At 32.6% G+C, this 118869-nt stretch overlaps 14 protein-coding genes, 1 long non-coding RNA gene, 1 other non-coding gene and 2 pseudogenes across 20 annotated transcripts; 14 read left to right on the top strand and 4 right to left on the bottom strand.

The window, feature by feature from the left end:
• The first annotated feature begins 1082 nt into the window (after positions 1 to 1082).
• On the top strand, positions 1083 to 3618 carry LOC106409558 (annotated as a pseudogene).
• A 538-nt stretch (positions 3619 to 4156) lies between these two features.
• Positions 4157 to 6076, top strand: LOC125582966 (F-box protein SKIP19-like). Its single transcript, XM_048749454.1, has 2 exons — positions 4157 to 4888; positions 5145 to 6076. Exons 1-2 carry the CDS (start codon positions 4460 to 4462, stop codon positions 5742 to 5744), a joined length of 1029 nt encoding a protein of 342 aa, XP_048605411.1. The 5' UTR covers positions 4157 to 4459; the 3' UTR covers positions 5745 to 6076.
• A 465-nt stretch (positions 6077 to 6541) lies between these two features.
• Positions 6542 to 10777, top strand: LOC125583671 (annotated as a pseudogene).
• A 4476-nt stretch (positions 10778 to 15253) lies between these two features.
• LOC106409919 (U3 snoRNP-associated protein-like YAO) lies at positions 15254 to 17869 on the top strand. The gene is made up of 7 exons (XM_013850456.3): positions 15254 to 15814; positions 16095 to 16437; positions 16518 to 16742; positions 16824 to 17016; positions 17116 to 17282; positions 17401 to 17466; positions 17567 to 17869. The coding sequence occupies exons 1-7, from the start codon at positions 15399 to 15401 to the stop codon at positions 17642 to 17644; spliced, it is 1488 nt and encodes a 495-aa protein (XP_013705910.2). The 5' UTR covers positions 15254 to 15398; the 3' UTR covers positions 17645 to 17869.
• A 519-nt stretch (positions 17870 to 18388) lies between these two features.
• Positions 18389 to 20823, top strand: LOC106409921 (probable ADP-ribosylation factor GTPase-activating protein AGD13). The gene is made up of 9 exons (XM_013850460.3): positions 18389 to 18592; positions 18971 to 19049; positions 19214 to 19295; positions 19407 to 19482; positions 19565 to 19728; positions 19803 to 19953; positions 20036 to 20158; positions 20238 to 20333; positions 20406 to 20823. Exons 2-9 carry the CDS (start codon positions 19010 to 19012, stop codon positions 20685 to 20687), a joined length of 1014 nt encoding a protein of 337 aa, XP_013705914.2. The 5' UTR covers positions 18389 to 18592; positions 18971 to 19009; the 3' UTR covers positions 20688 to 20823.
• Positions 20824 to 21813: 990 nt separating this feature from the next.
• LOC106409922 (polyubiquitin) lies at positions 21814 to 23564 on the bottom strand. Its single transcript, XM_013850463.3, has 2 exons — positions 23329 to 23564; positions 21814 to 22921 (listed from the first exon to the last, which is right to left on the bottom strand). The coding sequence occupies exon 2, from the start codon at positions 22919 to 22921 to the stop codon at positions 22004 to 22006; it is 918 nt and encodes a 305-aa protein (XP_013705917.1). The 5' UTR covers positions 23329 to 23564; the 3' UTR covers positions 21814 to 22003.
• A 5238-nt stretch (positions 23565 to 28802) lies between these two features.
• LOC106409273 lies at positions 28803 to 30722 on the top strand. Of its 2 annotated transcripts, XR_001282012.3 has the most exons (5): positions 28803 to 28947; positions 29019 to 29373; positions 29440 to 29516; positions 29811 to 29965; positions 30167 to 30722. It is a non-coding gene; the product is annotated as an uncharacterized LOC106409273 (long non-coding RNA). The 2 variants fall into 2 exon arrangements; XR_001282011.3 differs by having other exon boundaries at positions 28864 to 29373.
• A 13991-nt stretch (positions 30723 to 44713) lies between these two features.
• Positions 44714 to 46236, top strand: LOC106432434. The gene is made up of 3 exons (XM_048749453.1): positions 44714 to 44987; positions 45072 to 45350; positions 45908 to 46236. Exons 1-3 carry the CDS (start codon positions 44714 to 44716, stop codon positions 46234 to 46236), a joined length of 882 nt encoding a protein of 293 aa, XP_048605410.1.
• Positions 46237 to 51045: 4809 nt separating this feature from the next.
• LOC106408989 lies at positions 51046 to 51531 on the top strand. The gene has a single exon (XM_013849680.3). It carries the CDS (start codon positions 51122 to 51124, stop codon positions 51398 to 51400), a length of 279 nt encoding a protein of 92 aa, XP_013705134.1. The 5' UTR covers positions 51046 to 51121; the 3' UTR covers positions 51401 to 51531.
• A 3229-nt stretch (positions 51532 to 54760) lies between these two features.
• On the top strand, positions 54761 to 54925 carry LOC125584639. The gene has a single exon (XR_007321550.1). It is a non-coding gene; the product is annotated as a U1 spliceosomal RNA (small nuclear RNA).
• A 2655-nt stretch (positions 54926 to 57580) lies between these two features.
• LOC111203969 (heavy metal-associated isoprenylated plant protein 47) lies at positions 57581 to 58997 on the top strand. Its single transcript, XM_022698141.2, has 3 exons — positions 57581 to 57969; positions 58048 to 58123; positions 58636 to 58997. Exons 1-3 carry the CDS (start codon positions 57961 to 57963, stop codon positions 58782 to 58784), a joined length of 234 nt encoding a protein of 77 aa, XP_022553862.1. The 5' UTR covers positions 57581 to 57960; the 3' UTR covers positions 58785 to 58997.
• Positions 58998 to 59467: 470 nt separating this feature from the next.
• On the bottom strand, positions 59468 to 61568 carry LOC111203970 (external alternative NAD(P)H-ubiquinone oxidoreductase B2, mitochondrial-like). 3 transcript variants are annotated; one of them, XM_022698142.2, is made up of 3 exons: positions 60377 to 61568; positions 60256 to 60294; positions 59550 to 60099 (listed from the first exon to the last, which is right to left on the bottom strand). In XM_022698142.2, exons 1-3 carry the CDS (start codon positions 60518 to 60520, stop codon positions 60004 to 60006), a joined length of 279 nt encoding a protein of 92 aa, XP_022553863.1. In that variant the 5' UTR covers positions 60521 to 61568; the 3' UTR covers positions 59550 to 60003. The 3 variants fall into 3 exon arrangements, 1 of the variants encoding a protein (XP_022553863.1); XR_002656382.2 differs by having other exon boundaries at positions 59552 to 60099; positions 60223 to 60294; XR_002656381.2 differs by having other exon boundaries at positions 59468 to 60099; positions 60223 to 61568.
• A 2689-nt stretch (positions 61569 to 64257) lies between these two features.
• On the bottom strand, positions 64258 to 65387 carry LOC106407548 (F-box protein At4g05010-like). The gene is made up of 3 exons (XM_013848424.3): positions 65000 to 65387; positions 64851 to 64925; positions 64258 to 64749 (listed from the first exon to the last, which is right to left on the bottom strand). The coding sequence occupies exons 1-3, from the start codon at positions 65255 to 65257 to the stop codon at positions 64546 to 64548; spliced, it is 537 nt and encodes a 178-aa protein (XP_013703878.1). The 5' UTR covers positions 65258 to 65387; the 3' UTR covers positions 64258 to 64545.
• An 8661-nt stretch (positions 65388 to 74048) lies between these two features.
• On the top strand, positions 74049 to 76465 carry LOC106410442 (monothiol glutaredoxin-S17). The gene is made up of 3 exons (XM_048751029.1): positions 74049 to 74315; positions 74388 to 74462; positions 75104 to 76465. The coding sequence occupies exons 1-3, from the start codon at positions 74145 to 74147 to the stop codon at positions 76298 to 76300; spliced, it is 1443 nt and encodes a 480-aa protein (XP_048606986.1). The 5' UTR covers positions 74049 to 74144; the 3' UTR covers positions 76301 to 76465.
• Positions 76466 to 78010: 1545 nt separating this feature from the next.
• Positions 78011 to 83477, top strand: LOC106410441 (U3 small nucleolar RNA-associated protein 21 homolog). The gene is made up of 18 exons (XM_013850934.3): positions 78011 to 78276; positions 78350 to 78377; positions 78493 to 78593; positions 78792 to 78995; positions 79064 to 79307; positions 79414 to 79589; positions 79672 to 79754; positions 80012 to 80084; positions 80549 to 80614; positions 80754 to 80796; positions 81135 to 81274; positions 81363 to 81575; positions 81714 to 81798; positions 81878 to 82172; positions 82254 to 82521; positions 82627 to 82852; positions 82944 to 83158; positions 83232 to 83477. The coding sequence occupies exons 1-18, from the start codon at positions 78151 to 78153 to the stop codon at positions 83379 to 83381; spliced, it is 2736 nt and encodes a 911-aa protein (XP_013706388.1). The 5' UTR covers positions 78011 to 78150; the 3' UTR covers positions 83382 to 83477.
• Positions 83478 to 86286: 2809 nt separating this feature from the next.
• On the top strand, positions 86287 to 91888 carry LOC106407019 (vesicle-fusing ATPase-like). The gene is made up of 21 exons (XM_013847794.3): positions 86287 to 86572; positions 86877 to 86972; positions 87060 to 87141; positions 87240 to 87290; positions 87669 to 87839; positions 88028 to 88182; positions 88266 to 88374; positions 88615 to 88714; positions 88829 to 88884; positions 89083 to 89148; positions 89221 to 89303; positions 89503 to 89636; positions 89798 to 90008; positions 90371 to 90502; positions 90596 to 90656; positions 90741 to 90800; positions 90887 to 90945; positions 91020 to 91107; positions 91205 to 91327; positions 91424 to 91489; positions 91567 to 91888. Exons 1-21 carry the CDS (start codon positions 86397 to 86399, stop codon positions 91708 to 91710), a joined length of 2223 nt encoding a protein of 740 aa, XP_013703248.2. The 5' UTR covers positions 86287 to 86396; the 3' UTR covers positions 91711 to 91888.
• An 8412-nt stretch (positions 91889 to 100300) lies between these two features.
• On the top strand, positions 100301 to 107844 carry LOC106411016 (homeobox-leucine zipper protein PROTODERMAL FACTOR 2). Of its 2 annotated transcripts, none has more exons than XM_048751028.1 (12): positions 100301 to 101349; positions 102241 to 102616; positions 102712 to 102829; positions 102975 to 103163; positions 103261 to 103698; positions 103809 to 103910; positions 104019 to 104219; positions 104325 to 104499; positions 105029 to 105300; positions 106649 to 106744; positions 106817 to 107227; positions 107474 to 107844. In XM_048751028.1, exons 2-11 carry the CDS (start codon positions 102381 to 102383, stop codon positions 107216 to 107218), a joined length of 2229 nt encoding a protein of 742 aa, XP_048606985.1. In that variant the 5' UTR covers positions 100301 to 101349; positions 102241 to 102380; the 3' UTR covers positions 107219 to 107227; positions 107474 to 107844. The 2 variants fall into 2 exon arrangements, with proteins under 2 accessions (XP_048606985.1, XP_022555047.2); XM_022699326.2 differs by having other exon boundaries at positions 100313 to 100587.
• A 5137-nt stretch (positions 107845 to 112981) lies between these two features.
• LOC106407136 (peptide methionine sulfoxide reductase B5) lies at positions 112982 to 113940 on the bottom strand. The gene is made up of 3 exons (XM_013847936.3): positions 113708 to 113940; positions 113392 to 113548; positions 112982 to 113287 (listed from the first exon to the last, which is right to left on the bottom strand). The coding sequence occupies exons 1-3, from the start codon at positions 113806 to 113808 to the stop codon at positions 113117 to 113119; spliced, it is 429 nt and encodes a 142-aa protein (XP_013703390.1). The 5' UTR covers positions 113809 to 113940; the 3' UTR covers positions 112982 to 113116.
• Positions 113941 to 118869: the final 4929 nt, after the last annotated feature.

Raw genomic sequence — 118869 nt, 5'->3', positions numbered from 1 at the left:
AGCATTTGATGCTTGTTTAATCGTACCTTGATTTTGGGTTTTCCTCTTCCACGATCTCTTGATGAATTCTCCTCCTCTTGTTTGAAGTTGTCTTCATATGGTCTCCAACCTCGTCCATTTACACCACAACCTCATCCTCGGAATGACCGCCACCACGTCTTAGATTGCTTCGGCCACTTTCTTCCTTGTGATCAATTCTCATCTTGAGAACTTGCTCCACAATATCTTCTTTCTTCTTCTTCTTTTCTTCATAAGCTTGTAGGGATCCAAGAAGTGCTCCAATCGTCATAGTCTCCAAGTCTTTTTGTCTCTTCAATAATGGTGACGATATGCTCGAATTTTGAATCCAATGATCTAAGAAACTTTCTCCATGATTCTCACCTCATCTAACTTCTCACCATTTTTTTTGGTTATTAGTAACCGTCAATACTCTTGAGAGTAATCTGAGATGATTTCTCCTTCCTTCATTTGTAATGCTTCAAATTCTCCTCTTAGAGTTTGAAGACGTACCTTCTTAACTTGTTCCGCTCCCTTGTAAGATGTCCGAAGCTTCTCCCATGTTTCTTTGGATGTCTTTGCTCCAGCAACCTTCTCAAATGTATCTTCATCTAATCCTTGATGGATTAGACAGAGAGCCTTCTTGTCTCTCTTCCTTGAATCTCTCAAACCATCCTTTTGTGTTTGAGATAAACCACCATCATTCTCCGGTTCAACGAAGCCTTTCTCGACTATCTCCCACACATCATGTGCTCCTAAGATAGCCATCATCCTAAGACTCCAATTGTCATAGTTGCTCTTAGTGAGCAATGGAACTTGGAAGGGAACACCATTATTTGCCATCTTCAAAAGGAACTTGTGGCTCTGATACCACTTTGTTGGAATGAAAGTTTTATAAAGATGGAGAAGTGTTTAAAGTGTTTGAAGAGAAAGAAATTTGTGAAGAAGAAAGATTTTTATAACTTAGAAGAAGATTTTTTATTACTTGTTACAAGCTTTTTTTTCTTGGTGATGCAAAATGAAAGGGGAGTGGAGGTATTTATAGCCTCCAAAATACAAAATATCTTACATATTAATCATAAATCTAGAGAATTCTACCGTAATATCTAAGATTTTTTATTATAATTATCTAGATAATTCTATGAGAATATCTAGATTTTTATTCTAAGGAGGTGGAGGATGATTCTAGATATTGGACTAAGTTTGGACTAAAATGATTAGTAAATTATTAGCCCAAAATGTGATCCAAATCAAGTTTAACTTTCAACACAACCCTTTTGTTTCTTTGATCCATTGTTCCACTGTCTCACAATAAACAAAAATGACCGATCACAAATTCTCAACTAATATAATAAACAAACATGAGCGATCACAAATTCTCAACTAATACAATAAACAAACATGCATCTGTTGGCTTTTAAAATCATCTTTTTGCTAGACTGAACTATTAGGAAGATCAAAGTCTCGAGCATGGAGAAGAATGAACCTGAAGATGATCGAACGGCCCTTATCTTTCTCGGAACAGGCTGCTCCGCCGCAGTTCCCCATTTCAGATGCTTACTCCAGCCCTCAGATCCTCCTTGCCATGTCTGTTCTCAGTCCCTCACTACTACTGCCTCACCCTCAACCCTAATTACAGGTATATTTTGTCTCATTCCAACATCAATTTATCTATGGGTTATTTGGTCTTTAATCTGTCAAGATTGAAAAACATTGAATCTTAATTTTTATTTATACTAAAATATTAAATCTTGTCCCTTTTGATCTTCTTTGGTCCATTCTTGAATCTTGATACTCTTACTTTGGCAGATGCAATACATCTCTCTTGATCGATTATTGCTGCGGGGAGGAAGATGGTAGACATTATTACATGATTATTGATGTTGGGAAGAGTTTTCGAGAGCAAGTCCTTCGTTGGTTTACCTTCTATAAGATTCCTCGAATTGATTCCGTTAAGCTCTTTTTATATACTAATTTTCTTGAGTTCTTACATCTTTTTGTCTGATATGGAATCTAACTTTTACTACTAATCATGTTATGTAGATCATTCTAACTCATGACCACGCAGACGCAATTCATGGCCTAGATGATATTCGATCTCTTCAACCTCGTGGTTCAGCCATTGACACCAATCCACTTCCCGTCTTTCTATCTCAATTTACAATGGAAAGGTAAAAATTTAATTTGACCTTTTTCCTGTTATTAGTAAGTGTTCTCTAATGAGACTTTAAAAGGCATTTTTGTACAGCATTTCTACGAGGTTTCCTTATTTGGTTGAAAAGAAGGTTAAAGAGGTACCTAGACGGGTTTCACAGCTTGACTGGAGAATCATCGAAGAGAATTGTGACAAACCATTCACTGCCTCGGGCTTATCTTTCACGCCTCTTCCGGTTAAACTTCCTTCCATCTTTTGAGTAAATAAAAACAGTGATTCTTCCAGGAGAACCTGATCCCTTGGACTCCACGTTTTGCTTTAGGTGATGCATGGAGAAGATTACGTTGCTTTAGGTTTCCTCTTCGGCAATAAAAGTAAAGTGGCTTATATATCAGATATATCACGCATCCCACCTAGTACTGAATATGGTAAGAACTATTAATATTTTTGCTAAATCATTTGAAATCACAAGCTAATTAACATTGTCTATGATCAGTGGCGGAGGTAGCACTTAGGGAGGGGGTCAGTTGACCCCTACAAAATTTATATTACATATAAATTTACTTGTACTTCTGGTTTAAAAACCTGGTGAAATGCTGTAAAATTAGTACAATGACCCCGGTAACATTTGTTCAAAATTAACTTAAACCCATGATTCAGTTTTGTTGACCCCAATAAGCTTTGTGGCTGGCTCTGCCACTGTCTATGATTGATCTTCTTACGAATCTTGACTAAGCAGCTATTTCTAAAGCCGGAGCTGGACAGCTAGATCTTCTTATCCTGGATACAAATGTACCATCTATGGTTATGGTATAATTAATAACTTTTATTTCCACTTTTTGTTCATGAAAACTTATTGTTGCTGACTAGCTCTTTGATAATAGAGAGGACGACAACCTACACATCTATGTTTGCCTGAGGTTTGTTTCAGTATCTATCTACATTGATAGAATAATGTTTTCAATTTTCTGAGCCTCATCTTCTTTAGACTCTTGAGATCATAAAGAGGCTCTGTCCAAAGAGAGCGCTTTTAACGGGTATGACACACTATTTTGATCACCATGAATACAATGAGATACTTGCGGAATGGTCTCTAAGGTAAGCAATGAAAGCAGTGTTGTATCATTTTGGTAAATCCACATTGCTGAAAACTAATGGACTACGTTCAATATTTTAGGGAAGGAATTCAAGTTCAGCTTGCCCACGACGGTCAAAGGCTACCGATAAACCTATGAGCAAATTGCTAAATCCGAAGAGACTAGTTCAGGATTCTTGTTATAAATTCTAGTGACAAATCGTTGTATGATTATATATCTGAAGTGTGATACAGAAACAAATCTCTGTTTTTTTTTTTTTTTTTCCTTTTTCTTGGAACAACTTGTCTAAATCTGAAATCTCATTCTTAAGATCTTCTCATGAAATTCAGTTAGTCTCTGCGTCCCAACATTCACTTCTTCTGCAAAATCTCTAAGCACTTGTCTCATCGATCCATTTCCTTCTTGAACATCTTTGTATCTCCTCTTCAGAGATCGGTATCCATCAATAATCTTCTAAGATCCTCACTTCGGTTCATATCTTTCTCCTTACCTAAACTTGAACACATCATTTGAAGACTCTTTCTTGCAGCCATGCTAGCGCTTAGCTCTTTTCTCAGCTTCTGAACATCACCCGGATCGTTCTTGTTGGGATTATGACGAGGTTTCAACTCTGTGTTACATATTTTAAGCTCCTTCTTACCTGACGATGATGATTGTTGTTGAGCTTTCTGGATTCGAGTCTTTAAATCGTCGAGAATTGTCATCATCGTGATAACTTTTTGTGTCTTACATTCATCTAGGGGCTTTGAGGTTGCTTCATTGTGATCTTGAACGAGCTTTAAGGGGGCTTTGAGCTTTAAGACACATCGTGATAACTCTTTGTGTCTTACATTGATCTCGGGGATTTGAGGTCAAACCCTAATCTTAGTAAGTTAAAGTTGTAGATATGTAATACTATCATGAAGGACCAAATGGTCAACGAGTGATGGATACGAACAAGAGTCTTAAAAGTTGAAAACTACTACTTCATTACCTTATTTAATGGACTCAAGACAAGTTGACCATCAGAGAATATGGCCGTTTGTTAGTAAAGGATATTGGAGTCTTGAAAGTTGAACAACTTCACTCCCTTATTTAATGGACTTGATAGAGTTTGACTATCAGAGAAAATGGCCGTTGGTCACTGCGTCATGATGCTAGTCTTGAAAGTTGAAGCTACTTCACTTCCTTATATAATCTTGGACTTGAGAGACAACGTGACCATCACAGAATGGCCTCTTCCTCTTCCTTGGTTCCGTCATCTTCGGATTTGACTCATGTGATGAAAAGGGGAAGAAGATGTATAAACTGGTCGGAGTTTCCGTCGGAATTGACGTCATCAATCCTGCAGAGGCTAGGCGCGATTGAGATATTGGGAAACGCTCAGAAAGTGTGTACTTCATGGCGTCGCGTCTGTAAAGACCCTTCTATGTGGCGGAAGATTGTCATGCATGACCTCGGAGAAAGCATGGAGTTCGACCTCGAGATCATGTGCCGTCATGCAGTCGATCTTAGCCAGGGAGGCTTAATTCAGATCGATATTAGGCACTTTGGTACTGATTATCTCCTCAAGTACATATCCGATAGGTTCTCTCTCTCTATATATATCTCTCTCCAAATAAAATTATTGAGAAGTTATTGTTACCTTACGATTGTCTTTTTCTTTTTTTGATAGATCGATCTGATGAATATATGTAGGAATGTTAACGGTCCATTTGCTGAATCACTAGTACTGGTTATGAAGTGTTTAATAATGTTGTCTGTTTTGTCTACATTGTACCAATTTAAGCAAATCAAAGTGTGTTTGTGTGTGACTGTTATTCTCTTACTCTCCATTTCAGAGTAGGAATCATAAATATGTTTCTAAGATTGTTATGCTTTTGTCATGACGTTGCTACTGATATCTTTGGTGAATATATTTCGCATGTTATGGTTCTTACTCTCTTACGTGGCTTCAGTTTTTAACTTTTACCGCAATTATTTGCAGGTCGGGTAATCTCCGAAGCCTTAAACTTGCAAAGTGCTACTCAGTCACAGATCATGGATTTGAAAGAGCAGTTGTGAAGCTTCCGTTACTTGAGGACCTCGAGGTCTCATACTGCTTATTGTCAGAAGAGTCTCTTAAAGTCGTAGGCCAGTCTTGTCATAATCTTAAGACACTGAAGCTGAACCGCAGGGGACTCAGACGTCCAAGATTTGAAAATGACGATGAGGCTCTAGCTATCGCTGAAACGTTGCATGGCCTTCGTCACCTCCAGCTTTTCGGGAACAGTCTATCAAACACCAGTTTAAGCTCCATTCTGGACAATTGTCCTTATCTGGAACACCTTGATTTACGTCAGTGTTTTAACGTCAGCATTGTTGGGGATTTGGAAAAGAGGTGTTCCGAGAGGATCAAATTTGTGAGATACCCTAGTGACTCGACTCATGATTATCCGTTTGATGCAACGGTTTTTCATATGGATTCAGATGAAGAGGACTACGTTGATTGTTATGACTTTGACAATTATGACTGACTTTTATTGATATGATATTTATGATCCTCTGAGAATTTCAATAACCTCTTTCTAATTGTTTCAGTGTCCTTGGTCTTATGTGGCTTTGTTAAGAATGTCTTTTGCTTTTGCATATCTTTTTTTTTGTCTTTCTACAGTTCTAACTCTAGAAACGTTTGAAGGCTATGTGATCGTTTGACTTTTGAGTTAAAGTTTGTGATTATTCTTGAACATTATAGATATCAGGCCTTGTACTGATTATTCGGCTGGGAGAATTGTCATAAAACTACCTTGTTCTGCTTAAAACAAACACAGCAAGAAATCTGTTGATCAAAACGAAGGTAATTAGGAAGCTTTTTTCTAACAGTAAGCAATTCATCAATATTTTCTAATAGGAACATGAATAATCTATTTTGTAGTGCGTTCCTTTATATGGTTGCGAAAATATCAGAATTGCAAAACTAATGAGGTTTTAGAGCTAATTCATCAACCTGCAAAATTCCTTGTCGTTTAAGTAAAGGTCAAACGAACAGCATCTTGCTTTAGTCTTGCAATGACTTGATCTCCGAGTCGTGACCTGAAACATTGAACAAAAGTAAACGGAAGAAGGTTTTCTACGTTTTCAAGTAGAAAAAAAAAACATTTTCAAGTTTATTCTGCCACATTATGGAAAACATGTAGACGTTGTGTTTATCACTTTTATTGTGAATCTACCCATTTCTTTTAAAGCTTGTTATCTTCTAAACTCATGACCAAAAAAAATTGTCAAGGTCAACACTACTATCATGTAATAAAGAAAACTGTTTTCTCGGATATCAACAAAATTCTAGTGAAAAAAATAAAACTTGTGGCTGAATAGTGCCAAACTAACATCATCTAGTTCTGGTCTTGCGATGACTTGCCATCCGATTAATGACCAGAAACATTTTTTCCAGGAACATATAGCTACTTTCTCATAAATATTATAAGCAAAGGTCAAAGGAAGCTTTTTTTTAGGGTTAAGAGTAAAAAGATCAAGTTTATTACAATATATTCAAGTATTATCCACATACAAATCTATCATATATGATATCTTGGTTAGTATTCACGGCCGTGTGTAATAAAATAATGATATCTTGGTTTAAACGTTAACAGACCGCCAAAAACCCTAATGTTACGTTGCCCTAAACGATGTTGTAGTCCATATGTAATACTAGGATGAAGATATGGTCACTGAGTGATACTCCATATACGAAAATCGAAAAGTTTTGAAAGTTGAAATTATCTCATTCATTTATTGAATGTACTTCACTCTCTTAGGATATGAATGGTGACCAAGAAACGACGAGGAACAAATGCATTCCCTAACATTCCTTAAAAAATCACAATTCATAAGATATTATTTTTCATTTTTATTCTCTATCATTCCTTTTTTTGTAGAGAAATAAAGAACAAATTAATTCCTTGTTAAATATGGGATGGAACAACCATTCATTTTCATTCCTGTAATTTTGTTCCTCTTCATTTTTTATTCGTTCCTCTTGTTTCCAGAATGCTCACCAGTCGGACCCTAGTTAATGTACTTGAGACAATTTGACCATGCAGAGAAAATGGTATTTTCCTATTCGTCGTTGCCCTCTTCCTTGGGACCATATGGTCATTGTGTAATAGTTACGAGAATTCTTGAAACTTGAACCTACTTCACTCCCTATTATTTATTGGACTTTTGAGACTAATTTTATCTTCAGAGAAAAATGGCGTCTTCCTCTTTGCCTCCTTCCTTGGAACGGTTATCACTGAGTTTTCCTTCTCCGCAGTTTCCGTCTTTGACTCCAGAGATGGAAGACGGAGAATATAGTAGCTGGGCAGAGCTTCCGACTGAACTAACGTCATCCATCTTGCAAAGGCTCGGCGCGATTGAAGTATTGGAAAACGCTCAGAAAGTGTGTACGTCATGGCGTCGCGTCTCTAAAGACCCCTGCTATGTGGCGGAAGATTGTCATGCATAACGTAGAAGACTTGGGGTACAACCTCGACATCATGTACCGTCACGCAGTTGATCGTAGCCAGGGAGGCTTGGTTGAGATTGAAATTTGGGATTTCGGCACTGACTCTCTAGTCAACTACATCGCTGATAGGTTCTCTCTCTCTCTCTCTCTGCTTATGAAGTCTCGTTTTGCTAGGGAAATTTCATTTGTAAATGTGCTTTGCTTCTTAATAAGAAGTTCTTATCGTTCTTAGTCCTTAACGTGGCTTCATGTTTTTAATTATAACACGCAATTGTTTACAGTTCAGGAAATCTGAGAAGCCTTAAACTTGTAAAATGCTCTCTAGTAACGGACGAGGGACTTACCGAAGCACTTGTGAAGCTTCCATTGCTTGAAGAACTCGAGGTTTCATACGGCTCATTGTCAGGAGAATCTCTGAAATCTGTAGGCCAGTCTTGTCCTAATCTGAAGACATTGAAGCTAAACCACAAGGGAATTAAGTATCCTAGACTCTTTAGTGACGATGATGCTCTAGCTAGCGCTGCAACAATGAATGGACTTCGTCACCTCCAGCTTTTTGGAAACAATTTAACAGACGACGGTTTAAACGCCATTCTTGATAATTGTCCTAACCTGGAACATCTTGATTTACGTCAGTGTTTTAACGTTAACACTGTGGGCGATCTGGAGAACAGGTGTTCCGAGAGTATCAAAGTTTTGAGACGACCTAATGACTCTACTCATGATTACCCATATGATGCATCGGTTATCGAAATGTATTCGTTTGAGTATGAATTTCCTGATGATGTCGACCAGCCAGATGTTAATTTCCTTGACTTTCCAAAATTTGACCTTCCTGACGATTTACAGTCCTTTCTTTGGCCTGTATGATGAACGATAATCCGAATATTATAGCCGGCAACTTCTAGGTGCATCGGGTTAGCTGAAGAAATATTATATGTATCTCTTTTAAGTAGTTTTGGAGGTCTTTCGTGTCATTGCCACGAGTCTTTTGCTTTTCTAAAACTCCTTTACTTATTTTATCTAATAACACAAGCATATGTGACTGTTTTATCTTTCTTTGAGTTAAAATTTGTGAGTTTTTTTTCTGTAACATTTAAAGGAATCAAGCCTTTTACCAGTGACAATCGTCTAGAACAAATTGTTTAAAGGTTTGTGTTAGAAATCAGACAGAAAAGGAAACGCAAAGACAAGACCAAAGTCCAAAGATATGTAATAACACTGTTTTCTCTCAGTAAACATCCATCAAAATTATCAAAGGAACAGTAATCATCTCTATGGGGTTGTGCTGCTTCAGGTTCCAATGTTCCACTATAATACTATATGGAACAAACCTATCAACCGCAAAGTTTCTTGTGGCTGAAGGAATGGCCAAACGCAAACCATCAAGCTCTGGTCTTGCAATGACTTGCATCCGAGTCGTGACCTGAAACATTTATTCCGAAGAACATGAGATACTTTGTCATCAAGTAAAAACATATGAATCTTTTTCTTTTCTTCGTGGTTTAAGAGATAAGAGAGACAGTTTACGTTTCTGTGAGGCCGAAAGAAAGACAAGAATATCATTCTCCAGGACTTGTACATATGTGCCTTTTGCATCACGATGTAGATGTAGCTTTACCAGCTGCAATTGGAAAATCAAAACACTGAAACACGCCAATGGTTTAATTAAAACATTGTACAACTAACACATGGACTATATAGATTTACATTCTACGGGGAACAAACTTATAAGAAGAGTTGAGACCATAATTATTCTCAACACACCTGTGAATCGCCAAAGCTTGAGCCGACAAAGACAACAGCATAGTCAAGGTCGTATGATATAGAGGACGCAATAGAATTTTCACACAAAAGCTCACACTTTAAGGCCAGTGACCCTTTATATAAAAAGAGTAAATAAGTTCAATAGAGCTTTCAGTTGTTTAGAATATGGAAGGGTGTAAGAGGTAGTATACTTACTTTTCTTTCTCGTGCGTGGTTATAGCAAGCAGATGAATCAGTCCAGCATGGTCACCAAGAAGATGCCTAGAGCCATCCACATCAACTCTTCCGCACGCTTTAGTATAGGCTGCAATGTAAGAACATCCAGCTGAGAGTTATATTACTAACAAAACAAAGTACTAAAATTTCTACTCTAAAAATCCAAGAAACATAAAATTTGTAAACTAGAATGAAAAAACAAGATATCAGCTTTTCCTTGTTGATGAAACAAAAGCCTGAGAGAGAAGAGATGTATGTAGTACCTGGAGCCCACACCATGTGGGGTAAAGCAAATGGATCTCAATTCTAGTACATTTCCCTGCAAACAGATCAACACCTCTCTGTCACTCTAACACTAGAGTGTATCTGTCCAATAGACTAAACACCTTTACGGAAACTGCTACATCAAGAAAAAAGCACGATCTTTGTGTTTATTAGTGAACCCTCTTCAACAACATGTAATAAAAGTTCAGACTTGAGAACATGTCTTAGTATCTGAATCTAGCTTGCTTTAAAACCATCTAAAAACCTCAAAATAATATAAAAAGTGATAAGGAAGAGAGGAAGCAGGAGAGTTCGTATGCAACCGGATGATTAGTTATGCCATATAGGATGATTAGTCTCCAGCTATAAAAAAAAACCAGACTATTATATAAAAATTATAATAAAATGGGGACAAAAATACATCACATAATACACATATTGCTGTTACATAATTCCACTAATAGTAAAAGTAAAATGATTTATATAACTGTAAATGTAAATATCACTCGAATATTTGTTCTTATTTAACCGATATCATTTTTATTTACCCATATCGAGTTGGCTAATGGTAAAGGAAATGCTAGTAGCCTTTCATTGGTCGGATTTGATACGCGTTGGAAAGAATTATTTACAACATTTGGGTTCCCAGTAAAAATGAGAAACCACTTTTTATCTTTTAAGAATATACTTTTGTTTTCTAAAAATAATATAATATTTATATATTTTTTCACGTATTATGTATTTTTTATTATGACATTACGCATAATAATTAAAATATATATTTTTAGTTTATGCGTGTGTTTTCCATAAACTAACATATATATGCAAAAACAATATTTGAGATGTTTTAATTAGGCCTGGAACTTTTATCCGAGATCCGGATCCGATCCAAAAATCCGGATATCCGGAGAGGCCGAATCCGGATCCGGATAGTAAAATGTTGGATCCGTCAAAGCCGAATTCGGATCCGGATATCTTGATTTTTTAGTCCGGATATCCGGATCCGTAAATTTTATTAATAACTATTTCAAAAATAGTAATATCTATATATAAAAACTAATTTTATTTAATATATTTTCATTTTTATAATAGTATATATAAATTTTATGTAAATTTTGTAATATTATACATAGAAATAATTAAAAACATTATATATATTTTTATTTTAAAATTATTGTTAATATTTTATATATATTAATATTATTTTTTATTTATTTTAAGGATCCAAATCCGGATCCGGATATCCGCCAAATATTATAATTTTTAGAAGGATATCCGATACCCGGATATCCGCGAACCCCGGATCCGGATAAGGATAGTAAAATTATGGATCCGCCGGATAAGGATCCGGATCCGAATATCTTAAAATTGTCCGGATACCCGATCCGTCCCAGACCTAGTTTTAATAGGTTTTTGGTCATAAATGACAACTATATTTAAATTTACAACCCGTTATATAAGTAGTCTTAATTTTTAATTTCTCAACCCGATACATAAATATTCGTCATGCATTTTTAGTAAAATATTTATATTATACTTATTAAAATGAGTAATTTGTTGGAATGAGTAATTTCATTTCTTGTATTTATATTATTATCAAATTAGTTTTATTTTAACTTATTGACTTTAACATTTTATTATATGTAGGATTTTTATTTTATATGAAAGTTTTTTTCTTTTTTTAGAACATTGTTATCTTGTCTAAATGTTTTTCTTTACATACAAAACTTGAAGAATATTCTTTTGAAATTTTCTCTATTACAATTTTCTCATAAGAAAAATCTTAGGTGTTTTTAATTTTTTAATACAAATGCTTAAATGTACACGTTATTACCAAATCTAATATTTCAAATCCTTACTAAAGAAAAATAATTTAAGGTAAAATTCAATTGAACAAATGTAATATCATACATAATTTAAAAATAATTTTCTAATAGCATTTTAGTTATATATATCTAAAACAATATCATCAATTAAATAGATTAGTCAAATTGGTTATTTAAAAATTTAATTAGGTACAAATTTAGAATTATCAAGTAAAATAGATATTTTTAAATATCTTATCATTATTAAGTTTTTATTCCCAAATACGGCATATCCTTTAAATTTTTTAAATATTGTTAATTCATTTCATTAACAATAAAATTTTGAAAAAATGTAATAAACATTATTTAATAGATGATAATACCCACAAATTTATGGAAAGAGGTTTTCTACTTTACATATTAAGGTTTATAGTATTAATGTGAATTAAGTGTAATATTTATCATGAATTTGTAGTGGAATAGATTTAGGAAAAAAATTAATTTAGATTAACTTTTATTAATTATTTCAATGGCATTGTATTGTAATTAAGTTGTAAGTCTTAGGGTTATTTCTTATTAGGACGTAAGGCTGATGTATAACATGTGGTCAGGCGGATGCGCGGGTATTTATTTTTACTTTTATATACATAAATATTATTTAAATATTTATTGCTTAATATTTTAAATATTTACCATATTTCAAAATATTTATAAACACAATAATTAAATAGTTATAAGAAAATATTGACCTGTGTATTCATATTAAACCTTCGATAAATATTGACCCATTGATACGTTTAAGTAATATTTCTTTTAACATGAATCGTTTTCCAAGTACAGTAATATTTCAAATATTTTTATTATATATGGTGAGATTTAGATACATCAAAAAGGAATACTGAGTTATAAATATTAAATATTGTTCTACAAGTAATTTAAAGATATTTAAATATTAGCGTAGATAGTTTTATTGTTGAAAATAATTAATAGTAACTGAGATTGTTAAAATGTATTTTAGGAATTTTTGATATATATATATATATATATTATGCGAGATTTATATATATTAAAAGGGAATATTCGATTATAAACATTTCATATTGTTCTATAAGTAATTCAAAGATATTTAAATCTTAACCTTGAAAGATTTTATTGTTGAAAGTAATTAATAGTAACTGAAATGCTTAAACATATACTTTAAGAATATTCGAAATACACATATTTTATGCTTTGCAAGCTAAATTTGTGGGATTATACAATATTTGCAGAATATTACATATTATTGTTAAAAATTGTTTTAAACTTGAATATTCCTAAAAATTTGGCTAAAAAATTATTTGTTGAACGTATGGAGGATATTTGCATATGTTTTTCTTAGGGTTGACTGCCTAAAACTCCCTGTAAATACAACAATCCTATCTATTCCCACCCGTACTATTTACCTCTTGAGAAAACCACCCTAATATTTAATTCTCTTCAAATATCCCCCATTCTTTTTAACTCTGTCGAGATCCCCATCTCTAATCAGATCCGAAAACACAATTGCAAAATTAATAAATCGCGTTTTGTAAACAGATTATCCATTATCATGATCCGACCCGACCCTACAAAACAGACCCTACGAAATCGATTCGAGGAAAACTGAAAATTAGGTTCGTGTGTTTTCAGGTCTCGACACAGAGACGACGAAGAGAACAAAGGGACAGAGAGAGAGAGAAACGAGGGCGAAGAGTGAGAGGGATGACCGAGCAAGCAAGCGTGAGAGAGAGTTCAGTTCGGGTTCGTCTTCAACGCGAAGAGGACAGAGAGAGAAGAAGGAGAAGAAGAATAACAATGGAAGAGAGCATAGAGTACGTACATGTTGCAGAGAAACGTAACAAAGAAGACATGAACAGTAAACTATGTAACGATCTTTTCAACAGCTCTTCGCTATATTTTCCTGTAACAGTACAGAGGATAGAGAGACAGCGACGAAAGGTGCCATGGACGAAATAGAGGCACAAAGAGACGAGTTTTGAGTCTAAGCTCTCTTTATTTTGTATTATTGGGTTTGAAATTCTCTTAGACTTGGTGTTGTTTTGTGTTAAAGTCTTTGAAACCAGGAAACCTGATTTTTAAAGTTTACGTTCTTTATCTTGAAATGCATTAACCATAACTCATGTTTTAAACATAACTACACTATACGTATATACAAATCGGAAAAAGTCATACTCATGTTAAACATAAACACAACAAACATAACAATCAGACAATGTAGAACTCTTGTTTTAAACATAAACACAAACATAACAATCAAACAAAGCCAAACTCATGTCTTAAGTATTCCCTAGCAGAAGAAAGATTTAGAAAAATAGTGGTGTAACTTCTTCTTCATCTTAGGGTTCTTCTTAAGATCCTCTATGTAATTGGGATTTGTTCCATTGATGAAACAAATTAAACGATTATCTTTATTGTTTCACCTGATTCCATAGTTTTACTGTTTATCGTCTTTTTCTTTACGTCTCTCTGTAACACGTAACATGTACTCTCTGCTCTCTTCCATTTTTCTCTGTAACATGAAAACACACGAACCCTAATTTTGAGTTTCCCCCAAATCGATTTCGTTTTTTAAAGTTAAGTCGGGTCTATATTGCAGGGTCGGATCGGATCATGATTAATGGATAATCTATTTACAAAACGCGATTTATTAATTTTTAATTGCATTTTCGGATCTGATTAGATATGGGGACCTAGGCAGAGTTAAAAAGAATGGGGAGATATATAAAGAGAATTAAATTTCTGGGTGGTTTTCTCATGAGGCAAATAGTATGGGTGGGAATAAATAGGGTTGTTGTCTTTACAGGGGGTTTTAGGCAGTTAACCCTTTTTCTTACGGTGCATATGTTGATGTTGTGTGTTTAGAAATGATTTGTTTTCACTTATTCCATGATGTAATTTTTTACACCTTAGTATAATATATATTTTAAAATAGAATTGTAAGTTGCAACTGATTCATGATATAATATTTTATTAAAGTACAAAATAATCATATTTCGTGAAAAGATTTGACTGTAAATTACAACCAAATCATGTTTTGATATTTTTATTTTTCTTATTGTTGCCCTACTCCTCAATGACAATTAGATTTCCTTAAAGTGTTGCCGTGATTTTAGTTAAAAATAGATTTAGGAAAGTGCATTAATAAGCAAGAAAAGACAGAATATTTATTGTTTGATTTATTAAATACTTTAGTGGCATTCCATCGTAAATATGTGGTAAGTTTTAGGGCTATTTGTTATTAGTACTTTTTTTTTTTTTTTTTTGGTCAAACCTATTTGTTATTAGTACTTATGTTTTGATAATATAGATGTAACTAATGGGCCCCAATATTGTGCTACACAAGAACGAAATGGTTAATGGGCTCACTGTGGACTAGACAATAATGGGTCGGGTCAACCCGACTTGGGAAGAAAACCTAGGTTCCCTTTGTAAAAGCCGTAAGTGTAAGATTTTAAAGTTGTGGACTTTCCGACAAAACAAACAAAATCGTTTTTTTTTGCTTCGCCATCGCCGCTAAACCCTTAAGCTAAAACCTTAAACCCTAATCGAGCTCTCCTGCTTTCGCTGAGCTACAGAGATACAGATAAGAGAGAAGGATGAAGCACCCGAAAGGTGGAGGCTTTAAGAGAGGCGGCAAGAAGGGCTCGACCGATTCGGATCCCTTCTTCGAGCAAGAGACGAAGAAACGGAGGAAAGTCAGTACTTACGACGACGAAGACATCGAGTCTATTGACTCCGACGCCGAAGAGAACGGCTTTAACGGCGAAGATAGGAAAGGAGTTGATGAAGCCGCGGAGGAGGAAGAGGATGAGTTTGCCGACGAGACGGCTGGAGAGAAGCGGAAGAGGTTAGCTGAGGCGTTGCTGTTGCGAACGAGGGAAGCTCAGAGGAGGCAGCGTGAAGAACGTGATGATGATGATGATGAAGACGATGAGGATGATGATATTGTCAAGACTTTGATGAAGAAGCAGCAGGAGGATAGTGGTCGGGTTCGAAGAGCTATTGCATCCAGGTAAATGAAGAAACTTTGGTTAATTAGGGTTTAGGGGTAGCTTGTGGTGGTTTAGAGAATCGATTGAATTGTGAAGCAAGTTAGTGACTTTTTAATTATTTGTTAGGTTTGAAGATTGGTTATACTGAAGATAAGATAAACTTTGTCAATTAGGCTTTAGGGGTAGCTAGTGTTTTAAAAAAACTGGCTGAAAATTGTGAAGCAAGTTAGTGATTTTTGATCATTTGTTTGGTTATTATACTGATTAAAGGTTAAACCTTTTTTTTTTTGCATGAATCAGTGTTCAGGAGCCACTGAGTAGTGATGAGTTTAGCATCATTGTCAAGCACCGAAAATCTGTTGTCTCCGTTGCTCTCTCTGATGACGACATTAGAGGATTCTCAGCTTCCAAAGACGGCACTATTGTCCATTGGGATGTATCTTCTGGCAAGAGTGACAAATACAAATGGCCAAGCGATGACGTTCTCAAGTCTCATGGGATGAAAGTGAGGGAGCCTCGGAGTAAAAAACACAGCAGAGAGTCTCTTGCTTTAGCCGTTAGCTCTGACGGTCGTTACTTGGCGACTGGTGGAGTTGATCGGCATGTTCATATATGGGACGTTCGTACCAGAGAACATGTCCAGGTAACAATGAATATAATCCCGTTTTGGTTTTGTTTCTTCCGTCTGGTCTCAGCTTTTTGTATAATTATGTGTGTTTGCAGGCCTTTCCAGGTCACAGGAACACTGTTTCTTGCCTATGTTTCAGACATGGAACAGCGGAGCTCTACTCTGGTTCTTTTGATCGGAGTGTCAAGGCGTGGAATGTAGAAGATAAAGCTTTTGTGCAAGACAGTTTTGGACACCAGGATGAGATTCTAGCCATTGATGCGCTTAGGAAGGAGCGTGCACTTACTGTTGGAAGAGATAGGACCATGCTACTACACAAGGTAATAGACTATTGGGTTGAGACATCATCATATGGTTTCTGTTATTCTGTATTTAGTAAGTCTTGTTTTATATGATGTTAGATGCCTGAGACGAGCCGTACGATTTACCGCGCACCTGCATCTTCTCTTGAGAGCTGCTGTTTCATCAGTGACACTGAGTACCTGTCTGGTTCAGACAACGGAACTGTTGCGCTTTGGGGCATGTTGAAAAAGAAGCCGGTGTTTCTCCTCAAGAATGCACATTCCGTTGTAGCTGATGGAACCACCACTAATGGTAAAATCTTAACATCTCAACAGCATATATATATATATAGTTAGAGAGATCCTTATGCTCTGAAAAGTCTTTAACTGCTTTGTTCTTTTGCTAAACAAGAAAATGGTGATCATGATTATGTGAACTCTTCCACAACGAATTCTTGGGTCAGTTCAGTTGCTGTGTGTAGAGGTAGTGACCTTGCTGCATCTGGAGCTGGTAATGGTTTTGTGCATTTGATGGCTGTTGAGGCAGGTGCCATTCGACCTTTATTCAAGCTTCCACTGGTAATATTTTCTTTCTCTAGTGTTGTGTTGATCCATCGGTTGTTTCTAATACAAGGAGAAAAGCCCCTTTCACATCATAAAGTAGTAATCTCACAATGTTTCTTTTATTATGTTACAGACTGGATTTGTGAACTCTATGGCTTTTGCAAAATCCGGTAAATTTCTGATTGCTGGTGTTGGACAGGTATGTGATCATCCTCCCTCATCTTCTCTCTTTGTTCTATGTGTTGTTTAAGTGAATGCTAATACCAAACTGTTGTGTGTTTGCGATATGGATATGGCAGGAGACGAGATTTGGAAGGTGGGGATGCATAAAGTCTGCGCAAAATGGTGTGGCAATACATCCCTTAAGGCTGTCATAAGTATTCTGTTGGGGGTGAAAGAAGAGTTGGTACTTATTTTTGAGTCTCTTAAGTTTATGTAATGACAAGTCTTTTCAGCTCCTAAAGTTTTTGCTCCCTTTTTGTTTGTTTTATTTATTGTACCCAATTTTTCTATTACAAGAGAGACGAGAACTTTAACGTTTTTGAGGTTCGGATGAATCAAAGAGATGAAGAATTACATTATTTATACCAAGTTGATTATTATTACTAATAGCAAAGATCACAAGTTGCAGTCACAACTACATGTAAACCAACATCTCCATTATGTTTGTAAAAGAAATAAAAAAAATTCTCGAGTAGGTGAGAAAGGAAAACTTTTATACAGTAGTCATATTCACATTGTGAACAGTAACTATTATCATTTGCTTAATATTATCGTATGAACATGAAGCACTCTGGTGTAAGAAGATGATCAAGATTCTTGATTTAAAGGACAACAAACGCAGAAGAATTGTACTCGTCTACAAAAAGAAGCCATGAACACACCAATTTTTCAACATAATCCGTGTAGTCTCAGTTCCCTAAAGCATCTCTTTTGTTTGCCTTCTATTCTAACTATAGAAAGGCACAATAGTATGCAAATGTGTCAACCCAACAAATAAACACATATATCTATAATGTGCATTTCAAAAGAATAGATTCCATCAGTGGTTGAACTTAAGGTTACAGTGCATAAGTTTGGGTATAATGAACACAAAAAAAAAAAAAAAAAATATGATTTCACAAAGCAGTTGTCATCACACTTAAAATAAATGGAGACCATAAAGTCGCCGACTTTGGTGGGAATGATCTCATTATCCTTAAATTGACAATTTGCACTAATTTCTTCATTTCAGAAAAAGGGAGAATATTTTTGAAAATATTAAAATAAAAGTCAGAGCACGTATTCTTCGTCATTCCCCTATCTATCCTCCCTTTCCCAAGATTGTAAGAATACCAAACTCTCTCTTATCTCTCAATTTTGATTCTGTATGTGTGTTCCTTGTTACATTGTTAGATCATTCAACCCCTAGCTAGATTCCTTCTCTGTATGTTTAGATTTTTTTTTTAATGGAACTTTAGTCTTGTTCCTGGTTCTTCCTCCATTGAAATGTTATTATTCATCAATGTTTTTTTTTTTGAAACTTTTGTCCTTCATCTTTTTTTTTTTTTGGAACACCTTTTGTCCTTCATCAATGTTGAAAAGATCAATTTAAAAAAAAAAATACAGCAATGTTCAAGTTTAACCGTTAATCAGTTTGATTACCTTAAGAAATGGTCTTCAACAAATGTTCACATTTATTTTGTTTATTTGTTCAAATGCAGGGATCATTGTGTTGATGATTGTTGTTTCTTAGAAGAGAAATGAGCAATTATGCAGCCAGACTCGGCCAGCCTGCCTCAGGTATATCAAAAGTTTAATTTTTGGGTTTTCACTAATGTGATGAAATTCTATAGATTTAGAGAAAATTCCTGGATTTTTTGTGTTCTGTAGTTACAATAATGGGTGAAGAATTCATAAAATGATCTTTAGGGTTTCTGATGATTATTAGGTTGCGTGTTTAACAGGTAAAAGGAGAATAAAAGATCTTTTGAAACAACCTGATAACCGAGTCTGCGCTGATTGTTCCGCTCCTGATCCCAAATGGGCGTAAGTTTGATCATATTCTAACCAATTTACTATATTGTTTTGTGTCTTTGTATCTCCACATATACTTGTGTCTTTAGTTATGCGGCATCTTTGTGTCTTCTTTTTTCTCAGATCAGCAAATATTGGAGTCTTCATTTGCTTAAAATGTTGCGGTGTGCACAGAAGCCTCGGCACTCATATCTCAAAGGTGATATAGGTTTTATTACTCAGACAGTATGATCTTTTTTTTTTGTTGTCTACTCATATATAGCTTGGTTTGGTTGATCCAGGTCTTGTCTGTGACACTTGATGAATGGTCTGATGAGGAAGTCGACTCCATGATTGAAATTGGAGGAAATGCTTCTGCCAATTCTATTTACGAAGCTTTTGTACCTGAAGGAAGCTCTAAGCCTGGTCCTGATGTTAGTCATGACCAGCGTATGAGATTCATTAGGTACTCATTCAAAAAGAACTTGTGACAGGACAAATCTATCATTCTTTCTAATGAGTTACTCAATCTTTGGTTAGGTCCAAATATGAACTCCAAGAGTTTCTGAAACCAAGCTTGCGGATTACATCAGGGAAGTGCTCCTCGACAAAGAAACCATCATTTCTTAAATCAACTCTTTCTACAAAATTCATGGATAGTTTTCGCGCAAATTCGTCATCAAAGAAGATAGTAAACCTTCTAACTTGCAACCTTTTCTAAACAGTTTCTTCTTTGATAAAATCTTCTTAATGAGATTTATAAGTTTTGACAGTTTGAGGAAGGAATGGTAGAGTTTATTGGATTGTTGAAGGTGACTGTTAAGAAAGGTACTAACTTAGCAATCAGAGACATGATGTCAAGTGATCCTTATGTTGTCTTGAATCTTGGGAAGCAAGTAAGTGCATCTCTTTGTTTACTGTTTATACAATGGACTCTTTTGGATCTTAAAACTATTGTTCATGTTGATTGTTCAGAAACTTCAAACAACAGTTGTGAATAGTAACTTGAACCCAATATGGAACCAAGAGCTCATGCTATCTGTTCCTGAGAGCTATGGTCCAGTGAAACTGGTAAACCCATCCTAAAGCATTTGGAGGTTTTTTATTCTGAATGCATCTTATGTGGTTTCTCTGTGATTGCAGCAAGTGTATGATTATGACACATTCTCTGCTGATGACATAATGGGAGAAGCTGAACTTGATATCCAACCTCTTATCACATCTGCAATGGCTTTTGGGGATCCTGAGATGTTTGGGGATATGCAGATTGGAAAATGGCTGAAATCGCATGATAATCCGCTTATAGATGACAGCATCATTAACATTGTTGATGGGAAAGTGAAGCAAGAGGTTCAGATCAAGCTTCAGAATGTAGAGTGTGGAGAATTAGAGCTGGAAATGGAATGGTTGCCACTTGAACAATAATATGCAATAGGTCCCATTGTGTATTAAATTATAATTTGCACACTCTTTTGTTGGAACACTTTTAGATCTTCCCACAGGAGACTCTTGTTTGTAATATTTTTTTTTCCGATGGTTATATTTTACAGAGTACAGTACACATTGTGTTATATTGTTTTTGATGGATGAAAATTAAAGAAAGCCTTCACCCTTTTGGCCTAGTTTCGTACTTTTATGTTTGGTTACCAAATGGACACAGGAGAACATCTGGTATTAAGTCTCAAATTTTCCATTACAACAATCTTTTCATTACCAGAGAGCTTAATCTACAAGAATCATCTTCCTCTTAAGCAACTCAAGCATTATAGAGATCTAGGTCTCTCTAAGAACCACTTTAGCTAAATTTGAGAAACTACACTATCAAACCATCTGTTGCTAACAAAGGCACAATGAGTTCAAGTCTAATTTCAAAAGCACATGAATGTAAGCAAAAGACTATAACAAAGAGAATGAATTTCCAAATGTAAGAACCACTATTAACCATCTGTTGCTAACAAAGGCATAATGAGACTTGAGCTAGTTCCGAAGAAAAGACATGACCAAAGAGGATGAAGCTTTTTAATGGCCAGTGGAACAGATTTAGATTTTGCTATAAACCTTCTTTTCACCTCCAAACCGTGGGCACAGATGAACAATAAGAACCAATTGAGACGAGTTATGCAAACTACACTGTCAACCACCTGTTTTAGAAACCTACACTATCAACCACCTCGTTGAGAAACAACATTATCAACCACCTGTTTTAGAAACCACGCTATTAACCATCTGTTTGAGAAACTAACACTATAAGACCACCTGTTGTGATAAAGGCATTGGACTTTAAGCTAAAAGACAGCAACAAAGAGTTGAGATTGTAGTTCCTCGAGCATATTCAAGCAGAGCGAGAAAGTCATAATAAACCACTTTCATTCGTCAGCCTCTTTCAGGCTTAAGATTTCAGAAGTATAAGCCAAGCAAACAGGAGATAAGCAAAGGGCACAACATTAAACAGCAACGACTCTTGTCACCTGATAATTCTCAATCGAACCATACTGGACTAGCTAGCAAACGGCACAACTTTTATACACGTAGAAAGCACAATAGGGAAACATAAAGAGCAACGACTATATTATAATATATTTCACCTCCGATTTGGTTCATAACGGAAGAGAAAAACAAGGACGCAAAGCGAGTTCATCAGTTATTCATAAGGGGCTTTATAAGACCCCAAAACATAAACCATAAGAAGTATTTAAAAGAAACGCAGATACTGACTTTTGAACCAACAAAGGACAAGAGTTTTAGAAACCTCCACGGAGACGGAGGACTAAGTGAAGGGTGGACTCCTTCTGGATGTTGTAGTCTGCCAAGGTGCGACCATCCTCGAGCTGCTTTCCAGCGAAGATGAGACGCTGCTGGTCTGGAGGAATACCTTCCTTGTCTTGGATCTTGGCCTTCACGTTGTCAATGGTGTCGGAGCTCTCCACCTCAAGTGTGATGGTCTTGCCGGTCAAGGTCTTAACGAAAATCTGCATACCACCACGGAGCCTGAGCACCAAGTGAAGAGTTGATTCTTTCTGGATGTTATAGTCAGCCAAAGTACGACCATCCTCAAGCTGTTTGCCAGCGAAGATGAGACGCTGCTGGTCCGGAGGAATACCCTCTTTGTCCTGGATTTTGGCTTTCACGTTGTCAATGGTGTCGGAACTCTCCACCTCTAGAGTGATCGTCTTTCCTGTTAAAGTCTTCACGAAGATTTGCATGCCTCCACGTAGACGCAAGACCAAGTGAAGAGTTGACTCCTTCTGAATATTGTAGTCAGCAAGGGTGCGACCATCCTCCAACTGCTTGCCGGCAAAGATCAACCTCTGCTGGTCCGGTGGGATTCCCTCCTTATCCTGGATCTTGGCCTTAACGTTATCGATGGTGTCAGAGCTCTCCACCTCCAAAGTGATCGTCTTTCCGGTAAGGGTCTTGACGAAGATCTGCATACCACCACGAAGCCTGAGGACCAAGTGAAGCGTAGACTCCTTCTGGATGTTGTAGTCAGCCAAGGTTCTCCCGTCTTCCAACTGCTTTCCAGCAAAGATAAGCCTCTGCTGATCCGGAGGAATGCCTTCCTTGTCCTGGATCTTTGCTTTAACGTTGTCGATGGTGTCAGAGCTTTCCACCTCGAGGGTGATGGTCTTCCCGGTGAGAGTTTTCACGAAGATCTGCATCTGAAATTCACAAACAACAGCGATCAATTCCGAAAACAATCACTAATCACAGTATAAACATTAACCAAGGATAATAAGTCAACTAATTAAATCGAATCAAATCATCAACGAACCATTCAGAATCAAATTGCGAACAGCAATCACAGATCCACGAATTGATACAAAATCAATTAGATGAAAATCACAGATCGACGCTTATCAACATAGATCCACGACTACTAACAAATCACTAATCAGATCCTAACAAGAAACTGACCGTAGATCAACAAAGGAAACAACAGATCGACGCGTAACAACGAAGATGAACACACAAGACGATTTTTAACGACGAATCAACATTCAAAGAGTAGAGGATAGCTCGCGATTCGAACTAAACAACTAATGGAAGAAGAGATCAAGAAGCTCACCTTGATCGAAGCTTGAGATTGAGATAGAATTGATTATGATTATCGAATTTCGAAACTTTTAATTTGTGAAGGAGTTGAGGTCTCAAAGGTTTGATTTATACAGGATGAAGCCGACCAAGTCATGAGAGAGGTAAAGGCGGTCAAGCAATAACCAATACAATGTGGACACGTTTTTTTTTGTTGCCTTAGTTTTAGGTAAAGGAAAAAGTATTTGTCCTTTGAGTTGATAACTACGAGCCGTGTACCGGCCACCAACCTGTATTTTAACGTCGTTTCTCTCTCACTTGTCGACAACCACGCTTTCTAACGGCCGTAACAGAAGCCGGACGTTGTGAGTTAACGATCGTTACGGAAGATGCTATTATTCCTTTACTTTCAACGGTGGAGCTGAAAATGTCAATAATTGAAACCTTGGGCCCCTCCCTGTCGAAGCCTATCTCGTCTTTCCTAGAAATTCGACTTTATTTTTCGGTCCTTTCCTTTTATTTCTTTTTATGCAAGTTGGCTTTTAATTATGAATTTACATTTTTCGGAAAATAAAGTAATGTTTTTGTTTTTGTTTTTTTTAGTAGAATTGGATATTTGCATCGGATAATGTTTTCTGTACCAAGTTGGTAAGCGGGTCTAAAGGCGATGGATCGGTAAATTGGTTCAATATTATTATTACTAGGGGTATTGCCTCCGCGCTGTAAACATATTTCTTGTTTCATTTCAATATTTGTTATGGTTATTGTAGCTGTGAATTTTGCGTTTTGGGTTGATCATTGTTTTTTAAGTTTTTTATTGTTATACAGTTAGAGTTGTGATGATGTACTGTGTATGCACTGTTCTCCACTCATGAATGACTAAACTGTGTTAGTAATGTGATTGATATAGTTCGTGTTGTTGCTTACTGTGTCACAGAGACTTATTGTTTGTTTGTCTTTTTAATTTGTTACTTATACTGTTGAGATTACATAAATTATATTAAGTTTGTTGAGAGTATCTTTTGTTTCTGGATATTTTTTCTCCAGTTTAGTTGTGTGTTTAAGTAATAATTTTTTTTATTTTTATTATGTTGGTTATATGTTTTTTTACTTTTAAACTTGTTGTTTTTACCGGACCTTTAAAACAAATATATGAAGACTTGTAGAAATAACTATAAATGAGTGACAATTAATATTGAGGTCTTAACGGGTTTTAAACGAATATATGTATTTCTCATAAGAAGACAATAGCGTTGGCATGTTGACATTGAGCATGTAAGCTATTTTTATAAGACAAGGGGAGTGAGCAGGTGGAGATGTTGTTGCCGCCTTTGTGTCTTTTGGGATTGTCTCTTGTATCTCCTGGTGTGGCTGTGTTTGTTTCTCTTTTATTTGATGGGTAATATGTAAACAAAAATCATTGTTAGTTGTATTTATCAGAGTTTGTAACTTACTCTGTTTTTTTTGTTTAGGTAATTTCACTGATCTTGCTTGTCGTCTTCGTCTTTTTCGTAAGCATCTGTGAAAGTAAGTTTGTAAATTGTTAAATATTTGGCCGTGTAGTTTATATTTGTTTAGCTGGCTCAATGTATGTGTCGTTGAGTTTTAGTTGAGTTGATTAGTTTGGTATATTTGTTTTGAAGTTTATTTGTAAGATTAGACAAAAAGAGAGGTGATCATTAATGATTCGTCTTTTTTAGGATTCTAGTTTTTGGTGTTTTGATTGTTTGGGTTATTGTGGTTTCTTTTAAACAGTAAAATAAATATTTGTGTAAAATTAGATTGATAAGTAAGAGAGATAAATAGACGACCACAAATCTTGGGTATGAAATAGAGAGATAAATAGACGACCACAAATCTTGGGTATGAAATATTTTTGATTATTGATGTTAACACAATATAGACAGTAATATAAAAGGAATTATGTGTTGATTGTTTCTTACGGATCAATGAGGAGACGGATAACGACTCGAGTTGTTTCTTTGTTGAGGCCAGAGCCCTGGACAGAACGGATTTTCTCAACCACATCTATGAGTTTAAATATCAGTTATGATATCAAAACATAATATAAACTCAGATGCAATATAATAATATATCTGGGAGTTCTAGGTTTGTGTTCGCAATCACTTGGAAATTGTCGAACAGTCTAATCTTCACTGAAGATTGATCTCAGGAGCACCCGTGATGACTTCATCAATAATGGATAGTGAGATGAAACGAATGAGGAATGGATGATCAGTTATCTTGTACATGCTTGAGCACCTAGAAACCTCAAAACGATCGACTTTCACAATGGAACCAGCTTTCAAAGATGGCATGTAATGATTAGCACGTCCGACGGGAGTAAACCCATGAATCACGGAATTTGCAAATAATATTATTCAACAAAGAATCAGGAAATAAATTAAAACAATTATGTTAAATAAGTGTTATAGATCGAAGATTGACTTACCTTTTCATCAAAGAAAAGAACCGTGATTCCCACAAACTCTCTGTCTTTCTTGAAGTTCAGGGAATCCCAGAAGCGAGGAAGCCAGAGGCTATGCTCTGACTACTACGACCAAGGCGGAGAGATTCGAAGGTTGAGTGATGGACGCCGGGACGCCGGTTTGACGAATTGGAGAGGCAGAGATAAACATTTTCTAGAAGTTGGTTAAATCTAAGAGGAATCAATGAGTTTTATGGAGATGCAGATTGGGTTCATCAAAGATGAGAATCATATATATAGGGTTTATATAGGGGCTACAAATCAGGAACATTTATGATCAAGCAATTTAAGATGTGGACATGAAGAGTTCACCGGTGAAAAAATAGATTACGAACAGACACATAGCGCAACTCTGTAACTCAGACTTGTTTGAGACAGTGATGAAAAGAACTCAAACTCATGTTAAACGACAACAATTTACAATATGAGAAAACTATAATTGTTGTAAACTTGAGCTTTTTTCATATAACGTGATGAATCTCATTTAAAAATGAAACCCATAACGCACTTATAGGCCCGACCCTCAGAGGAAGCCGAAGAGGCAATAGCTTCTGACCTTCATAAATATATATTAGGTTCGACCATCAATGTACAAAGTATCATTTAGCTTAGTGGTATAAATGTTGGTGTTTATATCTCAATAACTCTGGTTCGAGCCATGGACTTGACATTTTTCACACTTTTTAAAAGTCACACTTTTTAAAAGTGGAGCCCACAAAACGCTGATGTGGCGTTGAGGAGTGAGCAAAAACTTATCTATTATAATATAGATTTAATTATTAAATGAAACTGTTTGGATCTGGCTCATACTCAACCTTTTTAGTTCTGCGGCCCATTTGTTAATCTAGTTTAAAATTTGTAAAACACGGCCCATTTACCAGCAAAATTTGATCTGTATTTGAACTAGCACTGACAACAAAGTTTAAACTAGTAGAAACTACTCCCGATGTAAGAATAAATGTTGTTATTCAACTCTTTTTTTTGTCTGCTGTTGTTATTCAACTCTGCAAGGCAGATCTAGATTGATGAAAATAGATATAAAACTGAAAGCAAGACACTTTAAGAAAGACTGAAAGCAAGACACTTTAAGAAAGACCGAAAGCTGTAAGGAAAGAAGAGGTTAGAGAGTGTTGAGCTGAGATTGAAAAATCAGTTAAAATACATTACAACGCATCTTCGTTCCCCCTGAACAATCTATAGGATAATATTCACATTAATTATATGTGCACAATGTACCATAAGGTATGTTCTATTCTATGTATGGAAATACAATATTGCTACAAAGCTCTTTGAATCCAAAGATTATATTTTTTTTTTGTCACAATGGAATGAAATTCATTCAAAGGGTTGGAATACAAAGACTAATAGTCTAATACATAAGCTGAATGAACAAGAAAATATCATCAGCAGCTAAATCCCAAAGAAAGGAAGCTAGAACCCACACCCGGACAACTAAAAAACCATTGAAATACTAAACTTGATGACCTAAGAAACTGAATGTTCTAAGACAAAGAAGAAGATGAAAAATACCAAGGACTTTAGACTACCAGAGATTTCAAAGGGACAGCCAAACGAAACGAGGACATGCCTCCAATCAGGATAGATCAACAACATAAGGACTGCAAGACAACCAACCCGAGAGACAAAAAAGGTCCATCCGCTAAAATTCACAGCAGAGCGAGGAAACACGCCTCATAACCAAACCTTTATACCGAGGAGAAGTCGAAAACATTACAAGGGACCTCGGGACGCTTCACCGTTGAAGAAAAAAGCCAGAGCCACAAACATCTCCAAGCAAACCCAGAACCACGTAGAGAAAGCCATAACCTTGAAAGCACTACCTGAGAATTCAACAATGGAGGAGAGAATCCAAACTCGGAATAGAAGCACTTGAACATGCCCATGCATATACCCAGTCGAAACAACGACCCAACCGAGAATTGAAATCTCTGAAGCAACGGTGAGCGACAAAGGAGCTAGAGTTGAAGAAAGCCCATAAAAGACGTCAGCAAAAGCACCTGCAATGCCCCAGCAGCTATGCCACACCGTCAACAGGTCCTCGACCTGACATATGGCGCCAGATAACCCAACTCTTCAAACCAAAACCTCACCTGAAACTAAGCAAAGAGCTGGAGACACCCCTCAACAAAGAGATCCAGACTAGCAAAAGACACAAAAGGGAGCACATAAAATCAAATCGACTAAGCTCCAGCTACCACCACAATTGTCTTCTCTACAAAGACTCTTTCAACGGACAAAGACTTAAGAGACACAAGCTACAAGCCATCCTCGGAATGGTCACAAACGGGGATGACATAGGCTCGAGCTTGACCACTAACCTTCAATGGCTCTGGAACCGGCTTGACCATCTCACCACTACCGCAGAGAAGCCGACGAGCCCACCACCTAGCGAATCTCCCACCGAGCCAAAGCACACCAGAACCGAAACCAGACCATCGATTCCCCTCTTAAGCCCAGATCTGAAACCACTAACAAAAAGGATGACCTTTTCCAAAATTAAAACCGTAGAGTTAAAGCCTATGATGATACGGGACCGCTCCCAGCGGCGGTGAGAAGCACCGACCGCCGGAGCATCAGCTGAGCAAAAGGAAAAGTTTTTCTCTTTAGGATTTGACGGCGAGCTAATGTGCGTAATAAGTCTGGATCCCATATAATAAGTCTCATGCCTAGTTGGTTGTAGAAATTTTGGCCGTTAGAAATGTTTGTATTAAAAAAGTAAAATTAATAATCAAAATCATAAAAACAGTAAATAATATTTTAAGTTTTTCATTATAAATATAAACTTATGCAAATACTAAAACATATATGGATTTCAAAATAACAAGAAAAATAACAATGATTAATTTATCAAATAAAGTTTATAATACAATTAATATGAAGTAGAATAAGTTTTTAAGTTATTGTGGGGGAGGAGGAAAAAGTATTTTTACAATAAAAATAAAAGAAAATTAAAAAAAAAACATTTGATAACTTCTAATCTATTAAAAGGGAAGTATAAAATTAAATTACACCTTTACATTTGCTGGGCTTTTACGTAGATATGCTTGGCTTTCAATTTCATATGAGCTTTTTGCAAAATTTCGAGCCCAGCCAAATATTACATTACTTCCTCTTCTCGCCTTCGATTTGCTTGGAGTTGCAGCCGTAAGTTATCTAGAACTTAAACACACCGTCTAGCTCACCATAACGTTTTCAGCTTGCATTAATATGTGCAGCTTTTATGTGGCTAACTTAATCCTCCACCCCCAAGCGTTCAATCAACCTAATCGCAATCTAGGCGTAGTCTGCTTACCGATTACGACAACGGTGAATTTCGTCATTATGAATCGACAATCTATATATAAATTTGTCAGATTCTTGACGTGAAATTCATCAGTTCCTCTCCCTCAATCATTATAATCAATTTCTCTCTCGATGGTTTAGTTTCCCTTCTTCTCATCGCTGCTATATTGCATGGATCAATTTTGTTTGTAATGCATCTCTAATCTTTTTTTGATGTATTTTTCCCTGCCTTGACTAAGATCGTCGGGACTCTCGATCCTAAATCCCGATCCGTCGAAACTCTCTCTGGTTAGTGACTTACTTTTCTAACATGATTCGTATTTTCCTCACTGATATTTATATTACTCTAAACAGTGGCCCGATTCGATTCTCCATGGGTGACTCTGATGATCTGAAATTTTTTTGTGAAGAGCACTAAGAAGCTTGGTACTGTATGTTCTCTTCTTAAATTTGGATCATTTGATTTATGTTTTTGCATATGCGTGTTGAGTCGTTTTTGGGTCCTTTAGGTTATGCTTGATAACGTGTATCTGAGTTGCAATTTGTCAACAATTCTGAGATAGCTATTACTCTTACAGTTGATGGACTTAAGACTTTGACACTGAATCAATATTAAAAAAAAAAGCCGATAGAATTTTTGTGAAGAGTCGATAGAATTTTTCAAATACTCTCTTCTTCCTCTGTTCTTCTCATTCTTGGTTTGTTTTCTTGATTGTAAATCACAGAAAGTATACGTAAATTATTGGGTCCTCTTTTTTAATGGTGGAAGCAAATCCATGATCGCATCGAACACTGTCATGACCACTCTGTCATGGAGATTGACGATGAAGAAATCTCTTGGATCACCAATCGTCCTGCTGTTCATCTGGAGACGGGGAAGGTATAGTCTTAATGAATTAATAGAAACCTTATATCAATTGTGTTTTATAAGGCAGAGATTTGAATCACTTACATTAGTTTAACAAAATCACAATAATTATTTCTGAACAACAAAAGAAAATCTATCTTAAGCAGCAACGTCTTGATCGTTTGAAAAAAGACCATAGGCTGATGTGATCTTCATATTTTGTTCAATGTTCAGATAAAGCTGAGGCTCAGGAGGGTGAGATGGTTGGGAAGGAGCCTGAGGTAGAGAAGAAAAGAGAACCAGAGCCGGAGTTTGAAAAACAGAAGGAGAAGAAGCATACAACTTTGAAGGAGAAAGAGATGGAGAATACTGCGTACAAGGACTTAGAAACTGCTATCAATAAGAGAGAGATACAGAAACAGGAAGAGGTGAAGCGTTTAAAGAGGGAGGCTGCTAAGGTAGAGAGGAAGCACATAGAAAAAATAAGAAGAGGAGGCCCGGGAGTGCGCAAAGCGTCAAGCTGCAAGGAGAGAAGCTACTAGACTGAGAATGAGCCAAGAGAAGGTACTTCCTCTTGACAGATCTGAGAAAGGACCTGATGCTACACATGCTACAAGAGTCAGCAGAAGTTATTTGATTCTTTGTCGATGCTAGATAAATTCTCTGGATAAGTTCTTTGAAACAGCATAAACATATACACATTACATTTATACATGGATGAATTAGAAAACCTGTTTTATGTAATGTGTCTCAGAACATTTGTGAAAATATAATGATCAGGTTTGAAACAGTTAAATACGTACCAAATGCTTTCATTACAAGCAGATCGAGAAATTCAGCCGTTTCGTTTGCTCATCCGCCATGTTCGTGTTGCATGCTTCTTCATGACTCTTGATTAACCAAGCTCGCATTCAAGTTTTTACGTTACTATAATACCTTGTTCTACCACACATGGCATGCTTAGCTTTTAAAAGTTTAACTTACGAGTTTCTTGACATCTACCTTATTAAACATGATACCTATTAAAATTAGGGGTGTTTAATTTGGTATAACAGAACCAATTAAAACCAAACTGAAAAGAAAAAGTAGTTTAGATATGGTATAGTGAATAATATAAGAACCCCTATAGTTTAGTATATAAACCGATCAAGTCGAATAATCTAAATAAACATATTAATTAAAATATAGTAGTATAACTACATTACTAAATTATATAATTTAATTAATTATATATACATAATTTATTTTATTGCTATGATCTTCCTTTTTAAAATGTTGATTTTAGTAATTTTATATTTTATTTTATGTAAAAATTATTTTTTTCATTTTTATCAAATTAAATAAAACGTAGCTTTTACTTTTTTTGTTGACATATATTATGGTATTATCAATATTTTTTTTAATTTATGAAAGTTATTATTAATATGTTAAATTATGGCTTTATCAAATATTTTAAAATTATGGTATAATCAATTTAATATGTTTATTAATGATTTTTATAGTAACATAAAACATAAAATATCATACTTAAAAGGTTTAAAAATGTCTTCATGTTTTAGTAAAACTAATATCTAATTCACAAAAAAAATATAAAAAATATATTTATGGTTTTTGGTATATACTGAATAAACTAAAAATCGACAGCATATAAACCAAACCAAAGTAAATATAATTTTAATAGGATAACTATTTTTTATAAACCAAGATACCAAAATAGAACCAAATCCGGATTAAACATCTCTTATTAAAATGGAATACAACTAAGCTGCTTAAAAAATCTCACAAATATGGTATTAGAAGTTAAAGATTTGGAGATCTTGACTAACAAGCAAATACTCACACCATACTGACAAGAAAAATGTACAAATATATACAACCTTATTTTCCAGTACAAGAACCCTCGAACACAATTCACCAACCCAATCAATAACACCTCTTAAGTCTTAACACACGTTGAACCCAACGCTTCTTACGGGTCGAGGGTAATACATCCACTCAAAATAAGAACTTTACACTAATCTTTGCAGGGTAATTAATCTTCGTAAGAGCTTAAACCACCCATTTTTAAAACATATATTAGCAAGTGTTCAAACTTCAAGTTTGTGACTTCGGTAATAAACATTACCAAATGTCTCTTCTTAGTACGCATAGACTCATACTATGTGCGAAATGTATTTAAGGTCCTCACACTCTTTGTTAACTATACGAAAAACATCATATTGCTAACAGTGTATTCAATACACTATTTTCACTGTGATTGGCAACTGTTCTTTAAGAATCAATACTTTCAAACTCTAACCCACGCCGCAAACAACATTTGTTACCAAATACAGAAAAATAAATAAATAATAAATAGTCTATATTCCGCGCTACCAAATACAGAAAAATAAATAAATAATAAATAGTCTATATTCCGCGCGTAGCGCGGACCAACCACTAGTATATATATATACTTAAGCAAAACGTGGTGAGATCAAACATATCATTTATGAGTTGTGGTCAGTTAATTCATCATTTATCAAAACAATGAGTTTTTAAATTACACCCATACTCTTAACTCTGAATACATCGGTATATGCTTCTGCTCATAGTATATATCGAACTTGCAAGTTTTGTATATGATTTCCAGATTGCAACAAAAATATTCCCAGACTGTATTATTGCTTCATCCAAAAACATAGTTGATGCTGCCTATAATTTTACATTTGTTTTCTATAGCTGCTTTTCTTTTCTGAGCATGAGCACCATTGTATAGTTTGTTAGCATTTTATGTAGATTATATGGCAAAAAGAGTAATTAGTTTTATCAATTCTATGCTTATAGATTTCTTAATGATAACAATTTTATAAACCAGTTTATTAATCTTAAGAGTTAGATTTTGTAATTGCAACAATTTTATAAACTGGTTCAATTATTTTGGAATTGTACAGTAATTAAATTAATAATAAGTTGTGTATCGTCTATCCTAATCAGATATCCATCTAAATTAGTTCTGCAAATCTAAACTTTAAAAATCAGATAAGCGAATAAAAACAAATATCATATTTTAACAAACTGCTATAAGAACGAAAATATAGAAACCCAATACCTAAACCCTTCACCAACAAAATTCTGTAAATAATAAGATTAAGTTATTCACTCCTAAGTCCTAACTACCTTAATTCTTTCTATATTCTCTTAAATATATCAAAATATTTAGGAGCAAATAAAAAGGTATATTCTCAACCATAGCAACTAATTTACTATCGATACTAAATATTGCGTATATCTTGTGTGATTCCCTCTATTTTAACATTCTTTCTTTATATTTTTTTATTAAATTTCTTTCCCAGTTTAAGTTTTATAGATTAGATATTCCAAGATATAGAATCCCTACAAACAATAAAAAATCTAACGGTTAAAAACAAAATTATTTTGCTCAATAATTATAAATCGTCATGTCCTTATACTGTATATATATATATATATCTATTCCCTTTACTTTCTGCACATCCAGAACACGCAAAGAAAAAACCATGACCATCAACATAAATTTTATTCTTCTCAAGGACGTGAAACCCCTTCAAGATAGGTTGGTGAGTACATGTGATTTGTGAAGTTGCTTCACACGTGGAAACAAAAATACAACTTATGGCGGAGAATGTCTTGAATGTGTTCTTGCTAATGAAACTGTAAGTAAATTAGCTATATATAATTCGATTATGGTCATATTTTATAACAATATAAGTATACATTGTAATTGTGAATACGAAAAAAATATTAATTTGAGATATTTGATTTATGTTTAGGTATGAAAATTCATGATCTTGCAGAAGAAATCAGATGTTTAGTTGCGAGCTGCAAATAAACGAGTTGGTATATAAATCTAATCTTATGAAAAATCTAAGATTTCAGAGATATGCATAACATAATAGCTTTATCTAAAAAATAACTATAAGAATTTAACCTTTATGAATACGAAGTGTTGACTTAACACATTCGGATCATCAGCTCATAGACCCGAAACAACTTTTTGGTTTTTTTCTTCTGTCTATGGATTTTTTTGTATGCACAGAAATATCCCAAAACTTTTGAGAGAAGCTGAAACACATACTGATTTTGTCTATCATTTTTTAGAATAAGGCAAATATTTAGTTAGGTTTTATATAACTTCTTTAGTTTCCCTGACTAATCTGTTTACTATTTTGTGAGCTTAGCCCATAAAAACATAGAAAATGTAATATGATTTGACCCATTTTAGTTAGAAACTAACGTTTGAAAAAAAAAATCACATTTCTTATTAAATTGTTGATAGTTTTTTTTTTGTTAACATTTATGTATTAGACATTTGCAAGCTGATCTTTGGATTTAACTGATTTTAAACTGAACCTAACACGACATATTATTTTATTATTACATATAAATCATACAATAAAACTTAAAAAAAAAATTATCTATCAAATATTTTCCTACACACACCACAACATGATCCAGTAATATAATATATGGTAGATACCTATAAATGAAAGTAATACTAATGCAACCATTAAGTAATAGTTGTGTTTTAAAATGTTAGTAACAATATCGTAAAACAAATACCCGCGTGGGCGCGACTCTAGTTTTCATTATTTAAGGAGTTATACCTCTCATTAAAGGCATAATGGTAATTTGCTTAGTGGAAACACATACTATGTAACGCCAATTTGCATAACCGTTTCTTTTTAGTTAATCTTAACCGTTTGATATTAATGCTAATGGAGAATATCAAATGCAGTTATGTCTTTTTTACCGTAATTTATTATTTGGACAGTTGGACCACGACAAATTAAATCATACATGTAACTACATTAAACTGGTGACTAATTAAATCATACATAATTACATTAATCTGGTTAGTACACGTAAGATAGTTCACATTATATTGATGTTTCTTTGCATACAAATAATTTCTGGTTTAATTAGTCATCGGTCTAGACCATGCCTATTCACATGTAACTCCAGTTGTATAATAATGTGCACACATCTCAATAAATGTCGAAAATATGATAAGACCATAGACTTACAATATAACTTTATCCAACGAACATTGGTTGATTTCGGTAACAAATTGAGTTTTTGGTTCAATTAATATATCTATAAATTAATATCTCTATATTAATAAAAATTTATAGTTTTGGTGTAGTCCTAACATTATTAATTTATAGAGGCTTCACTGTAGTTCCTAACGTATTTATGATTTAAATGGAATGAATTCTAAACAAAACCCTTTATAAATAAATTTTTTTTTATTAAATATAGATATAACCCTACGTTTTTCTATAAATACACACTACCCACTACGTTATGATACCCTACGTTATATAATTGTATATAAATTAATTTTTTTTAACATATAAGAAAAAATTACAGGAAAATATTACATATTTATAGAAACATAAAAAACAAAAAAAATTACAAACCAATATTATACCCGCGGATCAAGATTTAGAGCAAACAAATATGATTACAAAAAAAGAACGGGTATACAGACATATGATTACAAAGAACCGAACGTATGCCGAATCAAATTTTAAATTTCTATTATTTTATAAAATAGATTTTGATTAAGATTTATATATAAATATGATTACAAAGTAAAACGCAAATATGATTATATTAAAAAACACAAATATGAAAATTAAATTTCTAAAAAAATTATTAAAACAAAAAATATAGTTAAAACAAAAAATATACCTATCCTTTTAAAGACGGATCAGAATATAGTATATTCTAATAAAACAAGATCATGTTCAATTCAGTGCAGTCTTTCCTGGCCAAATCAAGGATTTGGCTATCTGTAGAAAAAAAGAACCTATTCATAATGTTTGGTCCACTTATTTACAACCCACTTTTTAAAAAACTAATTAACTGTCACTATTTAACATATATATCTATAACGTGACTTGGTAATTTATAACTTCCTCTCCCTTTTACTTCCTATAATTTCGGATTGCTTTATATTTTGAGTATAAAAAAAATTACGTATACATTAACTATATATCTAAACAAAGAATTAATATTAGACTACAATCATTGACAGCATGCAATTCATCTATTAGATACTTTGATTTCCCCATGCGTGATACCATTCTTTATTATCAATAACAATTGATAGCATTTATATTCATAGTATCGATAACTATGTTTACAAATAAATAAATAACTATACCAACTTTAAATATCGGACTGTTTGAATAAAATATAGAATCATTCGGATAATTTTAAATTTATGGATAATTTTAAATTTATGAATAAAATTAAGAATATGACCAGTTGATAAATGTTATGTCCAACTGATTTTTTTAAATAAATGTATCTACTTCAATTAAATCAATAGCACATTCTCTTGTATAATAAGCAATTACATTTTCTTCCAACGCAAAAAGACAACACAAAGAAGGAGTTTTTGTCGGTTTTATGATTTTAAAATTGGGCCATGGGCCTCTATTTTGTTTTTAAAATCAACTGATTTGTTACATTTGGTCTGATTGCAATTTTAATAGAAGAAGACTGATAATATTGATTATTAAATAAAATTGCAACTATACTCGATTACTATCTATTCTATTAAAATAGCAACATAACCAATTGATAAAAAGTTATGTCCAACTAAAAATAATAATTTTTATATATATAACTGCATCTAAATGAATATATTTTAAAGTCTTATTTTAAAGGATAACCACTTTAAGTCATATTTTAAAGAACTACGTATATGGCAACAAAAATTTATAAAAATATATTTTTGTATTTTTTTATTATTGGGTGTTTAAATAAACCCTTACATATGGCAACAAATGTGTAATACGAAAAAACCCTTATACAATTGGTCATGTACCATAAAAACATAAACCCTTATAAAGGTTAAAACTAATGCTCAACATTAAAAATACATTTTTGTTACCATATATTTTTGTATTTTTTTGTTATTGGGTGTTTAAATAAAAATTATTTTTAGGATTTTAACCTTTTATTTGATTAATATAACACATTATTTTACATAATTATGTATACAGTTACATTATTGACATATCTTTCTATAATGATATGATAATTATTCCTCATAATTATTCCTCATAATTATAATAAAATCTGATATATTTTTTCAAAAATAATTATTACACTACAACAACATAGCTTACATTTCAGCAAAAAAATTAGGATTTATTCAACTAGACATTATTTGTTTTTAAATTTTAAATATTTTACACAGACATTAAGTTTATCAATTAACAAAACACTTGATGTTAAAAATATGGTTAATAGGGTTTAAGTGAAGTTTAATAGAAATAAATATTCATATAAACTCATTTAGTATAACGGGTTTTAAATAGGTTATTCGATTAAAAATATTTATTAAATGTGATTTTACTTAAAGTTAGTGAAGACCATATTAACCCATATATATATATATATACCAGAATATAAAAAAAATAAAATTTTCAAACATTTTTCAAAAAATTTGTTCGGCTAACGGTGCGGGTAAGATTTGATATTTGTTTTTTGATATAACATTTTAATAACTGTTCAAATATATAAGTCATGTCTAATAAAGTATGAGATTTTGATTTTCGGTCGATTTCAAATCGTTTTTTTTAATACAAATATTCTTAAGTAATTATGTTAGATAACTACTAAAAACAAAATATGTTGTAATATTTATGAATAAAGTTTAAAATAATTATAAATGATTTATAAATTATTTATAAGCCTTTATAAAATGTTTTAAGACCCTTCATATATGAATTACCTTTTGAAATTCTTCAAATCATTGTAACTGATTTTATAAACGCTTATTAATAATTTTAAATATTCTTTTTTTTCTTTCAACAATTTTTAATATTCTTATAAATGATTTATAGACCCTTATAAAAAGTTTTAATATATTCACATAAATGAATTATAACCCCTTAAAAACGTGTTAATAATTTAGACAAAAGTTTTCTACAAATCCTTATAAATATTTTATAAAACCTTATAAATATTTTTATATATTCTTATAACTGATTTTTAAACCTTTATAAATAGTTTATAAAGCAGCGTAGGGTCCGTAATAAAATAGTGGGACTCCATGATGATCAAGGTAATTGGATTACGGAGGAAAATGGGATTGAGAAGGTGGCGGTGGATTATTTTGATGATCTTTTTAGTACTACAAATCCAACGGACTTTGATAATTTTCTGGATGAGATAGTGCCGTCTATTTCCCCCCAAATGAATCAGATACTATTGAGAACAGCAACAGAGGAAGAGGTTCGTCAGGCTTTATTCATGATGCATCCAGAGAAAGCGCCAGGCCCGGATGGAATGAGAGCCCTGTTTTTTCAGCACTCCTGGCATATTGTTAAGAAGGACTTGGTTGAGATGGTGAATAATTTCTTGGTTACAGGCAACTTTGACCCACAGTTAAATATTACTAATATTTGCATGATTCCAAAAGTAGAGAGACCTACAAGGATGATGGAACTACGGCCGATAAGTCTATGCAATGTAGGTTACAAGATTATATCAAAAGTTATGTGTCACTGACTGAAAATTTGCCTCCCCCGATTAATTTCGGAGACGCAATCGGCTTTTGTGGCAGGAAGGTTAATATCGGATAATATTCTTATAGCGCAGGAAATGTTTCATGGTCTAAGAACAAATAAGTCATGTCAAAATAAATTTATGGCCATTAAAACGGATATGAGCAAGGCGTATGATAGGATAGAGTGGCATTTTATTGAGGCCCTTCTTAACAAAATGGGGTTTGATCCTCGCTGGATCACTCTAATGGTGGAATGTATCTCTTCGGTTTAATATAGGGTCCTCCTCAACGGCCAGCCGCGAGGCCTTATAATTCCCCAGCGAGGTCTACGTCAAGGGGATCCTTTGTCTCCGTATTTATTTATTATGTGTACTGAGGCTTTAATCGTGAATATCAAGAAGGCGGAGAGGATAAAACAATTAACCGGTATGAAGGTAGCGAGAGCTTGTCCGGCAATATCTCATTTGTTATTTGCCGACGATAGCATTTTCTTTTATAAGGCAAACAGAGAAGAATGTCAAACTATTCTCAGGATTTTAAAAGAGTACGAGGCTGTTTCCGGGCAACAAATTAATTTTCAGAAATCCTCAATTCAATTTGGACACAAGATTGAAGAGTCCAGTCGACAAGAGTTGAGAGATATTCTGGGTATTCAGAATTTAGGAGGAATGAGATCTTATCTAGGGTTACCCGAAAGCCCTGGGGGATCTAAAGTCCAAGTGTTCGGATTTGTTCAAGAACATTTGAATAATAGGGTAAATGGATGGATTTTTAGATATTTTACTAAAGGTGAGAAAGAGGTGATTATTAAGTCGGTGGTTACGGCTCTGCCAAATCATGTCATGTCTGTTTATCGTTTACCAAAAGCTACAGTTAAAAAATTAACGAGTGTAGTAGCTCAATTCTGGTGGAGTCCAGGAGGGAGCACAAAAGGCATGCATTGGAAATCATGGGATAAGTTATGCATCCCTAAAGACAATGGTGGATTAGGTTTTAAGGATCTTATGGATTTTAACACGGCGATGCTTGGAAAACAACTGTGGAGGCTGCTTGAGAAACCAAACACTCTTTTCTCTAAAGTCTTTAAAGGACGGTACTATAGGAATGCTTCACCCCTTGAACCGATCCGATCTTACTCCCCGTCATATGGCTGGAGAAGTATGATCTCTGCTAGATCTCTGGTTTGTAAAGGACTAATTAAAAGGGTGGGAACATGTTCATCTATTTCAGTATGGAATGATCCTTGGATCCCAGCCACTCGCCCGAGACCAGCAAACAAAAATCTTCACAACAGTTACCCGGATCTCACAGTGGATTCCCTCATTAATTTGGAATCCCGAACTTGGAATCTTGAGGCAATCAGGGTTTTGGTGGATCATCATGATGCACAAATTATTGAAAGTATTCCATTAAGTAGACATCAGATGGATGATAGGAATGGATGGCATTTCACTAATAATGGGAAATATTCGGTCAAATCAGGGTATCAGGTGGAACGGGTCTATCCTGATAAGGAAAAACCATCAGATTTTTATGGACCCACAGTGGATCCGTTAAAAGCTTTCTGCTGGGAAGTGAGGTGCCCGCCGAAGTTAAAGCACTTTTTATGGCAACTCGTTTCAGGTTGTATAGCGGTAATGAAGAATCTGCGGGGGAGAGGAATACAAGGGGATATTTGTTGCGCTCGATGCGGAGACCCGGAGGAATCAATTGATCATGTGTTTTTTGAATGTCCTCCAGCACGTCAGGTGTGGGCACTATCTAAAATACCATCGAATCCGAATTTTTTCCCTACTTGTTCCTTTTTTGGTAACATGGATCATCTCTTTTGGCGAGTTACTCCACAGATGGATAATCACCAATTTGCATGGATATTATGGTATATATGGAAAGGTCGGAACAATAAAGTGTTTAGTAATCTGGATATTGATCCAAGGGAAACACTTAGATTAGCGGAACTGGAATCGACACTTTGGGCTGAAGCACATGTTATCACTGATCAAAGAAGGGAGACGCAAGTACAGACCCGACCTACATTAGAAACTACAGGACGATGGTGTTTTATAGATGGTTCGTGGAAAAAAAATGAACTATTTTCGGGACAAGGATGGTATAGTACCTTACCAGGTTATGATGGTTTATTAGGAGCAAGGAATGTAAGGTCATGTCTATCACCTCTTCACTCGAAGGTGGAGGCGTTGATTTGGGCAATGGAATGTATGAAGAATCTAAGACAGTTTCAGGTTACGTTTGCAACGGATTGTTCTCAATTGGTGAAGATGGTTTCGGAACCAGAAGAATGGCCAGCATTTGAAACTTACCTGGAAGACATCAAGCTTTTACGAAGAAGCTTCCTCAACTCAGACATCATCCATGTTCCCCGAACGGAGAACCAAAGAGCAGATAGCTTGGCACGTAGTGCTAGGAAACAACCCTCTTTCGTCGTTCATATGGATGCGGAGTTGCCGATTTGGTTTACAGAGTCAATATGAGTCTGTGAATATCTCGCTGTCAAAAAAAAAATAGTTTATATATATATATATATATATATATATTCTTAGAAATGATTTATAAACCCTTATAAATATTTTATAAGTATTTATAAGGATTTATAAATCTTCATAAATGATTTATAAACATTTATAAATTATTTATATAATCCTTATAAAGCCTTGTAGAAAACTAAGTTCAAGTTTTTTATACATATCCTTATAGACTGTTTTAATAAACTCTTATAAATGAATTATACTTTAATAAGAAATTTAGAAAGCTTTCCAGATATACTGGTTCTCTTTTTGATCAAACCAAATTTTAAAAATAAAAATCAAGCTCAATCAATGGAGATATTGTTTAGCAAACAAAATAACACAACCAAAATGACGAAGGAAACTGCTGCATCAAAGGCTAAGCAGATAACATACACACAGATAAAGACAAACAAAACACTTAAGCAACTTAAAATTGAAACATCGTAAGTGCTAATTGGTGAGATGAAGCCACGGGAATCAGAGGAGACAATCGGTGAACTGCTACCCGAACATGCTGCGGTAATAAAGGCATGAAGAGCAGCAAGAAACTTGGCTACAAAGGTGATCATACACCATTTTGATGAGCCTTGAAATTGTGAAGAAATCCTCAGCCACAAAGGGGTGTGGAGCTGCAAGAACATTATAAGCAGCAGAAGAGAGCACACTGGCAACAATTCTCTAGGCAAGTGCTATCCATTGGAATGTGATTAGCAACTATGTACTGATACCATTCAAACAAAATCAATGATGTTATTTGCTGTACTTTTATTCTGAAATGGCAAGGAGAACATTATCAGCAGCAGCATAAGGCATATACTTGGATGTTTCCTTCAATAATCAAGAACCAACAATCTATAGCAAAGGCATCATACTAAACCATATGTCCAAGCACTACAAAATATTATCCACTCTACCATTTCCATCGCTATTCTCTACCCTTCAACATGATCATAAGGAACCTCATCAACTAAACGATCCCAATTCGTATACTAACACCAATAAAATCAACAAAATCGACCTAAGGTACCCGAATCTTATCGGAAAGGTAAGAAGGATCCGGAAATTCAGAATCGCTATCGCTGCTACACCACGAATCACCACCACCACCACCGCTTCCACCACCTCCCGTTTCGAGAAAATTCGTAACCATAAGGCCTAGGTCATGTTCACCGTCGAGGCTAGAATCTCTCCCTCATTCTTCCCACCACTCCTCTGCCGGAACAACCCTCAAGTCCATCCCCATCGTAACCTAAAGCAAATCAAGGCCATACATAGAAGATGAAAGATCATACTCAAAGGAGACTGTCACAAGATTTGCTTCCACAATGACAGATCCCAAATCCGGCGGATCTGGTGGTTTGGGAGGGTCTGGAGACATCAACCCAAGAGCAATACCATGTGCAACTGAGGGATTCTTCAAACTTAGGTGAACGCCATGGTTGAGCTGAGTTATCTGAGTCGTCGGTGCAGAGGAAGAAAGCAGGAATGACACCATCGGGATTTGCTGAAGACGCGTCATCGGCGGGAGCTGGAGGGAGGATTCACCGGAGCTGAGAGATAAGAGGAGAAAGAACAATGTTCAGGAGGAAGGAGCAGCAACGTCGCCGATTGAACACCGGAGGGATGCGCTCATTTCTGAGATGTGCAGCTACCTATATATATGACTCGTTTAATCGCCTCTTGAATACGGCGACGGCGAGGCTCGATGAAGATGGCACCGAAGCTTGACGAAGAAGACGACAACGAGATTTTAAGATTGAGAAAATCAGAGATAGATTAAAAATGTTAGTTTAGTCATTTGGCCATTAATGGTTTAGGTATTTATGAAAATGTCTCTAGATTGATGGCAAAGTTAAATTATGGTATCAAACAAAGTGTAAAAATAAAATTTTCCCTGTTAAAAAACATAAAATTAAAATTAAAATTTTAAAAAATAATTAAAACAAAAAATATATCCGATCTAGTGTAAACGTTTAAATTAAATTAACAATGAGCGCACGTGCACCCATACTCTTCCGCCTGACTTTGCCCCTGACAAGAACCAAACATAATTAATCGTTTCTTTTGATTAGATGAGAACTCTGAAGATGATCCTTAATATTTAGATTAGTGTTCCACATAAGTGAACGACGATGCTTAGGAGCCAATCTCAGATTCAAGTAGCTAATAGTCTATAATAATATTTAAAGAGGAAAAAAACAACTACATACTTGGCAGACAAGTTTGCCACTTCAGCAAACATCCAAAGTGGGAAAGCATCTTAAGTTTTTTTAATAGATAATTAAGAATGTAAAAACAATTTTAAAACATTCGTTTAAGTTTATAAACTGTAAACAATTAAACCCGAAATTTTAAATATAAACAATTGGTCAGTTCCCAACTGTCAAAACGATGTAAAACAAAAATTCGTTATTTGGAAATGATAAATAAACATCACATATTCGACCAAAAATAAAACATCACAATATGTCTATCGTCAAACTAAAACATCGTATTATTATTGACATTTTTTGGGTCAGCGTCATGCATAGTTTTTTTTTTCCTGTCTTATTAAGCCTTCTAGATAGATAATTCTAAACAATGAGAACTACCAAAACAAATATAGAAAAATGATACACCAGTAGGGATTCAAAGTAAACTAACACAAATCTATTTTGTTTGTGGAAGACCAAAGATTTTTCATATAAAAGCTTCATACTTGTTTTTGGAATAGTTGAATCAGGAGCGGATCCACGTGGACTAGGGAAGTGGCAGCTGCCACCACCAAAAAAAAATTATTAAGAGTTCTTTTATTAAAAAAAGTTTGCCACCATTAAAAAATTTTTTTTTGCACCCACAGCCCACTCAATTATATTGCCCAAAGCCCATTTCAGAAATAATTTATTTATTTTAGAAAATTGACATAATTATAAAGTTAGTTAACTAATATACAAATTAAAAAAAAAACCCTAATCAAAATTTTCCTTCTCGTCTGTGTTCTTCGTCGTCTTCTAGAAAGAGGTAACCTTTTGCCTTTGTTAAATTGTTTTTTATTAATGTTTCATAGTTATAGTTTATTTTAATTGTATAAGTTTAAAACTAAAGTAACCTATTATAGTTTACAGAAACTAAACTCTTCTAGTGATGCGATGATGATAAAGTATTATAAAGTTTTGGCCATGTCCTCTTTTTAATTGTCAAAGTGTAGTTTTAAAATTCATACCGTACGACTAAATTGTTTAACCGTTTTTTTTTTGTTTTCCAGAAAAAATTAATGGAAAAATATTTCAAAAAGTACCTCCTGTACCTGAAGCCAATATCAACGATTTGCCATCTAAATCTGGTGAAAGGAAAGACAAAAGAAAATCTCCTCCAGTACATGATAGCAATATCGATGATTTACCATCTGACCCCGGTGAAAAGAAAGACATAATGAATTATCCAGCAAAACAACGAGACGAGGTTAGACGTAGATATCTAACTAAAGGTCCATGCCAACCTTATGGTCATAAATTTAAACAAATATTGATATCTGGTTCGACAAGGCGATTCAATCCAGCCTGGTTTGATCAATATGGTAGTTAGCTCGAGTATAGCACATCAAAAGAAAGTGTATTTTGTTTATATTGCTACTTATTTAAAGATGAGGTACGAAAACAAGGTGGTAGTGATGCATTTGTGAAAGAAGGGTTTAGTAGTTGGAATAAGCCAGATAGATTGCTTACTCATATGGGTAAACCACCCAACAATACTCATATTATTGCTGCTCAGATGTGTGAGGATTTGATGAATCAAAACCAATCTATAGTACATGCTCTGTTTAAGCAAGATGATAAGGTGAAAAGTGAGTATCGTATTCGCTTAAATGCTTCGATTAATGCTTCCAGATTCTTGTTACGACAAAGATTACCTTTTCGTGGCCATACTGAGAAAGAAGAGGCTGTGAATAAAGATAATTTCTTGGAGCTTGTGAAATACACAGGAGAACAAAATGATGATATACGTAAGGTTATTTTGAATAATGCTCCAGGAAATAACCATATGATTTCTCCAGTGAATTAAAAAGATATTGTCCATTCCTTTGCAGAAGAAGTACGACAAGCTATTTTAGAAGAAATTGGCCATGGTGTGTTTGGTTTGCTGGTTGATGAGTCTGCTGATGTTTCTCATAAAGAGCAGATGGGTGTTGTTTTACGGTTTGTTGATAAAAGAGGAGCAATCAAAGAAAGATTTATTGGAGTTGTTCATGTAAAAGAAACATCTTCACTAGCTCTAAAGTCTGCTATAGATGATTTGTTTGCTAGATATGGGATGAGCATTAAAAATGTGAGAGGGCAAGGTTATGATGGAGCTAGTAATATGAGAGGTGAGTTCAATGGATTGAGATCATTGGTTGCGAGAGAAACTAGTTCAGCATATTATGTTCATTGTTTTGCTCATCAGCTTCAGCTAGTTGTGGTGGCAGTTGCAAAAATACATTTTGATATTACTGATTTTTTTAATAAGATTTCTACATTGTTGAATGTTGTTGGGGCTTCTTGTAAGAGACAGGATATGTTTCGAGAAATTCAACGTGAAGATTTAGAAAAAAGAAACAGCAGCGGTGATGTTAAGACTGGGACATGACAAAATTAGGAACGTTCTTTATCAAGATCTGCAAATACTCATTGGGGTTCTCATCACAAAACATTGTTGAGGCTGGAAGAATTGTTTTTACTATCATTAAAGTTCTTGAGTATATCCAGGATGAAGGCATAGAAGACGTAAAGAAACATCAAGCATATGGTCTTCTCAGATATTTTCACACATTTGATTGTGTGCTCTATTTGCATCTAATGTTGTTAATTTTGGGGTTCACTGCAAATTTGTCATTGGCTTTGCAACAGAAAGATCAAGATATTTTGAATGCTATGTCACTGGTAGAATCCACTAAGCGAGAACTGCAGAAGCTTAGAGATGATGGTTGGGAATTGCTTATGGCTAAGGTTGCTTCTTTTTGTAAGAAACACGATGCTGAAATTCTTATCATGGAAGAAGATTTTATTGATCCTAGGAGGCCAAGAAAGAGAACCAGCATAACCAATCTGCATCATTATAAGGTCAACTGCTTTTGCACAGTTCTGGATTTGCAAATTCCGATTGATTCATTCCATGGGTTTGACAAGGAAAAGTTGGTGAGATTAGCTAAGTTCTATCCAGATGATTTTAGCTATGGTGAGCTTTTATCTTTAGAGCATCAACTTGAAATCTAGATCGATAATATACGCAGAGATGAGAGGTTTAAGAATGTAGAGAATCTTGGAGATCTTTCATGTTTGATGGTGAAAACTCAGAAACATATTGCACATCCTTTGGCTTACAGACTTCTAAAGTTAGTTTTAACTTTACCGGTTACCACCGCAAGTGTCGAAAGATGTTTTTCAGCAATGAAACTAATGAAGACAGCTGCACGTAATCGAATTGGAGATCAATTTCTAAGTGATTGTATGGTTTGCTTTATTGAAAAAGAGTTGTTTGACTCAGTTTCAAATGAGAGAGTGATAGAAAGATTTCAAAAGATGAATGAGCGTAGAGTTGTTTTGTAAAAGTTATTTTCTTTATCATATTAGCTGGATTTTTTACTGCAAATTTAATAAAATATTAATTTTTGTTTAAATTAATTATATGTTAAATTTTTCACCCACTGTTTCTATTTTCTAGATCCGCCACTGAGTTGAATCTCAAAGGAGATAATCTTTATACTAATCCAAAATTACCACGTTTCAAACTGAACTAGGAACAATTGCCACTCTCTTTTTAATACTCCAGCAACAGTTACCGCAGCTCTTTATATTGCTCTATTGAAAATATCTATTCTATTAAAACAGCAGTATGACCAGTTAATAAAAGTAGAGTTCAACTAATTTTAAGAAACTGATTATTTTATAACTGCATCAATAATATTCATTTTTATTTAAAACAACTTACCGTAACTCCCTATATAACTCATAAGAATCAAACGAAAATGGTGGGCCCACTTCTCTCAACTAAATTGATTAACCGACGTGTAAGATGTGAATAATTATACCATTTTTGTTGTTTCCAAATGTGGTTATGCCTATTTATATTACCTCAAATATAACCATCTTATATATTATGCATAATGTAACACCCTTTATAATCCCTAATATAAACGTTTAATATTTGACCTAACATCAGTTAATGTAATATGTTCAAAAATATATAAATATTTTAATGTTTTTAAAATCTATTCTATTAAATTATGAACATGACCTATTAATAAAGGTTTAATCCAATTATTATTTTCTCCATATAACCTACTTAAAAATAAATTAAATATTTTATAACTGCATTTTAAATAAAGCAAAATAAACAAATTATACAACACATAATTTGTAACTTCCATCCCAAAGTTCTCGGTACCCACATATATATCACCGACAATTTTGTTTTTTGAAAAAATATATCACTGACAGTCTGACAGTTATATATATATATTAACAAATATTCTTTTTTTTTTGTTTATATCAAACGTGAATTGTATATTACTGACAGTTATATATACATATATATATATATATATATAATAACAAATATCCTTCTTTTTTGGATTTATATCAAATGTGAATTGTTAACCTATATAATCTTAGATTAAAATTAACTTTGATATATTTAAAAAAAATCATTTTTACACCACAATAACATAATTTACATCTCAACCCAAGAAGTTATGATTTATTCATCGAGACATTAATTTATTCAAATTCTGAATGTTTTACAGAATAGGTTTTAACGGGTTTAAACCTATATAATCTTAGATTAAAATGATGTTAAAATAGGTTTTAACAGGCTTTAAATAAACTTTTAATAGAAATAAATATTCGTTTAAACTCATTTATTTTAACAGATTGTAAATAGGTTATTCTGTTAAAAATCATTTATTAAATGTGAATTTACTAAAAATTAGTGAAGACTATAGTAACCATTTACGTAAATATATTTATCTGAATATATTAAATTCATGATTTTTGGTGTGGGTTGGGTTTGATATTAGTTTTCGGATATAACATTTTAAGAATCTTTCGAGTATATATGCCATGTCTAATAAAACATGAGACTTTAATTTTTAGGTCGATTCCAAATCGATTTTTTTTGTACGATTATTCTTGACTAATTATGTTAGGTAACTACGAAAAAATATAATATGTCACAAATTTAAGGAATAAAATTAAAAAATAATTTCCGAAATGCATAAAGCACAAGTGTATAGTTATGCAACTTGACATACTTACTATAGTTACCAACAATTAAATTAAATTAAATTAAATTAATATTAATTAAAAAAAAAACAAAAAACATAGAAATTAAAAATTTTAAAAAATATTTTAAAAAATTAAACAAAAAATATACCCGCCCTTTTAAAGGCGGGTCAATATCTAGTAATCTATTAAAACAGAAGTACATTTCGTACTTGACCCTGAGTTTTCCTCAAAAATTACCTTATGATGCCACTCTAATTAAACTACGTCGTTTTAAATGCATTCACTAATAGCCCTTTAATTAAATTGATGTGAACCAGTCCGTAACTAAGCCCATAATTTTGGCTGTCTGGTTAGAAATAAATGTTCAAATTTGTTTGGCCTTTTAGTAACTGTTGCCGATTTTTTAAAGAGCAACATTCGGTTGCTGATTTTATGGATTATGAATTTAACTGTTTACCCAATTTTGGATATCATTATATTTAATATGAGTACAAAATCTAACATAATCATACTTATTTCCTAAAACGCAACATCATTCAAAAAATCATTTCTAATTCTACGCAATGACAGTTTAGTGTGCTTGAATATCATAACTAAATATTCCTTTTATAAAAATCAAAACAACGTTACGATTTCATTTCCTAATAATACGCAGTCTCCTTTTAAAAAATATCAGAACAACATTATGTCATTATGATTTTTTTTTTGCTAATTTTATGCAGTCCCACAAATCAATGAATAATATCCGACTTGTAAAACACGTTTTCCTTATTTAATAAGGTATATTTTGTTTTAAATAAGGTAAAATATAAAAGAAATATATATTACAAATTTTAAAAACTTTGGTTAGATTTTGCAAGTATATACTAACCAAATCATTTCGTGGTTTTTCTAATTTAACCTAATTTTTCAATCGACAGTATATATATCTCTTCTATTTTCGTCAAACACATATAAAAAAATGAGATCCTAACAATGTCTATGGTCACGGCTTTTACTCCTCTCACAAAACTTCATCCTTTCAAGAACAATTGGAGAGTTCAAGCGAAATGTTTACATTCATGGAAGCATGCCAATGAATGATATCCAACTTGCAAAACACGTTTTCCTTATTTAATAAGGTATATTCTGTTTTAAATAAGATAAAATATAAAAAGGAATATATATTAAAATTTTTAAAAACTTTGGTTAGATTGTGCGAGTTTATCAAAACTAACCAAATCAGTTCTTAGTTTTTCTAATTTAACCTAATTTTCCAATCGGCAGTATATACAGTATAACTTCTTTAAATTAATACTCTATAAAGTAATATACACTAAAAATCTCTATAAAATAATATAATTTTATAGTCTCAAATTGAGTTTTTGGTTCAATTAGTATATCGATAAATTAATATATATATAAATTAATAAAAAAATTATAGTTTTGGTGTAGTCCCAATATTATTAATTTATAGAGGTTTCACTGTATATCTCTTCTATTTTCGTCAAACACATATAAAAAATTGAGATCCTAACAATGTCTATGGTCATGGCTCTTATTCCTCTCACAAAACTTCGTCCTTTCAAGAACAATTGGAGAGTTCAAGCGAAATGTTTACATTCATGGAAGCATGCTTTCACCACAAACACCAAGAAATAAAAGAAGATGTGTCATTGGTAAGTGTATCATGTAAAAAGATCGATCGACTTAGCAAATAGTTGAGTGAATGAAGTGGATAAACATAAAATTGTAGATTTCAGTGGATTTGACTCTTCATCCCTTTTCTACAGATGAACATCAAAGCAGAGATAAGAGAGAGGTAAGCCGACCGTCCGACCGTCAGTGGATTTTGGATACACGTTTTTGTTTCTTTTCCTGGAATAAACAGTTATAAAATAGACTTCATTTACAACTTTTTTATTTGCGCCATAATGTTAATGTAGTTATTGGATAATGCATGATAAAATCAAGTGATATACCCCAATGTTAATAAATATAAAATTAATAGATAAGATGTAGATTTAGGTGGGTGTATATTTTTATCAAATTAAATTCAGATAAAAAAATTTATGTATACTTTACTTTCTGTAAAATTTATATTTGATTTTTCAATTTATGTGGTATAAAAATAAATTTATATATATATATATAATATGAAATACATATATTCAATTTTATATTAATACAGCCTTTTTAAAAAATAATTATTTTCACACTGTATATTAATACATGGTTAGATGTTTTTTAAAAATATTACTATCTAACTAATGCAGCAGACGTCAAATAAGAAAAATATATAGCACAATACAACAAAAAAATCTGAATAATAAACTAATGTATCACAAATGAAACCATTTAATTGTTGTGTTTTGAAATATATATGTAATTATCCAGAAAATAAAATATCTAAAACCAAAAAAAATGTGCACGGACATGTGATATAAAACAAATATGTAATATGAAAAATGTATTTTATATCTATACTATTTAGTATCTATAAACTATAAATTGTATGAAAAATATACATCCCGCGCCCGTGTTAAAAGAGATTACACCAGCGTCATGCATAATTATCCAGCGGAAAGCGACGCAGATATTTAATTTATTTTTTGAATGAAAACGCTTTAAAGAGAAAGAAATTAAAATATCCATTTACTCATCGATCATATCCTCACAAACATGTCGGGAACTTTCCTTTACAGCCACGTGGCAGTCACTTATCCAATAGCGCTCCCAACGAATCGTCGAGTCTCCGGTTTTACCGCCTCATCCGGTTGTTTCTCCCAAATCTTCAGGCTCTCTCACTTTTCCTTCTATATAAAGCGATAATCTCTCAATCGAAAAGAGAACTCCTCTCTTCAGAATTTGAAAAGTCAAAGTGTATCTGCTGCAGATGAACAGATTCATTAGTCAGTTTTCCTGTGATTTGATGAACGACAAGTGTACTAGCGGCGGCGATACGACGACTCTCCGATCGGCCGTCAAAGGATCGACCTCAGTTAGTTCTGCTTCGCCGCATAGTTCCGTCGCATCACCGTCGTCGTCTTCTGTGCGGAGACTCAGAGGCGATCTAGAATCGAGCAGATTTGGTGCGGCGGCGAGCGAGAAGCTGAGGCAGGCAGAGGAATCTTTAAGGACGGTTATGTTTCTGAGCTGTTGGGGATCTTGTTAGATCCGGTGGAGATGATAATATATAAATCATAACATATCCATATGTGAATATTTTTGATCTTTGTAGTTTTTTTTAATTTCTGTAAATCAGTGTACAAAACGAAAAGTTGTGGTGAACAGTTTTTCACAAAATTTCATGAAAGTACGGTATGTGGATAGGTTATGATATATATATATATATATATATTTTTTTTTTAATTTGAATTTTATTCCATATTCTCAGAAATGGGGATAAGCAACAAACTTTGCAACAAGTGAAATTGAAGAAAAGACGGTACAGCCATAGACCTAGCAAACTAGACTCCGTAAGACGACACAGCCAAGCTGCCGGATAACAGCTCCGGATCAGATTTCATCAGTGGCGGACGCAGACTAATTATTTGACGGGGGCATATAATTAATATTAATATTAGATTAATAAATAAATATTAAATATTAAATATTTTAAACTGTTAATAATAAAAGATAAACAACTTTAAACTGTGAAAACAACAATAGCACTATTTATATTCAATTCGTTTTAATTTTTAAAGTTATATATTTTTAAAATATGTTATTAGTTACAACACGTTACAATTAATTTAAAAATATACAGAAAAGAGGGTCTTCAAATTTTATTGTATATATATATAACATTATGTCAATGTCATACATATTATTGGTCATTATACCTCAGAGAACTAAACTCTAAGAATTAAATTGAAATGATGAATTATTTATTATTTATATATTGACTAGATTTGTTCATTTACTAACAATTGTGAATGTCTACTATTAAAACCTTGAAATGTGTTTCACAAAAATTGAAATCTAAACATGAAAATGTAATAGAAACTATGAAAAACAAATAAAGAAAAGATATGCTAACAATACAAAAAGATTAGTATTAGCAATAAAACAAAATGTAGACAAATGCTGCTAACGTGTCAGACCACACATTAATTATACAGCCAAAAGAAAAATATACAAAGATGGAGCTTCGAACTCTGCAAGGACTAGATTTAACAGGGGCATATTTTCCAATTGTTATACCAAAGTTTAATATGCAAATAAATAACTAAGTAAATTTATAAAGTAGTCGGGGACACGTGCCCCCGTACCTAATACTGTAGATCCGCCCCTGGATTTCATCACTGTTATGATAAATATTTTTGTTTTTTTTTTAGCACTGAATACTTCAATATAAGAGGATCCATAAAAGGATCGAGAGTTAGGGAGAACCCCTGAGTGATACAACGACATATGAATTTTGATCCATTTGAGCTATACAAATTTTAAGGATTTCGATAAAATTTTAGATGCCGTTCGTGTGTAATAACTTTGAATTTTCTTAAGATGGTAGGCTAAGGTTTTACTTATTTATGCTTAGAATTGGTTTTTATATTTGAGATATGTTCAGAGGAACCATTTTTTAATACCCATTTTGGGTCAAAAAGAGTGTTGCTCTTGTTAAAAAAAAAAGAGTGTTGCTCTTCCTTTTTTTTGATCCATAAGTACGAGATGTAGTTAAGACGATTTTGGACCGAAGATAACCCCATTGGTTGAGGTTGGCTCCACTAACTAATAACGTGCTTCAATTGTTTAGGACTGCCAGAAATTGAATATTCTCGTCTTTGTTCAGAGGCACTGACATTTTATCTGGATCGGAAAACTTGAATCGGAACCGATCAAAAATATGAATTAAAATCGAATAAAAATATTAAAATATCTAAAGAGATATTCAAATAAGATAGATTGGAATATTGGATATCCGAACCAGATTGGATATCCCAACCCAAACAGTAATATCCAAATTTGAATGAAAATCCAATAACTGAATATATATTCAACCCTATATTTTTAATGTACTTTTCTCATTTTGTTCAAAATGTTTTATATTGATGATGCCTACGGCTTAAGATCAGATAATATATGTATAATTATGGAAAAAGTGATTTGCTACTCACTTAAAATGTATGTGAACTTTCTTGTTTCATGCTATAACATAAGCTGCATTCAAATTCTCGGAACAATAAATGCTATATTTTCAAATTTTTTATCTCATAACTTATTAATTGTCCAACCTATTATATTCTAGAAAATAAAGTTAAGTTAATAGTAAATTTTGAAATACAAAATTTTTGAGTAATAACGAACTTGAATATTTTCCAAAGTTTAAATATCTGAATCTGATCAGATATATAAGAATACCCAGACGAGTTTAAAATTCCGGATTTCTGTTCACTGCCCACCCTATATGAGGTTTGATACCACCCTTTATAAGGGCATCTCCAACCCAACCTCAAATTTTCAAATTTTGAGGTTTTTATCACTCCAACTCAACCTCAAATCCTCAAAACTATCTTTTATTTTCTTTTTGGTCCTTATAATTATTTCATTTAAAATATATATATATATATATATATATATATATATATGAAACTTAATTTAGAGTAACTTAAGTACCAAAATAAAATAAAATATGATAAATATTACATAACATCAAAAGAAAGTTCACACAATAGAAAAATACATTAAATAAAGTTCAGAATAGAAAAATACATTAAATAAAGTTCACACAAAATAAAAATACAGTAAACAAACTTAGCACAAATTAAAGAAAATTACATAAACACTTAAATATTACATATCTTACCAGTGTATCAAAATACCAGAATTCATCGGTTAACCGGACCCTGAGCCTCCAAGATAATCGAAATATGGCTGATATTATTTGGAATGCTTTGATTGAGCACATATGGGAGCATTACGGAAATAATGCTTAATTAATTTGGTATTTTATATGTAATTTTTTAAAATTTGTGTGTATGAGTGTTGTTTTATTATATATGTAATTTATGTCATCTTTTATTATATAATATTGTTAAATTGTGTGTTGTATAATATATTAAATGTATCTTTTATATGTATTTGTAAAGTTTTATCATTATTAGTAACTTTTGCTAATGTCAAGAACTGTAATGCAATGAATAAACTTTTAAAGATTTTTTTGAGGATCTATGGTTGGAATAATTAACTCTTAAATTTTCATTTTGAAGCTTTTTTTTTTTTTTTTAAATAAGGTCTTGAGTTGCTACAGATGCCCAGATGTCCTGACATTGTTCTTTTAGTTAAATGTTACTTGATATGAGCCCCAAAATTCCGGCCCACTAGAAACCTAAACAAATGCTTGCCGGTTCGCATATTTATCAAGCTCTCTCCTGCACGGCGTTCAACAAAGGGGATACTGAGACGGCACGCGGTTCATGTTGCAAAAATAAGAACAGCGGAAAGTATTAGATTTTATAAACGTCCCACATCGTATACGTGTAAAGGCCTTTGGAAACTCAATACAAAAAACACACTCGCGGCTTCTTGCAAATCACTTACCTGGACAGGGTGTACTCGGGATCAAGAAGATGAGTGGCCTAGGCTAGCGACTTCCATTGCACATAAAGGAAGGGTGCTTAGGCCTAAGGTCTTCCCAAGTGGAAGAGCCTATGTCATAATTTGTGGCAGAGGGGGTTTGCGTTCGCGCAGCCCCTACCATCATTTCATCCTACATATTCTCACTTAAACAAATTTGCATATAGCCAAGAAAAGATATTGACAACCCTTATAATCTATAGCTTGCCATATCTCTCCATTGATTTGGTATCTCATAGCTTCAAGTTCCGATTCAAAAGGGCCTTGTTATTCACTAAACTATGTATTTGCACACTGTAAATACAGCTAATCACATCAATGACGATATGAACACATGCAGGATTTAGCATTTTTTTTTTTTGGTATCAGGATTCAACATCTTGATATCCTAAGTTAATATATGATATTATGTGTATACACACACCAATTAACCTAATGTGCACACTACCACAATCGAATGGTATGTCGATGTAGCACTTTAGGATCGAATCCACAGAGACCAACGGTTACACCTTATCTTTATGGGATCAATATTAAACTAAAACAATATAGGGTTTAAAGATTAAGGTATCGTAACAAGCAAGTAACAGGATTTGATTTTGGTTTCAGATTAAAGAGAATGCTAGCATAGGGTGGTTTGATCGGGTGTTAACAGGTGTGAGCCAAACAATTATTCAAGTTCAATTTAGCACTAGTCTAGAACTCGGATCACTTAAGATAGATCAGCCCACTTTCGTGGCGCTTCACCTTTTGTCAATCGATCTCAGTACCTAAACTCTCGTTTGCACTGACACGCGATGACAAACATTAAGATCAAGTCCGATTTGTTCACAAAACACCCTAACATCTACTTTCGCTGGTTAGGGATGCAAAGCTCATTCATATCATGTCAAGCTATCTACTACACGGTTAATGAGTAGAATAAACTTAAGTTCAGACATTAAGCTATCAGAATAATGTAAGTAATAAGAACAATTATGAATGAAGACAATTGAATGATTAACTTATTTATGCTTAGTTCATAGATCTAACACCCTAACACCATAGACTAAGCAAGCATACTACTCAGATATGACACCAGAGACTGAAGACATCAATTCTGAATAATATTGCATGTAAATAACAAAGATAAAAAGAGGGTTTAGGATAATTTTCGCTAGACGAGAGAGATGGAGCCTTCTCCCTAACAAGTAGCAAATAGCGAAGTCTAAAACTTCTAGGGTCTGGTTTCTTCTGTAAAAAATAGCGTAGAAAAATAAAGAAAAAAAAAGATATATGGGAGCCACAAGCGGCTATGAGAAAAAAAATTGGATGATTAGGGCAAATCTCAAAATATTATAAGTTTCCATAAAATCTCTGCCGCAGAAATATGCACTCGGGTTGCTCCGCACGCTCGAGAACAGCCTGCAAGGTTTCTTCCGATCATGATAATCTTCAATTCGGGTTCTTTCTGACTCTTTTGCTCCAGATGATCTTAGTTCCCTCATATGTAACTCCAGATCTGTAATGACTGAAGACTCGATAAAGACTTGAAAACCAATTATAAAACATATATATAAGATGTCAAAAATACCATATATCAATCAATATACCGACACTTTTGAAATTACGACTCAGTTAGGTCACCTCTTGGTTAAGGTAGAGATTGTTTCCTTCCTTTATAATATGCTAGAAATCACAGTGCACTCTCAGATGCTAAAGAGAATCGACATAATTACGTATACCGAACTTCAAATTGATGCTCCTCTATTGTTATTCATCACTCAAGTTTGTGGAATTTAAAGGCCAGGCTTGGGATATGCAATTAAACTGAAGCTAGTAAAAAGTATTTTCTGAAGAAATTGACTCTAAAAGTTTCTAATAACAATAGGATAAAGGCAAAGGATGTCATCCTTGGGGAACTCTTTGCAACGCCAAGATGCACAAGCGCTTGTGAACTCCATGTTCTTTAAGTAGAAGAACATTGCGTTTGAGGTTATTTCTGGTCCTTAAAATTATTGAATCTTGTGCAACTAATATTATTAGGCTTTGAGCGACAAGAAAAGTATTGCTGTTCATGTAGTCACTAAATCTAATTAATTACCAATAAAGGTTAGCGTTATCTTCTTCTTTTCCTCCTTGGCATATGTTTTTCTTATAATCATCTTCACAGGACCTTCAATTAAACTCACATACGTGATGATGAATAGTTTAAGGGTAATATTTGGGAAGTGCATGAAATTCGGTCAAGTACTTTACTTAAAAGACAAGGCATTCAACCACTTGAGAGTTGAGATACATTTTTGTCCATGGTCCTTTCTTATTCGTTTTCAATTTGATAAAAAAATGTTAAATTGATATTTCCGTTTATTGTTCACAATTTCAAATTTTCATTTTTCATTTTTCATTATTTTTGTTTTATTTTATTTTACGGTTGATATTTGTTTTTATTCAAACAAGGCAGAACTTTAACACTTTATTGATTTACTTTAGGCCTTCGATAATTCAGGACGGTTCTCCTGATTGTAGACTTTCTAGTTTCATACTTTTTGATATGCATCAATCAATGCATGGTCAGATCTAACTACCTTACCTAGAATTAAAGTTTCAATAACTTATATCGACCTGTCCGATGACTCTCATAAGTCAATCTATATTATATCTCAATAAATGTCAACATTTATAAATTAAGTTTACTTAAGGAGTAAGGACCCAACTACGAAGCAATTACAATGAAAATTTCCCTGCATGTTCCTGATCATTGTTTTTTTTTTTTTTTGCTAACCGAGTATCCTGGTCCCACCGAGGTGGTCCAGACTAGAGACCGAAGTGAGCATGGACGCTGACAGGGCGTCACCATGTGGCTCACCGTGTAACGGTCTTCGGTCTCGGGTGCTGCAGCCCACATGTAAATTCCGCAGTGGCCAAGGCTCGAACCCAGGGGCGGGCACTTCCAGCTGGAGCTCCTATACCACTAGACCAAAGCAACTTGGTTATTCCTGATCATTGTTATAACACGCAAATATGTATAGACGCGTTACGCAACTTATGCTGCAAGAACCTCAGACGTGTATTGTCTATATATAACATGTATCGAAATCTTGCATTGCCTACACGTTAATTAGAAACACTTACGAGAGAAAAGCTTCATTTACTCCCCCCAAGAGGTTCCATAAAATGGCCAAGGTAGGTTAAATATATAGCCCATGGTTTATATTAGATATTATTAATGTTATATAAAAATCTTGGAATGTTCATTCGCAGAAAATCTTGATGTCGGTAAATATGAGGTGCGAAAAATGTCGCTCAGCAGCTCTTAAGATCGGAGGCCAAACCACTGGTAAGATATCTCACTATTAAGTATTAACCCTTTTACTAAATAAGATACTAATTGATAACTCTGCAAAATAAATTTTAACATCATGATTATATATATATATATACGGTTATTACGTTAGAGCTCTTCACAATTTGATCAAACAGTAAATAAACTAAAAATTATTGGTACGATAAGTAAAGATTAAGATGAGTTTAAAGAGAATTGTAATTTTCAAAAAATTTAAGTAATACATATTTTCTAATTTGGTTCTATATGTAATATTTTCTGTTCAGATTTTCTTTTATGGTGATCCAACTAAAATAGATAAAATTTACTTTTATAATATATTCGTTTTATTGTTTATTAATTTATAGAGGTTGAAATAGAAATCGGGGTTCCATAAATTAATTACCAATATACAACGATTTCTTGCGCGGACATTTTGGTTATGTTACGTAATCTAAGAGCATGATTAGCGTGCTTGATTGTTTCTTTATGATTTAATTAATTTTTATTTGTCAAAAATGGAGCAGGAGTGACTTTTGTGGGGTTAGAAGGAAAAGAAAAAGATCAAGTGGTGGTGATCGGTGAAGGAATCGACGCCGCCGGTTTGGTCCTCCGGCTACGCAAGAAAGTCGGTTTTGCTGACCTTATTAGCGTCACTGATGTTGACACTTCCTAGAATAAAAGCGAAATCATATTTCCCACTTTTGTTGCACTCTTTTTCAGTAATCATACCCTTTTTTCTTGGTGAAGTCTGTTTCACACTAATCTTCTTCTCTTTCGCATCATGGCTATCATTCCACTGTTTCTTTATTCAAATATTTACTTCTATAGTTATATAAGTTATAACATAGTGTTAAAAAGTATTATCTTAATTCCTATTTTGCCTTAATTATCTTTGTAATATGTTATTTATTTTATTTTACGTGTTATCCTTTTTTAATGTCGATGTCTAATATATCATTAGATCTAACTAACAGCTCGCTATAACCAAACACGAGGGAAAATCCCAAACAAACAACCTTGGAAAGCTTAATCTCTAACACCTACATAGCAAATTAGACACCAATGTAAAAAAAAATTGCTAAAAAATTGCATTCCTCGTAAGTAGAGCCAGACCTGGGAATCCGGGGTCCTACACAAAATAAAAATTTTAATGTAATTTTATTTTTATTTTTTTGGACAAAAGTTAAAATTTCAATAAATTGCAAATTTTTATAATTTTAAAATAAAAATGTTTTACTATTCATTATAACTTTGTTAATCTAAAAATTTAATCATTCATAAACTATTCTTGTTATTTTTATTTTGCATTTAACATTTTATATATTATTATACTAATATATATATATATATTTTAAACGGGCACCACATAATGGGGGCTCCAATAAAATGTTTCAATTGTGTTGGGTCAAGCCCGGCTGTGCTCGTAAGGTATGCCGTAACTATCGTAAGAGTTAAGACAAAAACTGGAGTCATATCACCGTTAAATTCAAATATGACTGCCCAAATAAACGAAGCAATGTCCGTGTCGTCTTTTTTGGCCATTATTTTATTACAAACAAATAAAACGAATAGGTAAACGACAACAAAGATCAAAACTTTGTTTTTTTGGGAAAAAGATCAAAACTTTTTTCTCATGAGGAAGTTTGTTTAGTTCTTGGTGGGCACATAAAAGAGAGAGATGCGTAAAATAGATAGTAGTAATTTTTTTTGTAATGAAACTGTCTAAAAAATATAATTTGTGAAACTGTTCAAGCCTCTGGCTGCCGTGTCCAATGGAAACCCAATTTCTTGAAGCTCAGCCGCGTTTGTTCTCCTCCTAAGCAGCCCTGGCATGGGTACGGGGCTGGAAACAGGGACTGGAGCGGGGACGGAAAACAGCACAACCAAAAATCTTAGATACGGATACGACCTTCTCCTCTCATCCTAAAGGGACCTTCTGGATTCTTCTTTGATCCATCATCACTTTCAGCTTCTTTTAGAAGATCCTCCTGCAACAAGAAACCGTTATTATTTTCTTGGTTTATAATCCAAACACACAAGACCAGGTTCGAGAAGAAATATATAAGCTTAAGTTATTATGACTTTGCGCTGGTTTATTGTTGCACAATCACCTAGAGCATATATATATTATCACATCCTTCTACCTGAAGCCATTCATCAGTTGCCAGAGCGCATCTATTACCCTGCAATTTGCAAAGACAGTTTCTTAGAGCAAGATAAGATAATGAAATGTGTTTGCTAGGATGCTGTAGTGTGAGAGTTTACCTGATTAATATGTTTCATAAAATCTTTTATGACAGGACGAGTTCCAATACTAGTTGACCAGACAATCATTCCATAAGGGATTGAGGAAACCTCTCCTCCTTTGGTTTTAGCAGATATATCTTTCTCATTCACTTTGGTCACCATGGAGCCAAGTTTAACTCAATACCATTTCTGCTAAACTTTTCTTCAGCAAACATAATGATTATCTTGTTAAACCTGTGAAAAAAGCTTTTCATGAATCACTATACAATATTTTTATGGAAACATGAAACTTGAAACATTGACCATGACATGGAGGTTTCAAGAAGCAAGAAATTTCACATGGTCAGGATGTGGTCTGCGACCTCCAGAAACGTGATTCATGATAAAACCTTATTATATAAATTACGGAGAACTAAATATTGTAAAGAATAAAATTGATAAAATTATATCAAAGATTACAAAAAGGATGATACAACTGTTGAGTCGAGATATTATCTCTTTTTTTAACTCAAAATACGTCTCGTATTGCAACGGTTCGATAACGTAATGAATCTCAGGATACAACTGCAAAAAATCTTCTGATTTGCGTCACTCTATCAGAAGTCTGGCGAAACTAGTTTTGTGTATAGTCTGACGAGAGTATTGTAAGCCTTTTGCTTAATGTCAAAAAGAATGAATCTATAACAAGTGTTTATCTTCCTTTTATAAAAGAAATGAAACAACACGTTATGCACTTATTATGGAGCCATTAACGTCTCTAATCTTAATGAGTATTTGATTTCCATAACTCAAGATTCTTGTACATTAGTTTTATAGTCATAATGTGGTTTGACCAAATCACAAAGCCATCAATATGCTTTCATTGAGTTTATATTTTTTTGAATAAGATTTCAAAATAAATTAATTGATATAACATCCCATTAATATATTTAAATCTAAACTTAAACTCAAATATCCAAAGTGAAATATTTGTTAAACTTTATATTTTAACCAAATAATAGCTTTATAAACTTTTCATGTCATTCACTTTGGACATTCATTTTTCATTCAAAACAACTCTGATTTTGACAGAGCAAATACACTAACTCATAGTGTTCACGGTGACGATTACATCGTGCCCAAATTTCGGTCCTTCCGACAGACGTCTCCGTCGAAAAACCCATCGAAAATTGGTTTGCACCACTTTATCAAAAACGAGTTCCAACGATTCACACTAAACTTTTGCTCTAAGATAGAGTCTGACCAGATCGTCTGTAACAAAATCATGCAGCTCAGAATATTATTTTCTTTTAGTTAATTTGTATTAATTAATTTATTTGATGTAAAATATTAGTTGAAATTAAAATTTATACATTTAAAATGAAAAGCACTTTTTATTACAGTTTGATGTATTTGTACTCATTTATTTATATTAGTAACTAAAAATATAAATAAAATAATATTTTAATGTTTAGTAATTTGAAAATAGAAATGAAAATATGAAATATTATGATACCTTATTCTTTTAGTATAAGTTAAAACTAGTTAATAATACTAATCTATCTATAATTAAATGAAAAGTAATAAAATACATTAGTATATTATTTGGTGCAATGGATAATATTATACCAAATTTAGTGTGATATTATTCACCAAACACCAAATTTGGCAAAATGGTATCATTTTTGGTGTTTAATTATAAATGAAATTACACCAAATTTGAAGTCTTGGTGTTCAACTGGAGTTGGCATTAGAGCATCTCCAGTCATGACACCAAATTTAGTGTTAAAAATATACTAAATTTGGTATTTTAGTGTCATGATTTTTTTGTCATCTTCGACCATAACACCAAATTTTACACCAAAATAACAGTATATATATTATTTAATGTTGTCAGTTTTCATAATTTTTATTTTTTATTTATAATTAATAAATAATTAGCTTATCACATTTAGATTATTGTTTATTTTTATTATTTTTAAGTGATAAATGATAATACTCATTTAATGATTTATTTTGAAAATAAAAAGAAAATATTTTCTTACTATGTGAAAATAAGTTAAAAATACAAATTGTACAATATAGCCCTGCGACTTTGCCCCGAACCGAACCGAACCGACATGTTCGGTTTTTGGTTCGGTTATGTTTTTGAGTTCGGTTTGGTTCGGTACGATTTTAAAAAATAATTTGGTTTTCGGTTCGGTTTGGTTTTTGGTTTTTGGGTTTTTTTTTTTTTTGGAAAAAACGAAATTAACCGAAAATAACCGAAAATCTGAACCGAAATAACCGAATTTAACCGGAAAATTCGAACTTTTTTAAAAACCTATACCGAAATTAACCGAAAATAAAAATCGGTTATTTTCGGAAATTTAGGTGAAAACCGAAAATAACCGAAAACCGAACCGGACCGAACCGAACCGAAATTTAATTCGGTTACTTTCGGAAATGGTTTTTAAAATTTCGGTTAACCGAAAACCGACGGTTCGGTTCGGTTCGATTTCGGAAAACCGAAGTCGCAGGGCTAGTACAATATATGTTTAGTTACAAAGTTGAACTAATTAATGATACTAACTGAACTATATTACTAAATGAAACATAATGAAATATGTATTTTAAATATTTGGTATAGTGAATAGTATTACACCAAATTTAGTATGATGATGTCAAATTTGATGTCTTGTTGGAGATGAAATTATAGCAAATTTGTTGTTTTGATGTCTCATTGGAGAAGACCTCAATAGCTAATATATCATATAAAAAGAGAAAATCTTAATGATTAATCAATCATCAAAACTTGATATTTTAACGAATTTTTTTTTTGTTTTTTCTTTGTTTCGCAAATATTAGATCTTATTATTTGATTATTAAGCCTGCTTTTGTGTTGTCGAATTCAGTCGAGTGCAGATGACCAAATATATGATTTGGAATATGTTTGAATTATGTATGTTTGCTCTGCTTCTTGTCATTTATGTTTATATGTAAAAAAATTCAAAACTGGTAATGAATTTAACATTTTTACCAAAAAGAAAAAAAAATGATTTGGAATGTGCAAATTAAAATATGCCACAAAACATCGTGTTATAATCCCATTTCCCCATTTATATCTCCTCAGAAGAAATGTAAACCACAAAACCATTTTCGACCGACCACTATGATTAGGTTACCAGAATTCCAATACACATTGTATGTGCAAGATTGCATGGTTCAGGCTGGAGCCACCTAGGTCATGATAAAGCCCCTTTAGTACCAGTGTATCATTTGTTTAACCCGGAAAAGAAGAATAGATGGTTCTAACAAACTCAAAATATTTCTAATGGAACCTTTTGTTTAGAGAAAGACAGATCATAGATCGATAATATACAAAACAACCTTCCAGATAGTAAAAGTAGCGGTCGGTGTGGTTTGTGAATATAAAGAGAGTCAGAATTTTCGTGAATATACTTTTTTGCTATTTTAATAGAACTTTCCTCTTTTCTCTTTCTAGTTTCTACATCCACATGGAAGAGCAATGTATTGAATTTTAAAACAATCCATTTTGGGTGGTGGAGTGGATATTCGGATAAGTTTAAAGTCTGCATAATAATTTGATCTACCACAACTTATTCACATAAACAAATTTTCTGTTCATTCAATGGGTTCACTTACATATACCCTCTGTTTTAAATTTAATTGATGTTTTTAATTTTTCATACATATTAAAACAAAAAAAAATTTAATTATAATACATCATTTTTATAATGAACAAATTTCAATAATTTTAAATCAACAATAATTCGATAAATTCAATTATTTTATTAAAATTTACAATTTATCATTATTAATGAATAAAAATATAAAAGATTGTAAACTTTTATTTTCTGAAATATTTTTCAGTCTATAAAACAGAAAACGTATAATAAAAATATGATAAAGTCGAGAAATAGCAGAATTAAACATAATGTTAATAATTTCTACTGAAAAGGACAAAACAAATACTTAGGATACTCTGAATCACAACCGAAAGAACTATTCACAAAATAATATTTTTTAACCTTACAAAATCCGCAAATAATTGTTATATATTCACATGATCAGTAAATATAATAAACATTTTATAAGGAGCTTCCCTGATAATAAACTGAAGCAAATGCCAAAACACTCTAGTGCTTGTCTTCACATGTCTGCACAAATTAGCGGCTAATCCTTTTCTTTCTTGTTATCTTTCTTCTTCATTTGAACAAAACCATAGAGATCCTGGACAAATCTGATTCACGGTTAATCTTCCTCCTTCGAACTGGTGCATTAGGAGGCTCCATTGCCTCATCTTGATCACTCAAACTCGAATCTTGCTCGAGGATCGATGTTGGGTCTCGAAAAGGCAGAGTCTTTCTTGGTGTGCTATAATCAAAATGTGACTTCTTTGCTTCGAATACCTAAATAAATTCACCAACAAAGGAAGAAGAAAATTATTAGTTATTACTTAATAGGAAAGATTATGGTTTTTAAATTCAGAAGAAAAAAGAAGAAAACTTACAGCATTTCTAATTGTTTTAGAGACACGTTTGAGTCTCTCTAGGTCATCGTGATCAACATGACAAAGGACCCGAATCTGAGAAACTAATTTAATGTCAGAATCAAAATCAAAATTATACAGAGAAATGAGATTTTTAAAATTAAACATACCAAAATATCTTGATGCAGAGACTCGAGAACAGAACTATTGGGTTCTGTCTTAGATCTCTTCAAAGGAATCTTCACCGGCGGCGAATCAAGTTGATCGGAATTCGAAACGGTTTCATGGTCCGATTTCGAAAACAGAATTCTTTTGCTCCTCAAACCTCGAGTGAACCTCACAAACCCTAACCTTACCACTTCTTCATCACTTCCGTGAAGCTTACCGTGACTGAAACTAATCTCAAATTCTCCGTTTGGCAACGCCATAACTCGCAAAATCTAAAATAGATTAAAGAGTTAAAAATAGAAAAATTAAAAGATTGAGTGAATCTTCTGAGGATCAAAGATTGAAAATACGAAATTTTGAATTTAGAGAAAGAAATGGAAAAAAAGATTAAGGAAGAAAATAGCTCTTTCGATGAGCTTTATATTTTTCAGTTAACGCGTTAGTCACTAAATAAAAATATTAAATTGTGACACGTGGCATGTTATTATTGGTTTGCTGTGTTAGTGGTGGTCGGTCCTTTTCGGCTGGCTTGTAATAACTGGTTTTTCTACACCGCTTTCTTTACACGGTGTTAGATGGAGAGAAGCGTTCGGGTGAGGTAAGACTCACTGATTAATCGGTGTACCTTTATGGTTATCGTCTGACACGTGTACTTTAAAACTTAGCGATGAAGGTTGACTTGTGTCCTTTGGATTCTGCTGAAATGGAGGCTGACGGCGATCGATCTGATTCTCCACGTAGGAATATAAATATTTTAATGTTGTTTGAATGAAATCACGAAAAGTTCGATGCTTTATGGGTAAGATTTCCATTTAAAATTGGAGAATAACAGTTGTCATTAAAATTTAGGGATTATATAAAGTGATTAAGCACAAAAAGGAATAGTAAAAGATCTACCATGTGGTTAATGTTATGAATTGTGGTCATAAGTCGATTTGTGTTTTCTTATCGAGGGGGGGGATATGATATATAACTACTAGGGGTGGGCAAAAAACCCGAACCGAACCGAGTCAAACCGAACCAACCGAACCGAAACCGATTCAAACCGAACCAAAGTCTATTTCAAACCATTCAGTTGAAGATTTCTCAAACCCGAATGGTTCGGTTTTAAACCGAACCGAGAAACCGATGTGTTTTTGTAATTATTTAAATTAAAAATAATAGTAATACCAATATACTAAAATTCTAATATCATGCCACATATTTTCCATTTTTCATTTATTAACATATATTTTTCTAACCGACTATGGAATCATTAAAATATTTGATTTTAAAAAAAATAGAAAAGTTTGTATCTTTATATTCTTATATATGTAAACATCATATTTTTATTTATTAAAATATTTTTATATTCTTATATATGTTAGGTTTAAAACATGGATGTTAAATCTAAACCTAAAAACTAAAGCAAATTTAATTAAAAACAAAAGTTCTTCTCCACAGCGTCACATGGAAGATGATTCATCATTGCAAGCTTTTTAATAATGATATAAAATACATTACTAATGATGTTGGTTTTTTTTGTCTTAGTTAACTTTCATTTGTTTTAATTCTTACATATCTTTTGTGACTTTTTAAAAGTTTTTGTTTCAGTTTTATATTAAAATTTGTTCACAGAGCTTATGTTTACATAATTTATGCCTAAATAAGAAGAATCTAAATAAACTGATCCAAAAAATAAATCCAACCGAACCGAATACAAACCAAACCGAATATAAACCGAACCAAACACAAACCGAATCAAACCAAACTAACTATGGTTTATTTCAATTGAAAAAAATACTATAACCGAACTAACCAAGCCGAACCGATAAAATAACCGAAGTGACCACCCCAAATAATAACATTCCAAAAATTTTGTAGCATACAATTTTATTCTATCCAGGCCTTAATCAGGATGACGGAAAAGATAAATTGGAAAACTATTTCAAATAAATATCTTTAAAATATGAAACAACACTTACAATAAGACAAATTTAAAATCTCAAACAACAATTAATATGAAATGGTGTGAGAATCGTTTGTTTTCATGAATCCTATTTTATATTCTATTTAACATGGGTTGATATATTTTTTGTGTGTGTTTATTTCATGGTAATATTAACTATTCGATAAACACATTTGTTGTATCCAGTATTTTTTTGGCTAAGAATATAAATTACCGTGTGATAAATGTGTGGTAAAATTATCTAGCTAAGCCCAGACTGCAAAATATCTTGCAAAATATCTGATCTACAAGGTAGAGACCCACGTTTTGAGTGGGGTGAGATTTTACTGACAATAATATAATGTGATTTACATTTTTTGGGGATAGTTTGTATAAAGTTGGATTATGCATTATTTTGTATAGGGCTAGGTAAAAAAAAGAATCCAAAAATCTAAAACCAAATCTGATATAAAATATAGTATCGAATCCGATCTGAAATTGGTTAAATATCCGAACGGATGTAAAATTTTCTTATTTAGAAAACCAAAACCGATCCAAACGAAAGAATTTCGGTGTCCGAATGTATCTGAAATAGATTTATATACTTAAATTAATTAATTATTTTATATTTAATATATAAAAATATCTAAATATATAAGATATTTTGAGGTTGTCCAAAATATTTGAAAGTATATACAAATAGTCAAAATTAAATAGCTAAATACGCAAACAATACTCGAAACACTAAAAATACTTGAAATATCTAATCGATTATCTATCCAAATATTCAAGCTAAGCCAATTTATATGTTAAATTTAGGTATTTCAGCATACATTGTCCAAATTTATATGTAATATATTATTTTTACTTCTAGTTTTTGAAAATTTAAAGTATATATAAATTTTAAATTTAAAAATAAGTTAAACGGGTTATCCGAACCCGAACTGAACCTGCAAAAAGTCGAACCAAACTGAACCAAAATTTACAAATACCCAAATGCGACTGAAATTTTAATCTCAAAAATTTGAAACCCGAATAGATATGAACCAAACTTGAATGGATACCTGAACGGTTAAAGCATAAATAGAGAATACACTCATGTATTTTGTAATATTGACCTTATTCCGACAAATTGTGAAATGGTATTCACTAATAAAGAACTAAACAGTTCAAATGATCTTAGAATTGGTTTAATGTTCTTCATATACTAAAGTCGATAACGCCAAAGAGATATATAGTATGTTCTAAACTCTTGAGGTGGACAAAATAAATGGCTTAGTGTTCTTCTCTGTTTACAATGGTGCTTTTATTCTATATAAACTTTTATGTAATCACTTCTTACCGTTTGCGTTCATAGTTTGAATACAAATTATGAAATGGTATTCACTATAATTGGTGAAAATGTTAGGAAAATAATCATATTTATTTTATTTTTTTGTTCATAATTTTATATAACATTATAAATTAATTAGTTACATGTTATATTAAATTAAGAATATTATAGGTTTATGGATAAATGTAAAATTCTCATGTTTTGTATCAAAATGTTGGGCTAGAAAAATCTATGGACCAGGACTTGGTCTTTAACTATGTCAATTGGTTAACAAAATTACTTATAAAACTAGATTAAGACCCGCACCTTGCGCGGGATAAAAATTATATATATAAATTATTTTATGTATTATATGTTCTTACATATTATGAAATAATAAATATATATTAAATAATTAAAAGTCAGTAACTATTACATATATAATAAAATTAGTGCGAACGTATAAATCAATTTTATTAATACAAACAATTTTTTAAAAAAATTTGATAGGATATGTAATTAAATTTAAATGATATTAACATACATAGTATATTTTTAATATTAATGTCTATTTTTTTAATGGTGTTTTCTACTCATATGTTTTTTTTTATCATGTGTATCTTCAATAGCAAAAACTTTAAATTACTGATAACAAAATTTTCATTGTGGGATTAATAATTTTAGTAATTGATAATTTAAAAAAATTTATCAATGTTAGTTCAAAACTTTTATCAAAAAAATTATTCAAAGTAAATTTTGAAACTAAAATATTTATTTATTCAATATGGTTTATAGTTTAATTTAGAATGATATATATATACATATATATTTTAAATCTTAATGATTAATTAAATTAGACTTTTACTAATATGATTTTGTAATCATTTGTATTTTGTCATAACAAAAATTTTAAACCATGGATCGCAAAATTTGAATGTGAGACTTTTAACAATTTTAGTAATTTATAGTCATTTTTTAAAATTCAAAATATAAAATATACAGAAAAATCTAAATTTTTATAATATGGTTATTTTTTTTTTTAAAGTTATTTTAATAGTTTTAAATTAAACAAATTTGATAGAAGATACATTTTTTTTATCAGATCTTTTTTATTCAAAATCATTAATTGTCATATATATTTTACCCACATTAGGCAATTCCGTAATCTTTATTTAAGGAAATAATAATTGACATTAGTAATGAATTTATGGTTAGTTTAATAAAAAGTTTATTATATAATTAGATGGACCAACCTATTTCTCTAGTAATTCTAAGAATCATCCTCGTGATGACATGTGGCTACAAAAAGAAGTTGTAATGTTTCACAAATAATATATAGGGGATGACATATGCAATATTGACGTAAGGAATATGCATTAATAATAATGCCGAAATTTATGCAACCATTATCCTAATTGATGCAAATACTATATTCTAACTTGTAGTTTTACGGCAAATGTAATATGCATTAAATGTTATTGTAATTTTAAATGAGCCGTATTAAATTGTTTACATGAAGAAAAAAAATGTATAATAGGGACCAATGGCATAGAATGTAAATATCCTAGTAATTAAAGGGTCATTAGCTTAGTTGGCTGAAGAGGGCTGTGAGCTCGCCACATCATCAATAATGGCAAAATTGTTATTAATCAACTAAAGTAAGGTTAGTTATTCAAAATGCTTCTTGATTAATAAGTAACATATTTTAAGTTCGGTCTGAAAAAAGTTTAGAATTCAAATCCAAAAGAACATATAAGACATAGTTATCATTTATATGTTTTAAAGAATTCATGTAATAGTCAGAATTTCAATATCTTTCTGTATACATAATCAAATTATGCATTATATATCATTAGGATAAGATCCGCGCCTTGCGCGGAATTAAGTTATTATTTTTATTATATTTTGGAGAATGAAACAATAGTTTGGCTTCATTTGGATTAGGGGTGTTCAATCCAGATATCGGGTTGGTTTCGATTCGGTTCGGTTTTTTTCGGTATTTTGGTTAGTAAAATATAACTACTATTCTAAATCCATATTTACTTTGACTTTAGTCTTTTACATACCTTTGAAAGATTTCAACTGGACAACTAAATTGATCAGCCAATCTTGTTGCTTTAAATCATTAGTATATATATATATATATATATATAAATATATATATATTATTTAGTTTGAATATTTATTAAATAAAAATTCATATGCGTTATATTTTATGATCACTTGTAACTTATTATAACAAAAAAAATAATCTATTGATCACAAAATTTTCAGAGTGAGAATCTTCAAATTTCTAATAATATATAGACGTTTTGAAAAATTCAAAATATAACATATAAGAAAAAATATAAATGTTTTTATTTTATATTTAATTTGATTATTTTTAATATCTTTTAATAATATAAAATTAAAAAAAGAACTAAGATACCAAAATTGTTATCAAATATTTATTATTCATAATAAATAATTTTCATATATACGTTAATCATATTAGGTAATTTCTAGCTTCTAATTAAGGAAAGTGCAAAAACAATATTTGGTAGATTATTTATCAATTCGAATATTCGATAGTTAGTTTAATAAAAAATATAATGTAAGTTAAGATGGACCAACCTATTTTTTTAAGAATAGTATATTTTATATAGTCATTTATTAAATGAGAATTTATAATCATACACTTCTATGATCATTCATATCGTTTAATAACTGAATATTTAAATCATCGATAACAAAATTTTCAATGTGAAATCTTTAATAAGTTTATAATTTATAAATGTTTTTGAAAATTCATTGAAAGTTTTAATATTAAAATATTTATGTAATCTTATGGTATATAGTTTAATCTATATATATATATATGTTTTCTTATTAAATGATATTTTTTACTCATATGGTTTTAAAATCATGTGTATCTTCTTATAATATTAAATAAAAGTTCATATTAATACAATTTTATGATCATTTGTAACTTATTATGACAAAAAAATAATCTATTGATCACAAAATTTTAAGAGTGGTGATCTTCAAATTTCTAATAATTTATAGACGTTTTGAAAAATTCAAAATATAACATATAAAAAAATATAAATGTTTTTATTATATATTTAATGTGATTTTTAATATCTTTTAATAATATAAAATTTTTAAAAAAACTAAGATACAAAAATTGTTATCAAATATTTATTATTCATAATAATTAATTTTCACATATATGTTAATCATATTAGGTAATTTCATAGTTTTTATTTAAGGAAAGTGCAAAATATTTTTTGGTACGTTATTTATCAATTCGATAGTTAGTTTAATAAAAAGTGTAATATAAGTTAAGATGGACCAACCTATTTTTCTAAGAATAGTATATTTTATATAGTTATTTATTAAATAAGAATTTATAATCATACGGTTCTATGATCATTCATATCATTTTATAACAAAATATTTAAATCATCGATAACAAAATTTTCAATCTGAAATTTTTAATAAGTTTATAATTTATAAATGTTCTTGAAAATTCATTGAAACTTTTAATGTTAAAATATTTATGTAATCCTATGGTATATAGTGTTTAATCTATATATATATATATATTTATTTTATTATTAAATGATATTTTTTACTCATATGGTTTTAAAATCATGTGTATCTTCTTATAATAAAAATGTTAAACCATTGATCATTAATTTTTAACATAATAATTTTAATAGTTTTAGTTATTTATTGTCGTTTTTAAAAATTCAAAATATAACATATACGAAAAAATCTAAATTTTACTTTTATAGCTAATTTGATTGTTTAATTTATTTTAATAATATAAAATTAAACAAAAAATGATGGAGGAGATATAAATTGTTATCAAATCTTTATTATTAAAATCATTAATTGTCATATATATATTAGTCATTTATGGTAATTCCGTAGGTTTGATTTAAGGAAAGAAAATAACATATCATATCATTATATCATATAGTTTGACCAACTTATGTATTTAACAACATATAAAAATCGAATGTGGACCTACTTATTTTTCAATTGAATGTAATTGACTACCTAATTGAGTGCCACCTATGCATTGGAGCCTATTTTAATTAATACAAAATTGAGGTTACATCTTTTCAAATGTTCCTCAATTAATATATAGGAGATTAAAAAGATAATGTTAATATATATGCATATATTTTAAAATGACACATTTCTAGTAAGACAAAAGTCGAATTTAGTTAGCATTTGAATATCTTTTATACATTATCAGTTACACATTATGTATACCATTAAAACATCGTGTCAATATCTATGCACAAAATTTAAAATCATATTTTTTTCATTTTTTTCCAAAACTAATATTTACAAATCATCATTTTAGACTAAATTAGTTTAAACGTAAAGTCAAACATCCTAATAAACATGTAGAATATGTAATTTAATAGTTTTATATAATTATTTTTTAACTTAATATAAATATCATATGTTGTTTTTGGGTTCTAATAATGGTGATGGTTAGTTGGGCTTTATCTCTCTTCTTTACTTTTATTTAGTTTTAAATCACGAAACTTTATCAGTGACGGCGTAGCTTTATTTTTAAAAGTTAAAGCATAAAATCTTAAAATGAAAAATTATATATAATATCAAATCAATTATATAATCATAATAAAAAACATCTATATATATTTTAATTTAATTTTGGATGTTTTTAAAATTATTGAAATATTTTAAATAAAATAAATATTATTTACATATCACATTTTAAATGACAATAAACTTTGATAATTTATGAAAAATATTAATATAAATTGTTTCAACTGATAAAAATAATTATTTTATATATACATCATATATTTCACATAATTTATTTTTAAAAATATTACAGCCTAGAGCTTACAGCCACAACAAATTTAATTATAGCAAAAGTCTCTGTAAAAAAAAATTACAGTAACAACTTTACCGATACTAGCAATATACTTACCACTAAACTTTTACATCTATTTTTTTACAGTCGCAGTCGAATCAATCATCACCGATACTATCACCGATACTGTATAAGATCCATATTATTTTATTATTAGTTCTGTTTCTTAATGTAGAAGTAAAATCTATAAAGTTATGTTTATTTGTTCAGGTTAACTAGTTAAATATTATAAATCTTAATATTATTAGATTATTAGTATATCTAGAATTAAATAAAAACTTCTGTTTTTCAATTCAGTTTGGTTTTGAAACCGAATCATTTGGATTGATAAAAAAATAAAGTTTAGCATTTTCTAAAAACAGAACAAAATATCTAATCGTACAAAAACTATCATAATTATATGGCAGTCTGCGATTATGTAGTATTATTATGTTTTAGGTGTTGGTTTTTATTTGTATTCAACTCTCTTGTTCGAAGATTTATTCAGTTGATGCTCAAAGACTCCGAAGTGAGTCAAAAATGTTGTAATGGGTTTGGTTATGCAAAAATCCAGTTCAATTATACTTAGCCGTTTTCACTTCACATTTTTTGGATTCTCAAATTCTATATATTGGTATCATCATGGATCATAGAGTGGAGATTGCAATGAATTTGAAATTCAAAGACAATAACATTTTTGATGATTATGAATTTGTCAGAGAATAAGATCCTTCAACAGAAAGAAGACACTTGGGGGAATATTGCATAATTGTTCAAAGTAATATCAGAATCCAATTCGCGAGGGAGGAGTTGTTTTCGATATTTTCTATAATTAGTATCCTAGTTCGTATGGTTTAGGAAACTTAGAGGATCAATCTAGCAATTTAGCATAAATAGAAAATCCCTAATTTTATTTCGTCAAGTCCTTATAACTTTTATTTACATAAGGCTCTCACCTTTCGTTCTCGTCCAGCGACAGAAGCATCGCGACTGTGTGTAATCTAAAGCAATCGTAGATCTTCGAAGATGGGTGGTGCGGTGAAGGATATTGCTTCAAAGTCGGAGCTTGATAACTTGCGCCAGAGCGGCGCACCGGTGGTGCTTCACTTCTGGGCTTCGTGGTGTGATGCTTCGAAGCAGATGGATCAAGTCTTCTCTCACCTCGCTACCGACTTCCCTCGCGCTCACTTCTTTAGGGTTCGTTCGTCCCTAATCAATTTATCTCCTTCCTGTGTATAAAGACTACTTTTTGATGATTCTCTTTCTCAGGTAGAAGCTGAGGAACATCCTGAGATATCTGAAGCTTACTCTGTTTCTGCTGTTCCTTATTTCGTCTTCTTTAAGGTATGTTTATTGCTAAAGTTTAGCCCTTTAGCTTTAGGGTTTTTATTTTGATTAGTTTGGGTCTCTGTTAGACAGTTTCTCTGTCTGAATTTGTTCAATAATTGAATCTGTTTATGCTCTGTTTCAGCTAAAGTTTAGCCCTTTAGCTTTAGGGTTTATGTTTCTATTAGTTTGTGCCTCTGTTTGATTAATTTTATGCTATGTTTCAGCTAAAGTTTAACCCTTTAGCAGTGAAGGATAAAGCTTTAGGGTTTTTGTTTTGATTTAGTTTGCGTCTCTGTTAGATTGGTTGATAGAACAGGAAGATGGGCCCCTTGAAAATCTAGATTCTGAGCATATAGGAGAAGAATCAGATGAAATCAAGCTTATTGATTCTTGCTTGTGCTTTGTCTGGTTGCAAAATCTCTGTCGATTGTGTAAGTTTATGCTATGTTTCAGCTAAAGTTTCTCACTTTAGAAGTGAAGGATAATGAATTTAGGGTTTTTGTTTTGATTAGTTTGTGTCTCTGTTAGATTGGTTGGTAGAACAAGAAGATGGAACCCTAATCAAGCTTATTTGTTCAGACATTGAATCTTGTGTCACTGATTGTACTGAAAGTTGTTACCTTTATCTGACTTAAAATTTTTATTTATTGTTGAAGGATGGCAAAGCTGTGGATACACTTGAGGGAGCAGACCCATCAAGCTTAGCCAATAAAGTTGGCAAAGTTGCTGGTTCCAGCACTTCTAATGAGCCTGCTGCTCCTGCGAGCCTAGGGTTGGCTGCAGGGCCAACGATTCTTGAAACCGTCAAGGAGAACGCCAAAGCTACTTCGAAAGACAGATCTCAGCCTGTATCCACCAGCACCACCAAGGAAGCTCTCAATACCCGTTTGGAGAAACTCACCAAGTCCAACCCTGTCATGTTATTCATGAAAGGTACCCCTGAGGAGCCTAGGTGCGGTTTCAGCAAGAACGTGGTCAACATCTTGAAAGAAGAGAAGGTTGAGTTCGGGAGTTTCGATATACTTTCGGACAACGAAGTGCGTGAAGGTCTGAAGAAGTTCTCCAACTGGCCAACGTACCCTCAGCTGTACAGCAACGGAGAGCTACTCGGTGGAGCTGACATTGTGATAGCGATGCACGAGAGCGGCGAGCTGAAGGAAGCTTTGACTGATGAAGCTGGAAAAGGAGGAGGTGGGATCAGTCCAGGCAACGCAGGAGGGTTAAGCGAGACGCTTCGAGCTCGGCTCGAAGGGCTTGTTAACTCAAGTCCAGTGATGCTGTTCATGAAAGGAAAGCCAGAAGAGCCAAAGTGTGGGTTTAGTGGGAAAGTGGTTGAGATTCTCAACCAAGAGAAGATCGAGTTCGGAAGCTTTGATATACTCTTGGATGATGAAGTTCGTCAAGGGCTTAAAGTGTACTCAAACTGGTCTAGCTACCCTCAGCTCTACGTCAAAGGCGAGCTTCTAGGGGGATCAGACATTGTCTTGGAGATGCAAAAGAGCGGCGAGCTGAAACAAGTTTTGTCCGAGAAAGGGATCACTGGGAAACAGAGTCTTGAAGATAGGTTGAAGTCGTTGATTAACTCCGAGAAGGTTATGCTTTTCATGAAAGGCTCACCGGATGAACCAAAGTGCGGGTTTAGCTCCAAAGTCGTGAAGGCGCTGAGAGATGAAGATGTGAGTTTTGGGTCGTTTGATATATTGAGCGATGAAGAAGTGAGGCAAGGGATTAAGAGCTTCTCGAACTGGCCTACGTTTCCTCAGCTTTACTATAAAGGTGAGTTGGTTGGAGGATGTGATATCATTATGGAGCTGAGTAGCAGCGGTGATCTCAAAGCAACATTGTCTGAGTAAAAGCAATAGTTTCTCTCTTCTTTTTTTTTTTTTTTTTTTTGGCTTTGGTGAGAAGATGCTATTTCTGGTAATAATATGTTTAGGTGTTGCAAACATTGTTGTTACTTAAGGTTTGTATGGTTATTTACTTATCCCTTATATATTATTTAAGAAATATTCCAACTTCTTTTTGTACTCACGTGTCATTACTAGCATGATTTTTAGAATCATTAGAGAAATATGTTGGTTCATCTAATTATAATAAACTTTTTTATTAAACTAACAATAAATTCATTATTAATGTATTTTATTATTTCCTTAAATAAAATTTACGGAATTGACTAATATGGCTAAAGTATATATGGCAATTAATGATTTTGAATAATAAAGATTTGATAAAAATTAGTGTATCTTATATCATATTTGTTTAATATTAAACTATTAAATAAATTAAACAACCACAATAAACATATAATAAAAAATTTAGATTTTTCTGTATATGTTATATTTTGAATTTTTAAAAATGACTATAAATTAATAAAACTGTTAAAAATCTCACATTCAAATGTTACAAAATTATATAAGTAAAAAGTATAATTTAATTAATTATTAAGATTAATATATATATATATATATATATGTTTTAAATTAAACTATAAACCATATAAAATACATAAATCTTTTAGTTTCAAAATTTACTTTGAACATTTTTTTGGTAAAAATTTTGAACGAACATTGACAACTTATTTTTTTAAAAATTATAAATTATTAAAACTATTAATCCCACAATGAAAATTTTGTTATCAGTAATTTAATTTTTTCTATAAAAGATACAAATGATAAAAAAACTATATGAGTAGAAATCATCATTTAATAGATATTAATATTAAAAATATACTAAAATATACTATGTATGTTAGTATCATTTAAATTTAATTACATATCCTATCAAATATTAAAAAAATATTTTTCTGACTAATAAAATTGATTTATATGTTCGCACCAATTTAATTATATACTTAATAGTTACTGACTTTTAATTATTCAATATATATTTATTATTTCATAATATGTAAAAATATTTAATATATAAAGCTATTAGGAAGACATCAAAGGAAGACATATAAACCAGAAGAATGACCAGCATTCGAAAGCTATTTGGAAGACATCAAGCTTCTCAAAGGAAGTTTCCTCAACTCAGACATCATCCATGTACCTCGAACGGCGAACCTTCAGGCAGATAGCTTAGCACGCGGTGCTAGGAAACAATCGTCCTTTGTCGTTCACATGGATGCGGAGTTACCGATTTGGTTTACATAGTCAATATGAGTCTGTAAATGCTTTGCTGTAAAAAAAAATAATATATAAAATAATTTTTACATATAAAGTTCATCCCGCGTAACGCGCGGGTCTTAGTTTATATGATTGGGGAAACATTTTTTCGCATGTCAGTTTTTTTTTGTGTTTGGAGTTAATTTCTATAATTTTATATTCAAGCTTCGTATATTCCACCAATGAATTTTATATTCTAATTATAAATGAAATTCAGTTAAAACAAAGAGATCAGAACCAAACTACATTAAAAAAAAAAAAATCAAAGTAAACGTAAACCGAATTGTCTACATTTAACCGGAGGACCAGAGTTCAACTCAACCAAAAACAACGGGAAGAAAAATGTTTTTTTGTTTCCTTTATAATTTGATTTTTTTTGTTCTCATTAAACCCTAAATAAACCCATTGCGCCGCATTGTTTGTCAAGCCCTTAAAATCTCAGACACCATTGTAATCACAATTGTTTCTGTTCAACCCTAATTTTTCCAGGCGATAGTTCGCACTCTCTCTTACTTCTTGGAAACTAGAACTTGAAGAAGATGGGAATCTTTGAACCCTTTAGAGCTATAGGATACATAACGAGCACTGTTCCTTTCTCCGTTCAGCGATTGGGCACCGAGACCTTCGTCACCGTCAGCGTCGGCAAAGCTTTCCAGATTTACAACGTAAATCGCCTTCTCCTTTTTTTTTAATTATCGAGCTTTTGGTTAATCTTCTCTTGTCTCACTCTTCTTGCAGTGTGCCAAGCTTAACCTTGTCATTATCAGTAAGTCTAGCTTCCTCTGAAGCTTTAAAGTTTCGTCCTTTTGAACTTGTTATTGCTAGAATCTATGCATTTAGAGTTTAGTTTTCTTACAATCGAATATGTGTTTTGTCTGAAGGTCCTCAACTCCCAAAGAAAATCAGAGCTCTTGCTTCTTACCGTGACTTCACTTTTGCTGCTTTTGGTAATGAAATCGCTGTTTTCAAACGTGCTCATCAGGTATGTGTGGCTCCATTAACCTAAACATGTCTCTACCTTCTTTACTTTTGGCTTCGTCACATAATAGGGTGACATAAACCACCATAAATAGGCTAAGTTTTAGTTTAAAAAAAAAAATCCTTGAAGGTCCTTGATGTCTTGTTCTAGTATATGTTTTTTTTTGTTTTCTAAATTAAGACTCTTGTGGCTATCTGTCAGGTAGCGACTTGGAGCAAGCATGTTGCTAAAGTCGACCTGCTTCTCTTGTTTGGAGAACACGTACTAAGTCTTGACGTTGAGGGGAACATGTTCATATGGGCATTCAAAGGAATTGAAGAACATCTAGCTCCTGTTGGACATGTCGAACTTTGTGAAAAGTTTACTCCTACTTGTATTGTTCATCCAGACACTTACTTGAACAAGGTATGTCCTACTTGGCTGAAGTTCTATTTATTTTTGCAATCCTTCCTTACTCGAAACTACATGTGTAGGTTCTTGTTGGGAGCCAAGAGGGTCCGCTGCAGCTATGGAACATAAATACTAAGAAGATGCTCTATCAGTTTAAGGGTTGGGGTTCACCTGTCTGCTGCTGTGTTTCTTCCCCTGCCTTGGATGTTGTTGCCATCGGTTGTGCTGATGGAAAGATCCATGTTCATAACTTAAAATTGGACCAAGAGGTTGTATCGTTTGAACACGCCTCGCGAGGTGCCGTTACTGCTTTGTCCTTCAGTACAGGTAAAACATTTTGAGGTCTTGTAGTAGTAGCTTCTGTTGCTATCCAATTCTAAAGCTAATGAAGGCTAGTCACTTTTTAATGCTAATGTGTATCCTGTCATGTTAGATGGGCGTCCCCTTCTTGCATCCGGAGGTTCTTTTGGTGTGATAAGCATCTGGAATCTTAACAAAAGGAGGCTTCAGTCAGTCATTAGAGATGCACATGACAGCTCTATAATCTCATTGAACTTTTTAGCAAATGAACCTGTGCTAATGAGTGCATCAGCAGATAACTCACTCAAGGTAAGCTGAGTTTTCTCTTATCTGCCAAACTTATTTGCATCTACTGTGCCGTGTGGTTAACTTTTGGTGCTCGTATCTGTAGATGTGGATTTTTGACACAAATGATGGTGATCCTCGTCTACTACGCTTCCGTTCTGGGCATAGCGCCCCACCCCTGTGTATCAGGTTAGCTTTGATTGCTTCTAGTTGCCTTTTCCATGCCGCTTTACTTGTGAGACTTTGTGTTTTTTTTTGTATGTAATTAGCCCTAATTATCTCGATTCATTGTTAAGTAACTAATGGTAGTCATCCTGCTAATACTTCAAAAACGTTCACTTATGGATGGGTTTCTTCGCCACTGGGACTATCTCTGGAGTGATGAATATTTGTGTTTTTTCCACGGTGGTGAGGGCATAATCATAACTGTTTTCAATTTTTGGTAGGTTCTACTCTAATGGGCGGCACATTTTGTCTGCTGGCCAGGATCGTGCCTTCCGCTTGTTCTCTGTCATCCAGGTAAGATAAGCTACGTTTTTAGTAACAATTCCATATCAGGATTACGAAATTGCACACCTACTTGTGAGTTAGGTTTTAGACATTGACCATGCGTCACTTTACAACCACAAAAGTTGGGAATCTAGTACCCCCATTGCATTATTTAGCTGATTTGATAATCATATAAGATTTTAGAGTTCGGTATTGTTACGTTAGTTAACTAATTAGTAAACATTTTTTCTCATTGTCCACTTGCTTAAATCCAAAGTTTACAAAATTGGCTAGTATGTTTTGTTAGATGCTATTTGCAAAAATTTAGTCGCTCTTGTCTTTCAGTCTCCCTATCTCGTTGCTCTTTTGATAGAAATTTGTTTACCAATCTATTTGTTTGATTGCCCCTGGATCTGAATTTTCTCTTTAATGTTAATGAGCTTTCTTTATTCTTTCTAAAGATTTGAGTCTTCTTTCCATAATTAATTCATCAGGAGCAACAAAGTAGAGAGCTGTCTCAAAGGCACATATCCAGGCGAGCCAAAAAATTGCGTTTGAAGGTATATAGCTAGATGATTTCTTTTGATTTTTCTTAAATTGTGTTTCTGATGTTTTTCCGTATTTGAGAGAAGTTGTATATGTTTGTGAGCTTTAATTTGATTAACTCTTTGCTTATGCTCTTTTTTCCTTTCTATGTAGGAGGAAGAGCTGAAACTGAAGCCTGTTATTGCGTTTGATTGCGGTACTTATCTATAATAGTTGATCTATCGTCATATGATCATGTTGGTTAATTCTCTCAGTCACATTCCTAATGTCATGATGTCTGAAGAAACAAAAACTTAAAGCCAATTGATTTCAACAAAATGGGCTGAGCAGTAATTAGGTCACAGTAGTGCAACCAATTTTATGTATGGAGATAGTAGTTTATTACCGACCTTGTAAACTGAAGCTTAGGTTCGACCTTATGTTATGTTCAATGAATTTTCATGTTGATGAAGAGAAAATGGTATCTCCCGTTGAAATATGTTCTTTTCTTTTTGTACATCCTAATGATTGTTCATTTGTTTCCGAAATTTGAAGCTGAAATTAGGGAGCGTGATTGGTGCAATGTGGTCACATGCCATATGGATACAGCAGAAGCATATGTATGGAGGCTTCAAAACTTTGTTCTTGGAGAACATATCCTCAAACCATGCCCTGAAAATCCAACACCAATTAAGGTTCAAGATTGAACCTGACTGCCCTTTATGATCTTTATCAATATTGTCTCTTCTGGTTACTTGACTCGAAAAGTTGCTATTCTGACAGGCTTGTGCAATCAGTGCTTGTGGAAACTTTGCAGTAGTCGGAACTGCGAGTGGCTGGATTGAGAGATTCAACCTCCAATCTGGAATCAGCCGTGGTAGCTACATGGATAAGTCAGAGACAAGAAGTTACTCCCATGATGGTGAAGTGATTGGAGTTGCTTGCGACTCCACAAACACACTCATGATAAGTGCTGGATACCATGGTGATATAAAGGTACGAAAAGTTTCCCTTCGTCTTATGATTGGCTAGTATAAATGATGCGCCTGTGCTCCTCATTTAAGCATTGGCTCTTGCTGATAGCTCTGGTGTATGCCTCAAAGTAGACTGTAACATCTCATTTGTGAAATACAGGTTTGGGATTTCAAGAAGAGGGAACTAAAGTCCAGGTGGGATGTTGGGTGTTCACTTGTTAAAATCATTTACCACCGTGTAAATGGTAAATTTTTCTTAATCCAACTCTTATTATCTACCATCGTATAGTCTGTGATTTTGCTAAATCTTCATTACTTTGATAGGTCTCTTGGCTACGGTGGCAAATGATTTTGTTATCCGCTTGTATGATGTTGTTGCACTGAGGATGGTCCGTGAGTTTAGAGGCCATACAGACCGTATAACAGATTTGTGCTTTAGTGAGGATGGCAAGTGGCTTCTCTCATCTAGCATGGACGGAAGTCTCAGAATCTGGGATGTGATACTGGCGAAACAGATCGATGGAGTGCATGTCGATGTGCCAATAACAGCATTGTCTTTATCGCCGAACATGGACATTTTGGCAACAGCTCATTCTGATCAGAACGGTGTCTACTTGTGGTAAGTTCCAAATCAAAGCTTCCATTTTTTACAAATATAATGTTTCTCTAGCTGTTTTAATGAGTTTACTCTCCCTTTTAGGGTTAACCAATCCATGTACTCTGGAGCTCCAAATGTTGACTCTTATGCTAGTGGGAAGAATGTAGTGAATGTTAGATTGCCTTCAGTCTCTGCGTTGAGATATTCTGAGGCTGATGCTGATGATAAGAAGACGCAAGTTTCAGAAAATTCTGAAAGCGCAACTGCTGCCAGCTTCTCGATTTCCCCTGAACAGATTCCAGAGCTTGTTACTCTGTCTCTTTTACCAAAAAGCCAGTGGCAAAGCTTGATCAACTTAGATATAATCAAGGTTTGCACACTCTCTCTACCTTCTCACACTACGTTGATGTTCTTCTGCCAGTTTTGTTTTGTAATGAATAATGAATCACAATTTATGTTTGGTTGTTTGATGTAGGCCCGGAACAAACCAATAGAGCCTCCAAAGAAACCTGAGAAGGCTCCTTTTTTCTTGCCCTCGATTCCATCGCTGTCGGGAGATATAGTGTTCAAGTCAAATGAATCAGACAATGATGGGGAAGATGAGGACAAGAATAAAGACTCCAAGAATAGCATGAAGAATTTTGATGCATTGGAATCTCCATTCTCAAAACTTCTCAAGTCCTCTTGGGATTCAAAATACTGTAAGTGTGAAGGTCTTTGTTGAAGATCTAACAAGTTAATCAGCTGTCTTTTTAGCTTATGTTGCTTATGGAATATGTTTTTCTTTTGCAGTTTCAAATTTCACAGATTACATTAAGGGTTTATCCCCATCAGCTCTGGACATTGAGCTAAGGATGCTTGAAATTATAGATGAAGATGTTGAAGAAGAGCTTATCCAAAGACCTGAGTTTATATCTATTGGACAGCTTCTGGATTACCTCATCCATGAGATCACTTGCAGAAACAACTTTGAGTTTATGCAGGCAGTTATGAGATTGTTTCTGAAGGTAACTGGAATTTCATTTCACATTAATAACGCAGCATAGTCTTTGTTTCTGATGGTTTTCTTTATCTGAACAGATCCATGGTGAGACCATACGGTGCCACCCAAGTTTACAAGAGAAGGCAAGGAAGCTGTTAGAAACCCAGAGTTTGGTGTGGCAGAAGATGGACAAGCTTTTCCAGAGCACAAGATGCATAGTTACCTTCCTTAGCAATTCACAGTTTTGAAGACACTTTGTTAACAACATGTTGCTCTCTTTATTATCTTTTTGTATTCACAGTTTTGGAGATGCTTATTAATATATTGCCCTTGTTTTTGTTTCACATTGAGATGTTAACAGTGATTGAGATTATCTTTATTACGGTCCTAGTATTATATCCCTTTTGTCTCTTTTTATTATTAGCAGCGAAGGTAAAAAAAAAGATCAAATATTTTTTGGAAAATTGCATTCGTATGGCTATCAAAAATATTATAATTCACTCCATAACTAAAAACCCTAACTTTTCACTGTTTCTTTTGTTTTTTATATAATATGGTTGTATTGTCCCTATTCGAAACTGGAAAAACCTACTAGTTAAATTATTAAATTAATAATTATTATTCTGCAAAAATAAATTGTGTTTTTTTCAGAGTCACACTTTTTCCACAATAATTTTATTGGTAACAATCGGAGAAATTGAGTAGTTCCACCTCAGATTCTCTCCACTGCGTTTTGGCGCTAGTTCAACTAAGAAAGGCGTTTGCGAAGAGGATTATGTTGTCGAGTTTCTGGCTCAACGCTTTCAAAATCTACAGAAAAGACAAGAAAGTAACAGGTCCGTCGGGATTTGCGTCAATCTTCGCTGATTTGCATTCCTACTGTAAGTTTCGATTTGGTCGATTAGATTTTATGAATCTGAAATTGCATGTCAGAATCTGTTTATTAGGTAACCGCAAGTTAGGGGTTTTCTCTTTGCATAATATGATTTCTTCTATTCTATTTCTAAGTCATTCCATCTGAATGAGTTGGTAAATGGAATAGCTTTGTAAAAGTGAATTGATGTATATTGATAGTCATGTTAACACATTTACCTTTTTTCGGTGTCTCAAATTTTTAATGGACGATTTAGGGATGCCAAGTTGATTGTTCAAAACTGGATTTGAACTAGCTGACTGGAAAAGGGTAAATAATTATTTCAACCTCTGTTGAATTGAATTGATCAAGACTGACTAGAGGACGACCATTTCGAATTGTAGAAACATTACGAGGAAGTATTGCGATGGGGTCCATACATTCTCTGTAATACTATTTTCCAATTTGAGACTTATGTAATATTACTATACTATTTTATTATGTTTCATTCCATTTGACGATTACTAAAAAGTGATCTATTTTGTTTAGAAATATAGTTTGTAATTTTCTTAAGTTTTAACTATCGTTACATGTTTTTAAGCCTGTAAAAATCGTACTTTGATCTATATTGTATAGTTTAATATTTACATAATATAATTTAATATTATGTATTTTTTAGATTTTAATATTTGAGTTTAGGGTTTACTAATTCAAATTAGGGGTTAGTATTTAAAAGGTGAAGTAGTATGGTTAGACATTTCATAATTTCACCAATATGTACTATGTTATTTATTTGTTTCATTCTATTTAGATTTCTGGTTTATATTTAGGTTTAGGGTTTATATTTGGGTTAGAGTTTAGTGATTAGAGTTTAGGGTTTAGTATTTTGAAGGTGAGGAGATAGTTGAGGTCAACATCAATTCTTTTATGCAATCATAGACATTTCATAATTTCAACGATATGTACTATGTTATTTATTTTGTTTCATTCTATTTGGATTTATGGTTTACGAGTAACGACATATGTTTTGCTACGGGATACAAGAGGGTTTATATTTTCTTGCTGTATCATTGTTATAAATCGATTAATTTTTAGGGGTTTCGGTATAGTAAGTTGCGGGTGTGAGCGGCTTTAATATGTAGGTTTTCCCGGTAAGGTTTATCATAGTACTTGACTATATGGTATAGCGCATATGCAACCTTTCAAACCAAATAAATGTGCCTTCATGGATTTAATATCAGAAACCAATTTATAGATTGTATTTGTGTTTATAGTTTCCTGACTAGGGTTTAAATTTACTCAGTAGGAGTTTGAGTATATTATTTAGCGGTTGTGGTAATTAAGTGAAAAACCTATGTCTTATCCATGTAGTGTTTAGTGATTAGTGGCTAGAGTTTATTTATGGAAGATTGAGGTTGACATTGGATTAGAGTTTATATTGCCACGTAGGGTTTAGTGATTAGTTGATAGGGTTTAGTTTATATATGATTGGGGTTGACATTAGGGCAAGTATTACCACCTTTCATGAAGGCATAACCATATCAACATTTGAGAAATATGTCAAAAAGATCTTTAGATTGCAATTACATTTTCATTTTTTTCTATTCCATATGTCTCATATAGAATAGTAATGAATTTTACTGAAATTTCAAAATTTGAATTAGTTTATGAAAGATTGAGGTTAACATTAGATTAGGTTTTTTTTGGGCTTAGCATTCAAAAGTTGGGATATCGTTTAGTATTTAGTGGTTGTGAAAGTGATTACAATTATATACTATTTCCGTGATATAGAATATACTTTTTTATTAAAAAACTTTCTATGTTATCTATTTATTTTACTATCCATAATAACTAAGCATGCGGTAAATAATGTTGTGAGGTTGCCTTTTTATGTGATGTGCTATTAATATATCTACGTCAATGACAATAACTTACTAGTTATTACTATTAAGGATACAACCGGATCAAAGATGTGCTAAATGTTAGTTTCTACATTATGTTAAAATCAATAACATTTACTTAATTTCTTCTCCAAATATGACTAGTTCACGGATAAGCCCATATTTTTTCTCTTGAAATTTTTGGTGAAAAGAAGATCGAAGCTTTGTAGTTAGATTTTAGTAGTTGATTTTGTATGTTGACAAAGAGATTGTTTCCATTGGGTTATGTAATTCACCTCTTTTTTTAATGTAATTTTTCCAGATGAAAAGTACAAATAATTTATGAAAATTCAATTTAGACAGTAAATTAGTAAGGAAAAATGATTAGTAGACATGAGGAAGTAAGCACGCACATAAGTATCTGATTAAATCGTATCGAGACGAAATAAATATTCAAAATCGTCGACTCTTCTATTCTTCTTCCTCGCTAAGGATACAAAAAAGACTGTTGAGATCGAAATCAAACCACCATGGCGGGTCGTTACGGATCGCAAGTGATGACAATGACGGTGACCAACACTCCATGGGCGGATCTCGCCTTCACTAACCTCGCTTACTGCTCCTCCTCCGATCTCCGTCAGTTCTCCGTTCCCGGCTCCGATCTCTTCCTCGCCAACGTCGCCGACTCCTTCATCCTCTCTCTCTGATATCCTTTCACGATCCATTTGTTACGTTACACGAGTTGATTAGTGTTCTTATATCTATAAGGCGCTAGGTCTAGACCATGTTAAATTAAGTCTTCTTTGGAGCTCTCAACGGAAATCGAACCTGCGATCGTTTATAGTCTTGCTAGATGATCCAAAGAGTTTTAGTCACTAATCCAAATTCTATTTCATATAATTGTATTAACGGTTCAATTAGTCCTTCGTTTAGAGATGTTGAACTTTGTTCCTTGTGTTATTCTCTTTGAGATGGTGTTTTCTTTTGTTGTGAACTTAACTGGTAATCACTGGGCATGGAAGCATCCGTGATGGAAGCATTGCTCTCAATGCTATTCAACGGAGGCACGCTAGAGTCTCCACTGGTGACATGGTCTCTGTTAGCAGGTCATTTTCTTTGCCGCAACCTTCTAGACTCAGGAGAGTCAGGACCTTTTGGTTTCTCAAAAAAAAAGTCTGTCTTGTTTTTTGCAGATTTGTTCCTCCTGAAAATTTTGAGCTGGCTATGCTGACTCTCGAGTTAGAGTTTGTTAAGAAAGGGACTAAAAGCGAGCAGGTTTGTTGTTGATGTCTATCATCTGTTTGTTTCTTGGTACCTTTGCAGGCTGTTATTGAATTTAACTTCCGTGTGCAATTTTTTTTTTGTTTTCACAGGTTGATGCTGCTCTCCTTTCGACCCAACTTAAGCGGAAATACATCAACCAGGTATAGAGAGATCCTTCTTCCTCTTCTTCTGTAGTATCTGTTCTTGTTACATTTATTGGTCTCATAATATACACTAGTCTTGTCATTTATTCATAACCATGTGTCTAATAGAAAAATGAGAGAAACGATAGATACCTAAACATCTAAGGTCTATATAAAATAAATTAGCTGGTATTGAATGTTTACATGGATGTCGTCTGCAAATCCTGCTCAACTGTAGTTTTTAGTGAATGCATTTGGTGACTATTCTGAAAATCCTGTGCCTAAGGTTATTTGCCCATGTGTTTCTAGACTACGTGGTATCATTTATATGTTTATTTGGCATTTTTTATTCACAAAATCAAACTAGATTTATTGAAACAATGCACACTGCTGCAGGTCCTGACTGTTGGCCAGAAAGCAACATTTGAGTATCATGGAACTAATTACATTCTTACGGTCAATCGAGCCGATGTAGAGGGTCAGAATCAATCTAATGGCATCGAAAGAGGGATGCTTTCTCAAGATACATATATTGTGTTTGAAGCATCAAACGCAAGTGGCATAAAGGTCTGATTTTGATGAATTCCGTAAAGCTATGTGTTATTGATCAGTTACTCGAATTTCTATCAGTTGATGAGTCAATCGTACATTTGAAACAGTAAACATAATATCATATCTGATGTTTGCTAATTTACGGAAACAAATGCTGATTGCTATCTTGTATAATCATATTTAACTTGTGCGTTCTTATGCAGATTGTTAACCAACGGGAAGCTGCTAGCAGCAATATATTTAAACATAAGGAATTTAACCTCGAGTCTCTAGGCATAGGAGGTCTGGGTGCGGAGTTTGCTGACATATTTAGAAGAGCCTTTGCTTCTCGTGTATTTCCTCCTCATGTCACAAGCAGGTTCTGTCATTCATTCTTCAAGCAAATGTTAGAGTGTATTATATATATATTTTTCTTCTAAGTTTATGTTATTGATCTTGCAGACTGGGAATTAAGCATGTTAAAGGGATGCTTCTGTTTGGACCTCCTGGTACTGGCAAAACACTTATGGCGCGGCAAATTGGAAAGATGTTGAATGGAAAAGATCCAAAGGTAATCTCTGTCGTTCTAGATATTCCCTCAAGAAAAGTTATGATAACTTACAGGCTTATCGTCCTTAATCTCGTCGTATCTCTTAATCAGTTTCTATCCAGGATTTTCATATGCATTTATACGCCTAAAGTGTTTTATTGTTTCGTGAAGATTTTTGCTATCCTGATTAGATTGACGCTTTTGCAGTGTTCCATAAATTGACATGTTTAATGCTTATGTCGCTCTTTTCTGGCATAATAGATCGTTAATGGCCCTGAAGTTCTGAGCAAATTTGTTGGTGAGACAGAAAAAAATGTAAGAGACTTATTTGCTGATGCTGAGCAAGACCAGAGGACCCTTGGTAAGGAACTGTTTTCCCTGAGCTGTGTTTTCTTTTTCTTACGCATATGCTAATTGGACACTTTTCTTTTTCTTACGCATATGCTAATTGGACACTCTTATTTTCCTTTCTCAGGTGATGCTAGTGAGTTACATGTCATTATTTTTGATGAAATTGATGCTATCTGTAAGGTACACGGCTTTTACTTTTTAGAGAATTTTTGCTAACTTGAAGTTATAAATATGATTTTAGTTTTGACGACCAGCCCATTGATTCTGGGGCAAAGAGTTGGAAATTTATTATTTTCTTGGGATCCGCTGGTTATAAGAGTTGGGATCCGCTGGTTATAAGAGTTTCAGTAATAAAACTGTTTGCTTCGTGATTTTCAGTCAAGAGGCTCAACGAGAGATGGCACAGGTGTCCATGATAGTATTGTGAACCAGCTTTTGACAAAGGTCAGTCAAAGATCAAGCTAATCTCTGTTTATTTGGTGTTTTCACGGATGTGCCTAACACTTCTCTTTCCAGATAGATGGTGTGGAGGCCTTGAACAATGTTTTGCTTATTGGAATGACAAATAGAAAGGATTTGCTTGATGAAGCTCTTTTAAGGTATCTCTATCCTTGTGGTGATAATTAGCGATGCTGTCTCTTTTATACTGGAACGTTCTGATGTAGTTTTTAAAACTTATTTTTCTTTGTTGTTCATTTGAGAAGATACCATCCCAAAGCCTCTTTTCTGCGTAGATCAGCTTTTATAATGAGTAATGCTGGCAACTTAGACCTTTTATTTTTATTATTTTGACTACAGGCCTGGAAGATTGGAGGTTCAAGTTGAGATAAGCCTTCCTGATGAAGCTGGGCGCCTACAAATTCTTCAGATTCACACAAACAAGATGAAGGAAAATTCTTTCCTTGGTCATGATATCAATCTCCAAGAGCTAGGTATTGCTTCATAGATTATACTTGTTCAAATTATGGAACGTTTGGTAGTTATGTTCTGTAATTTCAGCATAACTAAAAGAAACAAAATAAAGTTCAAGAAAGTTCTCTTGTATATTGACATAACTGTGTCACTGACATGCTATGTCAATATTGTCGTGCAGCTGCTCGAACAAAAAATTACAGTGGTGCGGAACTTGAAGGTGTTGTTAAAAGTGCTACATCCTATGCATTAAACAGACAACTAAGCATGGATGATCTTACAAAGCCAGTGGAAGAAGAGAATATCAAGATCACTATGGAGGATTTTCTCCATGCAATCCATGAAGTTCAGCCTGCCTTTGGAGCTTCCACAGATGACCTGGAGCGCTGCAGGTAATTTTCTTGAATAATGGTGGTCTGGAAGATTTTTGATATTTTATTGATAGAATGTGCCCTTGCACAAAAGATATGTTACTAGTTTTAAAGCAAACTTAATGCTCTTCTTTCCTGTGAGTCATGCTCTGAAAATGCAGTTCTTATCTCTTTAGGAAAATTTCATTTATTTCTGAAACTGTAATTAGAGGACTAGTTTGTGAAATTGTAATTAGATAGAATGGGACCTTTGAGTTGATCTTAACGGGTCCCTGTTTATTTCTGTAGTTCCATGGTCCACTTGGCAGGCATGTATTGTATGCAATATCTCTATATTTTGATTTACCAGTGCATTAATTTTAAAAATTCTGACATGTATGCAGACTCAATGGGATGGTGGACTCTGGTGATAGGCATAATCACATTTACAAAAGAGCTATGCTTCTGGTTGAGCAAGTCAAAGTTAGTACTAGAAGTCCTCTAGTCACTTGCCTTTTGGAAGGGCCTAGTGGAAGGTATCTTCCGTAGCTTATAGCCCACAAATTTTTTTATGGCTTGATGTTTTGCAAACCCTTGCTGGTTTTTTGAACTTTTCTTTTCTGTGGCAGTGGGAAAACTGCTTTAGCTGCAACTGTTGGTATCGATAGTGACTTCCCATATGTTAAGATTGTAAGTGTCGTCTATCTTTATACATCATATTTTAACCTTACCGTTGCTTTCTGCTTGTGTGATAATGGTTCGCTATTTTGTAAGGTCTCTGCGGAAACTATGATTGGTCTTCATGAGAGCACAAAATGTGCTCACATTGTCAAGGTGTGTGCTTTGGAGAGAACTCTTATATATGTTGTTGATATTGTGTTCTATCAATTACTGAATCCATAATGGTGTGAATGAGACAGGTCTTTGAGGATGCATATAAATCACCAATGAGCATCATTATCCTTGATGACATTGAAAGGTTGTTGTTATCTGCCATTTGTTTCCTTACATAACTTGCCTCCGGCTCAGTACATTGAATTTCTGAAAGTGCAGATTGTTGGAGTACGTAGCAATCGGTCCTCGTTTTTCAAACATTATTTCTCAGACGTTGATGGTCCTTCTCAAACGACTTCCTCCTAAGGTACTTCCTTGGCTATTTTGTTATTGCGTGATCATCGTCACAAGTTAAGTTCCATACAGCCGAACATCTCTGATTTGGTAAAATCTTTTGTTAACAGGGAAAGAAACTTCTGGTGTTTGGTACAACAAGTCAACTAACCTTCCTAGACTCTGTTGGTATCTGTGAGGCTTTCTCTATCACTTACTCTGTTCCAACATTGAGAACAGAGGACGCAAAGAAGGTAAAAAATAATTGTCCTTAGTTCCAAAACCACGATATATAATGTTTCCAATTCACATCAATTCTGGATTCTTGAGCTGGTGCGTTTGTTTATCAGGTGCTGAAACAGCTTAACGTCTTCTCAGAGGATGATGTTGAAGCAGCTGCCGAGGCTCTCGATGACGTATGTTTTTGTAACCATAAGTGAAGAACCATTTTTATGTTAATGCTAACTTCTAAATTTATACTTGGACTGTGCAGATGCCAATCAAGAAGCTGTACATGCTAATAGAGATGGCAGCCCAAGGAGAGTACGGTGGATCTGCAGAAGCTATCTATGCCGGGAGTGAGAAAATCAAGCTCACTCATTTCTTTGATTGCCTACAAGACGTAGTCCGATTCTAATCACTTCCCACATAAGTCGTTTTCTTTGAACCACTGCTTCCTTCATTGGCTTGCCTCTTCTTCTTTTTCCTCTGGATGGATCTTTTGAAAAGTCGATTGTGTTTTTGGAAATCATTGTTACTCTTTGGGATTTTCGTTCTTCGGTTTGGTGGAGGAATGAATGTAACTTAGAACGATCTTCGTCATCTGCTTCTTTTGGTGGGTGAAACAAATATTTTTGTTGTTTAGTTATAAAAGTATTCCACTCGTTTATGGAAAAAAAATCAGGAGGTAGAGACAATTAGAGCAGTTAGATAGCTATTTATAGTTTTATACAAAAGGTTGTCATAAAATTACATGCTTATGTTTTCTACAACTGTGCTAAAATATAAATTCAAGTCAAATCTATTTGTGAAACTTTGCTTTCTATCAGAGCATCTCCAAAAATAAACTCTATTTTGAAGTTTCCAAAACTCTATATTTGAAGTTTAAAGGTGTTTTTCTCTAAAAACAAAACTTCAAACACAACTTCAAAACTATTTGTATTTTATAATATGGTCTTTATATTTGTCATAACTAATTTGAATTCGTAAAACTTTTGTAAACAACTAGCACATATATAAACATATTACAACAATATTAATTAATAAAATATTATATTAAAATGTAAATTTTTAAATAAAAATAACTTAATTAATATTAAACTTCAAAAAATACCATAATATTCAATAAATGATTTTTGTAATGCATATATGATCTACTAGTGCATTTCGAAGTAAAAAAAGCTCTCTTCATTTTTAGTTTGTAGATTACAAGCTAAAAGTTGTTGAAATCGGGTGATATTAATACTTATAAATACATTAGATTAGAACAAGAAAGTAAAAGAGAAACATAAAATATTGCTAAAAAACTAATTTTTATCGATGATATTAATATTCGTGAATATATTCGATATGAACAAGAAAGAATTGTACGGAAAAAACAACAACAACAACCATCTTCAGTTACACATAAAAAAATTGGACAATATTTGAAAATTTTGAATTTTCCTGATCAAACTTACCTGACTATTAGTGTTGTAATATTTAATTTGTATAATAGTTATGTCTTTATGTAATTTAAAAAAAAAAAAAATTGTTAAGTTTCTTTTGTATATTATTGTTGTCTAAATCTAGTTTAAAATAATTTAAATCTTATTTTAAAATTTTATTTAATTTTATGTGTAAAAATTAAATTTTGTATACAAAATTTAAAATACTTATGAGATATAATTTTTTTAAATGATTAAAACAATAAACAAGAAAATATTTATGAATCATAAAGGTGATGTGTAATTGTAGGGATCAAAATGCAAATAAAAATATGAAGCTTCAAATTCAAATATAGAGTTTCACTACTGAAATTTTGAAGTTTTTTTTAGAGCAAAAAACTTCGTATTTGAACTTATAGAGTATCTTTTGGAGATGCTCTCAGATACAACATGACAAATAATATACGCAGTGTAACATAATTTGAAATTTCTCAACATATTTGAATTTTTGAAATAAAGAAAATTATTAGGAAAGAAAAACAATAATTTTAGAGGCAATAAATGAGTTTGTTGGTCGGTAACAGTAGCACTCTTTCCCACTTGCTATTATTCGAAGGTGTTGCTCCGAGCGTTTAATTTTTCTAAATTACTTATTTACCCTTAAGACATCCTTCAATTTTACCCCTCTTATCTTACACATTCTAACGTCTCCGTTTAAAACTGCCGAACAACGTGTCGTTCCTTGCATACGTACAATGTGTTAAATCTGTTGCAGTGTGCATCAACACGGAAAAAGGGCTTCTTTCAGCATAAACGCTTTTCCCTTCTCAAACATTGTAATAATACACTATATTTTAATCCGCATTTTTCGAGATTATATTTTGTTGATAAAATTATTATTGTTTGTTAGTTCATAATAGAAATAAAAAAAACATGTTTGTTCAACCTGTTTCTACTAGATGAACATTTTGTATATTCGATGAAATAATCTGAAAGAACGGTAATTTTAAAAAGTTCTACTCATTAATTGTAAGTTTGTTTAGAAAAAAATATTTTCTTTAAGTTTTTAAATATTAATTTAAAAATAATTAAATTTCTTAATTAGGATTTATGTAAGATTATAATTTTTAAGCGCATATAATTATATTTATGTAATATCGATTTAGAAAAGAATTACATTTAATTAAAAATATATCAGATGCTATTAATACATGTTATGCTATGTAATGTAAAATTAATAAAAGTTATGTTTTGTAGTTGTACAATTTTATGGTTTAGAGTTATGTTTCTATGGCTTAGGCTATATATAGTTAGGATTTATTTTTTTTTTTGCTGTAAGAAGACATTTAAATAATTATAATATAGGGTCTCGTTGATTTTGTGGCATTAATAAAGTTTATAAATGTTGCTACCATAATTGAACTATAAATCATGCATTCTTATTGGTTCAATACTTGGTGAAATATATTAAAAAGATTCTATAATTAATGAATGGCATTCTATCGTAAATAACTTGAAAATAAAGATAGAATTCTAGTAGGAATTCTGCTTTAATAGTATATATATATATATATATATATATATCTCATAGTGAACTAAATAAAAATTCAAATATATTACATGAACTTTATGTGTCGTGTTTTTTTCTCCAATCTTTATAGTAGTGCATATTTCACACTGAACTAAACAAAAGCTAAAAAAAATACTTCATAAACTCTTAAAATCATGTTTATATATATTGACCGTCAAATGTGTCAGTTTTCTGTTAATTTATCAAAACGACGTCATTTTGATTAAATTCAGTAAAATTAAAAATTTAAAAATATTACATAAACTCTCAAAATCATGCTTATATTGATTTACAGTCAAAAGTGTTAGTCATCTGTTAATTTATCAAAACAATGTTTTGGATAAAAATTAAAATTTTAATTATTTGGGACGCTCGAACTCTCGCACTGTCGGACAAGTCAGAGCATATTAACTGCTAGACCACAATAATGTTCTTGTATAAATTGTGTAAACATTAACTTATGTATAAGTTTTAGTTTAGTCAAATAAATGTTATCAAATTTTTGTTGTTTTAAATTTTATCAAATAAAGCTATAATTATTTATGTTTTTAAATATTTACTTATAGTATTACTGAAAATTAAAATATTTTGTAAGATTTAGAAATCAAGAAACCAATTTTTAATTTTACAAATTTATCAAAAACGACATCGCTTTGATAAATTAATGGTTGATTAACACCTTTGATGATTAAAGTATATATAAGTACGATTTAGAGAGTTCATGTAGTATTTTAAAATTTTGAATTTTACATAGTTTCTCCAAAATGACATTGTTTTGCTAAATTAACCAATAACTAACATATTTGATGGTTAATGTATATAATCACAATCTTGAAAGTTCATGTAGTATTTAAAAAAAAAAATAGTTTAATATAGAATATACACTACTATAAAGTTTGAGAAAGAAAAGACACGACGCGTAAAGTTTGTATAGTATTTTTGAACTTTTGTTTAATTCAATATAGAATATGCACTATTACAAAATCGGAAAGAAAAATGCACGACGCGTAAAGTTCATGTTAAAATAGATCTTTGGGTGACTCGGGAAGGGAAACTAGAAATCGGTCGAATCCATTTGCTCCTAATGATCCATTTAATTAAGAAAGTGTGTGTGCGCGTGCGTGTGTGTGCGCGTGCGTGTATGCGTGTGTGTGAATTAGACATATAGATTAACCATTTATATTATTTTCTTTGTTTCATTTTAATTGTCATTTTAGAGTTTGGCACAATATGAAGAAAACATTTAATTTTTTATATTTACTAAATAAAATATTATTACCAATATACCAAGCCACATTTTAAACAACGGAAAACTAGATTGGAATATAAAGTCAATAAATTTTGCATTGAAACTATAAAACGACGCTTATTTTGAAACAAAAATTTTACTCTACAACGACAAGTAAGCTGAAACGGAAGGATTATGAACTAACAAACATATTAATAGTTTTTTCAAACAAAAAAATAATCACTCAATTTGAAACCATGTTCAAAATCTAATACTCATTATGTTTTATATTGTAAGTAGTTTTAGCTAAAAGCACTAGTATTAAAAAAAGTTGTTACTTTCTAAAAAATAACATTTAATCAATAAATTCAATAAATTTAAAAAATTTATATTATTTAATTGGTTAAACAATATCCAATAAATGAAAAATGATGCATTAAAATATGAAAACTACTTATATTGTGAACACAATTATTTTTACTCCCTATGTTCTATTTTAAGTGATTCTTTTGAACTTTTGACACAAATTTAGGAAACTAACACAATACCAATTCTAACCCTTTTTGCATATTAACTGATTTCAGAATACTCTCTATATTTCATAAAGAGTGTTATTATAAGCTTTTTTTTTTTAAATGTCATTCTACATCTCTAATGTAACTTTACACATTAAAATCTATTTTTTACTCTTTTGAATAACCAATAGATTTTTAATTAAATCATTTTCATTTAATTTAACATACATTAAATAAGGACATTTTAGTTATCATATAGTCCTCTTAATCTCCGTGAAATTTGTCTAAGTGACACTTTTTAATAAATGTAGAGATTATTAATATGACAGCTAATAATAAAAGAGTAAAAGAATTCACTTTGGCTCATTTTTGCCTTAAATTCTGGAAATGACAAATAAATAAAAACAAAATAAAATTTGTGATCAAATTGATGATCAATAATACTCCATCTGTTTTATTTTAATTATCGTTTTAGACTTGTCCACACATATTAAAAAAAACTTTTAATTTTGTATATTTACTTACTAAAAATATTATTAGCAATACACCTAACCACATTTCAACCAATAGAAAAATAAGTGAAATATAAAACCAATAAATTTTGATTTGCAATTATAAAACCACACTTATTTTGAAACAAAAATTTTACTCTACAACTAAACTGAAATGGAGGGAGTAAAACTAGGGGTGGACGTTTGGGTACCCATTAGGGTTCAGTTCAGATCTATTCGGGTTTCAGGTTTTCGGGTTCAAAAATTTCAATCCCATTCAGATATTTGTAAATTTTGGTTCGGGTTCGAATAACCCGTTTAAATTATTTAAAAAATTTTAAATTCATTATATGCTTAAAAAATTTCAAAATCTGTAAACAAAATAATATATTACGTATAAATTTGAATAGCATATTTTAAAATACTTAAAATTAACATATAAATTGGTTTGGTTTGAATATTTGGATGGAGAATCAATAGACATTTCAAGTATTTTTGATGTTTTGAGTATATTGTAACTATTTTAGACATTATTTTTGACTATTTGAATATATTTTCAAGTATTTTGGACAACTTAAAAGTATCTTATATATTTTGGATGTTTTTAATATACATTAAATCTAAAATAAGTAATATATATATATATATATATATATATATAAGTATGTAAATCTATTTCTGATACATTTGGGTACCCAAAATACTTTGGTTTGAGTCGGGTTCGGTTTCGGTTTTCGAAATACCAAAAGTTTGAACCCATTCGGATATTTAATCAATTTCAGTTCGGGTTCGGTACTACTTTTTTAGATCGAGTTCGGTTTGGTTCTTCGGATTCGGATTTTTTGCCCAGCCCTAAGTAAAACATTAGAAATACGTATTGACGACTTAATTAACAACGAAATATTGTAATGAAAGAAGTTATCCCACACTGATATGTTATCGTCATGTCCATCCTTCAGTGTTGGAAATAGTTCTTGTATATAAGAGTATCTAGTTAAATAACTACAAAACATTACTATCATAATTAAACTCAATTAGTATTTGAGCAATAATACCATTATGAATGTATGCCAAAAATTGAACACACACATACTTGTCTAATCTATTAAAATTGAAGTATAAACTAAAATTAACTCTCACTGCACCTTTAATATTACAAGTTTATGCCACTGGACTAAACCATGATTAATAACATTAAACCACATCTATTTAATTGACTTATTTAACCATTCATTATCTCTTCACTTAGCCAATCATAACTCTTTTTAAAATTTGGAAACACGCCGAAAATCCAATCTATCTTCCTGTCTTATATTGCACCATTAACCTATGTATGGCAAACCTAAACCATAGAATTATCATAAATTTAGCCAACAAAAAAAAAAACACAATTGAACATGTCACAGAGTGCTTGGATAAAAGAAATTCCTCAAGTTTGCAAAAATCATATGCTTATTCTCCAGATTAGATATTAATATAAAAAAAACTAATAAGAAACTCTTTATCATGTTAAGAGTTTTTAATGTATATCACTAAATAAAATGTCATGTCGGTTTGTATAGATTTCAAATCTTGAACAAAAATACGGTTTTCTGTGAAAAAGTTTCATGTCAAATCATCAACTGAAACTATGGTTTATATAACCATGATTATTTTATTACTGATTTTAACAAAATATAACTAAAATACAATATTTGAAATGTTATACTCAATCAATTATAGATACCTACAATCAAAGGACATTTGAAATACAATTCCTATTTTTAGGTATGAAATTAACCAAATGATATCAATCTTACTTACACAATCTCCACATTCCTTTCAACTTTTAAAATGAAATCTAACCACATACGAATATTCATATTTTAACAACATTGTGATTGTTTGAGCTAATTTATAGTAACAAAGCTAAATCTCTTATCTTAACTAATAAATTTTTTTTTGAAACAATCTTAACTAATAGATATAAATCTCTTTGTGTTCTAATATGTATTCTTCACTAACTATATATTATAGTGTTTAATTTTTTAAAAATCAAATATAAAAAATGAAAAATCTGAATATTCAGTTTTTAATACAAAAACATAAACGAAAGAGATTATGATCAATAAATTAAATTATTTAATTTTTACATATCATATATGATATACATTAAATTATAGGATAAACAATAATAAGGAATAAAGTAAACGAATATTCCTTTTCTAATAGGCCAATACTACCACATAAACAGACAATATTAAAAAATTATTTTACAAACTATAGAATATTTTAAAACGATATCTGATATACATTAAATTATAATATAATCTATAATAGGAAAAATTAAAATAAAATGACAATCCTTCTCTGATACTACCGCTATTTAGACAAAAAATTGACTTCGTATTAAATTATTTGTTCTTTACTAACCATAGATGATTTACATTTAATTATAGGTCAACCGATAAAGGAAATTAAGAATATTGAATATTCCTCTTATAATACTACCACATAAATGAAAATACCAATTGTTAAATTACATTTTTTACAAACCATATGTGTAATACATTTAATTATAAAATAAAAAGTATGAATATTCCTTGATCCGCGAACTACTTCATAAACGAAAAATAGAATATAACCTATAAAATGGTTTGAAATATCTTACTTAGACTACTCTTTCTCTACAACTACTTGCTTATACCACATATATCATCATTCATATCGTTTTTTTATAACTATTCATATCCACCAAAACAAATAAAACATGTTCATCAACTTCACTTTTTTTATTAAAGATGTAAACCACTTAAAACTGAATGAAGAGTTCAAGTGAATTTGCTTATTTCTAGAAACAAAACACCTACTACGAAGAAAATCACTTGAATTGTCTTAGAAGATGAATAAGCAAGTCCTAATTTCTTTTACACAATTCTAAAAATGTATCTTTTTATAGAATAGTGATGTATTTAATTTTGTGTCCAGAAAGTTAAAAACCATGCTTATGCAAGGAGAAAATATATGTTTTGTGTCCAACGTAATCTAGAAAATTGTGAATTATTGAATTTCTTTTTTTATATCGCAAGCATCGGGTCAATATCGACCAACAAACCTTCAATATAAAACGTAACACTTTTCAGGTTTTTGTGAAAATAACAACTTCAATATAAAATGACAATTTGAAACAATAAATTAAATTATCGTATTCACACGATACAATTTTTAAAAATGTAATAATATGCAATTAGTTATACGGTAAATGTTAAAATATATATCACCAATTATGAAAAAAAAAATTATTTCGAAGAAAACAAATACCCGCACACCCTAGTTCAATATATATAAGCGCGCACACACACATACTAGTATATTAGAGTACTTAATTATTCTATAAACTAAAAAATCTAGATTTTGAGAACATAAAACCACGTAGTGACAAAAAAAAACATTTGTAAACCTAACTGATCGGTTTTTGTTGGTACAGGGGTTACAAAATGGGTTGGTAATAGATGCATTTACACATTAATTAGTATGAAAGCCAAAAAAAAACCCATTTATAAATAATTACTTTTCAAAGCTGATGGTTTCTTACCTATATAGGTATGGAATTGAGACACCAAGGTGAAAACAAAACAGTAACTTTTTAAATTTGTCTTTTAACTTATATATGAACTGAAACTCTCCTCTATATGGAGCAAGTAAGAGTAAGTTTCTCCCACAAGAGCATTTATGGAGCTTTAGATAATCATAAATGCATTGCACCCTCTCTATGCGCCCAGCAATAACTTCTTTTTCTTCTTGCAAATCCACCTTTTCCCTTTTTTTCCTCCCTTGTCTTCTTCTTCTCTTTCTCCTTCTTCCACAAACTTCCATTGTACCTAGATAGCTCTTCCTCGGTCTAAGATTATCCAAGAAAAAACCCGGGTTTTTGGTGACCGCCTGACCGGTCGGTTATCCAGATCCCTAACAAAAACTCCCTTTTGGTTCTCCTTGCCACTATCCCGGATCTTTTGTTACCCCTCAAGAAAATTTGGCACAAACCAAAGATCATTGTGAATTAGGGTTTCATTATGCCTCCAACAGTAAGATCTCTCTCTCTATATATATGTATATATATTTTATGCACGCAGATATGTATCCCTATGTTTTTTTTGTGAACATGTATCCCTCTGCGTATGTATTGCATGTCTGAGAAGAATAAGTGGTTATTCCACTTATTTTCTTCCTTTTTAATTTAAATTTTGGTTTCTCAAGATCTCGATTTATATATTCATGTGTTTATGTTATAGATTTTTTGTATATAGTTTAATTTAACGCGTTAGTGTCTTTTTGCGAAGACTTATGATCTCATTAAGAACTAAGAAAGCGTTACTAAAAATTTCTTGGAGTTTACTAAAAAAATTCTTGGAGTTAGAAGTTCAAAAGGGGTTTGACGAAATCTACTTGGTGGTTGTGTAACCAAAACAGACCATTGACTTATTGTCAACGCTTAAATTAACCCTATAGACTATATACTGCATTTAATTATAGAACCCTAGATCTGTATCTTTCTGCACATTTAATTAATTAAGTCTCGTCTATCTTATTAGTTTTAGTATCTTTACTGAAAACGGTTCCTTTTATTGCACCAAGACTGAGGTCAATTTAATTCTTTAATAAATTTATTTGAGAGATTAGAAACTTGTACTCTCTCTCTCTCTCTCTTACTAGCTTTTGAGAGAGAAACTCATTTAACTCGAACACAAAATTTCCACCAACCAAAAGGAAAAAGAAAACTACAAGGAGATCTGTCTTTATAGGATTTCAAAAATTTCGAAAGAACTCAGAAGATCAGATCGAAATAAGTAAGTATTTAAGTTATGCAAGTGTTCTTGTTTTCATTTTTGACCTTACCCCAAATTAGGGTTTCTTAAAGAACATAGCTCTCTTCCCTTCTTCCTTCACCGTCAGATCTGTCCGGTACATCTAATGTTTTTGAGAAGTCTATATATATATATGTATATATTTACTATAGATTCCTTTCATCTTAAGTGTGAAGAACGAGGGTCTTTTCCCTATAATTTTATTTTCAAAATATCATTTCGGGTATTAAAGATCCAAATGTTTCCTCTTATTTATATCACATATTTATACAATTAATATATCAGAAGATTATCATGATTCTAGCTAGTTTATTAATATGTTTTATTAAAAAGTAGATACATATATATGTGTGTAGTAGACCTATGCGGTTGTAGTTGTGGCCCAGTGTCGTCGAATATTATCATTCATCTCGATGAAAAACGTTAACTTCTCCCTGGTTTTTGTTGTTGCTAAGAATCAGTTTTTGGATCTAGCTATATTTATATAATTATCTAAATTAATGCTTATTTTTATTTATGTCGAATTTTCTACTATTAAGATAATGCTCATATAGTTTATCTTTACATATGTGATATAAGTGATTTTTTGTAACCTAGAAAGTGTAGTATAACAAAAAGGGAGGAACAACCATATTTTATTGATATATTATTAACGTTTAATTGTTTTTTTTTGGTAAAAAATGTTAAATTAACGTTTAATTGTTAAAATCATCACTATATATTAAAGCTAATTAGAGTTTTTCTTTCTTTTTTTGACAAAAAGCTAATTAGAGTTTCATAACACCTCGAAGTTATTTCCCCTTAACATCATTATTTTCTTCCATTTGACCATTTCAAATACTATCTTTAACTATTTTGATTTTGGGCATGCAGTGGAAGATATACTTGGAGTAGAAAATTAAATCAACAGACAATTATGATCACAGCCTAGAAGATTTGAAGGAACCCAACGTTCACAACTTAAAAACGTGATTACTATCTGACTGAGTGATCAGAATCAAATCATCATCACAATGTATCATCCAAACATGTTTGAGAGCCATCATATGTTCGACATGACCACAAAGAGTACCTCCGACAACGACTTTGAAATCACCGGAAACCGTGAAGATGATTTCGAGACCAAGTCAGGCACCGAAGTCACCACCGAGAATCCTTCCGGTGAAGAGCTTCAAGATCCTAACCAACGTCCCAACAAAAAGAAGCGTTACCATCGCCACACGCAACGTCAAATCCAAGAGCTGGAATCGTAAGAAACAACACTCACTCAAGCTCTAGCTCATATAACAATAGACTTGAAAACATTTCCAAAGTTAAATATTTTGAGTTTTTTGGATTTTACAGGTTCTTCAAAGAATGCCCTCATCCAGATGATAAGCAACGTAAAGAGTTGAGCCGCGATCTCGGTTTAGAGCCTCTTCAAATAAAGTTTTGGTTCCAAAACAAACGCACGCAAATGAAGGTATAACGATTTACGTATAACATATATATAGTTAACCATTTTTCATGTATATATATTAGTTATATATAGTTAACCATTTTTCATGTCAATGAACTATTAAAAGAAGTTATATTGCTCACAATTTATTTGTGTATAAAATATGTAGGCACAACATGAGAGGCATGATAACCAGATTCTGAAGTCAGACAATGACAAGCTCAGAGCAGAGAACAATAGATACAAAGAGGCACTAAGCAATGCCACATGCCCTAATTGTGGCGGTCCAGCTGCTATTGGAGAAATGTCTTTCGACGAACAGCATCTCAGGATTGAAAATGCTCGCCTCCGAGAAGAGGTAATATATACACACATGCAGACACACACACACACACATATGTGTGACATAAGTTGAATTGGATTAATCTGATTTTATTACCACTTTACGTATACAGATTGATCGAATCTCAGCCATTGCTGCAAAATACGTTGGGAAGCCAATAGGATCGTCATTCGCTCCACTAGCAATCCAGGGTCCTCGTTCGCTTGATCTTGAAGTTGGCAACTTTGGGAACCAATCAGGTTTTGTAGGGGAAATGTATGGAACAGGTGACATTTTGAGGCCAGTCTCAATCCCTTCTGAATCAGACAAGCCAATGATCATAGAGCTAGCGGTCGCAGCTATGGAGGAACTCGTGAGAATGGCTCAAGCAGGGGATCCTTTATGGGTTTCAACCGATAATTCGATGGAGATTCTCAATGAAGAAGAGTATTTCAGAACGTTTCCAAGAGGAATCGGACCAAAGCCATTAGGTTTGAGATCAGAGGCGTCAAGAGAATCAGCTGTTGTTATAATGAATCACATCAATCTCGTTGAGATTCTCATGGATGTGGTAGTTAATTAAATTAAATTTTTTCTTGATCTCCAAGTTTTAGTTACTAACTTCTAAGCCCTAGTTAACTAATATTTTACTTCTGTCTTGTTTTTTTATGTGGGAATAAGAATCAATGGTCTTGTGTTTTCTCTGGGATTGTGTCAAGAGCCTTGACGCTCGAAGTTCTTTCCACTGGAGTTGCTGGGAACTACAATGGTGCTTTGCAAGTGGTATGTATACTAAATTGATTACTTGCTTCTCAAGAAACTAAACTAAAGAGTGTAGGTTATGTTATTAATGTTGGGTTTGTGTTTTTGTTTTCTGGAATGTAATTAAAGATGACAGCTGAGTTTCAAGTTCCGTCGCCGCTAGTCCCAACACGTGAAAACTACTTTGTGAGATACTGTAAACAGCATAGCGACGGTTCTTGGGCTCTGGTTGATGTCTCTTTGGACAGCCTTAGACCGAACCCGATTTCAAGAACTAGAAGAAGGCCTTCTGGTTGTCTGATTCAAGAACTACCTAATGGTTATTCTAAGGTAAAGCAGAAGATATGAAGGGCTTAGATTGAGTGTTCAGGAAATTTAAGGTGAAATTTTGATATTTAGAGAAGTTATGGGGTGATTGTTTTTTGTTGTTTGAAGGTTACATGGGTAGAACATATGGAGGTGGATGATAGATCGGTTCACACTATGTATAAACCGCTGGTTCATTCCGGTTTAGCTTTTGGAGCGAGACGTTGGGTGTCTACACTCGAACGTCAGTGCGAGCGGCTCGCGAGTTCGATGGCCAGCAACATCCCGGCTAGTGATCTTTCCGGTACGTTTTTAGATGGCTATTTCAATGGTTTTGAAAGTGTTGGGGTTGAATTGAGAAGCTGTTAAATTTATTCATGAGAACCTGTCACTTTATGGTAATTGTGAATATGTTGTGGCTTGCTGATTTAAAAAGTTTATAAATTTACTCATTCAGTTACTTTAATTTTATGGAAATTGAACAAGTTGGGGGCTGAACTGAAAGTTTTGAATTTTACTCACAGGGCCTTTAATTTAGTGTTTGTTATTAGGTCCTTTAATTTTGTGGTAATTTTGTTAGATGTTGAGGGCTGAACTGAGAAGTTGTTAAATTTACTCATTAGGTCCTTTAATTTTCGTGGTAATTATGAATATGTTGGGGCTGAAATGAGACTCATTCAGGTCCCTTAATTTGTGGTAAATTATGAATCTGTTTGAGGCTGAACTGAAAAGTTCTTAATTTTACTAATAGGTTCTTTAATTTATGGTAATTTTGTTAATATTTGTTGAATTTACTAATAAGTCCTTTTCTTTTATGGTAATTATGATTGCAGTGATAACGAGTCCCGAAGGGAGGAAGAGCATGTTGAAGCTAGCGGAAAGGATGGTTATGAGCTTTTGCAGCGGTGTTGGCGCGTCGACTGCACATGCGTGGACGACAATGTCGTCAACTGGATCCGATGATGTTCGAGTCATGACCCGAAAGAGCATGGATGATCCGGGTAGACCTCCGGGGATCGTTCTTAGCGCCGCGACTTCATTCTGGATCCCAGTGGCTCCCAAACGGGTTTTCGACTTCCTCCGCGACGAAAATTCAAGAAGCGAGGTAAATAAAATACAGACCGGACCGGTCGGGTCGGTCTGACTTGGAATTATTCTTCTTACTGAATCCGGTTTATATTAGAACAACTAGAGCAGGTGATCCCAGTTGAATTCCAAAACCGGTTTACTAAATTTTGTCAAAAACCGGTTTAATAAATCACATACTTCCTCTGTTTAAAATTAACGATTTTTCCAACTTTTCTCACACTAAAAATGAAGAGTTAATTATAGCTCAATTATTTTATGTGATTAATAATTTTTGTAACTTTAAACTAATAATAATTCAATAAATTAAATTATTTTGTGAAATTTATAATTTATCATTACTATTAATAAAATGCATAAACTTGTTTTTGTTTTTAAAAAAAAATTCTTAGAAACATTTTTTTTTTTGGCAAAATGGAGTATTTGATTAGTAATACTACAATATATTATCTTTTTCAAATCATGTGCAATTTTTATATTAGTGTTTAAAAGAAAATTTCTTTATTTTCAAAAAAAAATCAAGGATATCAAAAATCATCTTATATATTAAAACATAAGTTACATCTTTGATCCACGTGTGATTTTTTTAAAAAATGGACCTAATGGACATATTCCTAAAAAGTCATGTTACGTTTAATCTCTAATCTTATCATTTAAATTTTGGACCTACCAGAAATTTTTATTGCGCTATTAATAATTGGATTAAACAATAGATGATTCATTGGATTTATAGATAGTATAAATTAAATAGATATAATACAATGTTGTAATACTATACCTCCATATGTTAATTATTTAAATATTTGTCGATGTTAAGTTTTAAAATTATAAAGCTTTTTTTTAAAATAACAAAAATCATATTATCTAACAATGATTAATCTTTACTACCTTAAACCAATGAAAACAATTTTTAAACTATATAGTTTATTTTTAAATTAAACAAAAACTAAAATTTTAATTATTTACTGGATAATATAAATCTATGAAACGAAAAGTTTAATTTTTTAAAAACTTTCTAAATTTGTGAAATGTTACAATATTTTTGAATATGACAATAAAACAATATTTTACTAATCTTTATATATATAGTTACGATTTCAATAATGAAATAATAATCCGAAAATATATATATAGAAGAAGATGCAAATACATGTGAAAGTTTGAAACAATCTATTCAATGAAAAAAATATACCGTAAACTTATTATGTTTTAAAAATTGATAAACACATATATATTATAATATATAATAATTTAGAATTGAAAACAAAATGTTTATATAAAAATAAATGAAAACAAAAAACCGCGCAGTTGCGCGGTTCGAGATCTAGTGTGTTCTTAATTTGTGTTTTTGAAACTTATTCATGCAGTGGGATATTCTCTCAAATGGAGGAATGGTTCAAGAAATGGCTCATATAGCAAATGGTCGCGAACCTGGAAACTGCGTCTCCTTGCTCCGAGTCAACGTAAGATTCTTGTTTGTAATATCAAGATTTTGTTTTTCGATGTCGGACTCAAAATGCTTTCGGTTGTAACAGAGCGGAAACTCGAGCCAAAGCAACATGTTGATTCTACAAGAGAGCTGCACGGACGCATCTGGATCGTACGTGATCTATGCGCCGGTGGATATAGTGGCGATGAACGTTGTTTTAAGCGGAGGAGATCCTGATTACGTGGCGTTGCTCCCGTCTGGTTTCGCTATATTACCCGATGGTTCGGTCGGAGGAGGAGGAGACGGGAATCAAGAAGTGGTTTCTTCTTCTACTGCATCTGAGAGTTGTGGTTCACTGTTAACCGTTGCGTTTCAGATACTTGTTGATTCTGTTCCTACAGCTAAGCTCTCTCTTGGCTCGGTGGCTACGGTTAACAGTCTGATCAAATGTACGGTGGAGAGGATTAAAGCCGCCGTTGCTTGTGACCGAGGTGGAGGAGGACCATAATTCTTCCAGGTATGATTTAATTTAGATTTGTGAATATTTTGCCCATTTTCTGTGGTTTCTTAAATGAAAAGTTTTTCTAAATTGTAAAGGCAAACGCCAAATGCAAACCTGTTGTGTTTGGCGTTTGAGTTGACATTTAGAAAGATGTAAAACTAGCTTTTGAAACAGTCGAGATGGGGTAGTATTCTTGTGAAGCAAGAAAGAAGACTATAGTATATGTTTTGACCAATGTGGTTTGTGTTCTTTCGCCTGCAGAAGTAATAAGGAAGGAAAGGAGAAAAATAGCGTTTATGCCTTAATGGTTTATTTCTAGTTTCTGTATGTTTTGAAAATCCAGATGAAGTCAAGAACGCACCTTTAACGTTTAAATCTTTATCTCAAGGATGATGAGAAAAAAAAGGGTAAAGAGGTTCGGGTATTGACTTCTGATGGAAACCCACGGTCTTTTTTATTTACCTTTCCTAAGCTTGTCTGTTCAGCGTTCTGCTTTATAACAGTTTGTGAACACTTTTGGGTGTCCTCTCTTTAGGTGTTTTACCCACCAAGTGTATGTTTCTTTATTGTTTTGTAAGCTCTTTTTGTGGCAAGACCATATATTAGTAACATTAGTTTCTGTTGAACTCCCTGTTCAGCTTCTTCGTATATGATCGAACCAGAAAGAAATTCAGTCTACATCAAAAAGGTTCTAAAGTATTTCAAACTCAAAAAGCTCAGATGAATAAAACGTCAAACTTGTGTCTTGAGAATAAATATTTATTAAATCACATTTTTAGTATCTCAAATAAAAATCTTATTCTTTTTTTTTTCCATTTTTTAATAGGTAAATATTTTTGAGAGAGTATCAATAGCAGTGTTCTAAAACACTTCAGTTGTTTATAACTATCATAAAATTGAAATATTAAATTTATATTGCATGGAAACTTAATTTTGGTAACATCAAAACGCATTATGGAACTGGACTTTTTTTTTGTAGTAACCTATTTACTCTTTTTGTTCATGACCTTAGAGATTTTGTCTTTTTCCTACAAATTTCTATGGGGTTCACAGTTCAAACATTTGATTTGAGGTTATCGAAGTTTTATTTGTACAACCTTTTTTGTAAAAGTTTATTTATGTACTTTAGTTTAAATATTTGATGTGCAGTGCTCTTTAATCTTTAACTAGAGCTTGATCTATTTGCGCGACTGTGCGGGAATTTGTTTTAACGTTTTTATATATTGATATTCGTTTTTCATTATTAGTACTTTATATTTTAGATGTATTCCATATAACTATATTGTATTCAAAAGACCTGAACTTAATCGGGTGATAAAATTATTTTTGCTATAAATATCTGAACACGTTTCAGATACATTAGTTATTTAGATATTCTTATGTTCCTATACATCAGAATCAAAATCATTCAGACATGGGAGGTCCAACTCGAAACCCACATAAATTTATAGTATCCAAGCGGGGATTAATTTCGAAACCCAAAAAATTGATCCCGAAAGAAACAACTTGTACCTGAATAAGTATTCGAATGTCCATACCTAACTGATTTTGTAAATAAATTAAAAAAAAAGCTCTTTCTATATGTTTGGATAAAATAAGATAAATAGAAAGAATTTTTTTATTTAGTAAAATATTTATATTGAGTGAAACATTAAGTGACAATAAATATAATATGTTTTAGTTATTTTGATTTAAGTTATTATTTTGTTCACATAAACTGTGGTGACATCAAATTACAGTGATATATCATAAAGATACTATATATATTTTTTGATTGGTTAATCTTTAGCCATCGATTGCTTTTAATCCAACTGATGCAAGTCAATTTTTTGTTAATCTTTTTCCCTCTCTAGATTCTATATATCTTTGTGATTGTTTTTTTTTAATGCTGATTTATTATGATATTATAATTATGAGAAAGATTACATAGAAGATTCGACAACCGACAATACTACCTGCCTTATGAGGATCTACACCTAACTGCATTGTGATTGTTTTTTACAGGAAAGATTTTTATTCTTGTAAAGTAACAAAATGTAAAAATATGTAGCACATGCTAATCTAAAATAGCTTTAATCCTATAATGCTTACAAAAGTTTAGTCTTAAACAAAAGAATAAGAATTTATTTTGACTACATATATTTTACCATTAGACATTATTTTTTTATAATATTTTATTTTCTTTCAATTTTTTATTTTTTTAAACGGATGTGTTAATTAATATTAAAACTCAAAATTATTATACTATTTTACCAAAAAAATATACCTACTTTAAAAATCATCAAAATTTGATATATATTTAATTTACACCTCTTTTTATCAAAATATAATTATTTTTAGTTTATCCAATTCATATACATATTTAATTCTAAAACTAAAAACAATTATTTATATGTTTAAATAATTTCCTATTATATTTTTTGAATAAGCTTTTATCATTTCACTTATAATTTTTTAAAAAACTCCTTTAATTTATGACAATATATAGTATTATAAAATTTTAAATTAATTAATTTAAATTTGTACAGTAATTTTGACCATTTTTTATCCACTTTCACCATTCAAATATATGTTTTGAACCGCTAGATCCGCTTGATCCACTTTTGTTCTGTTCAATCTGCTTTAATCCACTAGATCCACAACGCTTGATCCGCTTTCTCCGTTCGGAGCCTAAGAGTGAAATCATCTCATCGTCATCAGACGTTTTGCCATAAAACTATGGCCATGAGATTAAAAAAAATGAGTATAAAAGTATAGATAAAAAAATGTAGACAAACAGAGCTGCGACAGAACTTTTTAACACACTACCCACCCAACACCTTCCTACGATCTTCTGAATTTGAGATCTGAGTTTTTGTCTATAAAGCTCCTTGTGATTTTCATAGTTGGTTGCTTTTGTGATGTACTGAGATTTATGTACTATAGTGAATGAGCTTTTCATGTTTCTTGAGAATTGTTTGATCTGTAATTGATTTCAGTTCGTTACGTTATAACCATGTGTAATGGCTGGTCTATGAGGCAACTAATGATAGATTGTGTTTAGAATTTGATTGTAAGTTTGTAACAGATGCTGGCATAGATATAAACGATTAATTCATTTGTACTACTCTCGGAAAAAGATGGTGTTAAGCAGATGAGAGGGGACATATAATCAAAGCATTAATAGCCATTTAATCTATTTTATTAAAAACGAATGATGGAATTTATAAGGTAGACTTTGAAGGGTTTATTGAACTGAGCATTTGAGAGAATTTTAATATATACTAAATCCTAGGGATTTAAAAAAAAATATTAGGATTTGAGCAAGTTTGTAGAAGACTAGGAGGTATTTACATTGGAATTTATAAAAAAATTGAAAAAATGAATTCTTTTAACTTCAAATTCTCTATATATTAATACAATCTTTATCCGATAAAAAACAACTAAAAATTAAACCACATAATCATAATGTGGAAGAAGAAAAGCTGAGCAAGCGGAACAATGTTGAAAATTCATGCCATTAGCACTAACTCAAACCCACAACATCTATATCTTCATCTCCTACCTGATTCAAGGATGAAGATAAGATGTTCTTCTGCTCAAAGGATCAAGATATGATCGATAAGGTTCCTTGGTTGATTATTAAAGCCAATATTTATTTCGTTCCATCTCTATGGTTAATCCGATTTTTCAAACCGAACTAGAGCAGACGAGAGACTCGGAAACAGGTTTTCAACGGCAACGCAGGATATATACAAAACGTCATGGACCAGGTCTTGTCATGTATACAAAGAAAGAAGCGATTATCTCAAGTAGCTGCACAAGAAGAAACAAAAGTCAATGTATCTCAAACTTAGAAAGTTATAGCTGTTCTTGTCACAGTTCATAGGCTCATCAAGATGGTGCATGATGACCTCTATAGCCAGATTCCTTGCTGCTTTCTTCGAACTTGTTGCCGAAGCATGTTTGGGCAGTAATAATTGTGATGTTTCTGTCATAAGTTGCTTATGTGATATGGATGCACCTATCCCTTGTGTTTATGTTTCTCGCTTAGCTCTTGCTGCAGCGAACGTTTTAAGCCTCTTTGGTTGTTTTTGGCTTGTTGAACAATACCTTCTTTGTTGAGGTTTAAGCTTTATTTATAAAACTTGGTTTGATAAATAAAATAATTGTTCTTGTCATATCTATATATCCAGAGTACTCTGGTCACTTGAAGGACATGTTCTGAACGCTTTTACCTAAAAGACAAGTTGTCAAAGCAAGCTATATCAATAGGAGAGATCAAAGTTTATCAACCAAGTGGAGAAAGGTATCAACAAATTGAAGAGAAGATTCACGACCAAAAGGCGCTAACAGAGATGTATCTTTTGAGTTTAACAGATAATGTTGTCACGAGTACAAGGTCAACGTCCGGATACGTTGCTACTTGCTCGTAGTATTTGAGGATTAGAATCATGGTTACTGTATCAGCCAAGCGATGCCTTCGCTCCTGATCTGCCGTGTATTCGATCCACGTCTATTGAACCTTGTCACCTTACTTCTCCTTCCCAAGGATGTGATGCAGAATGGGGAACTGACTCGGGGAAGGTTGAGCAAAACACAAGTCAACACTCACAAAAACAACCAATGATTCAATTTGTTTGATCACTTTTCTGGAATGATGATTTAAACAAGAAGGTAAACTATTTTTTATTTTAAATACCATCTCATTAGGTGTTATTCTGGTGGAGTTTTTCTCAGTTAAATTTTAAGTACAAATCCCTTTTTTAGATAATCCCAACTAAACTTTGATAAATATTATTGATGAAATCCCAATATTCCAATAAGGGGGGATTTTATAGAGTTTACATAAATGATCAGTTCAATAACCTTGGATTTATTAGAGTTTTTATAAATACCAAGTTCAATAAGAGAAGATTTGGAGAAAAAATGGAGTTCTCTCAAATCATGAGTTCAATAAGCCCCCTTTGAATCGTAAACAAAGGAAAATGAAAAATTTCACTTGAAGTTAGTGGTAGAGACTCCTTTCTCGCAATGTTTTTCATTTACCACTTTACATAATATACAAAGTTTACACAATATATATGATCATATAAACAATAATCAAATAAATAGTATCCACCAACATTGCTAATAAAGAAACACAATGTACAAAAAGGATGATTGGTAACTGTTGTAACTTTATATTTTTTGCTGTAGAATTTAATCTGTAGATTTATTTGCTGTAGCTTTCTTTGCTGTAGATTTCTAAAGCACTAATTTTTTGCTCTGGAAATAAAGCTCTCTACAGCCATATTTTGATTTTGGAGATTTGTTTTGCTGTGAATTTTTTAAAGAAAGCAAAACTCGATTGGTTGACATATATAGCTGTAGATTAAATTTTGGCTGTCCAGAGCATTTACAACCCCAACCAATCATCCCCTAAGTTTTATTTTTTTTTCAATAATTTTGTTATGTATTAACAAAATGAAAAAGTTATATAAATCAAAAAACGTATATGCACGATATGCTGACCAAACTCTAGTATAATTTATGACTTCTAGCTAATTTAGCTAATCCGTGTTCTTCAACCACATCCATTCTACTTACTTGTTGGAAGGAAGAAGATAAGGCCTTATTGGTTAAAGATGCTGAAAATTAATGTAGATAAGATCAAGTCAAGTGAATGATTATCTCAAAGTACAGGATAATCTAGCTAAATGTAGCTAGTCCGTTTCTGTTCTTTCTTTCTTTTGTTTTTTTTTTCCTACTTACTTTAGTATTAAAATGATTAGCGTTCAACATCATATATAGTAGGAGAAATGATCCAATATTATTATTCTTCTTTTGACAAAGATGATTCAACATTATTATTTCTTTCACTTGATGAGCAAACCGGAGAATTTATTAAACAACACAGTCAATCTGATTGACTATATTTTATGATCAATCCTCAGCCTCCTCAGGTGGTTTTTGCGGGTTGAAGATGATCGAGACGCTGTTAACGCAGTGGCGTTCATCGGTAGGAGTATCATAACCTTCTCCTTTTGTAACATGGCCTAAATGCCCGTCGCATACTGCACAAGTGATCTCTGTACTCCTCCCATCTGGATCAGGCTGATGATAAACGTAGAATCAAATCAAGAAACACAGAAAAAGTTTTCAGTTATTTTAAAAAAACTGATGAAATTAAACCAAAAAAATATAAAGAGAAACTATACCGCTCGGTTAATGGCACCAGGGAGTCCTTCAAAGAAAGCTGGCCAACCACATCCGGAGTCAAACTTTGTAGTGGATTTATAGAGAGGAGTTTTGCATCCGACACAGCTGAAAATTCCATCCTCGAAGAATTTGTCATATTCTCCAGTTCCTGGTATTCTGAAACAATTTCACCAAAACATGAAAACGGATCCTTCAAAGATTCTTTATATGATTGCCTTGCAGCTTAATTACCATGTTGAATCTATTAATTGAGAAACAAGGGATTCTTGAGTTATAAGACTCGAACGTAAAAGAAAGAACCCAAAAGTAACTTACTCAGTGCCTTTTTGTCGGAGGATCCTAAACTGCTCAGGAGAAAGGATCGCACGCCACTCCTCCTCTGTTTTCTGAACCACCCGTCCATGAGCTGCCGCCATCACCGCCACTTAAGATAACCTGAAGCTGAGATATTACGACGGAGGAACCGAATCAGATAATGATATTGTTCTTCTAGGTTCTTGATCAGACATTTATACCTAGTTTTCAGTGATGTATCTTTATTAGTTTCGCGTCTACATTCATTTAATATGAACTCTGAGACCCTGATTAACCCGGATTCTTAGGATGAAATTCTTAGCTTTTCTTAGCCGAAAAATATATAAAAAAAAAATGTCAAATCATGAGTTAAGAATTCCGAAATTAAGAATCTGGTTTAATCATGTTCGGTTTAATCATGCTCTTAGACCATGATTAACCCGGGGTTCTTAGGATGAAGTTCTTAGACTTTAAGAACCGGTTTTTAATTTTTTAGTTAAAAGTTAAAAACTGTTTCTTCACTTCCGCTAAAAACACTACTCTAAAAATCCTGGGTTAATCATGTTTTAGGACCTGTAGACGGGTGTAGATTAAATAATGAATCATGCACGTGATATATCTGCTTAATTGACACCTAATCCTTTCCCGGTTCAGTTTCCGAAATTCGGATTCATATCATATGGAAACGTGTCTCAGTTGATTTATATCGTATGGAAACGTGTCTCAGTTGAAATAAGCATTAGTGGGACGAAGACACATCATATGGTAGAGGTGGAAGGGAAGCAGACCGAATAATTATTCTGAAATTTTAAAATTTGAAAATCCGAATCCGTACCATCCGGTTCTAGATCCGTAACCGGATAAAATCTATTCTGATCAAAACATAGCTGAACCGGCTTTCGGGTGCTAATTCAGCCTTGATTGGTATATGTTGCAAATCGATAGATTAGGGATGTTCCGACTCAGCTAGATCCAAAACCCGCAATTCTATAGATATTTAAGTATTTAAGTTACGTCTAGTACGATCCAAAAATATTTAGCAAATCTATCTTATTGATTTATAATTACTAAAAATAATTAGTAGTTGACGTGTTTATTATAAAAATTGCCATTGAAATTAACTTATTTCTTAGTGTCTTCATTAGAGTTAGTTCTTTCATATATGTTACATATATAATAAGCTATGATTTCAGAAATGTATGATGTACCTTTTTTGGAACACGTATGATGTACCTAATCATATGCAATTAAATTATCTTTTTTTGTGTTTGTTTTTATGCTTTTGGAAATATCCTACGAACATAACTACCCAAAATAATTCACCTTTAGTTGTTGAGACATATGTAGCTTATACTTACATAAAACATTATCTTCATTTGTGGCTTATATTGGAGTATGGACTAGAACTGTATCTAGACGACTATACGCCAGGTGCGTGAGCTGGTCATCGAGATTGATAGATATTTTTGTACAGTTCCAGCCGTCCTTCCAAAGAGTTTGTACACGTTATCCAGAATGCTTGTGACGTTGTTACTTTACAACGTGGTTCTTGTTGATGTTTCTTCACCAGTGTCTTTCCCATGTCTCAAGGAATTGAGACTTGTAAACATCAAATTCCCAGATGGTGATCTGAATCTGTCAGCAGGCTTCTATCTAATTGTCCTGTTCTTGAAGACTTGCTTGTGATGCTGTGTCCCCTGATGATAATATTGTAAATTTATGAGAATTAACGAGAGTTTATGAGAATTATTTGAGAGATTTTGGTGAAGAACTAAGAGAGATATGTGAGGGAATCCAAGAGAGAGACAAGAATATTTGAAGAACATTTTTCCTTAGATTGATTTAGTGTATACAATAGTTACATAAATAGATCTTGTCTCTCTCTTGGATTCCCTCACATATCTCTCTTAGTTCTTCACCAAAATCGCTCAAATAATTTTCATAAACTCTCATTAATTCTCATAAATTTACATGGTATCAGAGCTAAAAGCTCTTGAAACCTAAATCTCTTCCGCAAATTACTCTGATTTTATTTCTTTTTTTCTCTTTAAAATCTCTTATTATTCATACCAGTCTCTCTCCTCTGTTCTTGAACTGTTTTTGAATTTTTCCAGTTCTGTTCTTGTGACTCTTGATGGAGTCAGGAGAAAACTCAAAAATGGTGGTGATTCCAGTTACTCTTAAAGGAGCTAACTATCTACATTGGGCAAGACTTGCTAAGACAGCTCTTGGAAGCAGAGGGCTTTGGGAGATTGTTGAAGAAGGCAAGCCACAAAAGAAGACTATCCTAGGAGAGGATGGCAAAGAGGTTGTTCTTGCTGATGCTGGCGCCAAGAAGAAGTGTCAAGAGGACCAGTCGGTGTTGTCCATTCTTCAGCACAATCTTGACCCCTCACTTTAGGAAGGTTACTCCTATTGTGAAACTTCCAAGGAGCTATGGGATACACTTCAGAAGGTGTATGGAAACAATTCCAACATCAGTAGAGTCTTTGAAGTCAAGAGAGCTATCAATACTCTTAGTAAAGAGGAAAATGATTTTGATAAACATTTTGGGAAGTTCAGATCCTTGTGGGCTGAACTTGATATGCTCATCCCAGCAACTATTGATCCTGATGTGCTTAATCAAATGAGAGAGCAAGACAAGGTCTTTGCTTTGCTGCTTACCCTCCATCCAAGCTATGGTGACCTCATCAAGCACATCCTAAGGAATAAGGAGCTACCTTCTCTAGATGAGGTATGCTCTGAGATTCACAAGGAGCAAGGCTCAGTTGGTCTCTTTGGAGGAGGAAAGAAAGATTTGGTGCTTGCAAACCAAGCTGATGGAGCAGCAAACAAAAGCTCTTACAAAGCTGAAGACAAGAAGGTGTGGATTTGTGATCATTGCAAGAAGAAATGCCATGGAAAGGACAAGTGCTGGATACTCCATCCCCATCTCAAGCCACAGAAGTTCAGGACAGGTTACAATGATGCCAAAGCAAACTTCTCTGATGATATTGGTGAGCCATCTATACAATGCAGCATGCGCCAGACCAATGAAGCTTGTGAGAACAAAGGGGGGAGCTTCCAGGAGTGGCTCAGCCTTAAGGAACACTCAAGATGAGACCATCAGGAGATCTGATATTGAGGCTCTCATCAAACTCCTTAAGGATAACTCTGGTAACTTACTTGGTACCTCTTTACATGCTACTGCTTGTGGAACTTCCTTGAATGCGATAACTAAATGTAATTTGGCAAAACCTTTAGTTATAGATTCAGGAGTTAGTCACCACATGATCAGTGATTTAAAATTGATTAAAAACATTGTCTCTGCCTTAGGAAATGTTACAATAGCTAATGGTGAAAGAGTACCAATTAAAGGAGTATGTGATCTTAGGTTGTTTAACAAAGATTCTAAAGCTTTCTATATGCCTAGCTTCACCTCAAACTTGTTATCAGTTAAAAGAGCTACTAATGACTTGAATTGCAGTGTTACTTTTACTCCTAATGATGTCTACTTTCAGGATATTGAAACTAGTAGGTTGCTTGGCAAAGGTGTCACCAAGGGAGACTTGTACTTGCTTGAAAATACTAAGCTTGCTGCCGATTTATCCCATGCTTTAAATTCCATTTCTGATTTCCCTAAAGATGTATTGTGGCATGCTAGATTAGGACATCCTCATTCTAGAGTTTTAAACATCATGTTGCCTAGTATTTTCTTTAAGAGTGATCGTGAGGCTTGTATCTTAGGAAAACATTGCAAATCTGTTTTTTCTAGATCAAGTACTATTTATGAAAATTGTTTTGACCTGATTCACTCTGATGTATGGACTGCCCCATGTTTATCTAGAGAGCATCATAAGTATTTTGTGACTTTTATAGATGAAAAATCAAAATATACTTGGATCACACTGATGCAATCTAAAGAATTTACATCTGTGCGATTCAGCTTTCAAAGAATGATGAAGAAGGGGTTGTGATAGATGCTCCTTCTTTGGAGACATTGGCTTTTCAAAATTGTACTGCTGGGTTTTGTGTCCTTCAGAACGAAATGCCTAACATTGTAAAGGCACATATTGACCTTTTGTATAGTCATTCATGGTAGATTCTGGGTTCTATAACTGCAGTCAAGGTTCTACGTTTATGTTTATCATCCTCAGAGGTATTTTAGTCGTGTCTTTATCATTCTGTCTACTATTTCTTTTTGGAACCAGGTATGGAATAATGACTAAACAAATCTTTCTTCCACATGAAAAATAACTTGCAGGATTTCAAATCCTAGTAGTTGTGTCTTCCACCGCCTTGTAGATTTTACCCTATGCAGATGTGACAAGCAGTGGTTGAACCTACTCAAGCGTGTGCTCAGACATTCACCCAAATTACGTACTCTAAAACTTGATCAGGTATATGTATTTTTCAACCCAATACATTTTTGAGTCTTTGACCTGATTATTTTTCAGTTCACTCAGTGTCTCTTTTACTATTTATTTCAGTACCATGGCGCTCAGGCTAATCAACCGAGCCCATGTTGGAGTGAACCGAGCTTAGTTCCCGAATGTTTGTTATCGAGTCTTGAAAACTCTCGATTCTCGAATGGGAAGATTATGAAGGAACAAAAGAAGAGAAAGAAGTGGTGGTATTTATCTTAAGAAACGGTAGCTGTTTGAAAAAGGTGACTATCTCCTCTAAACCCACTGACCCCGAGGAGAAACTTGAGATGATTAAGGAATTGACATTGTCGTTCAGACGTTCACCTATCTGCCAGCTTGTATTCAACTGAAGCTATAGTCAGACATGGCATGTTAAGTAACATCGTGTTTGGTCTGAATCCTAGATAAGCTATTATAACGTTTTATGTTTTCTTTTGTTCTTCAAAATTTAGCTCTTGAATTTCTTATTTTCTCTCTCTTAAGTAGAAGAAACAATGTAACTCTTTTTTGTTGTTGTTAAGTATGGATTTGCAGCTTGGTTAAACTGTACACTGATTAGTTGATTGAAACTTCAACTTGACTTGTCTAGAGACCTTCGCCGGGACCACAATGTTTTTTTTTTAATTTTGTGTTCTCTTGTTCATTTAACACTCTGTTTCTGCACTCTCTCTGATTTTTGTATTTGTATTTCAACTTACAAAAACTTTCTCTCTCGTATTTTCTTTTTGGTAGAGATAAAAGAGATCAATTTATTTTCAATGCAAGAAAGTAATAATG

This window comes from Brassica napus, chromosome C3 (assembly GCF_020379485.1).
Source record: "Brassica napus cultivar Da-Ae chromosome C3, Da-Ae, whole genome shotgun sequence".
Classification (NCBI taxonomy): domain Eukaryota; kingdom Viridiplantae; phylum Streptophyta; class Magnoliopsida; order Brassicales; family Brassicaceae; genus Brassica; species Brassica napus.
Note: the sequence above shows the minus strand (reverse complement) of the source record. Positions and strands in the feature narration are given on the sequence as shown.

What these genes read in the sequence shown, in the direction of transcription:
- LOC125582966 (XM_048749454.1), top strand. Translation starts at nt 4,460, where the DNA reads ATGGCCTCTTCCTCTTCCTTGGTTCCGTCATCTTCGGATTTGACTCAT. An exon ending in GTTACCTTACGATTGTCTTT is followed by an intron (nt 4,889 to 5,144) that starts TTCTTTTTTTGA and finishes CTTTGGTGAATA; the next exon opens with TATTTCGCATGTTATGGTTC.
- LOC106409919 (XM_013850456.3), top strand. Translation starts at nt 15,399, where the DNA reads ATGAAGCACCCGAAAGGTGGAGGCTTTAAGAGAGGCGGCAAGAAGGGC. An exon ending in GTACCAGAGAACATGTCCAG is followed by an intron (nt 16,438 to 16,517) that starts GTAACAATGAAT and finishes GTGTGTTTGCAG; the next exon opens with GCCTTTCCAGGTCACAGGAA. An exon ending in TGATGGAACCACCACTAATG is followed by an intron (nt 17,017 to 17,115) that starts GTAAAATCTTAA and finishes TTGCTAAACAAG; the next exon opens with AAAATGGTGATCATGATTAT.
- LOC106409921 (XM_013850460.3), top strand. Translation starts at nt 19,010, where the DNA reads ATGAGCAATTATGCAGCCAGACTCGGCCAGCCTGCCTCAG. An exon ending in ACTCGGCCAGCCTGCCTCAG is followed by an intron (nt 19,050 to 19,213) that starts GTATATCAAAAG and finishes CGTGTTTAACAG; the next exon opens with GTAAAAGGAGAATAAAAGAT. An exon ending in GCTATGGTCCAGTGAAACTG is followed by an intron (nt 20,334 to 20,405) that starts GTAAACCCATCC and finishes CTGTGATTGCAG; the next exon opens with CAAGTGTATGATTATGACAC.
- LOC106409922 (XM_013850463.3), bottom strand. Translation starts at nt 22,921, where the DNA reads ATGCAGATCTTCGTGAAAACTCTCACCGGGAAGACCATCACCCTCGAG.
- LOC106432434 (XM_048749453.1), top strand. Translation starts at nt 44,714, where the DNA reads ATGGGTAAACCACCCAACAATACTCATATTATTGCTGCTCAGATGTGT. An exon ending in AGAACAAAATGATGATATAC is followed by an intron (nt 44,988 to 45,071) that starts GTAAGGTTATTT and finishes ATTCCTTTGCAG; the next exon opens with AAGAAGTACGACAAGCTATT. An exon ending in TGGAGCTAGTAATATGAGAG is followed by an intron (nt 45,351 to 45,907) that starts GTGAGTTCAATG and finishes TGTCACTGGTAG; the next exon opens with AATCCACTAAGCGAGAACTG.
- LOC106408989 (XM_013849680.3), top strand. Translation starts at nt 51,122, where the DNA reads ATGAACAGATTCATTAGTCAGTTTTCCTGTGATTTGATGAACGACAAG.
- LOC111203969 (XM_022698141.2), top strand. An exon ending in GATCGGAGGCCAAACCACTG is followed by an intron (nt 58,124 to 58,635) that starts GTAAGATATCTC and finishes AAAATGGAGCAG; the next exon opens with GAGTGACTTTTGTGGGGTTA.
- LOC111203970 (XM_022698142.2), bottom strand. Translation starts at nt 60,520, where the DNA reads ATGGTGACCAAAGTGAATGAGAAAGATATATCTGCTAAAACCAAAGGA. An exon ending in TTATGAAACATATTAATCAG is followed by an intron (nt 60,295 to 60,376) that starts GTAAACTCTCAC and finishes TGCAAATTGCAG; the next exon opens with GGTAATAGATGCGCTCTGGC. An exon ending in CAACTGATGAATGGCTTCAG is followed by an intron (nt 60,100 to 60,255) that starts GTAGAAGGATGT and finishes TTCTTGTTGCAG; the next exon opens with GAGGATCTTCTAAAAGAAGC.
- LOC106407548 (XM_013848424.3), bottom strand. Translation starts at nt 65,257, where the DNA reads ATGGCGTTGCCAAACGGAGAATTTGAGATTAGTTTCAGTCACGGTAAG. An exon ending in CTCTGCATCAAGATATTTTG is followed by an intron (nt 64,926 to 64,999) that starts GTATGTTTAATT and finishes TTAGTTTCTCAG; the next exon opens with ATTCGGGTCCTTTGTCATGT. An exon ending in CTAAAACAATTAGAAATGCT is followed by an intron (nt 64,750 to 64,850) that starts GTAAGTTTTCTT and finishes GAATTTATTTAG; the next exon opens with GTATTCGAAGCAAAGAAGTC.
- LOC106410442 (XM_048751029.1), top strand. Translation starts at nt 74,145, where the DNA reads ATGGGTGGTGCGGTGAAGGATATTGCTTCAAAGTCGGAGCTTGATAAC. An exon ending in CTCGCGCTCACTTCTTTAGG is followed by an intron (nt 74,316 to 74,387) that starts GTTCGTTCGTCC and finishes TCTCTTTCTCAG; the next exon opens with GTAGAAGCTGAGGAACATCC. An exon ending in CTTATTTCGTCTTCTTTAAG is followed by an intron (nt 74,463 to 75,103) that starts GTATGTTTATTG and finishes TTATTGTTGAAG; the next exon opens with GATGGCAAAGCTGTGGATAC.
- LOC106410441 (XM_013850934.3), top strand. Translation starts at nt 78,151, where the DNA reads ATGGGAATCTTTGAACCCTTTAGAGCTATAGGATACATAACGAGCACT. An exon ending in GCTTGTTCTCTGTCATCCAG is followed by an intron (nt 80,085 to 80,548) that starts GTAAGATAAGCT and finishes TTAATTCATCAG; the next exon opens with GAGCAACAAAGTAGAGAGCT. An exon ending in TGTTATTGCGTTTGATTGCG is followed by an intron (nt 80,797 to 81,134) that starts GTACTTATCTAT and finishes CGAAATTTGAAG; the next exon opens with CTGAAATTAGGGAGCGTGAT.
- LOC106407019 (XM_013847794.3), top strand. Translation starts at nt 86,397, where the DNA reads ATGGCGGGTCGTTACGGATCGCAAGTGATGACAATGACGGTGACCAAC. An exon ending in CAAACGCAAGTGGCATAAAG is followed by an intron (nt 87,840 to 88,027) that starts GTCTGATTTTGA and finishes GTTCTTATGCAG; the next exon opens with ATTGTTAACCAACGGGAAGC. An exon ending in CTGCCGAGGCTCTCGATGAC is followed by an intron (nt 91,490 to 91,566) that starts GTATGTTTTTGT and finishes TGGACTGTGCAG; the next exon opens with ATGCCAATCAAGAAGCTGTA.
- LOC106411016 (XM_048751028.1), top strand. Translation starts at nt 102,381, where the DNA reads ATGTATCATCCAAACATGTTTGAGAGCCATCATATGTTCGACATGACC. An exon ending in ATGCTCGCCTCCGAGAAGAG is followed by an intron (nt 103,164 to 103,260) that starts GTAATATATACA and finishes TTACGTATACAG; the next exon opens with ATTGATCGAATCTCAGCCAT. An exon ending in ACAATGGTGCTTTGCAAGTG is followed by an intron (nt 103,911 to 104,018) that starts GTATGTATACTA and finishes ATGTAATTAAAG; the next exon opens with ATGACAGCTGAGTTTCAAGT.
- LOC106407136 (XM_013847936.3), bottom strand. Translation starts at nt 113,808, where the DNA reads ATGGCGGCAGCTCATGGACGGGTGGTTCAGAAAACAGAGGAGGAGTGG. An exon ending in CTCCGACAAAAAGGCACTGA is followed by an intron (nt 113,549 to 113,707) that starts GTAAGTTACTTT and finishes AAATTGTTTCAG; the next exon opens with AATACCAGGAACTGGAGAAT. An exon ending in CTGGTGCCATTAACCGAGCG is followed by an intron (nt 113,288 to 113,391) that starts GTATAGTTTCTC and finishes GTTTATCATCAG; the next exon opens with CCTGATCCAGATGGGAGGAG.